This window comes from Hirundo rustica, chromosome 16 (genome assembly GCF_015227805.2).
Source record: "Hirundo rustica isolate bHirRus1 chromosome 16, bHirRus1.pri.v3, whole genome shotgun sequence".
In the NCBI taxonomy this organism is placed as follows: Eukaryota; Metazoa; Chordata; class Aves; order Passeriformes; family Hirundinidae; genus Hirundo; species Hirundo rustica.
This window is the reverse complement of record NC_053465.1, coordinates 15,020,092-15,163,770: the sequence shown is the minus strand read 5'-3', so window position 1 is coordinate 15,163,770 and position 143,679 is coordinate 15,020,092. Positions and strand designations below refer to the sequence as shown.

Genomic DNA, 143,679 nt, shown 5'->3' with positions numbered 1-143,679 from the left:
GCTCATCGTCCTCTCTAATTCCTGGAAATGTCAATTAAAACTATAAAATGATGACACTTTAAAATTATAAATGCTTTAAAGGTTTCAAGTATTTCTTAGATCTACAATAGCCTCAGTTCATCTCCCTGTCTGGCCTTGTTCCTCTGTTCTGCTTGGAATGAGGTCCTGTCCCACTTTGGCACTGAGCCCTTGTAACAAAACAATCTTACCACATCCTCGTCTGTACTGGCAAGAGCAGACAAGGGATGTGAGTGTTCTCTACTCAGTTCCAAGTGAGATTGCACCTGGATACAGTGCCCAGTTCTGGACTCCCAATACAAAAAAGGTGTCAACTAAATAGTGTTTAGTGGCTGAGATAGTAAATTCCATAGTACAGGCCACAGCAAGAGGGGTGAGAGACATATATGTTCAGCCCAGAGAAGAGAGGTCAAGAGAGAGATCTTATTGCATCCTTAACAGCCTAAAGGAAGCTACAGAGCAGATGGAGCTGCAGTCTTCTCCAAAATGGATAATGAAAGCACATAAGGAAACAGACAAAATGTTGCAAGTAAAAATACCTGAGAATTGTGAGAAAGGTGCAGTCAGGAAAAGGATACCAGAAGGGTGCTGGGAATCCATCCTTGGAGGTAATCAAAACCCACCCAGAAAATGTCCTGAGCAACCTGACCTACAGTGCATCTAGCTCTGCTCGGGGCAGGAGATTACAATAAACTCTGCAGGAGCCCCTTATTATCTAGAAGATCCTGAGATTATACATGCCAGAAATCATTGGAATTATTAATGCTTTCTTCAGTTCCTCAGTTCTTCGTGGCTGAACCACTGGAAATGCCTCACACAGTAAAGCCAGTTAAATACACTATGAAGGGCTGAAGTATAAGGAGAGTTTAAACATGCCCAGGAGATAGAAGGAGAAGGGGGTGCTTTTTAATAGGGAGGTTAACATTTGAAGAAGGGAGGAACAACTGAACAGAGTGCTGTAAGCTTGTGGGGATGACAGCAGAATTAGGAGAGAATTAACAGTATTTGTGCTAGCATAATGTGGGGGGAATCACCTCTAGCTCTGTTTTGGCACCAGGCCTTGCTGCATGCCCAGCTCAGCAGGTCTGATTACCAGGAAGTACCAAAGCATCCAGGGAGCTCTGAGCCCCCAGCAATGGGATGCTGCGACTCAAGTGCCACAAAGGTTGTCAATACTCTCACACCAGTTGTTCCTGTGGCTACAACATAAAGTCCTGGGAAAAATGCTCTTTGGTCCAGACTTTGAGATCTGCATATCTAAGTAAGAGCATGGAAAACAAGCAAGTTTATTTGAAAGGTTGTGAGGAAGCAGAACCTGGAAGTCCTGTGATGTGACAGGCCCTGAAAAAATATACCAAGACCCTGGGACAAGCATTCAAGCACTACATGTCTGTGTGGAGGACATGCCTATCTCCAGGCTCAGGTGTGAAAAACCAGCCCAGAAGACTGCTGAGCTGAAGTTTGATCCTAGAAGGGTCCTAGTGTCCCTTCTCAGAGAGCTGAACCCCAGGGAAATGTTCCAGCAAGGTAAGGGGCAGGTCACCTGTCATGGGTTAGTACAGTTTGGTTTTTTAGTTATAGAGGAATGTAGAATGATTCTCCGGGTCAGGTCCTGGGAATTGCTTTAGAAAAGACAAGGACTTATCAGAAGGTTAGTTAGAATATTGGCATCTGTTTTGACCACTGAAAATTGTCAGCTACGACTTTGGAAAATACCATATAAAAACCCCTTGATTTCCTGTAGGTGGGTCTTTTTCTTTCTTTCCTTTGGCCAGAGAGAGACAGGTAACATCAAGTTAGGCCTGCTGCTCCCCCCTTTTGGGGGGGAGCTGGCCTGAGGCCTGGCCGGATTCTATCGGCTCCCAGGTGAAGCGGGGGGAAGGAGAGGTTGCTGCTTTACAACAACTGCTTTCTCCAAACTTCCTTGGAGCAGGGAGAGATCTCTGCCGGGCCCCTGATAAGAGCTATGGGCACCATTTAGGCTGAGGCCACCCCGATTTACACTGAGGGGTGGCTGAGAAGGCATTTATGATCCTGCCTGGGTTTTTTGTGATTCTGGACTGCCCTGGTGCTCTGATCTCTGATGTTTCTGTGTGAGTTCTTCCTCCGTCACCAGTGCGGCCTTGAACATCTAACACTAGGAGCTATCGCTGGAGAGAAGAGACTCTGGGCAGATTTAACCCTTTCCTGGCAACATGAAGCTTCCAGAGCTTGGCCCTTCTCTGAGAGAGAAAAGAACGGGACAGAGTGAACATAAAGGATAAACAGCATGAAGTCAGTAGAGCAAGAGTGAAAAGACTATTGGGACAGAGAATTGAAGAGTTAGTTGTTCCATTCTTACTTGAGCCATGGAAATGAACTCTATATTTAGCTCATTCCTTTAAATCAAAGGAAAAATAAGCATTTGGGGAGATGATTGTTTAGATTTGTGTGTGGATTTAAGCAAGGGTGTTTGTGATGGACTAAGTAATATTAATCCTATAAGATGCTTGAACAGAAATAAAGATGAGAAGCTCTCTGCGCCAGTGAAGAAATAAGAAGATATCTCTGTACCTTGAGATAAAGAACCCTTTGCTTTTAGAGATATTCATCTTTAAAAGGTGACACCCCAGTATGCAAAATCTAAGACCCATGACCCATAAGCAGCTTAGTCACAAAGGAAGAGTCACAAAGGCAGGTTTCCCCAGGCGGCTGTTTTTTTGACAGTTAAAAAACCCACAACTGTTCTAGGTTGTCAGTAGGATCCATGACTCTAAGAGAGACTCTTCCCCTAAAAAATTGATTAAAGACTATTGTCAGATAGTGAAACTGACTGAAAATTACAAGTTCTGTCTCTTTATGTTGCTTTGTAGGAAAGTGAACAGTTTGTAAGGGGAGGGAACAGTGTTTTTAGAGTTTCATTCTGTTTTAGTTTTTTTTCCCAACTTCTTTTTCTATTCTTTTCGTGTATGTTAATAAAACTATTTGTTCATTTTTAAAGTTGAGCCTGCTTTGTTTTTCTCCTAGTCTCTCTCCCACAGAAAAAGAGTGAGTACTAAGACCAGAATTTAGTGAACGTGAAACCACTGCATCACCCCACTTCCAGCAGGTAACACCATACCTAGAAAGTCATTAGCTGAAATCCTGTCATAATCCCAGACCTGGAGGACCAGAACAGCTGGTTCCCGAAACTCTGATTCCTCTATGCAGAAGACAGAGTCCTTTTTCTTGTAGGTGATCTCCTTCTCAGTCGGGAGATAACTGAAGCGGAAGATGAACCTCCAGTTGAAATTTCCTTCCCCAGTCAAGGAGTTAAAGTGAACATCTGTCTCCTGCTTGTCATGGTCAAGACCTTTTATCCAGCTGCAGGAGAAACTCAGTTAACCTCTACCCTTGTCAGCCAGCCTCAAAAGCAGAGCAGAAAGATGGAAGCACTGAACCTCATGGGGTAGCAGGAAAGGGTCAACCTAGAGTAACACCTGGACAACATCTGTGGGGTTACAGCAGCCCATGCAGAGGACTGGAGTGGGCACCTCACACCAAGGCAAGGAGGAGCAGAGGTTCAGAGAAGGCAAGTGAGCATGTGAGCCAGGGCAAGGAGCAGAGCAGCCAGGCTCTGGCCTCCCTCTCGTTCCCACCAGACCTTTTCACGTAGATGTCGCTGGAAGGCTCTCCTGTTACTGGGTTGACATCATCAAGGACCACATCTTCTGTGTTCCAGATAATCACACGGAGCTCATAGCTGTAGGAAGGACACAGAGGTGAGACACACGACCTCATCCCTGGTGCCTGGGAGGGCATACCAAGCCCTAAGCACAATGCCAGAGTAGGAGAACCTGAACCTTCCCAGCCATGTGGTTCCCCTGCTCCTCCTGCAAAACACAGCCCAGCAGTCTCACTGCCAGGCATAAAATCTTTCTGGACACTACAACCCTACAAGACCAACACCCACCGTCAATACAGGTAGCTTTTGCATACCAAATCTCTGGTGCATGGGAAACCTACCCTGCTCTACTAAGCCACAGGAGTACAGAAAAGCTTGGGCAGGAAGAGATCTCTGTAGTCTCTGCTCCAAGCTCTTGCTGTAGCTTCATAGTAGGCCGATTGCTCAAGGCCTTGTCTGCATTAGTTTTTAATATCACCAAAGATGGTCATCCCAGCACATCTGAGACAATCTGTCCCTGTTCCAGTGTAGCTTCACTCTCACTGGGAAAATGTTTTCTCTATATTCAGTTGGAGTTTCCCTTGCTGTAATTTGTGTTCATTATCTCTTGTCCTTCCAGCTGCATGTCTGAGAATAATCTGGATCCTCCATCTCAAAAGTACCATTAGACCCTTGAAAACAGCAGATTTCTTCCTTCAACTGAACTTCTCCAAGCTCCCAAGGACAGCTGTCCACTAGCCAGAATAGAGTTTGTTGAGTAGTGTGAGGATTGAAACAGAAGGTATAATGGAACTGATAAAGGAGCCTGGTATCTTAGGCCTGATCTAGCAGAAACCAAGGGAGAGACAGACACAGATAAAAGCTCCCTGGGGTACAAGTGACCAAGAAACATGTTGCAAAACTTTGTAATGATTACCAAATAACTAATGTCATTAAGAATGTATAACCAATGAGAATTGTTACCAAAAATAGAACCCTATATAAATGCCATACAAGAAAAACCCTATATAAATGCCTTGTATGCTCAATAAATTTGGCTTCTGAACAGAGCTCAGAAAGTCCCTGTCTCTCAATCACCGATAAGTAGCTCTGGCCTGGGTTTCTATTACCTTTATATTCAGCCATAGAGACATTAACCTTCCCTTCCCCAAACCTTTGTGCAGCTGAAGCTCTTATGGGCCACAATGATACACTCAAGAGAACATCCTGTGGTCAGAGTTAGAGCAAAGAGGGCTACATGGCACACTAGCACTGATCCTCAGCCTGTGCCCTGTAGCATATCCTGCCAGCCATGGCAAGGGACATTATCCCTCTTCCCAGGCCTACCCCCACAGGTGCTACCTGACAGGCAGTCGTGGCTTGATGTTGACGGGTGGTGGTGCAGGGACATCATTTGGAAACATGTCAATCCACATGTGCAAGGAGCCCTGATGAGAGAAAACAGCAAGGATACTTCAAAAGACAGATCACGCTCCAGCTCTTCAAGGAGCAAGGAAAGTTCTCATCAGAAAGCCCCTGCTTGGTTGTCGCCATTCCCAGCACTTGAGAGTGACATGAGATTGGATTTTACACAGGGAAAAAAATTAAGGCTATCAAAGTCTGCTTATTTCTGCTCCCAAGAAAAACCACTTCACCTACACTGAATCCATTTCAATCAGAGGCAAACATCCTCTGTCTTAATAAGGAGCATATGATAATGCAATGCTTAAGCAAAACCAACAAAACTAAGAAGTAATGGGTCTGACTCTGCTCTCCTCACATGCATTTCCAATGCCAAACAAAGCCAGCATGACAGCAAAACTCTGCTTTGTTCAAACCTCTAGTACCCAAGGGAACAGAAGATTTCAGTGCGGGACATTAAAATGGTGAGTTCAGGTGACTGCATTGCACAAAACTAAGGATGGATGTTTCTTCTCCAGCCAGGGAGAAGACAAGGGTGCAGAACAAGGTTTTTGCAAAACAGCAGTGATAAGGGACGATGCAGAGGAGGCAGGTATAGGCAAGGATACCATCACCCATGGGGGGTGCATGGTGGCAGAGGTCAAAAGCAGAGCAGGTATATTGCCACCCACACAGCATCCTCATCAAAGCAGTGCTAAATGGCCTGCGGAGACAGGAAGGACTCTGGGTCACCAGCACTGTAAACACAACATCAATGGACAGAAGTTGCTTGAGGAGAGGGTGTTCAGAAACATCATGAGAGGTCAGAGGGTAGATGTGAGCAAAGGACAAACACAGCCAATGTCCTCACTTCATTGCTGAGCCAGCCATCCACAGACACAACTCCAGTCACCCATCCAGGAAGGGGCAATACATGAGATTCACAGGAGGCTAGACAGGGCCTGGAAACCAGCTGTACAGAAGGTGCTTCCCTGAAACAACGTTTGGCATGGAAACACATCTTACCTGCACAAGCCCGGGCTTCTCTGGGTTGTACAAAGACCGGATTTCCACGTGCTCTGGCACTAGCTTGTACCCATATCCTGGCATCTCTTCCCAGTGCTGCAGGACGTACAAAGCTTTATGTTCATCATCCACCAACAAGTTCTCATTTGCCACTCCTCTCTTGTTCCTCACAGAGGCCTCTGCAGCAGGACACAGCCAGAGAGAAGATAAAGGATTCTGACCAGCAAGAGTCATGTCAGGACATCAGTCACTAGCACAAGAACAGGAGATGATGGACTGGGCAAACAAGCACCTCTCCAGAAAAACAAATCCCCATTTGAAGTAGGAGGGCAAAGATGAGGGGAGTGAGTTCAATATGGTGCAGTGATGAGAGAAATGGCAGGCAGGAAGAAAGCGAGCCAAGAGAAATGCAATGGAAAGGGCAAAAAAGAATTTACTCTGTCCCTGGGAAAAAGATCCAAGGGACAGTGAGGAGGACATGACCCTCTGGGACAATTTAAGTCCCCATACCTCTGTGGTAGTGCCCACAGATTCATGGATGAATTTTTGCCAGAGAAGTGCTACTGGAAAGCATTCTTTGCCATACTCAAGACATGCAGCTGTGCTCTCTGTTAATGAACCCAATTAGTAATTGACTCCTTTGGCACAGCAAAGCCAAGTGGCAATTCAAGACCAAATCTTGCTAGTGGGAGATAAGCCAGAGCCAAGAGGTGAGGGTATAATGACCCATCCACTCCCGGGTTTATGGAGCACAACTGCCCCTTGGATATCAGTCTGAGACCCAAACCATTCCAAGCAGTGCTCAAGCACAGCAGAGGTTCACAGGGCACCAGCTGCAGCTGTGTTGGAAACAGAGCCAGCTGTCAGGGAACACCAGGAGAGTACCTTGTTTCTCCCTCCCCAGCTACCCAGTGACCTGAAAAAAAGGGGGAAAGGGCTTCTGGAAGGTCCTTGCCCTCTCCTGAATAGGATTTATTTTCCCTTCTTTGCATAAACCATAGAGACCACCAGAAAATTGAGGAACAGTTGCACTGAAACAAGGAAAAAGTAAAGTTGGCCAGACAGGTAGGTGTCCTCAGAGTGGCTAAGGCCAGGGATCATCCTGCCTACAGGCTACGTAGCATTGCCTTGCAGTACTCAGCCATCCACAAGTGGGCCCACATCTGCCCGAGGCTGGATTCAATTGCACAGCTGCTGGCCACAGCAGGGCCTGGCCTTTGCTAAGGGAAGTTCTTCATCACTGATGGTGAAAGGTTGGTGTGTTCTTGGACATCTGTGGCCCTCGCTCAGGGTTTGCAATGCCAGTTAGAAGGAAAGAAAACAGCAAATGAGAAGCAGAAGCTACCCACAAGGTGGAGATAAACAGTAGAGAGGGGCAGTGTGGAATCACCCAAGGCACCTGAAGCCACAGGAAGCACAGACCATTCCTGGACAAAGCAGCTAAAAACAGGAAAGAAGACTGAAAAAATAGTCTCTTCCCCCTCCCCCCCCCACAATGCACCCAAAACAAAACAACACCCTACCCCCCTCCAAAAAGAACAACCCCCCCAAAACAAACAAACAAAAAACCATCACCACAAAAAACCCTACCCAACCAACCAAAAAAACCCAACAAAACAAAAAACTCCAAAACACCTATAACGCCAAACAGGACTTCAATTTCTTTCTGATACTGATCATGAGCAGATGAAGGTACAGCTTTGTGACAGTGCCAGCCACCAGAATAAGCTGGTATACAACATACCTCCATGACCAACAGCTGTGCAAGTGGGTTTACTTTGTTCCACCCACTACCCGGGAAGCCACTTTAGTACCTAATGGCCTTGATCACATCTTCTCCCAGTGCAACAGTGTCCACTGAAATGAGGGCACTGAACCAAAGATGCACCTCACAGTGACCCAAAACACTGGGCCATGCAGGGCACAGGGTGAGGAGGCCCGCCTGGTCACCTCAGGGAAGAGAGGATTGTGAGCTCTCAGACCACCCACCAGCACGTGCATTGCTGAGCACAGGCAGCTGTTTAAGGAACCAGTTCAACAAGCCCTCTGTACCTTCAGGAAAAGCCTCTGGAGGGACCTTGAATATTTTATTGTCCACTTTGACCTCCTCCCATCTGTACTCTGCAGTGGGAATTGAGTTTTTCTTGCATAAACTATTCAAGATCTGTGTGGGTTTAAAAGCATCTCGCCACATGTTGTAGCCATTTCTGCATGGAAAAAGAAAACATCAAGAACTTCTTCAGCTTAAATTTCTTCTCTAAGCTGTGAAACAGCCTTCCCTCCCAAAGCACAGGCTAAGTCACTAGAACCCTGCTTATATTTTCACTGGGAAAACCCTGGGCTTATAAAGGTTAGAAAAACTCCTAATGAATGAAAAGTTAAACAAACTCTGTCCTGACAGAGAACAAGTTGGACTTGCACCCCACAGAACTATTAACTTCTGAGCAGCAGAAGTAATGCTAGCAGTAGGAGCAATTCTAGATGCAGTTCCTAAGTGAGAAAAAGGTTTCAGCTGTGCTGTGTACTCAACTCCATTTCCACAGCTAATTTTCCAATAGCAGGGTAAAAGAAGAGAAGTTAGCAGAAAACTGGCCAAAGACACAGGAAAATCCATATGGGAGGAGGCCAAAGGAAATCAGATGTCCTGAGAGTTGCTGCTTACAAAATGCTGCCAGAGAAACTTGTCTTTTCTGAAAGAGCTCAGAGTCAAGCAAGCACTTTTCTCACAGAACACCAATGTGTAAGCAGTAAAGAAATTTTTTTTTCTATATTATGCAAGGTATATTAATTTGCAGTAGGAATTAGAGCTGTCACAGGAAGCTGGTAGGTGTCTAAAGAGATAGAATTATCTGTATAACTTGTATAATCTGTGGAGCACCTGCATATGCATATTCTGTCTTGCAGAACAGGAGCACTGTTACCCATATATGGTAGGTGAGAAGAATGTCTATGGCCCTAATGTATCACATTGGTACTTACAAGTCATACTGCATAGCCACTCCACAGTTGGCCCTGTGCTTGCTGTAGAATCGATTCTCCAAGTCAATCTTGGTCTCCCCAATTAGATCATCAGATCCCACCAAATCATGGTCAAATACTGCCACAGTGAGTTCTGTTTCCATGGGAAAGGAGACTGTCAGCTCCACAACTCTGGAGAGAAACAAACAGGGAAAGTGCAATTAGCAAAGAGGATGGAAATGACACACATGCTCTGCTTTGATAATTCTACACATTTAAGAACTGTATTTGACAACTATGATAACCTTTGGTTCTCTCTAAATTCAGTATGTGCAATTTTCAGTGTGCATGTTCAAAGGAATTACTTTTCCAGGAGTGTATGGCTCAGATAGAGGCCTGGAGTTAGGGAGAAAGCTCTTCAATGCTCAGCTTCCAATTTTAAATCAAGTCCTTGGGTGTGCTCACCTCCTCACCCAAAACATGATGGCTCCTGAGTTAGCTGGAGGCAAGAGAAATGCCCAGGGCCTTTGTGTTAAGGCACAAGATTCTCCATCAGAAAGGAACAGAAGACCTTACATGCTGAGCTACATTCCAAGCCCCAGATTTGCACTGTTCTTATTAAACCTGCTAGGTGAAAGCTTTCTGCATACTCTCCAAACACAGGATTGAGCTGCTTTGGGATGTATCGCTCCTTTGTGTCCTTCTGCTGCTGCCCCACAGTCACCACCACATAGGGGTCTGCTTTGCCATTGGGGTCTGCTGGAGACAGATTTGTAGCCTGGAATATACAAGATATACTGCTGTACACAGCTGTGGAGAGCAACCTGCACAAGAAACACTGCACAGGCCTGACACCACTCAAGCCTGCTTGGTCAGGTCCCTCCAGCAACTACCCCAGCAGTGAAACAGCCACTTGTTCCCACACAAATCCCTATTCTACAAGCCATTGATCTCTTTAACTGTGGACCCACCTACTTGCTAATGATCTCAAGGCAGATGTGAGGAGCCAAGAAATGCTCATCTGCCCATCCTCAAGCAACAAAGCATGGAAGACTCTCCATGGACATGATGTAGGTGTCTTCCACTGGCAGAGGCTTCAAGCCAGCATCACATTTTTCACAAGTGCCACTGCTCACATTTACTGAGCAGAGAATAGCAGAAGGTCCACAGGGAGGGGAGAGACTGCCAAGTATTACTGCCACCTTCACCAGAGACTTACCTTAACAATGTAAACTCTTACAAGAACCTTGATAGGTCGGTTCCTTGGAATGCCCTGGGAGACCTTGGGTTCTGTAACAGCTTCCTCAGTGGGGTAGACATAGAAGGAACCCTGCAGAAAACACTTTTCAAGGAACAGCTGGATATACATGGGAATATCTCAGAAAGGATTGGAGCCACCAGCTTCACCTGCCAACTAGAAAATCAGAGCCATTTCTCACAGACACCCTGTGCCCATGGGGACAGTCCTTCCTAAAGGTCCAATCATATCCACATGGCCCAGACAATCCCTGCATGCAATTTAGGCTGCAGGCTGTCATACCACTGCCAATGTCAGATCTGAGCACCTCTAGGCACTTTGGACTGCCAAAGACAGAGGATACCAAAGGTTTTCTAGGGACAGCTACAGCTTCCATGGTTGATAATTCAGAGTCTTCAAGAGCTCCTGGGTGGGAGGATGATGCCTCTTTTAAATAAGTTTTGTTAATTTTAAAACCAGTGAAGCTTACTTAAATAATACTTATATACATACTGAATACACCCAGAGGCTGCAACCATAATGAGTCCTTTATGCTTCATGCTTTCTCCTTGTAGCAGCTAAAAAATCTAAACTGGATGGATTTATAAGCTAACAAAAGTAGGATCACAGTACAATTGCTTCAACAAGCATTAATACTACCCTGGCCAAGCTGCAGCCCAACCTGCACACCCAGGCACTTTTCAAGGTTTTGCTGGTATTGGCTTGCTCTAAAATGCATGTCATAAGGACCTTCTTCCACAAGCAGCACAAATGTCATCCAAATGAAACAATACCTTGTACTTCCCTACATAATGTTCATCCTCATTTCCATCTTCATCTTCATTTGCTTTGCCACGATGAAGGGGGAAAATACACAACCAATCTTCAAAATTACCAAACTCATTTTCCAGCTCAGAGTTGTAGATCTGAAATAAGTAGAAAGTAATTTGGGACCTTTTCCTGCCATCTTAAAGGAGAGTCAGAAAGACCATCCTTCTCTGTTTCAACCATTTCACTTAGTCCTACCTTACACCTGTATTACTCACTGCAGGTTGTTAATGGTTTTGATGCATGTCCCTGGGGCCAGCCTTGGATGTGGATGCACATCTTAGCTTGGCTCCAAGGTCTTACTAGTTGCATTAAAGTCTAGCAATGATAGATGCTTGGCACACACTGCAGGTTCTCCTCCCAGCATAACTTCCACTGCAGGAAGGTGAAGAAGACGTGGACAAAGGGCCAGGGCTGAAAGAGACTAGGTGACCCCAATTATCACCTGAAGGGTGGCAATGGGCTTCCTCTTGGGCTGAGCAGGTTCAGCTTCAATCACTGTCTCATCCTCTGCTTCTATGTCAATGGAAGATGCATTTAAATTCCCTCCATCTAGAAATTACAGCAAGAGATTAGGAAACACTCTGATTTCACCCATCATGTCAAGTGTCTCTACTTGAAATTACCCCAGCCACAGCTTCTGCTTTCACCCAGGGCTTTGGCCTGTGTCATGACAACTGGGGCTGTTGCTGTTTGTAACAGGTGTCATTCTGGCATCTCAGGTTTCCCAGCATGGCATGGCTGGATGGTTGGGGGGACAAAAACTGGCACAGACCTATCTGCCTGTTTGCCTGCATGACCACTATTCAGACAGGAATTGGGCAGAAACTGAATGAAGGAAGGTGGTTGTGCCAGCTCACAGGTGCTGTCAGGTAAGGCACAGAAAAGAGCCCACCCTCCTCTTTGGATGAGTGCTTATTTGCTGGCCTGCTGGTTTGGGTGACTGACTGAAGTATCACTGCCACTTTTGGCACAGCCAGTTGAGACTGGAGAGAATGTGTCTAGACCTTTCTCAGGGGCACCACCAAACCAAGGGCAGAGTGGGTGTGTCCTTGTCTCATTTTGCAAGGCTCCAGATCCCTCAAGCACTAATGGCATGCAGGTACTCTTAGGGCCTCTCCCTAAATTGCATTTACATAATTTTTATACTTCACATTTTCCCAGGTCAGAGCTATATGAGTCACTGCTTACACCTCTGTAAACCTGAACCGACAGCTGCAACCTGTTCTCAGATCATAAAAAGATTGTTATTACTGTCTGTGACCTCTGTTACCTTCTGTTACTGATTCACTTGTACCCCAGGAGAGTATCCCATGAGCACAGAGTGATGCCCAGCTCCTGGACAGTTTTTCCTGTCCATTATCCTCTCTCCATCCCACCACCACTTCCTGGTCTCACCCAGACAATCCCATGATCCCTGCAGATGACTTTTCTGCTTTTTGTTCACAAGGGAAAGTACTTGCTTTAACACCATTTTACAAGACTGCACTGTTTTCCAGGACTTTTCTGACTATTTTCCATTTTTTTTTTTTTTTTCTTTCAGAAAAGTTCAATGTTTTCAACTTGAAATAGCCTGTTAGCCCTTGTCAATATCTTCAGCCTCTCTACTCACTTTTGTTGTTGTTGCTGAATGTTGCAAGGTTGTTGTCTGCACAAATGCCATTCCCACAAGCCCAGTACCCTCTGGGATGGTATAAGATCTTGGTTCTCCCCACTAAAGAGTGGGGTATTGCTAGAGAACTCACCTGCATCATTCAAGTCATCATTCTCAGCATCTTCCTCATCACTGCATGCCTGAAACACACATAAACACTCACCTCAGATCCCTGGCAGAAAAGGCTTCTCCTCCCAAGCACAGAATACTGACATTTTCCTGCCAGCTGAGTAAGTAATACATAGCATGAAATTATTCAGCAATAACATCGAGGGTTGGTGTGATATATGTCCTAAAGTTAATTCATGTTAAAAGATATAAAATGTAATACAATCCCTATAAGTATAAGTTTTGTTTTAATCCAGCATGCTAAGAGTTAACTCAGAGGAAAGTAGCTCTGAAAAGGTACAGGAATTTCTCTTGCCTGAAAAGACATGGGAGGGACACGGGATAAACATGATTGGAATTACCAGAAAGGGAGACCCAAAAATGCCTCTGCCGGGAATCGTCAGAAAAAGAACAATGACAACGGAAAAAGGAGATGAGAGCCCGGAGAACCAGATGATTACATCAGATCAATATCTAGACCGTCTCCTCCTAAAATTAACATCTCCACACCACACCTAGATCCAACCGTTAACGGCATTGTCCTCTCCCGCTATTGCCTCTCTGCCCTATTCAGACTCTTAGAACTGGAACATGAATGTTTAATGAAGATGCCTCGGAGGGAGGACCCTCGAAACTCCCGAGTTTCTCTCAGCAATCCAGTGTATAAAAAGAGACTGCTGCAAGCCAGAAATGTGAACTTGGGGGATAACAGACTGGCAGAGTGTGTTATCATTTTTCACCCAGCGCCGACCCCGGGCTCGATGCTGTCCCTTTAATTGTAGCTGTCTGAGACTGTCATTCTGTCTCTCAATAAAATTCTAAATTTTGATTTCTAAAATTTGGTCTATCGTATTTATAACAGTTGGTATCAAACTAGTGCCGTAATGACTTTTTCTTCTCCTCAAATCCTCCTTCTAGCTTATTTCGATTGGAATTTAAGTTGACAGTGCAAGGAAGGAAATTTGGAGCAGGCTTGCTCCCATAACACACTAGGATGTAACCAAGACAGAATAAGCAGCATGAAAATCCCTGTTAAAATCAGCAACATCACATTTTCAGGAGTCCCTCAACAGAAGCTGCCTCATTCTCACATTCTCTTGAGCACTAAGCTTCAAGGATGTTTTAATACCCATCTCCTGCTGAAACTAGCCGACCTGGTAGATGCTTGATACCTGGCTACCTTAAGTATGCTTGATACACACTAAAGTCCACATCTTCCTGCAGATCCATGCCAGGAGAGCTCCTGTGACACTCAGTATGGTTGAAAACATCTTCCTCAGACCAGTGCAGCCTATTTTCCCTTCTGTTGGTAGCTGTCACAAAATATTACCTGGTTATACAGCTCTTTCAGGGATGCATAGTACTTGGACCACCAATCCAGTTCTTCCAGTTCTGGTTTTTCCTCTTCATATTCATCTTCCTTCTTTACAAGCTTATTGATAGGAATCTTCTTCAAAGGAGCCTTAAGAGAACAGAGAAAAGGGTTCAGAGGGAAGAAATGACCACCCAGGACATTCATGCACCTTCCTCCCCTACCCTGGGAGCCTCTGGCAAAGGCTCAGCATTCAGGCAGAGCACAGGAGGTGCAAAGCTGCCTGTGGCCCCAGGTTTGTTCTTTGCTACAAAAGAAGCCATTCTCAAGGCACAGCGCAGGTCTCCTTTGTGTCCCTGTGCTGGAGCCTCAGCACATGGCACTGCCAATGAGCAGGCAGGAGAGAGGAGTGTTTCAGTTCAGAGAAAAACGTGGTGGATGAAACCTAACACTGAACTTCTGAACTTTTTTGTTTGTAATCTACAGTTTGGCTTTACAAACTTCAGAATTTGTTGGGCCCAACACATGATTCACCTTCACAAAACTAACCGGGTGAGTGCTGGAACTTGGGTCACCAGCTGCCAGTCCAATGTTTACCACAGTCTGGGATGGAGGATGGTAAGATGAGACGTTGCAAGCTGAGATGAAAATAAAGAGTTTCATGTTTCCATGTATTTATTTCTGTCCACTACTACTTACTTTCGGCCACAGGAAAATCCTCCCTGTTAAAACACTGTAGTCTGATTGATTTTAAAGCTTTTTATAGCCCAGACCCTGCAAAAAAACTGCTGGAAATCCAATTACAGTACTGAGATTGGCCACCATCATCAAAATGCTTGTTGCTGACTCCCAGGAATTGAGAATTAGGAGATATACCTTCCTGTAGGGGATTAGATTTGTTCCCTTTTGTCTTAAAGAATTTTTCCCCATAAATTACTAGGAAACAAAGTGCTGATACTTAGAGGGTACTTGACTAACACAAAAGACATGGCCGGGAGGGAGGTGATCACACGAAGTTTGGGGGAGGGAAAAGGACAGGGCTGGGGGGAGCTGCTATTCTTTTTTCCTGCTCTCGGCATCAGAGAGGCACGGTCAGGTGGCTATTTGCTACGTGAGGAGTCCACTGTTAATGGAGGGTCCGGTCCTGGGAATTCTACCATCATCCATCATCCGCTGGAGTGCCCAGGAATTCTGAGCCCCTTCACCTGCCCTGCTGGAGCTGGGCCAGCCCTGCCCAGCCATCGCGGCTTCTTCAGCACTGCTCACTTTACCGGGACACCCCCCTGCCTTGCTGGGGATCCTCAGCGTTCCAGTCACCAGCCCAGGAGTTTCCACAGCTCCAGCTTGGTGCTCTCGGGGTCCCAAGGTATCAGATTGCCCCAGGCTTTGTGAGACACAGCCCCTCGAGGTAACTGGTTCTGTTTATTATTAACGCTGCAGTTGTTGTTGTTTGTTTGCCTTGTTACACTTACTAGTAAAGAATTGTTATTCCTTTCCCCATAGCTCTGACTGAAAAGCCTCTTTAATCTTCTAAATTATAATAACTTGGAGGGAAGGGATTGGAATCCCCCATTCCTAGAGAGACCCCGTCTCTCCCTAGCAGATAGCTGTCTTTCAAACCAAGACACTTCCCTACTCAGAAATAACCACAGATGGATCACTCTTTGGCGTCTTCTTCATGCTTCCAGATCAGGAGTGCGGGCTGTTGCTATCATAGAGCTATTTAGCTAAACTATTATCCAATGAACAGACCTTGACCTGACAGTGTGAGAGAACTTAAAACCTTTCAATCCTTGGTCCTAGGTGGACCAGTTCCCTAAAGATGGAGGTCTTGTTGAGCAAATTCTTCCCTGTGAGGGTGGTGAGGCCCTGACACAGGTTGCTCAGAGAAGCTGTGGCTGCCCCATCCCTGGCAATGTTCAAGGCCAGGATGGACAGAACTTGGAGCAATCTGGTCTAGTGGAAGGTGTCCCTACTCATGGCAGAAGGTGGAATGAGATGATCTTTAAGCTCCCTTCCAACCCAAACCATTCTGTGATTCTATGACCTTGTGATTCCAGGGAGAGGATTTTGATGCCTGACTAGGAGGGAGTGGAAGAGCCAGGGATCTTTGCCTCTGGCAAAACCTGCCTCCATGAGAACCTCTCCAAGCATCTCACCTTTGGGCACATCCTCTGGTTCCTCCTCCAGCTCTCTGTGAGAGAATTTCATCACATCAGACACAGCATGGCTACCCACCAGCACGGTGCGCCCAAATGCACGCTTTTCCACCACAAAGATGCTGAGGGGAGGGTGCAGGTATACCTGCTCTGGGAGCTCCTGCAAAATAATTATGCATGGGATTCACAGGAGTAAGGGTGATCAACCTGTGTTGAGCTATCAAACTACGGCAGCCCCTTCATGTAAGGAGAAGCCTGCTTGCACCTTTGCAAAAATCAAAGCCTTGCAGTGACAGGCCATGGCTAAGACAGCCCTTGGTGGGCAATTTCACAAGGTTTTGTTCTGCAGCTGAACCATGTGGTCATGGGAGATCAAAATCCTGGAGGGAATTCTCCTCCTGTGTTGCCCCATGCAGTGAGGCAGAGCATGGGTGCAGGGTAGCCATGGTGTACCCTGGCATGGCAGAATCCACCTTCCCACTCACCACATCCATGTATTTGACCAGCTCAGTGAAGTTGGGGTTCTCTTTGTAGGACACAATCACCTCTGACTCCACCTTCTTGCCAGCACATTCAATGATCACCTGGGGTTCATCCACCTCAAACAAGTTCACTCTCTTCAGGTCTCTCAGGCCCCAGAACAGGATCTGAAGCACAACATGAAACTGCTGTCCAAGACATGCCAGGCATGGCACTGCCCATTGCTGCCACCCCCCACCCATAGGACACAGTCCCCAGAAGAGGCACAGGCCAGCTCTCCCAGCTCAGCTGCCCAGCAGCTTGGTCTGTTGAACTATTCAGATGGTTTCCCCATCATGTCAAGCACCTCCATTTGTGGCATCTGCTCAGGCCTGACACGCACATTTGAGCTCCAAACTGGACTCCCTCACCAAGCCCTGCCCTCCACCCAGGGGCAACTTGAGGGGAAAGCCAATGCAGCAGAAGGCGGCACACCTCTATGCGAAACTCCTTCAGTACTGGGCGGATGCCCTCAGGGATGATGAACCGCCCAGCACGGGGGTTTTCCAGATAGTCAGGTTCCTTGGGCTCCACATCCACAGGCACTGATGGCTGAACAGGTGGAACCAGGACACAGCAGGTGATGAAAGTTACTTCAATTCCATTCTATGCCAAGCCTCCTCTCTCCCTCCTTCTAGTTTTGTGCTCACAGGCTGTTCCTGCAGCCTCCTCTCATTGGAAAGCCAGATATGGCCTCCAATTTGGAATCCTCCCGTAGGCCCCATGCAACCAGCTCCCCACCCATGTAGCTCCCTCAGAGAGCTGGCAACAATGTGCAGCTTCCTAAAAGCCTATTACCCACGTAGCTCCCTCAGAGAGCTGGCAACAATGTGCAGCTTCCTACAAGCCTATTACCTCCAAATAGCCACTGTAATCAAGCTCAATCAGCTCAAAAGTGGCAATGAGCTCTCCCGCTGCTTTGGTACCTCTGTAGAAATCAAAGAACTGCAGGGCAGGTTTGGTGTATGGTTCATCAACCAGCTTCACCTGTGGGACAGCAAAAGCCTGCCCGAGGAACTCAGGGGAGCCCTGGAGGAAAGAGGGGAATGAGTCAGATCATCCCTGTGGTATCTCATCACCTTAAAGACCACCACTAATTCCAGCCAATCTGGGGCAGTACAAGACTACTTTTCCACACATGTCATCCTCTGCTTTGATTTTCTCTGCTCCATCCAGAACTAAGAACAGATAAAGGCATGTCTGCAGCAGCTCCACTTAACTCAGAAACTGGCCTGGCACCATGCACCAGAGGACATCAAAGCTAGATCAGGTTTTTCAGAGTCTCTTCCAGACAGAGCTTGAGTATCTCCAAGGTTGGATACATTACAAGCTCTCTGAGCTACAAGCCCAGCATGTGATCTACCTCTGTGTAAAAACTGCTTTCTTATATCAAAATGGATTTTCTTCTTTGCCAGTTTGTACCCATTGCTTGCCACTGGGCCCCTTGGTACTTTCCATAAGAAGCCTGAACTGAGCTTTTCTATCCTTTCCCACCAGCTGGCTGCAGACAGCAAAAAGACACTAGCTTTCTCTACACCCCTGTAGGCTAAATATATTCAGCTCTCCTCCTCTGTCTTATGCTCCATCTTGGTGGTCTCCTCTGGACTCACCCCAATATAACAGGGTTTGTCTTGTACTGGAACCCCAGGAAAGCTGCTGAGTTACACAGGAGAACCTGGTGCAAGTTACATCATTAGCCTTAGGATCACAGAGAGACCCTAGGGGACAATGTGACTTTAAAACACTAATAAAGAGAGAAAAGGGAGGACTGAGGAGGGATGATTGATGACACCTGGGGACATAGGGGAAGGAACAGCCCTAAAAGCAGTATCAGTATCCCCAGGTTATGAGTTTTCTGCAATGTGAGCCTGCTAAGGAAGCAGGCATAGTGTTTCTTCAAAAATAAAAGATCCTGGATCCAATGAGCACTCATCAGCCCCTGAGAGTTTAGAGTATCTCTGAGTCAGAAAGTCCCAATCTTAGCCACAGTCCCTATGACTCATTGTCACCAGTGGACCAGGACCAAGCTGAGTCATGGAAAACCAAACAGAGAAATGTCAGCACTCAGAGCTTCTCTGCCTTTCCTTTTCTGGAAACAACAGAAGGAGGGCAGCATGGCCATACTTACAAATTTATTGTGGCTGAAAAGGTTGATTATAATGATGGGGGTCTCTGTTTTTAACTCTTCTTTCTTCCCGTCAATAATGAGCTGGTCAAACAAAAGTAGCTCATTCCACATAGGGCTCAGTGTCTCCTCCAGCATCTGCAGATGGAGATAGAAGGCCCGTGTTCCACAGACAGTGGAAATAAACCACATGCAGGAAAGTGAGGAACTCTGGGCTGATTCCCTCTCTCACACAGCCATATGCAGCTGGTGGCCAGCAGGAGGGGATGTGGTAAAAGTGGGGGATCAGCACTCAAGGTCAACTAGCACATGCCAATCAACCTCTGAGACCATGCTTAATGACTGTCAAATATTCCTTGAACAGAACACACTGCTAAGAGCACAGATACCTCGTGCTCAGAGATACAAAAGTCCCAGGAGGACTGCCACAGCACTGGCCTTAAACATGTCAGTGAGGGCACAGTCATTTTTCTCTCCCCAAGTTCCCAAGATGACAGAGGCAAGAGTTTAAGCGGTCTCACCCTGGTGGTCTGGCAATGAGTTGAAAACACCACTCTTGCAAATGGATCTGAAAGGCCATTATCATCTGCAGGGAGGATGCCTCGAGCCTGATACAGATGGGCTCGGAGCTGGAAATAGCTGAAGTCTGGTAAGAAAAGGAGAGAGGAGGTCCCCAACAAAGTCCTGTACGAGGTGACAAAAATGCCTGAAGGAGGCCAGCCAGATAGGAGTGGGCACATCCTGTGAGGAACAGCTATCACTTCTAGGGACTGTGGTTCTCAGGCCAGTGCATCTCAAAAGGTTTAGCCAAGCGAGATAAGCTCAGTGGGCTCCTCAGACACCTCTGGGAAGTACATGACAAGGTGACATATGAAATGTGCAGTTTTGCTATGAGCATCTACTGCAGGGCAGCACAACCAAGCCTCATCAGAGGGGCAGAACTCATGCCCATTGCCAATTTGGCAGCATGTTCAATGCCTACAAAGCACCCATCCTGTCTGCTGCTTTAGCTGTGAATGTGCAAATACATCCACATGAGATCAAACAGGACATGCCTGTCCCAGTCATGCCTTGGAGATGACACTAGATCAGGTCCTAATTCTGAGACATTATAATTCTCAGATCACAGTGTGGCCTAGTGGTGAAGGGCTGTGGGGGGACAATGATAGACAGACACTAATCCATAGATGGGACTTCTCAACTCCCTTCTCTCCTACTTATGTGAAGAACTGGCATCTGCACTCACCATCCCTGCTGAGCCGGCTGGGAGGGCTGTATGCTGAGAGCTGGGCTATCTCCTGCTCACTCTTGGAAAGGAACTCCTCAGGCAACTCTGCCAAACAGCTTTTCACATATTTGGTTACCCCAAGCCACATGTAGATTTCCAGTTTGGCAAAGATCTCACCAGTGTGTAAGCCAGGCACCTGAAAGCACAGAAGGTTTAGCAGGTTTCACATCTCGGACCAAGATGATCACCATCAGCCTGGGACTGACCAAAGAGCACAGAAGAGAGAGCATCACACCAGCAGAGGCAAAAGGCAGTGGTGGAGCGAGAGCTGTGTTTCATTGTGAACTCCAGGATTTCAGGAATGAGGGCTGAAAGGAGGGGGAAACAGCATGAAGCAAGCAAGAGCATGTTTGGTATAAACCCTACCTTCATAAAGACAGTCTGGATCTTTGCACAGTCTTTGCCTTTCTCCTCTTCAACTACTGAGTAGAGGATATTTTGTGCAGGAATTCTGGCATATGCCACACGCCTGTTGTTGCTGAGCATCCAGATGAGTACATCAGGGAGAGTGCACTGGGGCTGGAGGGAGGGAAGGGAGGAACATCACAGCATGTGTCATCCTCCTTCCACTGACATGGTGAAAGCTTTATCTCCTCACAGTGGGGACTGCTGAGCAATGGCAGTTTAGGGATCCAGAAATAAAGGATCTAATATTGGCCACATGCTTCTGAAAGTCAACCCTGCAATATGACACTGAAGGTGTTGTGCTTTAATCCACAATCCTTCAGTTGCCAGGCTGGCAACTCAGGCCCATGCAGCCCTCATTCACTGTCTCTCAGTGTGATGGGAAAGAGGATTCAAAAAGTAAAAGTTAAAGAAGTCATGGATTGAGATAAAAAACACAAAAAGCTGCACACACAAACAAAGTAAACAAAAGAATTCATTCCCTTCATTCTGTGGACAGGCAGGTCTTCAACCATCCCCAGAACAGCAGGGCTCCATCATAGAAGCGGTGACTTGGGAAGACAAACACCATCACTACAATTGTACATCACTCTACCCTCACATAGTTAAAGATGTGAAAATTATTTGACTTCACTTAGTGAAAGACTTCTCCAAACTTCAACACATCTGTCCCCCTTATGTCAGCAAACATGGCATTCTGGTTGACACTTCAGCAGCACACCAAATTTTTTCAGTTACTTAAAATACAAACAATGGAACTCTGAATGTGCAGAGTCTCTGCTATGGATGAGAACCTTATTCCAATGCAAGTCTGAATCTGCAGGAAGTATCTAGGGTCAGTCCCTCGTGGAAGTGTAGGCAGCATAGGCAAGGCTGTTTCCCCAGGCAAAACTGTTTGCTGCAGACAAGGCCTTAGGCTGTGGGGCAGAGAGGCTCAGGAGGCCTGGAGCTGGCCCAGCTCTGCCTCCTACCCACCGCAGAGTTGCTTGGACCCCTGCTCTGCCAACAACAGCCCTGCGAAGCTGCCTGGCCTCATCCCTGATTAGGGCTATCACAGGAAACATGGTAACTTCCAGCAGCTGGAACTTGGAATAGTGAGGAAAGACAGCAGAGGAAAAGCTTCAGCTCAGACTGGTGAGAACCCGAGCAGCCAGTTCAGTACCCTCTCCTTGCCTACCCTCTCCAGCTCAGAACAGGGGCCCCCTAGGAGCCATTGTACCTCTTTAGCCATGAAGCGTATCTTTGTCAGGATCCTCCTTGTCTCCTTAGCCTTCTCCTTGACGTTGTCTCGAGTCAGGTGCCGCCTCACACGGAGCCCCTGCTTTGCATACAGGATCTGAACAGAAAGCACAGCCGTCACACAACCAGCCATGATGCACTGCCACCCCACATGGGGGGTCTGCAGGGAGCCTACTGTGTGCTGACCACATCCATCCTGCCCCATTGCACCCTGACCTCCACGATGGCTCACTGCCCAGCTGCTGAGAGCAAACCTCCATGAACCTGTCACAAGCCATTTAGCAAAAGGTGCCAAAAACTGGAGACTCCAGTAACTCATCAGCCTGGCCAGCATCATCTGGTAGCAGAAGTCCATGAGCTTTAAAATCATTTGGGGCAGAAAAATGTCTTAGGAATAAACATTTCAGAAGCTGGTGGTCAAAGGCTCCAGATAGTGTCCGTGGGGGACTTTGGCCAGGGAGCAACTTGGGGCCACAGTAGTGTGGGAATATGAAGATGTGGGAAACTGCAACACAGGGCTTGGCTTTCACCATTAGTACACATCAGAGATAGTGTACACATCTGATGAGAGACTTTGGGATGAATCAAAACTAATAATTAAATCCAGAAGAAATTCATGGTGTACACCCACTGTGGACTGGCAAGGCCAGAAAACTAATCTCTTGAGGGGGTTCTCTCTTCCAGAATGTCTCAGATTAGCACAGTACCTTCACCATAGCTCAGGTGATGACACCCAAGGAAGCAGAGAGAAGGGAACTGGGACCCAGATATGCCTAAATTTTAATTCCTGCTGCTGTCATTGCATTTTGGTCAGCCTTTCAAAGCTTTGTAGTCTGATAGGGGCTATGACTGTGCCGTGAGCTGTGCTCTGCTGTGCTGTGATGGAGGGTATGTAATTGTGCTCTCATTCAGCTAGCTGGTCTTGTGTGCAAGGTGATAAGTGCCCAAGTGTTGCCCTGTCTAAGGACAGACAGATGAATGGTTGTTGTAGACCAGCTGGATATGTACCCAGCCAAGGGGATGAGTTTTCAGAAGTAGCAGATCTCAGTGAGCCACCACTGCCTGTGGGAATATGGTGCACCAAAAGGCCTCCAGCAACCTACTGGTCAGCAATATGCATGTGCTCAATCACATATGCTCCAGTGGAGATGAAGGAAGGCATCAGGGCACAGCATCTGCACAAAACTGGGGGCAGCCATGGCCAGATCCAGTCTCTGTTCCCTGTGCTGGAAGTTGTATTGCTCTGAGCAGAAGTTGAGAGATGCTGTAGTAAAAGCCTATGACTGATACAGTGAGTCTTAGCTCCAGGTTTCATTCTTAGCATCAGTTCCTGCTGATCCTCCAGAAGTTTCCCCAGAGCTCAGGCTCCCACTAACCACCACCAAGCCCCACAACTTACAATGTTGCGCATCAGGTATTTTGTCCGACATCTGTCCAGGTTATTTGGATGAGCCATTGTTTTTCTTTCTGCGCTGAGTGAATATTGCCTGCAATGAGAAAAGCAGCACAGACTCTGTATCCTCTGCACGCAGCATGTTGAGCACAGTTCACAACAGGGACACAAGCTCCAAATCCCTGGTACCAATGTGTCAGGAGGCTCTCTTTCTGCAATGCCCTCTCTTTTGCAAGCTTGTGGGTTCGGAAGGTACACTGGGGATTCTCAGCACCTGAGGCTCCCTTTCTACTGTTTCAGTGTGGACTGAAATGCATATCAGCCCCCACAGGGTAGTCATGGGGATTGAAACACTGGTCTTTTGACTGCATGATTGAAAAGAGTGAAGGAAATGTCCTTCACGGTTAGGAAACATGGGAGCCCAGGAACACTGGGGCTGCCATCTATGACCCCTCTGATTCTTAGAACAAGACTGGTGTCTCCCCTCCAGGCTTGAAGAGCTACAGGGAGGGTCCTTTTCCCAAGTCAACTTCACTTCCTTCTGCACAGCCGCCTCAAAAAAACAAGATAGAAGGCCACATACAGCCCAGGCAGAACATGACATGACCTCCTAACCTGAAAACAAGAAACTTCAGGAAATCAGGGACATGCTAACCTGCATCCAGCCACAAATTCCTCCAGCACCTCTCTGAGCCGCTCTTCTGCTTTAGCTTTTGGTCTTCTCAAGAGCTTCTCCACATCATCCAACCCCTGCTCCTGCAGTGAAATCACAATATTCATAAAGCTTGCACATGGTTGAGGGGTCAGAGTAAAACCTTGCAAGTATTCATTTGCCACAAATGGCTTATGCTTTTCTGCAGAGCTGGGATTCATGACTGCTGCAGATCAGCACTATGCTGCCACGGATTCTCCAGAGCCTGAGGATAACCTTAACATTTGTAACAACACCTTGTGTCTCAGTCCTCGAGCAGCCACTAACATACACTGCTCTACACTAACATACAAGCTCTGCTTTTGTATCTTCGAGCCCAAAAGGGAAAGGCAAGGTCCTGGGGAGAGACTGCATCCCCTTCATGACAGCCTGAGATTGAGAGTCTGCTTGCCAAATCATCTGTGTGAGGGCCCAGGGTTCACACAGCTCAGGACCGGCAGCAGAGGAATTTGTTGTCACAGACATCATATCACATCACTCACTCGTCCAGGAATCACTGCCAGACAGTTGCACAGCCTGGAGTCTATGTGGCCTACCCAACCTGTCTGAAGGGCAGATGGGACTAAGTGCTGTGAGAGATATGGACTTGCATGGGTTGTGAGGACAGCAAACATCTCGCACAGCAACAAGGAAAGCACACCAGGAAGGAGCATTCCACAGACAAACATCCTGAACGTCCTACCAGGCGCTCTGCCAGTTTGACAATCCGGTTGGATATGCAGAGTCTCCAGGTGTGATCCTCCCAGTAGCTCCATACATATACGCAGGGTTTTTCATGTGTCATGGGCAGGTAGCTGTATGACCTAAGGGCAGCAGGCAGAGGAGATTATGGTTACTGCTACAGAAAGCATATGCCATATCATAACACATATGCTTGCACACTCAGCAAGGGAGCAGAGGCTGAACTCTGTCTCCCTCACAGGGAATTGATTGGCTATTTTGGGCTCTGCAGCCTGGCCATAGGTGCAACTGCTGGATCTGCCCTTTGCCATCCCAAACTAGCACACATGGCTTCTAGTAGAGACAGCAGCACATGCTCAGATGAATGAGGCTGACAGGAGCATGGGATGCCACCAAGATTTCTCACTGCTATGGGCCTAAGTAGTAGCAGGCACAGGCTGCACAACACAAAGACCAAGACTTTGCCAGGCCTGTGGGACAAATTAGGCAGCATTCCCAGGGCAAACATATCATCAGAAGAGCTTGTATATGTGTCTTGCCTGCTCAGCATAGGACAGCATATTCCAAGAGTACTCCTCTCCTTCTTCCTCACTGGAAATAAGCCCTTAGAATACTGCTTGTGAAGCAGAAAAGGGATGGCTGTTATTGGTCTGTTTCCTTGGGACCCCATCCTTGGCCATCTGCACACATCAAGCAGATATCATAGGGCTTGTAGAATTATGGTGTCTGGGAAATCCCAGCCAGCTAGGCCATGGCAAGCAGCAGGGTTGCAAGGAAGAGAAACCTATGATGCATTGCTGAGCAAACCTCTAATAACATCTGGAACAACCAACCTGGGAAGCTGTGATAGCTCCAAGGAAGGTGGGAGAGAAAGATATAGAAGACTTACCTGTCATACTCCATGAGCTCTGGTCTCTGGCTCTTTGTAACTGATTTGTTCAGTGCTGCTAAAGCTGGAGTCAGGATTTCAGCATGCAGCTCACCACCTGAACCAGCATCGAGTAAGGGCTGCCTTTCTTCTATCACTTCTCCCTTTTCCACTTTTTGCCATCCTTTGGTCACAACCTCTTCAGATTTGCCATAGTTTCCTTGAAGGTGAGCATTCAGTTATAAACAGGTAAGTGGGATCACTCAGGTTTTTTTAGAAAATAAGTTTTCTAGCTTACAAAACTAGAAGCTTGAAACATGGGCATTTACTGCTTTGGGAACTAGCAGCTGTGCCCAACCGTTGGCATTTCACATGAACAACCAGGAAGTCCAAGAGGGAGCTGGGCAATTGCAAGGAGGTCCTTGTGTATGCCTTCTCCAGTTCTGCCACCTCCACCAAGTGGCTGCTGACTACCATCTACATCCCTACACTCAGGCCAGCATCAGCTCCTCAAGCAGAATCTCAGCATCAAACATCTCCACCCGTCTAGCTTAGCAGATGGGGGCTTTGACCCCCGCCCAGGGCATTGTTTCCCCATCACTTGTTGTCATATCCTCTCAGTGCCACATGGCCAACCCCAGTATTCCAGCTTTCCCCCCTCTGTTTTCCTTTCTTGCTACCAAACCTTCTACTTCTTTGTACTCCCACTTATTAGAAGAGTTTCCTCAAACTTTCCCAAAACAGGTAATTCATACAAATGGTGCAAATCTCCAATCCCATAGAAGAGATATAGGATTTTCAGGTAAGTAAAGCACTGTGCACACTCCCTGGACTCATTCCTCATCCTTCCCAAGTTCCCAATCTGACTTGACAGGGCAGTGTAAAGAACTGACTTGGCTGCCAGAGGGAGATTCACACTGTTCCCATGGTTTCTGGACATGGGGCCCTGGTGAATACTCACCTATAGAGACTTCAAAGCTGACAGGTTTTGAGCTGAGAGAGGAGTCCATCATAGCAGCTTCAAAGAAGGCAGCAAAAAGAAGGAATTCATCCTTTCTCCCCAACACATTCTGAACAAGGAAACAGAAATCAGCCTGAGAGCCTCATGTGGCAAAACACTGCCTGAGCACCAGGGCATAACTCATGCCTGCCAGCCCTTCCAAAGGACCTCAGCAGGATGCTGCTGAGATCACCACTGGGCTGCCAGAAGCAGGAAATCCTGAGGTCTTGGTGCAAAGCCATGGATTGGCTGATGCTTGTGTGAAGCCACTGAGCAGATTGTTGGCTAAAGGGATGGCTATTGTACCAACACATCTGCCTCCCACCTCGCCTCTTTCTCTTCACAATTGTGCATGCCAAAAACTGTCATGGATCAGCCATGTCAGCACAAAAGAACTCACCTCAGGGAGTGGATGAAGCTCTTCCACCTCCACAGTGACCTCCCTGGGCTGCTCGGCCTCCTGAGAGCTCCCAGCCTCTCCCTTTCCCTGCACCTGGCTCAGTTCTTTAGTTTTCTCCTTGGACTTTTTACTTTTCTTCTTCAGCTTTGGTTTTCTCAGGGCACCTCTTGTCCTATCCCCAAGCTTCCTCTCTGCCACACTGGGGCTGCTGAAGATCTCCACTGTGATGGCCATGAGGATGCGCCCACGGTAGAAGATGCCCTCACCCATGCCTTCATTGAGGTCTTTGTGGACATCCCAAAGAGATGAGTTCAGGGGGGAGCCATACAGGTTCACCCAGGCTGGACCAAATGTGGGGTTAAAGCCTGCAGAGACAGGAACAGGGTTTCATAATGCTCCAGGGTGCTCCTGCAGAGAGACCTCCCTCAAGAGGACTGCCCAGGACACCAGAATACCAGTGTACTTCAGCCATTCCTGCTCCCACCCCCAGGAGACCAGCATGCCAAGCAGAAAGTGCATGGAACAGGGCTGCCCAGGGCATCCTGCCCCAAGGCAGCCATGCCAAGTCTCACCATTCTTGTCAGGGTCCGAGATCTCCTGCAGGTCAATGTAGTGTGTAGCAATGGCCACATCACCAATATTGGCATCATCCAGCACCTGGAGTTTTATCTTCCTGGACAGAGGTGGGAACATCTCAATGAAACTGATCTGCTCATTCCACTCGGGCTCAGTGGTGTTGGTCTCCACTGATGTTTCCCCCTGGGAAGGAGAAGGTGTACACAGTCCCAACAGGTGCCCATAGAAAGGGATGCCTCAGAGCTTGTCTGGGAATGACATGTACTCTTGTACCACCTGCAGACAGTGCAAGGCAGGCTCTGGGGGTGGCAGCATCCCTGCTCCTATCCCCGTTCCTGCAATTCCTCTCTGTTTCATTAATCGGAGGCTGTTCTAAGGCCCTGGCATGACCTGCACAATCAAGGGAGTGCAAGCGGGCAGCAGACTCAGAGGTATCTAAGGGTTGCCTGGAGCACTCCAGGCCCACAAGACTGCCCAGGGATTGATTCTCATATTAGTAGATATCATGGGACCAGAAACTCTGACCTTGTGTGCAAAAACTGGGCCATTATCTCAGTAAAGTCTCTCAAGGGTCTCAGGCTGAGCCCAACTTGACACAGAAAATGGACTTCTGATCCATGATTTATTTGACCCTGTCACTATGTTAGGGATATGAATCTCTGCCTGCAAAGCCAGTAGTTCAGCCAGTAGCTGAGCCCAGGGCTGGGGCTGTCCCATGAGCATCTCTCTGGAGAGACAAAAGTAGAGAACAACCTTCTCATCCAGACATAGCACAACCATGACCACACAGCTTAGGCCACTGCTAAAGACACCTAGGCTCACCCAGCCTGTTTTCAGTAGGATTGCTGTACCCCACAGATGCTCCTGGCATCATGAGCCCACCACATGCTGTCATGCAGACAAGACAGAATCAGCCTGTCCCAACACGGATTCCCCTCAGACTCACCTGCTGCCCACAGAACGAGACCTGCATGTATGGGTCGACAAAGACTTTTCTCTCCCCTATGATCTTGGAGATACCACTCATGATACCTGCTGTCATGTTAGGCAGGCCCTCAGCACGATACAATTTGATGCAGACCCTGGCCCAGGGTCTCTCTGCAGGGACTCTCTTAGGCAGCAGCAAGTTCCTGAAAGACAAATTCATGTTCTGCCTCTTTCCTGGAGTCCATGGAATAAAATGATGGGAAATTCACTGACTGGCAGGAAGATTGGGTCCTGTCTCACCACAGGTCTTCTTCACTGGGTCTTTGCTCATCAGAAGAGGCAGAAAATGGAGCAAAAAAGGTAGTCTGAAGAGAGACATGGCAGTGTTCCCCAGAGCCATGCAAGATCACACTGCACCTACCTTTCAATGTCCTCATCCTTGTTCCTGGAACAGGTGGGAAGGAAGCCCACAATATCCCCCCTTGCAGAGACAGAGATGTTGCACTTCACAAAGCCTTTCACGCCTGCCCGGGTGTCTGTGGGGTCACTGATAACTGCCCACTTCTGGAAAAATCTGTGATCTGAGAGGGAAGAGGAGAAGTTCCCTAGGGAGCAGCCAGGTTTCCATTTCACACCCAACGCTGTCCAGACGAAGACTGCCCTGGCCCTGACCCTGCCTCTGAAGATGCAGGAAGTGTCACCTGCCTTCAGACAGCTGGGTGAAGAAGCAAGCTCAGGTCTTCATGCAAACTAAGTGCTTTAAAGCTAGGGTCCTGACCAGACCCATCCGAGCATGAAGGAAACACCAGTTTCAGACAGAGCCAGGGTCAGGCACAGGTATACAGTGCAGTCCTTCATACCTGGCTGGCTGTACACTGTCTCAACATCCATCTTGAATGTTCCTATGCAAGTTCCCAGAAATGGTATCTTCTTGGAGTGAAAAACCTGCAGACACCACAAGTCCTCCTGAGCACCATGATGTGTGGGCAGCCAGATATCACACATCCAGATATCTCTGAGGAACACAGGGCTGCCAAGAGGTGCTTGTTCTAAAGCACAGCTGAGGCAATAGTTGCAAGCTCATGCAGATTGACCCATCTGTGTTAACCATAGGACTAACCCATTCTTACCCAACAACACCCACAAACCCCATTAGCCTATATAGCCTTCAGTCAAACCCAGACCAAGGCAGTCATGTGCAACCAATTCAGCTTCTGCAGTCCCAGGTAAACCACACCCCAACAATGGAGCTAGGATAGATCCATTTCCCAACAGGAAGTCCTTGTGTCCATATCCTGCTGGGTTAGGGTAGATCCATGACCCCATCAGGCCAGTGTCTCTCCCAAAACCCCAGGCTTGCTCAGTGCTTGCTGAAATCTCACCAGCAGATGAGATGTACAGCCTTTCACAGAGAAAATGCTGGAGACCACTTGGCAAAGGACATGCTGGCTGGGTTTAGCTATCTTCAGAACATCTCTGTGTCTTGTGGAAGCCTTTGTGCTTTGGGCCAAGAGATTTTCAAACTCTGCATGTCTGGGCTTTTCTACAGCACAAATAATTTCTGAGCTCCCCTCACGTCAGCCACTTACCTTCAGGACCTGCAGGATGAGGCTCCAGGATAAGGGGCAGTAGGAAATTGCTGCCAAAACAGCAAGGCAGCAAGGCAGAAGGCAAAAAAGTGCCCCAGAGCCCCACTTCAGTCACAGGATGAAGAAAAGCCCTTACCTTGAGGGGGTGGGAAGGCAGCACTGCCAAGCACTGGCTCAGAGCAGGGCTAGGTCTCTGTGCCAGTGCAGCCACAGGAAGGCTTCTGGCTGGAACACTTCAGTGGTATTGGTACCCTTGCTTTGCCCATCACTTCCAGTGTCTACACACAGAAGCTTCACGCTGTACCACTAACTAGTGAAAGATGAAGATATACATACCGAGATCTCTATGAGTCTGTGAAATAAAATGTCCCTTGGCTCATGGAAGTCAAACAAAAAATACTGAAAGAGAAGAACAAGACAGCTGAGCCCCAGTCTTCCAGGCATCTCTTGCAAAGACAGTCCTAGGCACTCAGGACTCAGGGTAAGGACAGAGCCTCTATCCATGTCACATACTTCATTGTAGAAAGGGCAGTTTGTTGATTTCTGCGTCACCGTGTGCCTCTTTTCTTCTCCCACCTTGACTACAACAAAGGGGTTGATGTTCACCCCCACCAGCTTCTGTGCTTCAATTACATTAATCCCAACCTGAGAAAACATGGCAGAAAATTATCACTCTTCTTCTTTGACTCAGCACTCTCCTTTCCTACATCTCCATCCTGAGATTGTTTCAACAATGCCAGTATGCATATGTAGAGGGCACTCTCAATGCAGAGGTGGATGTCAGGCAAAAGCATGGCTGCTGAAATCTGCTGCAGCCATGACAGATCAAAGTAGTATTTGAGATACTTGATTCTTTCAGACAAGCAAGGAAATAAAGCATAAGAGCTGCAGTACTTTTGATAAGAGGAGGCCTTCCCAGCAGCACTTGTACCCTCAGTTTCTGATCCCAAGGGGTTGCAAACCCACTGCTCCCACATGGCAGGATCCATAGAGCAGCTTGGAGAAGATGCTCTTTGTATCTTCTGTTAATACTCCTTTTTGAATCCTACTAAGATGGAAAGACGGGAATGTGGCTATCTCATTTACTGCAACTGCTTACAAGTCTAAGATATGCAAGAAATATTCTCACATTTGGCCTCAGTACAAGTAATTAGGCCATTGTTAAGGTACAGAATAATTGCTTCAAGAGAATGATGGTAGGAAATTCAACCCTCACAAAATCTTCCTGCTTGGTTGATAGGACCAAAGGTGAGTCCATGTTTATTTAGAACCAGGGGAAGATTTAAATCCATAGCCAGGCTGGGAGATCTGCCCTGAAATCAGTTTAGCCTGATGTCAGATAATCGGCCAGAGCCATAGATTCTTAACAGCCTCCTGGCATGTCCAAGCAAGTCCCCACAGAGGCCCCCAGCCCTGGTCATGTCCCACAGCCGTCCCTAAGGAAGATAACCAAGGCCCTGGGAAAGCTGGCAGGCACCAGCACTGCCTGGGTACTCTCTGAAGCTCTGCTTAGGCAGTGCTTCGCAACAGCACATGTAGCTGATTACTTTCTCCTGTTTATCCATAGCTAACTATGTGGGCTTACTGATACTGAGGCTGGCACTCATGGATGCAGTCCATCAAGTAATCTTACATCTTGCCCAGGGAAGTCACACAAAGCATAATGGTTTTTATGTTAGAGATATATCACACAGACAGAGTATGTGGCAACTGGAGAAGCCCAGGCCTGCAGCAAGGCAGTAAGGGACTGGCTGCAGGGCCAGAGAGCTCTGGGGACATGCACCCAACGTTACAGTACCTGGAAACTCTGTGGTGTTGGGATGGCAAAGAGGTCCCGTGCAGAGCAGAGTCTGGAGCGGCTGCACAGAAAAAAAGCCCAGGTGAGCAGGTGTCCTTGTCAACACGGACCTGAGTAAGTCCCCACCGAGGGAGCAACAGAAAACCTAGCAAATAATGGGAACAAGCAAATCCCCAACACACCCTGTCTAGGGCCAACAGAGATGGAAGTTTTCTGACATTTTGTCAAAGCAGACTGACAGGAAATCCCCAGGATGCCAAAGAGCTGCAGGAATTCCACAGGATCTGACACTTTCTACCTCAGGACCCAAGCAAGGGCAAGAAAGAAGAGCATGCCATGGATACCTCTTTACAGGGCTGAAGATGATGCCTGAGGCCTCAATCTCCGATGTATCATAGAAATCTTCCTCCTCTTCCTCTTCTTCATCAGTCTCCAGACCTTTTGCCAGCTTTCTACCTAGTGTACCAGCCTTCTTGTCCAGTTCCTTTGCTCTCAGCCACTCAGCAGTCCTGCAAGCCCCGCCACATGTCATGAGCCATATATCAGCTCTGACAAGTAGGCTGTGCACTGCCCTCCACACAGGAGGGTGAGCCAAGACATTCAAGGGCTACTTACTCCAGTTGCTTAAATCCAGGATTGTGGATGATTAACTCTGAGCTGTAAAAACAAAAGATGTTTTTCTGCAAAGACCAGTGTGCCACAGCTGTTCCCTGATGCATTTAAGAAACAGTGCCCCAGCCGCTCTCCTGCTTATTTGTTGGCAGGGACACCAGCAAATTTCTCCTAAGCTTATTCACTGTCCACTGCATGTGTCTGCTGTTTTCTCTCTAGTTCTATAAGTGACACTCTGTAGGCCTTGCTGTCTGCCCAGAAATCCACAAATCCCTTGGCTTTGGGCACCACCAGCATGCAGGGTGCATGGAGTTGCTGGAGGCCAAAGCCATGCTCTCTGGAACTTTGCAACCACAAGCCAGGAAGGCTGCAGAAATGCTCTCAAGGCTCTCCCAGGGGGTCCCAGGACTCTCAGCACCTACAGTGGATCATTGCAGTTAAAGGCTTGTTCTGATGGCAAGGTATTTTTATCCAAGAGCCCTGCTCCCTTATTGATGCTGTAGAGTTGAGAAGCATCTGCCTGAAGTGGAGAGTAAATGAAGCTGAATTGCATCCCAAAGGCTGCCACTGACAAAGGTAGCTGTACAAACTGCCTGGAAATCTGTTCTTCCTAGGATGTCCATACCTGCCTTTCGTAAGATAGACAAAATCCTCTTCAACCCAGCTCCCTGCTGAGCCATTTGGAGGCTGGTAGCGCAAATCCAACTCAATGTAGATCTACAAGCAGAAAGTGAAATGGCCTGAGAGCTTGGCAGCCACAAAATAATGGCAGAAATGTCACAAAAAAATAGAAAAGGGGGCATGGAAGAAAAAAAGAAGTGAGAAGCTGGTGGAAAGAAGCAGAAGAAAGGTGGTCACATCCCCACAAGAAGCATATTTATGCTAGACTCCCGTTGTCTGCCTCCATCAACAAGCTAGACAATGAAACTCCCTCTTCCATAGCTTCTCAAACTCCATGTTTCATTGAATAAAAGCTGGCTCAAGCTTACAAATCTACCATAAAGAGACCCCGAGAGTCACCTCAAGGCATTTTTGACAAGAGAACTGGGGAGAGCCCTGCACAATAACATGCAGGATTTGGAGCAATGTCTCTGGAGGAGGCACAAGATAGCTGGCAGAACATCCCTAGGCAGGATAGCTTGGACTAAAATGTTGAAGAACCCATCAGCACACCGAGAGCCTGAATCACAAGAGACAAGGAAGAATAGCCAGATAAGTAGAGAACATGCTGGGTATCAGCACAGACAGCACAGGTTTGAAACCCTTGGTCTGCAGGTGGCCAGCCTGATCTCAAACCAACACAAACACAAACAATTTCCCAGCAGAGGCCAAAACCACCAGAATGGAGGAGATCACTCCTTAGTAGGCTGAAGGGGATGTACTCTGGTTCAGAGCTCAATCCCTGGAAAACACACATTTCTAGGAAAAGAAATGCAGCCTGAGAAAGCAGCAGTATGGTGATCAGGAAAGGCAGCAGCAAAGGCTGGAGCCTGAGAGCCTGAGAGCCTGGAGAAGAAGCCTGAGATAAAGCTGGATAAAAAGCTAAGGCACTAAAAACACTCCTTCAAACCACCAGGAGAAAAAGCGGTGCTAGTAACTCAAGTCCCAGAGGAGAACAAGACTTGGACTAGCAGGAAGCCTAATGGCTTTATTCCTGCTTTGCTAAAGGAGCAGCTTCTCTCTTGAGATCATGTCTCTTCCAAGCTGAGAGGGTCCCAGGCTGCTCTTGGATGGGCAGTCTTGCCTCCCTTATTTCTGTCCCCTGCAGCTGTTGTGCAGCCAGGGTGGCACAATCCAAAGCTGACCCGGCATAACGGAATGTGGTTGGGTTTTGGTTGGAGCAGTTCATTAGCACATGTGTTGCTGTTAGCACAAGGGTAGTGGTACCTAGGGGCAAAGGGCTAGGCCACAGGGTAGCTCTGACCTTACACAGTGGAGTCCCTTCAAACCATCACCAGCACCTGACTCTTTGCTGGCATGAACATTTATCCAGTGAGCTGAACAGGCTAAAAATCATCCTGGAAATGCTCAATTTCTCCCTGTACCTGCTCTGTGATCCAGTCCAGGAACACCAGCAACCTGTGTCTGTGCCACTCAGGCTGGTGGTCTGGTAGCTACAGAGATGCATACTATGTGCCACCATGTGGTTTAGTCATACTGCCTGTGTGGAGAGCAAGCAGTGATGCAGAACTTTGCAGGACTGCTGCCTCCACCTCTGCTCCTCCTGCCCTGCCAGCTGCCCTGGCACACAGGTCTGGCAGTCCAGAACCCACTGACTTTGCCTTCACACCCAGCTGGCAGGAAACAACTCATTTTAGGGTAGCGTTCATCTTCTATAACCACAAAGAACCAACTGAGCTCCAGTGCCAGGGCAGGAGGAGAGCAGGACCCGCAGAGCAGTGCAGAGGGGCAGTCAGGTGTCAGAGACACTCATGCTGTCCCAGACACTCATTAAGCCATCCAGCTAGCGCTAATGTTTAACCCAAAATCTTGCTGGGGGTCCCAAGGCACCCTACCACCTTCCACCTCACTCCATCACTGGAGCAGCCCATACACACGCACTTCATAGTGCATGAAGCAGATGAGATGCTACTTCCTACATCCATTGCCCAGACTTGAAAAGGTTATATGAAGCCTCCCTCGGCTCATTTAAGCCATTGGCAGGTCTCCAGGAGCCTCAGCCCACCCCATGCATTTATAGATGCTCCTAGAAACCTCTTGGGGGATGTGAAGTGTCTGCATCCCAGTGCAGAGCTGGCACAAATACACAGTCCTTCCAGCTCAAACAGCACTTTGGATTCCCCCTCAGCTCCCAGTCCACCTGCAGAGTACTATATGAGGTTTCCCACAAAGCCTTACTGACTGCTGATAGCCAGGCTGTCCACACAGGACTTACACCAGTGACTCTGTTGTTCTTGTCCACAAGGGACTCACGCAGGATTAGCCTTCCGGATGTCATCAGGTGCTGAAGGCTGAGGACAAGGGTACCGAGCAGCCTGGTGAAAGGAATGAGGGATTTGTCTTTACAAACATACTCTGGGTTTGCTGGTAGATAAAACTAGCACTGAGGGATAAAAGAAACAATGGTAAGGATTTCACTGATTGATGAATGGAATAAGAGATTTGTCTTTACAAACAAACTGTGGGTCTGCTGATAAATAAGGTTAGATACAGAGAGATGAAAGAAACAATGGGAAGGACCATACATTCCATAGAAATTGCATTGATTGACACAAGGTAAAGAAATGGGGCGTGGGGGGGGGGGTATACATTAGAAGGGAGTCTTAGGAATTAGGCATTTCAGGAAGTCTGTACCTTTCAAGTACCTCAGCCAATGAGGAAAGAGAGAGAGAAATGTGGCTGGGAAGTTAGGATAAAAAGGAGGCTGTGTCGTCTAACAATTTGAGACCCCATGGAAAATGCCCATGACATCTCCCTCTGTTTGAATAAAGCTACAGGACTTCTCTGATTCCTTTTTGGACAGAAACCTCTGGTGATCATGGATTAATTTTCTTAACATTGGAATAAAGAGAGACTGCAACACTGTACATAGCATCAGTGCCTACATCCTGGGGAGCAGTGAGACCTCCACTCTCTTGCTTACAGCCCCTCTGAGCTGCCCTGAAGTGCTTTCCATAGAGAGTCTGGCAGCTGAATACCTGAGACTAACCTTGCAGCAGGTCCTGCCTTCACCCCAGTCATGCCCACGCAGCTACTTGCAACTGAGCTGCCATTGATGGTTAAAGGCTTGTGCAGACTCAGACTCATGGAGACCAAAGGAGATCTCCCCTTCAGCAGAGCTGGGCTTCACGGGAGCCAGTCTGTGTCTGGGTGCCCAGCAGAGCGGGGGTGACTCTTCCCAGATAAAACTGGGAAACCGGTCTTACACAAGAAAATACAGGAATGGGACATAAAGCTATGACCACAAGAATATCTGCAGCAAGTCCAGCCAAAATGTATTCACTCCAAAGCAGCTTCTCCCTGGAGAAGGGTCATCTGGCTCCCTGTAAGTGGCAGTAAGGCATGCAGGATGGCATTTGCTACTCCTAACCCTGGTTTGTGTGTCAGTGTCTGCACCCATGTGTACAAGGGTCTCCATCTCCTCATGGCATCTCTGCTGGCAACCAAGCTAAGCCCTGCAAGAAGCAGAGCTTCCCAAATGCAGCTGGGAACCACCACTGGAAGAGTTCACTGCCCACTCAGGACTCAGACAAGAGGAATTGCTCCCCACACATCTCTGTTTTAGCTGTGAGCTGTTGATCTCTTGTATTCCTTCTCACCACCCTTTTCCCCGAGACACAGCCTGTCCAACTTCCTACCCCCAAGGAAAGAGTCTCTCTGCTCATCTCCCTTTTTTCCAGCTTTAACAGCTTGATGCTGCTGCCACAGAAAGGATGCACACACAGAAGTACAGAGACCACAAACAGATACAGCAATGTAACAGTTTTTCCCTTCTGTCATTCCACACTCAATTTTAACCATCCCAGTGCACATATCAACTGCTTTTGAACTGTACTGTCACCTGCCATTATACTCTCCCCAACAGTGGAGAAGTGTGGATATAGAGTCAATCCACTCATTTCCCAATGGACTCCTTTGCTCCAGACTGTCAGGTGCCACTGTTTTGTTACTGTTTGTGTTATCTCTTTGTCCTGTAGCAGTTTCTATTGACATTTCAGTCAGAGACAACTCCTCTGATCCAGCTCCCATAAGAAAAGCATCCAGGAAACAGTGACACAACATTCTGCCACGCTTTCTGCTCTGTCTTCATCTGTGTCTCACATGTGTTGTGCTCATCTGTTTCCTCCATGCCCTCTCTGGCATCTTTGAAAAGGTTTGCATTATTAGCTGGATGCGAATTTATTAGGTTTGCATTATCAGCTGGTGCATTTTCCTTCAGTTCTTAAAATTTATCGGAGCTGGCAGCTTCCCCTGCATCTTCATGTTTCACACATCCTGAAGGACATGCCTCTGCTGCCTCTCTTGCTCCACTACTCAGTCTGTTATCTCCATTCTTGGGTTTCCCTGCAGTGTTTTACAACTGTTGGAATAGCCACTGAATTCACAGTGCTGTGTCTGTGCCACCTAGAAGAATTTTAAATTCTGGCTCATCTTTTAAATTGAAATTGCTGTCTTATTAAAGGTTAAGCACGATGCATTCAGGGTTTTTCTGCACCAACAGATATGCTGAATTTGGGTGCGGCATGGTCATGGTCACCACAAGGATGTTCACGGGGACAGCAGGTCCTCAGTCTGCAGCGAGACCTGCCTTTGTAGCTACTTTTTAGGTCTTTGTTTAAACTTTGTCCTAGCTGAGGGTCTAATCTAGATCCTTATGTAGTCCATGTTACTGCTGGCACAACTAAGTCATTCCTCTTATTTAACTTAATACATACAGCATTGCTGCCCCACCCGAACAACCAGTTCTATCCTTCCTCTCTAACTGGCATTCTGCTCATCCTCCTTCCATCAAACTTTCAACAAACATTTTCTATTACCAGTAGACAATGTAAAGACCAGTATGTCTTCTCCCCCACCTCTACTAGTCTCCCCAACAATCAAAGAACCTACCTGTTACTGAAAATCTTGCTGCAGTTGTAAACCTTAATGGACAGCATTTCACCCATGACAAGCTTTCCATAGTGAGGCCAACGAAAGAGCTGCAAACAAATGGAGCAGGAAGGGATGACAACTCATTCTCAGCCAGCCTCTCCCATGTCTCAAGGCTGGTTGGTTCCCCTATGAGGTGACCAAGTCCATGGACATGATGAAAAGCAGCTGTGATGGGAAGTTACTTTCCTGCTAGCCAGGCATAGAGCCCCTCCAGCAGCACAGAGCCACAGGTCAGCTGCTAAAGAAGTCAGAGATGTACCGCTCTGGAAAAAAAAGGATGCTTGGGGTCCCTGAGCTGGCAGGTTGTGGAATGAGACATGGGAATGTATAGAGGTGCTTGGGGAGAAGAGATCATCCAGGCAGGGAATACTCTGGCTCACAAAAAAAGCTTCACTCTGAGGCTTCAACTCACCACACACCCAAAAGACTGGCTGTACCTCCTGCTCCCCCCCACCTTCATTGCTTTTCCCAAGATATTCGCACTGGGACCTGAGCAAGGGACAGGTGGGAACCACCCACTGGCACAGCACAGGTGGGCTGTCACAGGCTTCAGTGGGGATGGCACTGGAGAGGTGGACATGCTTCCCAGGCCACCCCCATCCCTGCACACACACACATATGCACTCAAACACACAAGTCCCACCCTACCCCACAAGGCATCGACTGCAGGGACAATCTGGCTTTCTGAGGGCAGGGGGAGCTTTGCCTTCAGCTATGATGTGCCCAGGCTTCCATGCAGTGTCACTCAGTTGAGTTTCAGTTCCTGCTTGTACACGTAGGTCACATACACAATGTGAGGGACCCATCTTCCCCTCTGAGCAGAGCGGAAGAAGGAGACAGCAGAGAAATTCCCAGAAAACAGTCTAGTGGATGGTGTCCCTGCCCACAGTGTGGGGGTTGGAACTAGATGATCTTCAAGGTCCCTTCCGACACAAACCAGTCAATGATTTTATGACCAAGATACTGACCTGTCCCACCCCTGTGTCCCATATGTTTCACATGATCCCAGTTTCCTCACCTCCTTGAAGACAGCCTCTGGGCCACAGCAGACCTTCCTCGTCTTCTGGGTGAAGCCTTGAGAAGTAGAGAGGAGATGTAAGGTGCTGGCAGGGGAAGGCAGCCCCCAGCCCTAAGTCCTCCAACACCCACCATCCTGGCCACCCAGAGCCCACCTCGGAAGCTGAGATGGACCTGCCGCTCGCCATGGCCTGGCAGCTGGGAGAGCTGACGGACACCAACGCTGAGTGCCATGGAGGCAGTGGCAGGCCCTGCTGCCCCTCGCCCAGCCGTGCACCACCCAGAGTGACTCAACCCCAACTCACCCAGCCGGTCTGGCCAGACACTCCACACCCCAGTGCCCCATGGGCAGGGCAGCCCCTGCTGAGGGACACAGGGAGGAGGGGGAAGCCCTGGCTGGACTGCTTCCCTCCCTCCACCCAGGGGCACCGGGCTGAGCCCCCCAGAATGTGCCTCTGCCGGCTGAGGGAGTCCTGGGTTGTGGAAGACCCCCCAAGAGCACTGCAGGAAATGGCAGGAGAAGTGAACCCATCACATGGCCACGCTTCAGCTGCTGCTTGGAGGAACATGAGCTGCTGAATTCAGAACTGAGAGATGCCAGCTGCAAATATAGAGCCTGGCTCTGCTTTCAGCCCCAGCCCTGCACAAAATCACAGATCCCATGGCTAAAACCCTGCAAACCAAAAGAGGGAGGGTTGGAAAGGGGAGCTCAGATTATGAGGATTGGGCTCTTCTGACACAAGGAAACAGCACATGCTCAGCAGCCTCCTGAGCAGGGGCCTGAGGAGCTACTCACTGAAGGTAGGATGCCAGACCACTTTGGGACAGTGGCTGCACCCCAGCTGCCAGATCTCTGCAGGGCAGAGACAAGCATCAAAATCCACAGTCAGTGGGATAGGAACTTCAGCTGCTCTGCAGAGTGCTGGCAACATCACAAGGAGGGGGGAGACCTGGGGCACATGGTGTCAGCAGCCAGCTACGCTCCTTGTTGCAGCCCCCAGGCCTAAACCAGCTCATCCTATCTACACAAGAGCTGATACAGATCCCAGAACTCTCCCAAAGCACAAATTCATATAAAGCAATCGATCAAGAGCTGAGCAGATTTGGAGGGTATTTCTTTCTCCTGGGGGTCTGGTTCTCCCTCTCAGCACCCAGCACCAAACACTTGTGATAGGAAAGATGTGTGTCTTTACAAACAATTTGATGGTGAAGGTGTAATGGTTTAAATTTAATAAAACCAGGTGGAAACACCAATTAATGTAGGGGTTTTAGTACTTGTTCTCTTTTTGTGGGAGGAAGAGATTAGGAGAAAAAAAAACAACAAAGCAGGCTTAAGTTTAAAAATTAAGAAAAAAATAGTTTTATTTACATACACTAAAAGAATGAAAGAAAAAAAAAGTTGAGAAAAAGAAAACAAACTAAAACAGAATGACACTTTAAAACACGCTTCTCTCCTCTTACAAACTATTAACTTTCTTATTGAACAACATAGACACAGCTTAAGATTTCCAGTCAGTTTCACTATTTAGACATCATTACTAATTACTATAGGAGAAAAGTCTTTCTAAGATCTTTATGAAGACATTTGCTACAAGACAAAAATAGTCCAGTGCTCTTAATGATGTTCTATCAGCAAAGCTTCTTAGTGTATCTGGGGTACTATTTATGAATACTTCTAGTCTAAAATCATCTTTGTCTCAAAGGCTGAGACCTCCTTTCAACCCAGGAGCGGGGGTTTTAAAGTTCCTAAATAAATCTCAATTACATCAGTCCTTAATTTTGATTAGAATAGCATTCTACTCAACAGTACTAAGATGCTGCAAAGAACAGTTCATTTCTCTGTAAAATTTACCTTAGAAAAGTCCGCTTAAAAATGTCCACTTCTTCAATCCTATTCCAATATTATTAGTTCTTCTAATCTGACTTCATGTGGTGTCTTCTATGTACCCTCTGTTTTTCCTTCTTCTTTCTCTTAAGGAAGAACTGTGCTTTAAAAGTTCTATGTTGCTAAGAAAGGGTTACATCCGCCTGGGCTTGCAAGAGCCACACGCAAGCACTGAAGATGCAGGAGCTAAAGAAAATACAAAGCTGTGCTGATGGAAGAAGGTGGTAGATGTCCCTTTTTCCACCCCTTGGTTTCATCCAGGGCGGCTCAGCTCAGAGTTGTTATGAAGCTGCAGGCTTTTTCTTTCCCTGCTGCTAGAGGTGATTAAGCTGGGCCACGGCTTGGCCCTTTCTGCTGCGGTCCGAGCACGTGGCCAGCATTGCCAAACTGCAGCTGATTTCTTCCCTGCTGGCAAGCAGAGGAAAGGGGCTCAGCAGGCTGCTGCTCTCTGTGAGGGCAGCAGCTTTCAAGGGCCCAGCCAGGCCCGGCCCAGCCGCCAGAAGGGCAGCAAGGCCCGATCCGGGGCTGGCCCTGCCGCCTCTGATGTTACCTCATGGTGGATCCCCAAAGTGAGAGAGACAGATCAGCAGCAGATTAGTTTTATATGTCCCTTCCAAAGTCTCATCAACATTTCCCATTGGTCAACCTAGCTGCCAATATCCCGGCCAGCTTTTTGATAGGTCCCTGTCCTCCCCCCCCAACCTATTCCACGGTCAGGTCAGGGGAAAACATTTTACATTTCTCTATAACCAGAAAACAAAATTGTGCCAACCCATGATAGAAGGTACGGGTGTTAACGTCTTTGAAATGGGTCTTAATGTCTCTACTAACTTTGGAAAGTAGGTTTCTTGCAGACCGCAGACAGTTTGGCTCCTGAAACAGCCAAGTACGTCTGCACAAGCCTGAACTTCTGAACTTTGGGGTAAAATGACAGATTCAAGGGGGAACGTCCAGGAAGGCTGTACCTTCCTAGTAGCTCAGCCAGTGGGATAAGGAAGAGGGCAACGTGCGGCCAGGAGTTCAGGATAAAAGGAGGCTACGGCTTCTGAAACCTTGAGAGAGAAAACCCGGCGGGCATGTGCCTTGGTGGACTCTCTCCTTTTATTTGAATCACGTTACAGGACTCTTCTGTCTCCTCTGTGGACACAGGCTTTTCATAGCATGATTTTCTATACACCTGCATCCACACATGCTGTACGGAGCGCCTTTGCAGCAGGCCAGGGTGGCTTAGTCAGCTCCACGAGCAAACAAAGCGAACTCTGTGGATATTCCCTTTATTCCCCTTTTGCACAAGCACTTTCTGGAGCACCTGAAAAGCAGTGCTGGGGGCAGTGGAAGCATGCAGTGATGGGAGGATGCTGCTTCATCACTGTCCTGGCTACAGGAGTATTCCCCCCTCTACATAATTTCTGATGAACTGTTAATGATGGATGGTTTGCAGGAGCTGCCCAGAGCACAACCTACCCCTCAGGCTACCAGCTGCCTGTTAAATAAGATAAGTAGAGGCAAACCCTTCGACAAAGGGCAGAGTTTATTCTTCACACCAATGACTCAGCTGTGATAACTCCCTCCGAGAAAGCACCAGCACAGTCACACCTAGCCGGAGGGGTCATCTCTGCTAGTGGGCCATAAAAGATTCAATGGGATCTAAGTATGGGCAGCTGCAACGGCTTAAACTATCAAGGACTCTCAAAATATCCCATGACACACAGTGTTACCTCAGTACCGCCCTGAGGGAGGTACTGAGCATTCCTACCTAAACCTGAAAGGAATGAGAGGGATGTGTCTTTACAAACTGTGGACCTGTTTGCAGATAAGGCCAGATACTGATTGGTGAAAAAAAACCAACAGGAAGAACCATAAATTCCAGAGGAATTCCACCAATTGACATTGTTTCTCACCCAAGGCTGTGCTAAATTCTTGGACTAAGAGAAACAGAATAGAGATACAAAGAAAAAAGAGGTGGCAGTGTGTGGGGGGGGGGGGGGGGGGGGGGGGGGGAGGGGCAGGGGGGCACAATTAGAAGGGGGTCCCTATTAGGTGGTTCAGGATGCAATAAATGATATAAATAAATTGGTGCTAAAATGGAAGTAATCTCATCTGAAAAAAAGAAAACCAGCATGAATAGTCGTCTGGGATACGCATATTCCAGAGGATTTTCATCCAGCAAGATTACATTGAAACCAGCATGAATATTTGCCTGGGAGATGTGTATTCCAGGGGGTTTTTACCGAAACCAGCATGAATATTCGTCTGGAAGGAGTGCATTCCAAAATATTTGTCGAGCACTACGATAAAGAGAGAAACATGTCCCAACATCTAAGAAAGGGCAAGACCAACAGAAGAAGAGGACCCCCAAAAAGCCTGAGAGCATATAAAAGGAACGCTGTGATATTCGCATTTCGTGAAACATGGTGGAAGGGTGTCAGAGAGCCCCTCCCTGTCTCACCTGGTACTGTTTGCCTGGCACAGTGCTGAACTGCTTTTTACTTGTGGCTTTTTACGATTGTATTTTTACTATAGAATAAATTCTTTATATTAATCAAATGGGCTATCAATTTATAACAAGATGGTCTGTACTTCTCAAGTACCTCAGCCGATGGGGAAAGAGAGAGGTAAATGTGGCCAGGAAATTAGGATAAAAAGGAGGCTGCATCCTTCATTTGAAGAGACCCTATGGAAAATGCCCCATGGTCTCTCCCTTCATTCATGAATAAAGCTACGGGACTCTCTATTTCATTTTTGGATATAAATCTCTGGCATTGTGGATTAATTTTCCTAACAAACCTGAGTATATAAAATCTTTGGGCCTGGGGACTTCTGGCACCACCACTTGATAGATCTGAAGGAGGACCAGAACTTCAACAGGACTGGTACTATCACCCTGACCAACAGGGTGCCAGATTGTGTTCAGTCTTTGTGGGTTAAAACCAGTTTTCTCTGTATTACTGTATAATCTCTTTAATATATTGTAACTCTGATCCATAATCTCTCTTAAGGTTGTTGAGTGGGGTTAATTTCTCACACCAGTTGTGAGAAACTACTGCTTACTTTAAAATTTTAAAGGTTTATTGTTATAAATGCATATTATAAAGTTGGCTTTTCACAAATATTAAAATGAATACTATGTGTATTATATGGGAGGGCTTTACTGTATTTTCTGCCATCATTAACAGAAGTTTAGAAATGTGATTAACGTATATATATATATATTGTTGTTGTTGTTGTGACATAGTGTTAAAAGTAAAGACTTTTTTTGTAACATCTAAAAACCAGTTAAACCAGAAGGTAAGGGGGATCCTCTTGCATTCCTGAATTAACTAGATGAAGATAGTGGTGAACCAAAAGCTATAAGAAGTAATTTATCGATCTTCTGGTATCACAAGAATGAGACATAGGACTAAAAAGCACCAACAAGAACTTTATCTACAATGAGTAATAAAATGTTAATTTTGTGAAATGGGACAAGTTGGGAGGGACAAAAACCAAGAGAACATCTGAACTCAAAGGAATGTTTGAATAATACATTAGGGTCTACTGAGTATGTAACACACTGATCCTTAAAAACAAAGGATCTGAAGGGGTAAGGTGTGCTCTCTGGCTGTTTGCCAGGCACACTTTTTGCTTTATTTCTGTCTCCTAATTGTCTTTTTATTTTTTATTAAACTTATACATTTTTCTAAGAAAGTGAACCTTGTTTTTCACATTTATTAAACCTCAACAAATACAACAATGGACTGAATAAGGAAAAAAGGCAGCATGCTGGTATTATAAATGATGTAGCCAAATTAATAATTAAACCAGATTTTATTGCGTGACCAAAATCAGTCTTGGAAAGCCACAATCAAAAGAAACAGTGTCGAGCCTGGGATCGGCACTGGGTGAACACAGATTTGGACTCTATCTCTCTGAAATCTCCTCTGTTCACGAATTCTGCCACTGCCAAGCCAGTTTTATACAGTTTTTCCGACTAAGGCAGAGTTTTTTCCATTCTTTCTGTCAACCTTGCTTGCTTCGCATATTCATGCAGATTCTTTTCTTTGCTGTTGGCTTGACAAAACAGTTTCTGGGAAGAGATGAATGCTTATCTCGGTTTCCGGTAACTGGGTGTTGAGATGCATGTCCTTGACGATGCAGATTGTCCTTATCATAGATGCATATCGGGTACTGTCCCTGGTAAAGGCCCATCTCTGTTCGAAGTCACTTTTCTATTGCAAATCAGGTCCTTCTTTTGCTGCTGCCCATGATTTCACAATTGCAAATCAGTCCTTTTCTCCTGCTGTTGCTTTTACAACTTTTGGAATCTTTATTTGACAAGCACGAATTATTTAATATATATTACACCAGGATTTTTATCAGGCAAGATTACTGTAGCCTCAGCCCGAATTCATACATATCATCTATTACACTGGGAACACATAACTGGCTGCCATGTGCTCATTTACAAAATGGCTGCTCTGCCTTTTGTACCCCTAGTGTTGCATCAGCCAACCCTGGCCCCACCTAAAGTCTGTCACTCTTCTTCGCCATCCCTTGCTGGAGACTACTTTCTTGCAACTTGATTGGAAGTCAGCTGTTGTCATGCCACGTCTCCCTAAGAACAAGTCTTCCCTATTCCCAACTGCCCCATGCAAGGGGTGCACGTACGTGCCTCCCCTCCACATGTCCCTGACAACCAATGCTGTCCAGTGGCAACAATACAAGGGGGGAAAAGGGGACTATGGGGAGAACAGAGAGTGTCCAAACAACAAACTACAGTAACATAACCATACATCAACAAAACTTCTTTTAACATATTCATCTCTTAATTGTGAGAGCAAATCATCACATTACCCATTTATAACACGTTTACTTTCAAACCAGCACAACCATGCAACAAAACATAGCAGACTTGACAGCATTTGGCACCCCTTTTGTGAACCCAAGTGAGCCCATCAGTTTAGAACACACAGAAAGCTCAATGTGCTGACCCCACATCCAGTCATGGGTAGAGTGGAGTGAGGAGTGCAGCTTAGGCAGTTTAATGAGACATCCAGACCATCAAAGTATGCTGCTGCTTAGTGAATCCAGTTCTTGCTCAAAGCTGGTCAGAAGACAGAACCTCCCTATGGAGTTTCTGTGGCTTCCTCAAACACCTGGAGCAGTCTCATCACGGCACCCACCTGAAGACAATGCCTCATTTTTAGCAAAACAGTCTCCTGTATATTTTAGACCTCAAGGAGGGACATAAACCTAACCAGTTATCCAGGCAAAAAAGGCATTATCTCCCACTACCTGCTGCGTAGTATGGCATAGCCTGGCATTAAATGTCACCAATATTTATTGCCACATGTCCAGGAAGCAAAAGGAACCCTCCCCACTGAGCTCTCACATGCAACCTTTTGCTTTTGCAACTGCTTTGATTTTTTCAAAGCCCTGAGGCTGAAATACCTTTGGGGATCACAAGTATAAAGGTGATTGTTTAGTCTTGGCAAGGCTAAAAAGACTTCTGGGGTGTTCCCTGTGCTCACCAGGAAGATAAATCAAGCCAGTGATTGGGAGACAAAGAGAGCGTGCAAAACACATTGTCCTGAGGAAAATAACCTGACCACTCCTCTACCTCAACAGCCATGCCATCAATCTACATTCCATCTACACCCAGGGCAGCATGTGGCAGGAAACAGACTTGTCACCCTTCCACCAAAGTGTCCAGCTGCTGTCTGCACTTCCTCTAAAACCTGGAGCCCTGAGGAAAGTAAAAGGGAACAGGCAAAATCGGGCCATCCCAGGTCAGTAGCTTCCAAATTTAGCTACCCATGGCTTTTCATACGGGCCCATACCCATGCAGCTCTTGTTCCTAACAACTACAGGACTTGTGCCCCTTTTCTTGCTCATGTTTCAGCCATTTACCTGTGGGTAAAGAGCATCTCCTTCAAATTCTGGTCTGCTGCCACAAGGGGAAGAACTTCCTCAGACCTCCTCTACAACTTCTTGGCCTTTTCCTCACCAAAACAGGAAAGGTCTCTTCCACCATAAATGAGTTCTATACCTCAGCTCGTTGCAGAACAGTGACTCCACTCCTTACAGGGCAGACACGGAGGACTCATTCCCTTTTGCGTGGGAACTGGCAGAGGTTTAAAAAGGATAGGCAAAATGGGCTTCAAAACACTCACATGCAAAAAAAACAGCCTTAGGTTTCTTGTATGCATAACAGAGAAGAGCTGTCTACAAGCTGTAAGCAGCTGAAAACACAAGTGAAGGACATTCTCAACCACAAGAACGGTTTCTCAGAGATGACTTGTCAGTTCTTCTCCCTCTCTTCCACACCTGTAACACATTTCAGTTTAGAAAGCCACTCAAGAAGAGAGGCTGCTTGGTTTCCTTTGAGACTAAGTCTCGATGTGCAAGACTCAGTGCAAGAAGTGCAAGAAAATGGGGTGCTGCAGGCTAGGTGTCAAGAAAGACAGTCCAGCTTTCTCTAGAGGAAGCTGGCTGCTGTTTATGTAACCTGAGAGAATATATCATGGTCAATATAGGTTTGAATAAAAAACTAGAATAGATTCATCTTGGCTCAGCAGTGGTCCCGACCTAGCTCTTCAAGCACAAGCTATGTAATGGTAGTTTGGTGGCAGAGTCCACCCAGAACAATTAGTCTAGTTGAGCATGTGAATTCAACCCAAAGTTTTGCCTTCATTCAAGCTTGTAACTTAACCAGTTTCACGGCCTGGATCACAGATGCAGTCTCCCAATGTATTCTCACCATTTTCTGGTTTATTGGGTAGAACACACAAATTCTTTTGTAACTTCACAGTAAAGGAACATCACATCTTGCTGCAGGAAAGGGGTGTGGGTTCAGCAGTCCTAGTGATTAAAGGGGAATAAAATTAACAATGATGGACAACTGGCTCTGTTTTTTGTTTTGTTTTTTTTTAATCTCACTGAACCTAGGCTCACTCAGATACTGAAACACCACCATCCACATTGCTGGAAAACAAAAGGAAAAGTCCAGGAAGGAAATAAGAGTTCAGACATGTTATCTAAGTCAAAGTAGAATATTTATTTATATAACTGGAAGTATTGACACCTGCAGTGCAATAACAAGCTCAAGTTTCTTTATCACTACTTGGAAATGAACCACCTTCCTCAAAATATTTGTGCTTTGCTATCATGTGCCTGTTCTACAGTCCCAAGATCATGTAATGCACACTTCACACTACTGACGATAAGGAAGCACCTCCTTGGAGTTCCACAGATAAGTTACTTCTTCATTTTGTAACTTGTGTGATATAAAGAATTCACTCAAAGCATCTTCATTTCAGTGTTTCCAACTGCTGGATTTTTAAAGTCACATTAATGTAACTCATTAATCTCATCCCAATCCCATTAGTTAATGATTAATCCTCATTTAACCCCCATAAATAAGCAAAGTGTAATGTTCTTGAACTATAACAATGGCTTCAAGCAGCAGTTCATCTCAGAAAGGAATTTTGCTAATAGAAAAATGTGATTTAAAAGAACACAGAAAAGTATGGTCACTGAAACATAAAAAAAAAAAAAAAATACTAGCACTTTCTGAAGGCACAACAGGAATTACCTCAGGCATCCAACAAACAGTCTTTGGTCACATCCAGAAAAGAAGGGTTTTCATTTCAAAGGCAGCTTGATAGAAGACACCTATCAAGGAGCACATGGTAAGTCTCATTACAGCAAACATGGGTGCAATACTTCTCTCACCAGTCTCAGCACTAGAGCAGCTCAGTTCAGAGGACCACCCTGATAGCGAGGAGCAAGACGGGCTGGGTCCAGCAACTATGTGTGGTACGACGTGTCACAATGTGTTGCTGTTGCAAGGTAGAAAGCCAACAAGATCGATCTTTCTGTGACAAAAACTTCCAGCACTTGGAGGTTTTTCTGTATTTACATTTCTTCCAATAGAAATAGAGAAGATCAAAGACTCAGCACAAGGAGGTGAAAGAAGTGGTGTGACTGGTGCAATTTCAAGGCACTGAGCACCCACAGTGTGCAAGGGAGAGTGTGGCTGGCAGGCAGCACTTCTTCACCCCTGTGCTACAGGTAGCCAGGGCTAGCCTGGAATCTACATCGCCTTAATTTCTGTCAGTTTTGGGAAGGCCACCCCTGCCATGTATAATATGACACTAGCTATTTGGGCACTTCAGCTGAACCATCTGGGAAAGTGCTTCCTGGGGAGCCTGGAAAAAGAATAGGGAGAATAAATCAGAAATACCACAAAGAACAGATTTGGTAGCCTAGCGAAACACTCTCAGAGAACTCAGAACACTTGTCTCACTCATTCTGTTTTATGAATTACTTGCTACAGCTTTAGGAGCACTTCAGCCAGTCTCAGGTGAGCACTGCTGACAAAAACCACTTGTTCTCACCTCAACTTCAGACTTATATAGCCCTTAGATGGCCCTAGTCTAAGTGAAAAACTGCCCTAGCCACTAGCAATGTCTCTTATCTTGGACTTTCACTTGAATCACTCAACCCAACTGACCATGTAAAGTGCAGGAATGCCAATGTCAACAGTGGAAGTCGGGGAGCTGGTGAGTGACTGGACTGCTTTCAATAGCAGGGAAGACTGATCTCAACTTCAATCACTCACAGGCCTCAACATCAGAGACTGACAATGTGATCTCAGTTTTCTGCCTATATGTTCACATCCCACGTCAGAGAACATCCCCTTTAACTCTGCAATAGCCAAGAGATAGCATACAAAATCAATTATACAATAAAGGCTCTGAAGTGCAAGACAGCAAGACACAGCTTTGAACACAGAAGCCAACATCTCAACTCTCACTGTGAACAAGCAGCACAGGCATGCCCTCTGAGCATGCAGCTTGTTGCCTTGTCAAGACCATGGTCATTTTTAGAATTCATACATCCTGGCATTGGGACTCTTCTGAATTTAAAAACAACATACATTTTTGAACTGCCAGAAAGGCACAAACTGGATGATGTCTTGTGCAGCTGGCTCTCCTGTCACAGATTTCAGAACTCCATTGCTTTAAAATTGGCTTCACTAACACCAACAATGATTACAGACATGAACAGCTTAGAGGTATTAACAATCGCTTGCCTAGTTTGGTCTAGATCAGTGATCTCTCCAACTGTGATGATCAGCAAGATGAAGTATTGCTGAAAAACATGAGAAAGCATCCAGTTAGGTATTTTGACACCAGAGCTCACATAACTGAAGGCAGGTAGAGCACTCCCTTATGCTAAGAAAGAAATCAGATGTTGCTGTGCCTGAGACAAAACCAGAACATTAAAGAAACTTATGTTTATTTGCATTTTTTCCTATGACTAATGATTTTCATTGTGCACTTCCAATAGTCTCCATACTAGAAAAAAGAGAAAGGATTAAGTTCAATTTATAAAGAACAGTTACATCAATTCGTAAAAAGTACTAGAGACAAAAGGTACTACTAAATTAACATAGCTGCATATAAAATTCACTGATAGGTGCTGTTTTACTGACTGGTGTTCAGAAAGGCTACAGATATTTAACATGCCTGCAGTATAACACAAAAACCCTTGATTCTTTTGTTATCAATAATTTAAACTTGAAGCATTAGAAGTATTAGAAATCTCAAAATACAGCAGTGATAAATAACAAGAGACGTTCTAGAGATAACAGGAAAGGAAGAATACAGGAGCTTTTCCAGAAAGAAAGGAGTACCTCAAACCAATGCCTCAGCATGGTAAAGTGATTAAAATTTGTATCATTTTCCAGAAGCTGAAGTTAAGTACCTGGTTCTGAAACGAGCAGCTGCTGTTTTTTAGCAGCTGTTCACAGACTTAAAAGGAAGCAAACACAATGAAAATGAGAGAAAACTTATTTTCCAGTTCCAAAGCACAATTAACACAAATTCCTGTACCCGATTGCTGACAGATCCTTCATTTAAATAGTTAGGTTTAAGTCTGAAAGAAAACGTAGAGATATTTATCATAGTATGAGAATAAGTAAGATTTCCCCAAAGGGCTGGGAAGGTTAGAAAATACCCTCAGAAATCTAAGAAATGGATCTCCTTAGCCCAAGTGCTGTGCAACAGGGGAAACATATCTGATATACACACAAACGTTAGTAGCACCAAAAATACTGACACTGCTAGGTGATAAAACAAGTAGCACAGTGTATGTCAAAATTCTTTCTGATTGGTCTGTCAAAATGAAATCAGCTAAAATGTATCAGGACATCCAAGTCCTTCATCCTTAAGCAAAATGAATGAAGTTTAAAGAAATAAAATTTTAACAGCAACCATGGCCACAGCAGCACACAGGCCCCAGACCATAGAGAAGCACAGATGGCTCTGCAATCAGCACACTGATTGAGCAGTTCTCAGATTCCATGCCATTATGGTGGGATGGATAGTCAAGCCCCCTGGTAGTTTCTTAGAGGCTTTTTCTCAACATTCTTGAGAGCAAAATTGTTTGGTACAAAACTCTATTCTATGTGCATGCCCTACAGGTGACAGAGCCTGGTAAGAGAGATTAGAGCAAGGCAACTGCTGCCTCATTCCCACTGGTCTAACAGCCAAAACAGCAGTCCTGTACATTGCAAAAGTATAGTGCCAGCAAACTGGGAGAGAAATAACTATTACTTGGGCAATGAAACTAATGTGTCTACCCAGTATAGGTTCACATCAGCATGTACCGAGAGCATCACCATGCTCTCTGTAGGCTGACAACAGAAGACCAAACCTGGAATTCTAAGGAAAAAAGATAACATCAATTTACTATTCCATTCTATTAAGTCATGAACATGGAAAACAGAAACATCAACCCAAAGAAGGTCCACAGTAAAGGCTTGCACTCACTGCAGCAGTTCCCTGTTGCAGTGAGTGTGCTGCAAACCTTTCCACATGGTTTATAATAGGAGAGAAGTTGGTAGGCCTGTAGAGTCGGATCTGAGGCAGAATCTGGTGGCAGGCATCCACTATTCCTTGGGTCCCTGCAACACAAGGAAGGAAAGCTGCCACAAAGAGCCCACAATTCCTCTAGTCATTATTTTATAAGCATTACTAAACAGCATAGCCAGAAGACAACTCACACAGCTGTGAACTCCTGACGGGCAAATAAGCAGCAGCATAACAGGAAATACAGGAAGCACAGAGATGAAAACAGTGGACAGCTGCAGACATTGGATTTGCACATTTCTTCTCCATTCTAAAATTCTTCACATCAGTCTTTATGCCTTTAATGTCAAGAAGCTCAGGATGCTAGCTTTTGAGCTGGCAAGCCTGATTGAGAAGGCTTTAAACTAGGTTTGAAGGGGAAAGGCTTGGCAGACATGAGCCAAGGGCTGACATGCCAGCATTGGGGGTGAAATCAAAAGCCCAGCTGAAGGGCATCTATGCCCTGCTGACCTTGAAGTGTGTATCACTGGAACACATTTGCACTTACAGAGACAAGCCAGAGATTCCCATGGTAATAACAGCCAAAGGGGAAATTGTCACGTCTGGTCTGTTGGTGAAAGTGCCACGACATTCCTTGCTAGAAGTGTCTTTATAGAGACACCTAGATCAATGGAGGTACAGGCACTCTGAGGCAGAGAGTGATTCATCTCTTTGCGCACCCTAGGTGCAAAGTGATTTTGCTCTTTGGTGCACTATCAAGTGCAAAGTGATTCGCTCTCTAGTGCACTCTCAAGTGCAGAGTGATTTGCTGTTTGAGGAGCTGCCTGAGCAGCAGAGCTGCATCTGCCACCCCGGGTGACGCAGGGGTAAAAGCAAGACGGAGGGGTCTTTCCGATCTCCAGGAAAGCTTCTTTATTCCACAGGTCTGGAGCAGGAAAGAACCCCCGAACCCATGGTGAGTGGGATTATATAGGGTAGCTAGGGGTGGGGTTTTACAACTTGGCCAAAGGGGAGAGGAACTTGGAAAGGGACCAATCAGTTTGGGTAAAAAAGAACCAATGGGGTATAACTGATTAACACATTTCTTCACCATAACATAGAGAGCTGTTTGTCAGGGTTTCTCCTTTAGGGGGTTGTGTTTATATTCTGTATGGCCTAACTGCTCGCTTTCTAAGGGGGCATGTTTATATTATGGTCTGGCTTGTCTCTGGGGGAGCATGTTTGTGTTAACACGGTCTGGCTTAACAGCCTCGACAGGAAACAGCAGAAAATTATCTCAAAGGAATTATGAGTGTTCCTCCAGGAAGGCCATACAGCCAACAGCCCAGCTGAGTGCTTTACACCAATGCACAGAGCACAGGCAACAAACAGGAGGACCTGGAAACAATCGGTGCTGCTAGAAACCTACAACTTTGTGCTGTTACTGAAACTTGGTGGGACACCCACTGGAATCCCATCAGTGGAGTACAGCTATTGATGGCTAAAGGCTGTGAGGAAACAGGAGAGTAAGGAGAGGTGGAGGGGCTTCCCTCTATGCCAAGAGGTGGATTGAGTGTGAAGAGCTGTCTCTGAAGAATAGCTATGTGAGTAAAAATCAGATAGAAAACCTGTGGGTAAAAATCAGTGACCAAGGCAACAAAGGCAACTTCATGGTTGGTGTCTGTGAAAAGTGCATATTATACGGCTCTACGCAAGATATTTACTATATGTGTTGTGTTGTGTTAATTGTTGGTGTTGTATTAATATTTTGATAGTATAGTAAATGAAGTTTTGTAGTTAAAATGTAGTTTTTATGTACCAACCACAGGAAAACGTAAATCTTTCAGAGAAAAAAAGAATTTCCTACTTCCTTATCAGAAGAAACCAACTCCTCCTGCCTCTCTCAGCCTTGAGAATGCCACAGAGATTAAAGGGAAAAAAGTGATACTAACCAGAGAGGGTTCTTTTTTTAAATAGAGTTTATGCATCATGTACGAAATATATGAATATTCAACAGGCTATTGCTTTTAAGAGATGGTCCTTTGTTAGCAGAGGTCCTTCTTCAGAGCTTTTTTGCTCGGAGAGGCACCCAGACGTCTGTAACTTCATTTTTTATTGTCTCATATTGTCCTAACTCTAAAATTGTTCAATTTTTTTACTCTAATTCTATTTTTTTATAACCATCTTATTTACTATTAAACTTTTAAAATTTTAAAACAAGTGATTGGCATTTTTCACAGTGTCTATACTACAGGCTGGCTGAGGGAGCCTGTTGATAAAGCCCTTCTACTCCAGCTACAGGAGGCATTACACTCACAGGCTCTTTGTCCTGCTGGGGGACTTTAACTGTCCTGTATCTGCTAGGAAAGTAGCACAGTGAGCTGTAGGCAATCCAGGAGACTCCTGGAATGCATGGAGGATAACTTCTTGACCCAGGTAATCAACAGCCCTGTCAGAGAGGATGCATTACTGCATCTGCTGGTCACCGACACAAGGCAGCTAATTGGGAACATCATGATCAGAGGCAGCCTGCACTGCAGCGATCATGCGTTGGTGGAATTGGCAGTCCTGAGGAATGTGGATCAGGTAAGAGTACAGTTAGGCCCTCCAAGGTTAGGAAAGCAGACTTCCAGCTCTTCAGGGAGATAGTGGGGTCCACTAGAATACTGCTCTCAGGGACAAGGGAGAAGAACAAAGCTTGGCAGATTTTTAAGGAAGCCTTACATAGAACACAAGAGCTAGCAACGCCAGGAGCAAGAAATCAGGCAAAGAAGGTAAGAGACAAGCATAGCTGAATAGGGAACTGCTGGTCAAACTAAAGGAAAACAAACAAATGCATATAGTTGAAGCTAAGGTGGGTCAGGCAGGAAGAGTATAAAGTTCGGTTGTGTAGAGATGGCCAAGGTGGAGCTGGAACTGAACCTGGCAAGGTAGGCAAAGAGCAAAAAGAAGGACTTCTACAGGCTCAATAACCAGACAGGAAAACTCAAAGGTGTTAGCCCCCGATCAACAGTGCTGGAAAACTGGTAACAAGAGATGAGAAGGCTGAGGTACCCACTAGCTTTTTTGCCTCAGTCTTCAATGGCAAACTCGCCACACCTCTTGAGTGGATGGACAACAGGATGAGGACTGGAGGAACAAAGTCCCTCCCACTGTAAGTAAAGATCAGGTGTGTGATCACCTGAGGTATCTGAATGTATTTAAGTCTATAGGACCCATAGATACATCCCAGACCACTGAGCCAATTAGCTGATGGAGTTGCCAAGCCACTCTCCATGGTATCTGAAAACTCATAGTAGTCAGGCAAAATCCCAGGTGACTGAAAAAGGGGAAACACCGTCCCCATCTTTTAAAAGGGTAGAAAGGAGAACCCTGGGAACTACCAGCCTGTCAGCCTCTGGGGGTCTTTGCCTGGGAAGATCATGGAACAGATCCTCCTGGAAGCTCTGCTACGGACATGCAGGTGATTCAGCACAGCCAGCATAGCTTCACCAAGGGCAAGTCCTCCCTGACCAACCTAGTGGCCTTGTACGATGGCATAGCTCAGTACACAAGGGAGGGGACACAGATGTCATTTATCTGGACTTCGTAAAGCCCTTGATACAGATCCCCACAACAATCCTTCTCTCTAAATTGGAGAGAGATGGAGGATAAAGTGGTTGACAGATGTCATTTATCTGGACTTAGTAAAGCCCTTGATACAGATCCCCACAACAATCCTTCTCTCTAAATTGGAGAGAGATGGAGGATAAAGTGGTTGGACAGTCACATCCAGAGAGTAGCACTCAACAGCTCAGAGTCCCAATGGGCATCAGCAACAAATGGGGTCCCTCAGGGGTCTGTATTGGGACCAGGGTTATTTAACATCTTCGTTAGTACACGAAGGGAACAAGTGTACCCTCAGCAGGTTTGCAGATGACACACCTGAAGGACAGGCCATCCAGAGGCATCTGGACAAGCTTGAGAAGTGGCCCATGGGAATCTCATGAGGTTTAACAAGGCCAGATGCTGGTACTGCACCTGGGTTGGGTATCAATCCCTGCACTGATCTAGACTGGGGCAGGAACAGACCGAGAGCAGCCCTCTGTGTGCTGGCATCCAGAAACCAACCATGTCTTGGGCTGCATCAAAAGAATCGTGCGTAGCAGGTCAAGGGAGGGGATTCTGCCCCTCTACTCCCCTCAGGTGAGGCCCCACCTGCAGTGCTGCATCCAGCTCTGGAGTCCTCAGCACCAGACAGACACAGACCTGGCGGAGCCAGTCCAGAGGAGGCCACCAAGTTGAGCAGAGTGATGGAGCACCTCTCTTAGGAGGAAAAGCTGGGAGAATTGGGTTTGTTCAGCCTGGGAAAGAGGAGGCTTAGGGGTGACATAATTGCAGCCTTCCAGTTCCTAAAGAGGGCTTACAAGAGAGATGGACAGGGACTTCTTACAACAACATGTAGTGACAGGACAAAGAGGAATGGCTTCAAACAGAGTATATTTAGATTAGATATTAGGAGGAAATTCTTTGCTGTGAGGCACTGGCAGAAGTTGCCCAGAGTAGCTGTGGCTGCCCCTTGCTTGGAACTGTTCAAGACCATCCTGGATAGAACTTTGAGCAACCCTGGTCTAGTGAAAGGTCTCCCTGCCCATTGCAGGGGTTTGAAACTAGATGATCTTTAATGTCCTTTCCAATTCAAACCATTCTATGATTCTATGAAGTTTCAGGAAAAATAACCTAGCAAAGATATGCTGAAGACAGTGACTACCTTGTCAATTACCTTATTTAACTGGTTATGTTCTAATTACGCAAGATCAGAAGCTCTTGGAACACCTAACTTTTCATTTTCTTTGTGCAGAAGTTAGAAAACAAACCCTTACGGCAGATTCAACCATTTCTGTAACAGAAATAGCAATCTCAAGGGGGTTTTTTTAAATGCAAAAAGCTTTTCTCAGGTTAACTAAACAATCTTTTTTTAAAAGTCCTATTTTTAATGGTACATACTCTACTATGAATCCATCTAAAATGGCCTATTCCAGGCTTGTATCAATGCAGCTTCATTTACTACTGCTGTTTACATTGTCCACCATCAGGTTTTAGCATAGAACCACTCACAACTGCTGCACAAGGACCCTAAAAGACCACAGTCTCAGACCCCAGTGTGGCAGACAAGGCTGAACTAAGAAATGCTTGGATTTTAGCACTGAATCTCTAATTCCACTTTTTGCTGGCCTAAGATCAGAGGGGAAAAAAAAAAACCCCTAAGTGAAAAATGCTTGTTCAAGAACAACTCAGTGTGACAGCATGCTGAGAAAGATCTCAGCCCTTAAAGGTCACCACCTAGCATTGGAAGCAGCCCTTAAATACAGCAGTGTGCTGGGGTGACCCTGGCTGGATATGAAATTCCCATCAAAACCATTTATCATCCCACTCTTGAGCTGGACAGGGGAGAGAAAATACAGTAAGGCTCATGGGTCAAGATAAGGAGAAGGAGATTGCTCAGCTCACTGACCACTGTCATGGTCAAACCAGATTTGATGTGGGGAAATAAGTTGAATTTGTTGCCAATCAAATGAGAATAGGATAAAGAAAAGTAAAAACTAAATCCTAAAAATATCAGCCCCTTGTCTCCCCTATTCTGAGGCTCAAATTCACTCCCAAATTCTCTCTCTCCTCCTCCCCTCAGTGGCACAGTGAATGGGGGCTGTAGTCAGTTCACATGTCATCTCTGCTGTTCCTTCCTCACTCAGAGGAGTCTCTCCTCACTCCTCCCCTGCCCCAGTATAGGGTCATTCCCACAGGAAACAATCCTCAATAAACTTCTCCCATGTGAGTCCTTCCCACAAGCTGCAGATCTTCATGAACTGCCCATGTAGGTCCCTCCCAAAAGATGCACTCTTTCAGGAACAGGCTGTTCCATGGTATTTGCTCCTCCATGGACTCCATAGGCTGCTGAGGAACAGCTGTCTCACAATGGTCTTCACCATAGGTTGCAAGGGAATCTCTGCTTGAGTCCTTGGAACACTTCCTCCTCCTCTTCTTTATCAGCCTTGGTGTCTCCAGTATTGATCCTCTCATATATTCTCTCACTCCTTCCTTCTGATTTCTGCCACACAGAGTTTTTTCTCCCCTTCTTAAATGTTATCCTACCATCCCTGCTGGGCTTGGCCTTTGCCAGTGATGAGTCTGTCTTGGAGCTGGCTGGCATCAGCTCCATTAGACACAGGGAAAGCCTCTGGCAGCTTGTCAGAGAAACCACCCCTGTAGCTCCCACTACCAAAACCTTGCCATACAAACCAAATAGAACCTGAAACCACCTCCACTGAAGAAAATGGCTATGAAAAAAAGCAAGCTCTTAAGACAAACTTTAAAAGAGAGTGGTCAAACATATCCACATACATCCATGTTGCTTGTGAAGTAAACCTTGGTTTCTAACAGCTTCAGCAGATGGTGGCTCTGAAATCTTAACAAGCACAGGCACAGGGCTGAGCTGAATCCACTGCCATCTGAAATCCAGCAGAAGTAACCAAGTTGAAGCAACAAAAATTTTAGTACAGACAATCAATTAAATCTAGACCCCTTCAGTGAAGCTTATGGAGCTTGCACAGAAATCTGCATCAACACATGTTGTAATGCATTAATTGGGTTTACATTTGTCTATCTGTCCCTGCCCAGCAGTGCACAACCCCCACCTTCCTTCTGAACACTGATTGGGCGAGGCCTCTGGGGTCTCGCCTATGGACCCCGCCCCCTGGGGGAGAACGCCACAGCGGGGGAGGGGCCGGGGACACTCGGGACTGGCGAGCGATCGGGACAGTTCAATAACTGAAGCAGGACATGTGAATAAAGCTGTAAAATCCCAAAGGAGCCGGAAATAGACTCTCTTATTTTGCCACTGGCGGCCATCTGATCTTGTGGGGAAAGCTACAACTGGTGCCCAACGTGGGGCTTGAAGCCACAAAAGGTTCCCAAAAAGCTGGAAGAACCACTCTGGGAGCACGTGGCCGAGGAATCTGACGCAGAGACAAACCCATCAGGCTTGGCGTTCACTGTGGAATCTCCAAAACACAGGATTCTACAGGCAAGGACTGCAGTTTTCTCCTTGGACTCAAAAATCCTATCGGAGTGCTGCAAAGAAGCCCTAAAAACCGGCAGGCTGCTCCCAGAGAGAGTGACCCCGTGTTCATGGAAAACTAATCCAGGGGACCGAGACTAGAAGCCCTTTTTGCACCAAAAAGGGTCAGTCTTTAGGCAAAACGAGTAATGAGGAAAGAAAGGAAAGAAACGCTAGAATTCTGGTGAGTACCACTTTCGGTTTTCTAAGGGAAAATTTTCTTCAGAGGTGGGATTCCTCAGGGAAAAGGGTTTTTCCCTCTATCAGGGAAGGATTTACTTTCAGAGTAAATACCTTCAAAGTGCCTTTATCAGCTTCAGGGGGTAGAAAAGGAAACCGTTTCCCCTTTTTTGGCTTTTTTTCTCTCCAGCCAGGGTTTTTTTTTCTCTTTCTCTTCCTTGCAATTTCTCAGTCACAATAGAGAGGATACAGAAACTTAAAATCTGAGCCAAAAATGGGTGCAAAATTGTCTGTGTCTCAAAAGAGGGTCTATTACAATATTTAAAATGCCTTGGAGGATGGGAAAACCCATATTTCCAAGAAGCAATTAAAAAATTTCCTTTGGTGGTTATTTGCTCAATTTCCAGAGGTATCTGAGCAAATAAACTCCCCAGAATTTTGGGGAACTGTTGTAAAAGAATTGTCCCAACCAAGCTCCCCTAATGATAAAGAAAAAGCAAATTTTGCTCTTTGGAGCCTGCAGATTCTATTTGCAATGCAAAAACAAAATGAAAAGAATAAAAAGCCAGTTCCTTGTGGACTTTCCCCAGTTTCCTCAGTTTCTCCCTATCCTGACCCCAAAATCGGATATTCCTCAAGAAACCCGTAAGCTTTCCCCAAAACTGCCTTCTTCCCCAGCTTGCAAACCCAGAGTTAGGTTTACTTTTGCAGGCAGTTCAAGTGCACAAAACCCCCATCTTAGTGAATCCAAAGCTAGTCTTAGTTCAGGAGGATCACAAGATGGAGGGGACTCCTGTGTTTCCCAAAATGGCTGAAGCCATGTGCTTTTGAGTCACAAGGAGCTTATCTCTTTGTCTGTCCCTCCTTCCCACAATCCCCTTTGCAATCCCTTCTTCTTCCCAGACCCTTCCCTCCCTTTGGTGCTGGCCCTGGCACTGCCCCCTCCTCTGACTCTGCCCCCTACCCTCAAACCTCTGCCCTCCAGCTCTGCCCCTTGCGACTCAAGCCTCCAGCCATCCCCTGCCCTTGGTTCCCACGGTTTCCCCGCCCAGTCCCGGTTCCCACGCCCCGGGGCCCCGGGGGTGGGGGGGAGTAGAGCTGGGAACCCGGAAGCAGTAAATTATCCTGGCTTCTCGGCCACCCCTGCCACATACCGACAATCAAAAAGAGGGGGTGCTGTCCACAGTAACTGGGACCCTTTCCCTCAACAAGCGATCCAGGATTTGTGTAAAGCTCAGGCTAAATCTGGATGCGAAAGTGAATACTTCTGCAGCCTTTTAAAAGCAAATTTAGCAGGGAATCCTATTGTTTCCCTTTGACCTCCGGCAGCTTTTTTCTGCCCTCCTTTCATCCACACAGTTCAGGCTTTGAGACTCCACATGGAAAAAAAGATTAAGAGATTTACTCACAGAGCTTTGGCAAAATCCTGAAATGGCTGTTGATAATAACAATTTGCCAATTCTGTTATAACATCTATGTGGTGATAGTGAATGGGCTGCAGCACTAAAACAAGCTCAAGAAATTTCCTTTAGCTGTTTTAGAATGCATTAAAGAGACTGCTTTCAAAGCATTCTTTTCAATCCAACCCGATGGGTCCTTTCAACCTTATAGTAAAATTAAGCAGCTGCCATCAGAAGCTTTTGTAGTGTTTGCTGAGTGATTAACTCCAGCTGTCGAGCTACAGGTTAAGAATGAAGGGGCCCAAGAACATGTCCTGGAGGAGACAGCACTGACCAATGCAAACAAACAGTGTACGGCAACCATCCTCAGCCTGCCCATGGACCTGGCTCCAACCTTAGATGGCATGCTGCATGTTTGTACCCAGAAAGTTCACTTCATGAGTGCACACCTTAATCACAGTTCCAGAGCTGCATTCAGACTCCCGCAAAGAGCTGCCACCACAGATGCCATGCCACCTGTGCCTGTGCCACAGCCACCACCCAAAAGAAGAACAACTTGTCTCCTGGGCGATCAGGCTGGACATTGGGCATCTCAATGCCCTTTAAAGAAGCAATTTATGGACTTTCGGGACAGTGGGGGCGGGAGGTTTCAAGAGCTCAAAGGGAATTTTTCAAAAAACTAAAGTGTCAGCACTCACTTGCCCAGCATGCCGACATAAATAGGGCAAATCGGGGGGGGGGGGGGGGAGAGAAAAAACTAAAAAATGCAAATGTTAAATTAAATAATCCTGTTAAAATCAGTTCTACCTTTCAGCAGAAGTCACCAGATACGACCCTTTCAGATCACGATGTAAGCAGACCCTGTCTAATCACAGAACGTCTCCAAGAGCCTTTTAGGTTGCAACTAACAGAATCCTTGCACCTAAGTGCAAGACACAGACTGGCATTTAGGTTCATTGGATCTACAAGTGCTAGGCTCCTGGCAACATGTTGGCAGTAAGTATGTCATCCTTGGGGACACCAAGTACACACCGAGAGAGATCGAGATCCTTCCTGGTCCCGTTTCATCAAACCCTGAACAACTAGTTCTCTGGCTGAGCTGTGTCCGTCCACCTTTGTTTCTGCCTAAGGGGCAGATAATAGCTCAGGCAATTCCAGCACCTGACCCATTCCCTGAAAAAAACAGCACAAGGAACAAACACCTTGAGGTTTGCCCCACATGAGTTATTGGGAGGGACAAACTCATAATAGGGTGTGAAGTCCGTCACAGCGGGGAAGTAATAAACCTCAAAGGAGTTTTGGACACAGAAAGGATGTGGCCCTCACATTGGGAACCGCAAAGTATGTCTGGGCACATAGAAGGTATAGGGGGAGTGAAATGGGCAAAACAATCAAAAAGGGTTGTGCAAATTAAGGGGCCAAATGGACAATTAGCTACACTGCATCCATTTGTTTTAGATTATTCAGAGCCCTTGTGGGGGAGAGACCTGCCCTGGTTTGGAGACAAATTTGGGAGAAAACCCCTGTATAGGATCCCTCTGGGAAACAAACCCCAGTGGCCCCTCCCTCCAACCAGTCCAAAAAAAAACCTCTTTGGAGAAAAGTGGAAAAAGCTATTTTACTAAACAAATAAAGCGCATACAAGTATAAAGAATGAATAATATGAAACAATAAAACCTCTCCTGAAGTGAGATGGCAAATTGAGAAAGTCCTTGCCGTGGGTGTAGCTCGGCTCTCTCTCTCAGTCTCTCATCAGTCCCAGTCCCTCCGGCGCTGCTGGAAAATGCCGAGAGCCAGGCCCCGGTGGGCCGCAGGTGCAGCCCCCAGTGCTCCCCTGGGTTTTCAGTCCAGAGCAGGTTTAAACAGTTCCAAGAAAAAGGAAAAAAAAAACAGTCCAGGGAACTTCTCTGCCCTACCTAGCTGAAACTAACTAAAAGCAAAATAATCTCTGTCCTGCAGTCTCTCTAAGCCTCCGCCGAACACACCGCCGGGAGCAGAAGAATGTGTAGGAGTCAGGCAGTTTTCTCAAAACAAACTCTGCGCTTCTCCTTGCTCTTAGAACCAGTCTTAAAGGCACAGGACTCAATATACAGCACAAACAGAACAGACGATTGGGGATACAAGCATCATAAAGTTACCCTAGGACAGACCTGATGGCCCAGTGGGGGGTCACAATTGGCATTCCAGATGCCCCCCTGGTTTTTCAGGCTGCGGCCACTGAAGAGCGCCCTACCCAGAAACTCAATTGGAAAACTGATTCACCAGTCTGGGTAGAGCAGTGGCTGCTCAGTAAAGAAAAACTGAAGGCTCTCCAGGAGCTAGTGGATGAACAGCTAGCTAAAGGCCACATTGTAGAAACCACGTCTCCATGGAATTCCCCAGTCTTTGTTATAAAAAAGGCAAACAAAGGCAAGTGGCGGCTCCTCCACAATTTCCGTCAAATTAATAATGTCATTGAGGACATGGGTTCTCTCCAACCAGGGATGCCATCCCCAGCAATGCTCCCCCAAAACTGGAATTTGGCAATTATTGATATCAAGGATTGTTTTTTCCAGATCCCTCTACACCCTGATGATGCCCCACGTTTCGCCTTCTCAGTTCCTACCCTCAACCAAGAAGCCCCGAGGAAAAGATACCACTGGAAATTTCTTACCGAAGGGATGAAAAACTCGCCATCCATTTGTCAGTGGTACCTCTCTTCCCTGCTGCCCCCAGTGCACGCAGCTGTAGGAGAAACCATCATCCTGCACTACATGGATGATGTGCTCGTGTGTGCCCCCAGTGATGACTTACTGTCCCATGCGCTTGACCCGACAATCAATTCTTTGGTTGCTGCAGGGTTCGAGCTTCAGGAGGAAAAGATTCAAAGGATGCCACCTTGGAAGTACCTGGGTCTGGAGATTGGTAAGCGGACCACTGTGCTGCAAAAATTGATTGTCAAAAATAACATCAGGACCTTAGCAGATGTCCAGCAGTTGTGTGAGTCCTTAAACTGGGTAAGACCTTGGCTAGGTCTGACCACTGAAGACCTAGACCCCCTCTTTAATCTTTTAAAAGGGGAAGAAGAGCTAAGTTCTCCGAGGACCCTCACCCAAGAGGCAAGAGCAGCCCTAGAAAAGGTACAGGACTGTATGACCACCAGACAGGCCAACAGGTGCAAATCAGATTCGCCATTCAAATTCATCATTTTAGGCAAATTGCCACACTTACATGGGATGATTTTTCAGTGGGAAAGAGTGGAAAAATCAACAAAGGACAAAGACCTTAGAGTTCCCCTCTTAATCATAGAGTGGGTTTTCCTCAGTCACCACTGGTCCAAAAGAATGACCAGGCCACAGGAACTGGTAGCAGAATTGATTCGGAAAGCCAGGACCCAGATCAGGGAGTTGGCAGGAAGTGATTTAGACTGTATTCACATCCCAATTGAGATAAACTCGGGCCAAATCACAAAAGCAATGTTGGAGCACCTGATTGATGAAAATGAAGCTTTGCAGTTTGCTCTGGATATCTACACAGATCAAATTTCAATTCATCGGCCTGCTTACAAATTATTTAGAGAACAAATTCAGTTCAAATTATCATTTAAAAGTGTTCAGAGCAGGAGGCCTTTAAAGGCTTTAACCGTTTTTACAGATGCATCTGCAACACCTCATAAATCAGTAATAACATGGAAAAATCCTCAAACTCAGCAGTGGGAGAAAGATATTGTTGAGGTGGAAGGATCACCTCAGGTAGCTGAGTTGGCTGCAGTTGTTAGAACTTTTGAAAAGTTTCCTGAACCATTCCATTTGGTCACAGATTCGGCCCATGTAGCAGGTGTAGTATCCAGAGCCGAACAAGCTGTACTGAGTGAGGTTTCCAACACTGCACTTTTCAACTTGCTCTCAAAACTAGTAAATCTGATCTCCCAGCAAGAGCAACAATTTTATGTGATGCACATCAGATCACACACCAATTTACCAGGATTCATAGCCAAGGGCAACAGAAGGGCTGATGCTCTTGCTGCACCTGTGGAGATGGCCCCACTCCCAGACATCTTTGGACAAGCCAAAATCAGCCATCAGCTTCTTCACCAGAATGCACCAGGCCTAGTCCACCAGTTCCATCTAACTCGGGAACAGGCTCGGGCAATTGTGTCAATGTGTCCCTCGTGCCAGCAACACGCACTCCCAGCCCTGAGTGCACGAGCAAACCCCAGAGGATTGAAAAGGTGTGAGGTATGGCAGACAGACGTGACACACATCATGTCCTCTGGTAGGCAAAGGTATGTCCATGTATCTGTAGACACCTTTTCTGGAGCTGTCTATGCCTCTGCCCACACAGGGGAGAAGTCTAGTGATGCCATGAAACACCTACAGGCTTTCTCCCTCCTGGGCATCCCCAAATCAATAAAAACTGATAATGGACCCACGTACACATCCAAGGAGTTCAGAAGCTTCCTGCAGCAATGGGGAGTAGAGCACAAAACAGGCACCCCTACTCCCCTACAGGTCAGGCCATCGTGGAAAGGACCCACCAAAATCTCAAAAGGGTCCTCTACGAACAACATCAGTCTCTAAAATTACAAACACCCCAAATCCAGTTGTCCAAGGCCCTGTTCACTCTGAACTTTAAATTGTACGTTTGAAAATCTTAACCCACCAACTGTGCACCATTTCAGAGAGAACTGCCAACTGCAGCTGAAAGCAAAGCCACCAGTGACGGTAAAGGATCCAGCAACCAAGGAAACAGAGGGTCCTCATGATCTGATCACCTGGGGTCGTGGGTACGCCTGCGTGTCCACTCCCTCAGGTCCCAAGTGGGTGCCAGCCAAGTGGGTGAAACCTTTCATCCCAAAAACCGCAAAAACACCTGCAGAGGCTCCACAAGTGGCCAGTGCTGCCTGGAGGAGGAGAAAGCACCAAACCTTCTCCTTATAATTATCATTATTCCTTAACAGTGTTTTTCTAGACAGTTTTGTCTGTATAGCAGTGTTTTTCTAGACAGTTTTGTTTGTACTAAAGGTTATTATTCTTTTGCAACTTTAAAGGTACTCAAGGTCCAAACTCTGAGCACTTCCCACAAATCAAGCCTTCCTCCTTCTTAATTTAATAAGGGGAAATGTTGTAATGCATTAATTGGGTTTATATTTGTCTATCTGTCCCTGCCCAGCAGTGCACATCCCCCACCTTCCTTCTGAACACTGATTGGGCGAGGCCTCTGGGGTCTCGCCTATGGACCCCGCCCCCTGGGGGAGAACGCCACGGCAGGGGAGGGGCTGGGGACACTCGGGACTGGCGAGCAATCGGGACAGTTCAGTAACTGAAGCAGGACATGTGAATAAAGCTGTAAAATCCCAAAGGAGCCAGGAACAGACTCTCTTATTTTGCCATCGGCGACCATCTGATCTCGTGGGGAAAGCTACAAACACACATCTACTTTTGTCAGCAGGTGAGAGTAAAGCTATATTTGCCCCATGTCTTGGTGCTGCATTTGATTTTCACCAGTTGTGAAATAAACATAGCATTTCAAACATCTCTCCCACTCAGTGACATTATTAATAAAGAGGCGTCCTTACTTTGGCAATAAGAATTGCTGGAGTTGAAGTTCAAAGCAAACTCACAAGATACCTTGGGAAATGGGACATTACAGATAGGGAATGCAGACATGGACAGAGCAAGGACCCAGCATTGTGAAGGCCCTATCTGCCAGCTAGGAGGAACCCGATCTCCAAACCCAAATGCAGGAAACAGCTTATCCCTGGAAAGAAAGGGCAACACAAAAAATGAGAAAGAGCAATTCTGTAATAACTCACTCTTCAGTTTTATTCATCAAAAGTAGCTGGAGTCCAAGGCAGAATTCCTGCCATAAGGAACTGGTACATCACCTAGCTGCCCATGGCCTGGCACCAGGTATCCGATGGTTTCAAGCATGGGTTTTAGAGTAAAATATTTTTTTTCAGTGCAGCACCCCACAGGACTCTCAGGAAATTTCAAAGCAGCACGAGAAAAGCCAGACCAATCCCAGCCTGACTACAGAACAAAGCAGACAAGCATCTTCCCACGGAACTAAATAGGACATTCATATTTGCAATGTATCATCTGCAATAAGGGATCAGTGCCCAGCTGAAGCACCAAGGGACTCAGAAGGGACAAGCCAAGCAAATACACCAAATTATGAAGGGCTGCCATTGCCCTCCCTAGCACTGAACAGAAGCAAGAGGAAACAGTAGCAGCTCCTAAAAGGATTTCCCAAGGAAAGGCAGCCCCTCAATCATTAAAACAGTGCAGGGCTAGAACAAGCTGTTTGTAGTGGTTTCACGTTCACCTGTTTCTGTTTGATAAATTTAGTGTAGTGGTCTTAGTGTTTACTCTTTTTTTTTCCTCTGTGAGATAGGATCAGGAGAAGCAAAGCAGGCCTAAGCTTAAAGATAAACAAATAGTTTTATTAACACACACTAAAAAGAGAAAATAAGAATCACATGCAACTTTCAAAACACTCTTCCCTCCCCTTACAAACTGTTAACTTTTCCACAAACAATGCAAAGAGGCAAAACTCAGAACTCCAGGTCAGTACCACTTATAAAATAGTCTTTCATTTAGTCTTTTGAGAGAGAGAAGTCTCTCCAGATTTGTTCTGGTAATTTTCCACAAGAGAAACAGTCCACTTGTGGCTTCCACTTCTCCAAAAAGCAGGCTGCCTGGGAACTTCTGCAGCTGTGGACTTACCATATCACGTAGCCTTTCACGTGACTACACATACTGGGGTGTCACCTTTTAAAGATGCACAACTTAAAGGTAAAGGACATTTTTCATCTCAAAGAACAGAGATATCTCCTCACTTCTTCACTGGTGCAGAGGGCTTCTCATCCTTCTCTGTTCAAACATCTCATGGGATCACCAGATCACAGTTTCTAATTCAGTATTTACTCAATAAATCACAAATACCATTACTCAAATATCCACAAATCTAAGTAATCATCTCCCCAATTCATATTTGTCCACAATTTAAAGGAATACTCCAGCATATTCACATCAGAGTTTGTTACCATAACTCTGTCCTAGGGTAACTTTATGATGCTTGTATCCCCAATCGTCTGTTCTGTTTGTGCTGTATATTGAGTCCTGTGCCTTTAAGACTGGTTCTAAGAGCAAGGAGAAGCACAGAGTTTGTTTTGAGAAAACTGCCTGACTCCTACACATTCTTCTCTGGCTGGGGTGTTCGGCAGAGGCTTGGAGAGACTGCAGGACAGAGATTTTTTTTGCTTTTAGTTAGTTTCAGCTAGGTAGGGCAGAGAAGTTCCCTGGACTGTTTTTTTTTCCTTTTTCTTGGAACTGTTTAAACCTGCTCTGGACTGAAAACCCAGGGGAGCACTGGGGGCTGCACCTGCGGCCCACCGGGGCCTGGCCCTCGGCATTTTCCAGCAGTGCCGGAGGGACTGGGACTGATGAGAGGCTGAGAGAGAGCCGAGCTACACCCACGGCAGGAACTTTCTCAATTTGCCATCTCACTTCAGAAAGAAAGGTTTTATTGTTTCATATTATTCATTTTTTATACTTGTATGCACTTCATTCATTTAGTAAGATAGTTTTTTCCACTTTTCTCCAAGGAGGTTTTTTTCTACCAGACTAGTTAGAGGGAGGGGCCACTGGGGTTTGCTTCCCAGAGGGATCCTATTCAAGGATTTTCTCCCAAATTTGTCCCCAAACCAGAACAAACTCATAGGAGATTTTTCAGCCTAGGAATAAGGCAACTTGGCATCTCTTCTATTTAAAGGGTCACTCTTCCCTTACGGACTTTGATTATCTTCAATTTGGCCTTTTCTCTCTCTCTGAGAAGGGTTAAGAGTTTTAAGAAGTCTCAATCTCTGTCAGGAATGTGTTAACATTTTTTGCCTGGGCCTGCCTGCAGATGGTCACGTGATCTCTGCCTGGCAGCAAACTCGGAAGAGAGCTCAGGCCTGGAGATTTGGACTTGTCCAGGGTGGCCCAGCTCGGAGCTGCTGTCAAAGGCTGCAGGCTCCCCTCTTCCGCTGCCAGCGGGCCTGGCCATGGCCCACCCCCCTCCGCCGTGGCCCTGGGCACGCAGCCAGCACTGCCGAGCTGCAGCCTCCCCTCTCCCCTGCCGGCAGCTCGGGGAAAGGGGGCTCAGCTGGCCCGGGCTGCTCCCCAGGCGGGCAGGGACTCCTGGAGGCCCTGCCTGGCCACCCAGAGGGCAGTGGGGCCTGAGCCAGGGCCCCATGCCGCCCACATTGTTACCTGGTCGCTGGCCCAGAAGGAAGAGAGCTTTCCCCCGGCTTCTTCAACTGATTTTGTGCTTGTATGACCCAGAGGCATATACTTTTATTTAACTGGCCAATCCGACCATCCATCTTGGAAGTCAGTCACTAACTGGCTTTTACCATCTGTGCTAAACCAACGTACTGTGACACATTTTCATCAGTCAGGTTCATTACAAACAAGTCATAATCCTGGACTACATTTCCCACACTCCAGATGGCAATCAGGTACTCATTTATCCCATGTGGGCTGATGTAGTAAAGAGAATCTGATTACTTGGGATCTCCATTGGAGACAGTGAAGTCTACACCCACCTGATCAGGGAACATGACGGCAGCATCATACCAGCATCAGCACAAAGAAATGAGAAGAACTAACTATATCCAGAAACAGGGATAGCACAGCCCCGTACAGTTCCTCTCCTCCCAGGCACACAGCAGTTGTACACAGGGATATGCACACAAGCCTTGCACCCCTTTTCCCATCTGGGTACAGGTATTTCCAAGCCATAGCAGTCCTTTCCACTGACAGACTGAACCAACTTCTCAAAAGAAGTTTAAGAAGCCCTGGCTCCATTGAAGTGCTACTTGATCACAAAAAGCAAAAATACAGTATCCTTAAGTATTTTGCAGACTTCATCACTGCAAATTCACAGTACATTTGCAGTCAGTCATGCTGCTAATAAAAGTACTGAACAAAATCTCACTGCTTTTGTCCTGTCATCTACCAATACAAGCAGTGGGGAACAACTCACTGTAAAGTAAATCTGGCAGCCTCCACCACACAGTCCAGAAATGAATATTCTGTCTCAATCTAGAAGGACAGACATTGTTACACCTAATCATTTCACTACAATCAGAAAATTTAAAAAAAACCAAAAACAACAACAACAACAAAAAAAAGAACACCACAACCAAAGATCTTCCTACCTTGCAGTATTTTATCCTAATAATGCCAGAATTTTTGTAGTTGTTTTTATTTTGTTTTTTTCTCAGGATGAATGCATTCATATTCCACCTGCAGAAAGCAAGCTCCAAAATATGTGCCTTTACAGGAGAGCAAATTATTGAAACAGACAGTGTCTATTGAAACAGACACACTCCACAATTTCAGAATTACCAAAACACCCATCAGAATTAAGAAATTTAATTTTTAAAGATCTGCAGCTACTTTGGCTGTTATCTGACAAGCTAAACAGGGTGCTTGTGCCACCAGCAATGGGCAGAGGAGGCAGAAATCTCGGGGTGGGGAGGCCAAAAAAGCCTAGGCCATAGTTTCCCAGTGGCAGCGTTTCCCTGCTTGGATTCACTTGCATTGGTTCTGAATTCACAAGTGCTGGAAAAAACGCAATAACCTTCCACCAGTTTTTGGATTATAACCAATTAAGCTAACTGGAGTAGTCCTGGGCTATGTCTGTATGCAAATACATCTGCCTCAATTCAGGTGGGACATCTCCAGGAGAATGAGATGTCAGGTTTCACTGCAGACAACAAACCAAAACCAGCACCACCAGCATGTGACTCAACTTACTCTAGACTGGATGACTAAGACAAGCACCCCTTGGAAGGACTGCTCTCCTCTCGTTAGCCAGACAAGGTGACTAGAGTTTTCAGAAGAGTGACCAACTCCAACACAAACATTATCTGAGACAAGCTGTGCTTCTGGACTAATCTGTTACAGCACCAACAAGCACTTTTATTTTCACTTGACTCAGCAGAGGCCAAAGCAACCTGAACTACTGTGAGAAGTAGCTCAGCAGACAATATGGCCAGCAGATAACAGGCTAAAGGGTATTTTTAGAAATAGGAATGGTAACAGAACCCAAAGAAAACAAAGAAATATAATTCCCATACCAGTTTTTATTCTTTCCAAATGTTGGCTTATTACAAAAACACAGACAAAAATATGCATGTTTGGAGGCATGTCTGAGGTCAATATTAGAAAGGGGGTTTGAAAGCCTGAATTCTGGACTAAGTTAGCAGAGGCTGAGGAAGTTCACCAGAGAGCCAGCACCAGCTGTCTGCATCTTCACCAGGATCGTTTCCAAAGTGCCTATCAAGTCATGTGAGCTGTCACTGTCATGATCTGCACACTGCACCTGAAAGTAGAAGGGAACAGGCAATGGGCAGACATCCTGCATCAGGGGGACTGGCCACAGCTCACTGCCCCATCTCCTGTCTGACAGCTCTGCATCGATGCTGGTGAACTCCCCATCAGGACTGAAGATGTTGGCCACATCACTAACTGAAACCCAGGAGCAAAGACAAACAGTCAGAGTGGATCTCAGGAGAGGAACACGTTCACTTCCTCCTCCATTTAAGTAGGCATGTTGAAAATAAAAAACAACAACAAAAAAATCTTTCCCTGGTTGAAATGTAAGTGATTAAATAAATAAATAAAAATTTAAAAGAAACCTTTAAACTCCCCACAGCCCATATGTGTAAATATGAGGTCATTCGGGACAAGATAGGCAACTGGGGTAATGGAAACAATTAAAACTTTGTTATCTAAGCCATGCTCATTTTTCTGCCCAACAATAGCATCAATTTACAAGGAAATTCTCATTTTAATGGAACCATAAGTCTATCTCTTTCTGCATCTTATACCAATCAAATTATAAATACTTTATTAATAAACAGTCATTTTTATATCAGCATGAAGGCTTCAGAGCTAGACAAGATGAGGCAAAAGATGCAAAAGATGCAAAAGATGCAAAAGATCCAAAAGAGCAATGCATTTACAAATATAAATATACTAATAACAATGGCTTACAGCAACATGGTATCATAGCTCTCCACAAAAATCACAAGTGAAGAGCATTTCTAATATGTTCAGTGCATACAACTGCAGAACACAATTCCAAAAGCAGCCAACTAGGGGACAGTTGTAAGCCACCACCTTCTCCTCCTCTGAAGCTCCCATGCCATACAGATTCAGGAACTCTCTTTCTGAGATCTGCCTTTAGTAATCAAGAAATTGACGTTACTCCAGTATAAACCACAGTGACAGCTTTCTCCTAAAGACAATGGGACAAGATGAACCCATGGGTAACACCCAAATAAGGATGTCAAATTCAATAGCTAGATATCTGAATTTGACACAGGGTTCTTTAAAGGGCTATTTAGATTTACTGGGGATTTTCCACTGGTATCAATGGAAAACGCATACAAACAGCCAGGTGAATTATGGCCTAATATGGTCACCTAAATGGGAAGCATCATGGCATCCTTCAGTGTCTTAATGGCAAAAGATACCACAGAGACTGTTTCCCCTTCTCTTCCTCCATCCTTTCTAAGACATTAAATTTGAAAAATTATGGATTTTAGGAAAGTTAAGATAATAAGTTGCTGAATTAGCTAAAGTAGATAGGTAAGCTTTGTTTGCAGTTAACAGAAGCCGGATCTTAGACAAGCTATCCCAGATTTAGTAACTCATTGCTTGTCAGCTTTATGTTTATGTAGCTGTGCTTGTAACAAAAAACAAAATGTGGTAAATAGGACATAAGATAGCTGCAGATTTCCTGCTTAGAACACCCATTGAACACAGGAAACTCTAAGTTCTACCAAAGATTCATTTGTCACAAATGCATTGAAAAGGCAGAAAGGTCAGAACGAGGAAGACTCATCTTACTTCCTCATTTTTGATGACCCCTCCCCAGAAGAGACCCCCGACTAATTTTAAGAAACAAACTACGCATGCTTAATAGCCTTTTTGCCAATTAGCATGGGAAGCGAGGAATGGGAGGTGACAGGGGTAGAATATGTATTTGTATTTTTGAAAATAAAAGGCTTTGTAATTACCTGTGAATTTCACAGTGTGTATTAGGGAGCTATCCTGCGTGCTGCTGCCCAGCCGTAATAAACACACACTTTCTAACTTTAAACTGTTAGAGAGTTTTTGTCTGTCACAGTTGGGTATCGATACTAGATCAATACCCGTATTTCTTTAATAAGTCATTCCCACCCCACTTCTGCTCTTCTCTTCTAGACACTCCACCATAAAGCAACTCCCACCCCTCCTGCCTGAACTTTACCCAGCTTCTCCCAACAATTCTGATGTTTGCACATCACTCAAAAGCAACTGGATCATGCCAGGGAGGCCTTCTCTTGTTCAGACTCACAGTGCAGGGTCTCCTTTATGCCAGCACACCTGGAGACCTGCAAAGAATCCAGCAGCTGCCATCTCCACACACCTCCTTCCTGCTCCCACTTCCCTCATAGCCATGCCACGGACCAGTTTTGTTATTGGTTCACAACATGGTATGGCTTTTTTTTTTTTAACCTCTTTTTACACGGGTTTTTTCTAAGACTGGCCAAGATTCACTGCAGGCAGCCCATAGAGTGGTGTTGCTCCAGACAAAACCTTCCAATACTTCAGGGCACTATATAGAGTTATTTATTGATTTTGCAAACAATTTATTGATTTCTTCGCAAATGAACTGTGCAATATTCATTACAAGCCATGGAATACAGTCAACAAGGAAAAGGCCGCTTTCATCTACAGGAGAAACTTTCAAAATCCACAGAAATATATTCTGCCTTTGTGTATATGTCATGAAACCTGTGAATACCAACATCCACTAATTTCTATTTGTTACATTTGCTATTTCCATTTAAGTAACTATGTCGGTGAGCTGCTGCTTTCACTTATTTTTCACAAAACTGTCACAGAAATTAGCTATGACATAAATATGAACTGTTCTTAATACAGAACAAGGAGAACGTCACTCTGCATCATAATGAAGAAAGAATTACCATAATACTAGGTAGCATTTGATCAAAAAATTTATGTTCACACATATTCAGCATGTAGCCCTCATACACAGCTGGCAAAGTTGTTGTTTAGGGGATACACCAAAATGGCTGTTTCTGCTGTGCTGAAAGTTCAAGTTCTCCCCTTGCTGACTACTAGTATTTCATGCCTAATTGCTCCTAGGCAAATTTTTGGAAGCCTCAAACAAGAGGTTTTGAGGAACAAATTCCAATAAAACAGCAGCGCAATGTTATGTATTTTAGTGTTGTTAGTGAAACTCCTGCCTGTCAGTCTAGACTCCCCTGATTAATTTCCCCAGCCTGTTAAGGACAAGAACAGTTTAATCCTTTTTCACAGCTGCATTGGGAAACTTCACAGCTTATTTGCCCATGCATCAAGAATTTTGGCTTAAATAAACTAACAGCAAAAACCTATCCTTTTGAAGAAGCAGGTCACTCTGAAGTGGATTCCAAAGCACAGAAATCTTCTAACAAACAAAAGAAAGTAACAACACAAATAATTTTGGACTAGAGTAAATATAGCCCCACAAAATAGTATGTGTAAACCATGTCATGTCAGTTCTAACAAATGACAATATGCACCTCTTAGCCATGTCCTCTACATGCTTGCTGCACACTTTTGAACCAAGATGACTTCTTTATGACCTAAGACTGTTGATTCGCTATCAATAAGGGCTCACAAACACCACTTAAAATACTGCCACCTATCAACAAGCCCAGGATAGCTGTTGGAGGTTAGGATTTTTCCTTTGTTTCTTTCTCTCAGAGAATTTTTTTACCATTTGTTGCCTAAGAGGTGAGAATGACAATTCTTAAGAGAGGCAAAAGATGTGGCCAAGATGGGGAGGAGGGAGCAAGGGGTGTAATTGGCTGCAGTCTCTTAGCTGGGGAGTGAGCTTGGTAGCTGGGGGGGATTTTATCTTGTGAAGTGCAGAGATACCAAGACTTAGCTGGGGGTCAGGGCCTGGCCTCAGCCCTCTCTCACACTCTCCCTCTTAGGACCAGAGGTCATATGGTTATGGTTTTGGTGCTGGACTGCTTCTGCCTGGAGGATTCACCACTGCAGAATTCTGTCCTTCACTGCTTCTCCTTACTGTAGGTGAGCCTCTGTTCATAAGAGCAGCCATTGAATTGAGACGTTTTCAACACCCAACCTCACTGGGAGAGACCCTCATCAACCGCTTGGGTGCCTCAGGGGAAACCCAGGACCTCCTCTCCCTCTCTGGAGGGAACACCTCACTGCTGCTACTGGGAGCCTGGCTGCCACTGCCCAGCCCGGCTGTTTTCTGCTGCTGATTCAGGGGTTTTGCTACTCAATACCCTCGGTCAGCTGGGACCCCCACTGCTCCAGCCACAACTTCGAGTTTTTTGCTATACTTTGTCTGCCACCTGAGGTCTGCTTGCCTCTGCTGTTCTGAGGTTCTGGCTACAGTCCACCTCACCACCTGGAGTGGCAGACATCCACTGGGACCAGCTATACCTTCTCATGACAAGGAAGCCCCTTTCACTCTCTCTCCCAGTGACTGAGTCACCATTACCATGTGGAGAGAGGCGGCCGAGCTGGCGCCACAGCGCCCCCTGCAGCCGCGGGGGAATCATCGCACTCACCCTGCCCAGCCGGGAGCCACCAGCGCCCCTGCTGGCTGTGCCCGGAACTGCACCAAAGGGGAAGGTGCCTGCAGCCAGGAGAAGGCTGGGACTGGGTCTCTGCGTCCGTTCGTTGTTGCTGCCGGGGTTGTTGTTTGTTCGCCTTGTTGCATGCACACACATGCTAGTAAAGAACTGCTATTCGTTTTCCCATATCTTTGCCTGAAAGCCCCATAATTTCAAAGTTATAATAATATGGACGGAAGGGGGGTCATATTATCCACCCCAGGAAGGTTCCCACCTTCCCTGTCAGATATTTGTCTTTTAAGCCAAGACAACACCTGAACACCTATTTCCAGGTTGATAATCTCAGCAATTCTTAGGAACTGCCACACTGCACAAAGAACAACATTAGCATGTGTGCTTTTTGCTAAATCTTCCGTATCAAGTTTTCAGCATAAGATTTCTTCAGAGAGAGGACACGGTAAAATTTTGCAAATGCAAAGCATATAGGTATTAGAAAAGGAGAGAGAAATTATACTCACACAGAACTATCTATGGATTTAAATGCCTTTAAATTATCAAATCATAGCTTAGAAGAAAAATGAACGTATTACATTGCTATCAGATTTTCTTTTGTAGAAACATATTCAAAGATGTAGTTGTTCTGCTACACCTCCTCAAGCCAGACCACAGATAATTAGTTATCATATACAAGACCACAGGGGAATGCAATTCTGACTCAAAACTAAATTTCTACTTGAAACAGATAGAAAAAGAGTTGGGAAAAGCTTCCAGTCTCATGAATGGATAAATCTGACAGATACCACAAAGTCCTCTCTGTGTCAGTATTCTTAGGCACTCAAGTTTGTCCAACATCTGCAAGTTTCTCAGTTAACTTAGAAACAGTGCTAGAAAGCCACAATGAAAAAAATCCAAAACAACCAACCACCCAACCAAAAAGACAACGCCACAAAAGCTCAATTTGAAACCCTGACCAGAATAGTGGAAAAAAAAAAGTTACAATTTTTCTTATGACTAATCACTGGAAAGTGTGTCACTTCTGCATTTCCTCACTTCTCAATTTGACAACTCATAATGTTTTAAAACAGACATATAATCACTTATCTATCACATTACAATTCTAGAAAGGCAATCTAATAACTTAAATAGGATTAGACAACCTGGTAACTCACAGTTAGCATCAACAGAGAATGGATGACTTGGAACAACAAAGAGAATTTCTAAAGGCTGTACCTTGATAGGTTTATTAAAATCTCCACCACAGAAAGTTTGCAAGGGAACACTGAACTTCCTCCAGCATCCGTTTTAGTTTTTCTTGATGACCTTAAAAAAATGAGAGCATAATGTCACATGAGGAAAACAGCATGCAACTCAATAGGAATGATGACATGAGGGCTCTTCATGGCAGGTTAAGAGCAGCCTCAGCCAATTCAACAGTAGCATGTATCAATGGCCAAGCAACAGCTCTGTAAGAAATAAAAGCTTGATGCTCTCAGTAAAGTTAAATTTTACAGCCAAGCTCAACACCATTGAAAAGGAAGAGAGACTCTTCTCACTTGCTATCCATGGTCAGACTCCGCACTCAGGTAGCTCCATCCAGTCACCAGGCAGCAAATAAACAATTTGCTGCAGCCATAGTGAGCAGAACATCTTTTTACAGGATACTTCCTCTGCAAAACTGGTGCAAAGTGTGACCAGGAATGGGACTCTCACTTTTAGTAAGAGTAAGCTGTCTGATCAACTCAAGGAAAACATTGTGTGGAAATTCTACCTCTGATTTGTACACAAGCTGCCATATTCCAGCATCGCTCTGCTTGTAAAACTCCAGAAATGGATTTGATTTACCTAAGAAATCCTGCACACAAAAACCCAGAAGTAATCAGCCTCCTCTGTATTTTAACAGAAGAGTAAAGAATTAACTAATTAGTAGACAACACTTCAAACAAAGAACTAAGTCAAACTAACTATACATCCATTTTCCTTCCTCACTTTTATTTTCCTTTTTAAAACTGCTGCGCTCTGTACGTCATCAGCATTTATCAGCTCCAGTTCCAAGACCTCCTCCTCAGACCACATTTGCTCCTATAAACCAACATCATTTTGCTAACTGAGAGTTAGATCTCTGTATTGTTCTTTGGCTTAAAATAACATTGAGCAGTGTTGCTGTGTATTATTTGGGTTTATATTGTATTTCATTTTTATATTGGGTTTTATAATGGTTTCTCCTGTACTCCTCTGTTCCTCTGGAAAATGTATCATCCGGAGGTTTGTCCCTGCCCCTTTTCCCTGCCCATTCTCCCATACCGGAATGTAATCCAACTCTGTTCCACTCCCACCTTATCCCCGATTGGGTAGTGGCTTGTCCCCACCTCTAGCCCCTTCCCCTGGATATAAGCCAGAAAAAGCTCATGGAAGCCCTCTTGGTTTGGAGACAGGGACTGGGCTCCTGACCCAGGCAGGGGCAGGACCACAGGAGAAAGACTGAATAAAGCCCTGATTTCCCCCGGATCAAGTGCAGACCCTCCTCTGCCATCGACGGGGACCTGCTCTCTCTAAAGGAAAAGGTTCACAGCTGCTCCTGGATTTATTGGGGCCCTGAGGAAAAATCCTTCCAACTGTGGTTTGTCTCTCGAGCTAGCCAGGGCTCTGAGAGAGAGACTAGCCACAGAGCAGAACACCTAAATTTCCACCTTTTCTTCCTTAACAAAAATACAGAAATATCAATTCACTAGAAACAATTCTGTAACTGATTTGTATTCATATACAGAATGTTCCGAAGCAAAAATAATACCTCAAAACCTGAACCTGTCAGTTAAGTTTCTAGTTTGACATTGTGGACTTCAACATGCAATGTGTCTCCAATTTACTCCACTGTAAATAACACAAAAAACAGTGAGCCTTTGCTCACACATGGATTATGGGCTTAGCTGAATGTCTGCAAACAAAGAGATTCCTGGCCAAAAGGCACAAAATGTAACTACTAGAGAAGCATGCAATATATATTTTTTAAAAATCAATACCTTTTTGTCCAAGTTTTGGGCTTCCATTTTTTAAATTCACAACCCTGGTATCCTTAATCTCCTCTGCTGAAACCTGTGCCATGGAAATTTAGGGGAGGGTGGGGGGAAATGTAAACAAGAAATCACAGTTTTGCTTATATTTTGTCCATAAAAGAAACTGTAGTTTCATTTAAATATTTCTCTCCCGTATACATGTAGCATTTGAAGATACACTGACAGGAAACCAGAAAAGCCACTTTATCCCTTTGTCCTAGACAACATATTGAGAAAGTTTTTTCAAACAAAAATGTTATCTACCGTAATAGTGCCCTCTCCTGATGGCTTTCCATGCTTCATTTCCAGTGGTCAGGTGAAGACTGAGCTGGAGACAACCTAAGGTTAGAAGACAGATAATAAAAATATCATGTTAGACAAAAAGGAAAGAATTACTCTTCAGGTGTAAAGTTTTCAAACCCTCATAGAAGTTATAGAAAGATTTAAATGTGTTTTCAACAGTGACAGACATCAATTTGTGCTCCTGAAAAGTCTGAAAATCATCTTCTCTCACCATCCAGGAAACAGTGCCCACAAACACATCTCCAAACTTAACTTCAGCTTCCTGCTTTTGGTGCTTAACAACTTTCCTGTTTAAGCTACCTCTTAGACACAAGAAGCATTGTCATCACAAGCATCCAAAAAGCTACTAAAACTTAAAATACTATTTAATTTATCGAGTCTTTCTTTAAAAATATAAATCCCACTTTTCTTCTCCTACCTAGCTATAGAAACCCTTTCCCAGGAAATTAACACAGAATATCAAGTTATTTCCCCCAATTTACCACCTGATGGTCCCTTTGTGCAAAGGAAATTCCATGAGAGCCCTCCAAGCACCATGCTTCCTTACTCCCAGACTGCCTTTAGTGCTACAAGTGCCTCCTAAATTAAGCAATTATTAATTAATTCACACAAAATGTGTGTATTTCTAACCTTTGCTTGGTGATCAACATAATGATATTTCTTACCACGTTCAATGGTAACACAAACAAACATGTTTAACAGTGTTTTCAAATTTGAATATGTTGAAGCCTTTGACAAAGCAGATTTTCTTTTCATTTTTCATAATAAAGCAAACTCTCGCTGCTGTTTTGTACATCACTTAACACGTCTATACATACCTGTCCTAGCATGCACCCAATCCCTCCCAGGTAGTCATCATCTTTTAAATCAAAGGACTTGTTATCAATATCATACATGCTGAATTTCAGCTTCTGCACTTTCTCAAAGCAGTAGTCCACAAACAGTTTCTTTGCAGATTTCAAGGTCTTGGCAGTTCTTGATCTTTTCCATGTAACCTAACTGCACAAACACAGGAGCAAAGCTGTTGACAACAAGTAAGAAGCCCATATTCTCCCATACAGCTTTTTACCTGCACCAGGTGAAGACAGGCACCAATCAGGCTACACCCCTGGACCATGCATCGTGCTCAGCGACAAAATGGACTAACCAATCGCTCACTGAGAAAGAAAATGGCATTGAAAAACACTACTGAATGGGAAAATTCTGAAAACTAGGGGAAAAATATGTGTTCTGGAGTGTGTGCTTTAGGGCAAGTCATACCATTAAAGGTCGGAGCCTCCTGATGCAATTCTGAGCAAACAACTCAACAATTAAAGAAATCAGTGAAGGTTTGAGCGTGGGCAACAGACTACTCACCAATCACAAATCTGAATTAAGTATGTCATGCACCTGTAAGGAAAACCTACGGAATGGAAAGGGAAAGACTGGGCGTGTTTACACCCACCGGCAGCGCACGGCCACCGGCCGCTCTTACCTCAGCTCACCGGCCACCGCCCGCGTCCTGCAGCAGGACGCAGAGGGGGTTCGACCTGGAGCTCAGGTCCCTGTCGAGGAGGCTCCGGCAGGACACGGACAGCTCCACCCGGGACACGCAAGCGGCCATCTGCGGGCAGAGCACAGCGTCAGACCGCCCGGCCCGGACCCCGCGCGCCCCCGGTGCGGCGGAGCGGAGCCACGCGCGCGGGCGGGGCGGGGCCGCGGCTACCGGCGCTCCGCGGCCCCTCCCGCCCAGGGCGAGGCGGGCGCGGAGGAGCAGAAGACCTCCGCGCAGCTGGGCACCAACTGCGGCCCGCCTCGCCCCGCCGCCGTCCCTCGGCTCTTGAATTCACCTCTTTCTACCGGGCTCTCCCCGCTCCTCCCGCTCCCGCCGCTGGAGCCCTTCCCTCTGCCTCAGTGCTTTCTGCTGCCTGCCTCAGGTTTCTACAAAGGGCCGGGCCTCCCTGGGACGGCCCCTCACCACCCCGCACAGAGACAGGGACCTGCGTCCCGCCAGCGCCGCAGCCACTGCCCTGCGCCGAAGAGTCGCCCCACGCGGTGAAAGCAGTGCCAAAGCCCCCCCGCTCACCCACGGGAGCCAGAGAGCCCCCGTGCTTTGCCGTGCTGGCTTCCAAAACACTGTAAAATCATCCCGCAAACGGGATAACTGAGTTTTATTACACATTAAACTGCAGACGCTTCTGTTTGAGGAACAGTTATAATTCTCAGAATTTAATTAGAAGATAAGCCTTCAAGTATCAAAATATTAGAGAGATTGGACAGTTTGAGGACTAGAGCTTTAAACGGGAATATTTCAGGGAAGCTTCTTCTGAGTCTGGAAAATAAGGAAATACTTGCTTTGGCTATTTAGTACCCAAGTACCCCATGCCTTCCTCATCTTTACAGGACGAATATATTTAACTCAAAGAGACGAGCTTTTATTGTACAACATTTAATCCCTTGGACATCCCACCTGGCAGTCTACACTGGACAAATATTAGCAAAGTCACTTAATATGCCAGTGCATGGCACTCAGGTGGTCCAGTGATGGTGGCAGGACAAAACCAGCACTCAGTAAAAATTAGCAAAGCTTTAGGCAAAGAAAATCATAGTGCAGCTTTCAACTAAGGTCATCAAAATCATTTGGTTTAACAGCTGCATATTTAAAAAAATTTGTCTGAAGTAGTCTGGTGGTCAACTGTTCAGACTAGCGGCAGAAGCCACCCAATTTTCCATTCAGTTGCCTTCAACTCCAAGTAAGATTCACAAAGAAACCACTGATTTTAATAAACACATTTCTCTTAAAATTGCAAGTCACAGGTATCAAGTTTTTTCTTTACCTACGCATATCATTCCACCAGACCAGCTTTCATCTCACGCAGACTCACGTCTGTGCAAACACACAACACCAAAAATTTGTTTGACACCCACTACTTGACAAGATTAGGGCATCTAGTCTGGGCTCCTTTGCCAACATTTTGCCTGTTTTTCTCTGCTGCAACAGCGTTCTGTACTAACAGGAAGCACCTTTCCTCCCCACTAGAGCTCAAAGCATCAGGAGCAAAGTTAACCTCAAAGAAACAGCTCCCCATAAGTTTTAGCATCCCCAGTCAAGCAGTGGTCCTTTCTGCGAGGACACCACTACTGCAGATCTTAAGCTGCACACAGAACAAGTCCATGCATATTTATTCCATGTTACAAAGACACCAAAAAGGAAGAATTTGAGATAGCAACTGTTAAACCACACAATGAAGCCAGGAGGTGAAGGGATGCAAGTCCTCAAACCCACCTCTTATCTCCTACCTGAGTCTCTTCTCCAGATCAGCAGCAATGAAATTATGAAAATACTCCTCTGTTTCAAAGATTTGACTTCCAGTACCCTAATACCCAGAAGGCTGTCTCATCTGATGATTTTAAATTTAGCAACGGCATAGGATTTCCCTTGAAATACAACCCAGATGTTGTGCTGGACCACTGGGGACATTACAAACTACAAGGGATCCTTTCCCAGTACATCCTCTTGCTCCATCAGGAGATCACAGAGCACTCACTGATGCACATAACCAGCAAGACACAACAGAGCACAAGCAGGCCAGCTGTTTGAAGTGGCGGAGCAGGAACTGTCCTAACTGGCTATATGCTCTTCCTCACCAACTCGGGTGATAACAAGAAAGCAGGTTTAACAACTACAGACTGAATCCTTATGAAGAGGGAGAAGCTCTTTAACAGATTCAGATTAAAAAGAAAAATTAACCTGAAAACACCAGTTTGAACCTCAGCCAGCAATTACTTATAGATTACTGACTATAGATGTCCTTAAAGGCCCCACACAACCTCCTCTTTACTTCATGGCTACCCAAATACACTGTATGGTGTTCTGCAGTATCAGTCCCTTACTTGAATAGCAGCAGAAGAAAATCCTGGTCATAGACATCCCAGCAGAAAGAGCAATGAGTAGTTGGTCTGCTAAGACACAGCATCCACTGCAGCTAAGCCTGAAGACCTACTTAGCCCCCAGGTAAGCAACTTTGCCCAGTTACCCTGCTCAGGCAGTTATTTGAGCAGCACATATCTCTGGAAGTCTGCCTGCATTTGAAAAGCTTAGAAAGATCAAAAGTTTAACATGTTTTCATCCCAAAACACACACATATTATTAAAAAAAAAAAAAAAAAAAAAAAAAAACCAAAACAACATCCTGAATAGGAAGAAAAAATAGTAAAGTTCCTCACCAATTAGAAAAACTAGCTCCAACTTGATTTTTTTATCAGGATTTCATTATGATAATATTGGCTCAAAATTTTTGTTTTCCTCCATGAAGTAAGATTTCTGGAATATACTTTCATTTCTCATAGTAAACTGTAGTGATTGCATCTCTCTTTCTATACAAAAGTGAATAGTTTATGGGAAATATATAAGCTGATTTTCATCTTCACTTCTCTCCAAAGAGTCCTAGTTCCCTTCCTCCAAGAGAAGTGACAATTCCAAAGTTTTCAAAATACCTGCAATTAGAGCTTGGACACAGAGCCATGCCACACCTAACACAACCCCCCACCCTGTTCCTTTTTCAGCAGGAGGCTATGATGCTTTCTCTGATTTGCACTTCCACACAACGCTGCAACATCATCTTGGCATTTCATTACTCCAAGCTGCCCAGATGGCACATACCAGCTCACTGCAAGGGGCAGGCACTACAGCTTCACCCAGGGCTGACACTGTCAGAGCAGTAACACTTGACCACTTACCACTGCTGCGCCACAGACACACGATAAGAGAACAATTTTCTAGTGGTAACTAAGCTCAAACAGTGCATGAAGGCTCTGATCTCAGGCTAAGCACACAGTTTGCTGCAATTACACTGAAAAAGCTTGGAGTTTTATTATTTTTATTAACAGCCTTCCTTTTTTTCCTCAGCATGCATTCAACGACACCAACTGTATCCAGCTTGCAGAGTAGAATCAATGCTTCAAAACCACATTTCATGTTGTTTCACTGAGTTTTCATAGAGCATACTTATTTGTATCCATTCACACACACAAAATGAACTTAGTTTTTAGAATTAACAGTATTTATAATGACAGAATAATTACTGACATTTGTTGCAACACTAATTTTTCCAATCATTTCAGAAATTTTAAAATGCACTGTTTTCTATTTCCTCCCCACAACCACTGTTGATAATTAATACTGATGCCTACTACTTGAACCTTCTGGTTTACAGAAGATAGTAGATATTTCCAAAGCAAAACCAGCAGCTAAAGCAAACTACTTTCCACAATGTTATCACATTTCATTTACAAAGAGTTTATTATACACTGATCCTGATCAGCTTGCAATAATGACAGTTTAACAGCCTCCAACTCCTACTAGGACATTAAAAATTCCAGCACGGTCTGGAAATCTCAAAACTAATCTAGCCACAGAAATTCAGATTACCAAGTGAAAATGAACTCCAAAAGCACTAATAAATTCAATCTCTCTTCAAAATACAGAAAACAGAGCTACTGGGTACGTCTCATTACAGTGGTTTCAAATGAAAAGGCAACATAAGCAAGCCACCAGGTTAAGTACTGTTGCTTAAAATAGCTTGTAAAATACAGCTGAGGTTGTGCTACACCCCCATGATCAACGATTATATGGACAATAGCCACAAACATCTGATCTGCTGCACCCACAACCTGGGGATCTTACTGGTGAGAGGGATCACCCGTGAAGCTTCATCTTGAGCCAAATTCTGTACATTCCCTCAAGGGAAGAGTTTCCAACATACAGATTCAGATCCATCAGGTACCTCTATTTTTTTGCTCTTATTTAGAATTGCACATGATACAACACCACACTTTGAAGAAAAAAAATATACATCACCCATGTTATCCCTACCAACACTAGAGCAAAATACTATCCATAGAAATCTACAAGATGTGAAGCACATACTGCAGAGAAGTCTTTCACTGCCCAATCAGATGTCATTCCCACTTTTTCAAGTAAAACACAGAATGGCTTCATACTAGGTACACATTAAGAAGTGCTCAGACAACCAAACTGAGGTGCAGTTTAAAAAGTCAAAATCATTTTTACTATGCATACCAGCTTTTCCCTGTAAAGATGATAATATACTCCAGTAACTGTACAATACATATGAAAAGATAAATCTCAACTTTTCAATAGAGCTCTTCTACACTGAAATGAAGCACAACAGTAAAGAAGCTGGTCTTAAAAAATCAAACCAAGATGCAAAATAAAAAGCTGCTTTCTAGGAAAATCACATAGGACATCTATACTACACACTCAGACGAACAAGCAACTACCTGATACTTTCTGGAGTTTCATATAAGCATTTCAGAACTTCCAACCTTTTTCGCATTTCTGCAGAAAAAGCAACTTCCTTCCACACAAAAAAGAACACTTTCCAACATTAAAAAAAAAAAAAAAAAAAAAAAAAATTAACGCATTGACAAGTCTATAATATTAAATTTATTATTCCTCTAGTGACTGAGCTTAACCAAAGCTTAAAGCAAGTCAATTGTAAGAGAAGAAAGCACTGTACACTTATGGTTGAAGAAAACTCCAAACTAAGAGTGATTGAAGGCTTTAAGTCCCAGTTCAGAGTTTTGGAAGGTGTTGCATTTCCCTAAAATGGGTGCCTGAAGCATAAACTCCTCTTTACTTATCCCTCCTGTATGAGTACCAACATTTAGTCAACTAAGGATCAATTGTTGGACACTATAAGGTGGGAATTATTGAATTACATTGTTTGTTTTATACACTTCCATCCCTCATTAAGCCTGAAGGCCAGAGGCTCCTTTTCAGGCTGGGAGGATGAGGTGAAGACAGTGAGCATAGGGCAAGAGGGGTACTGTCATCACCCTAGCATGGCAGCTCACAGAACTCACAGTCACCCAGAGCACAAGAAAAATCTAATAACTTCATGGCATCAAACACCATCAGCAGTATTTTTAGCAGTGCCAGGAGGTGATACCTTCTTGAGAGAAAATGGTAGCACTATCACTGAATACAGCCTTGTGGGTCAGCCTGGTTTCGCTGCTCCACAAAAAATGAAATATAAGCAAGGATTCAGTCGAAGAAAACCTGCAAGTTTTTTGTATTTAATCACACCGATAAATTCTCATTAAATATTGTACAAAACACTCAACAAGCTTTATTTCAGTGTACATCAAATTTTACACATTTAACACCTTGTTTAATTCAAACTTGAGGTTCTGATGCATATGCTCCAAGACAGCTGATTTACAAAGAATTTACTCTGCACTAGACTGGCCATAACTCTCGCCTTACGTTCTGCTTACAAACCCAGCAAAAATGTCAGCAATCATACCAGCAGGATGTCCCTACTGCAATTTTCATAATCTTGGCCTTTTGCTATCCAACAACTCAAGAAATTAACCCAACACATATAACAGAGCATCGCCGTTAATTAATCTGGCACTTATCAAAAATCTGTCCCCTCCCCCTTGTTTCTTATTTTAATCCCACATCTTGCAGTTATCACTCAACTTTCTTCAAAGCTCCTTCTCTCTCTTCTCTGCTGTGATCCCAAAATATGCAGACCAACAGAAGCAATGCTTTCTCTTATTATTAGTTCAATTTTGAGGTGCAGCCTGTCACATTTTGCGTTTTGATATTATGAAGCTGATCCTAGTGCTGAGGTCAGGATCACTTTCTGAATGTGTTATCGGAATAGAAGTTATAATCTGATCCTTCTTTCCTGAACACCATAAGGCTCTAAAAGACATCATATAGCTAGGTTTGTAACACCAGATGCACTAACATGCATCTTTATTTTAAACTGAGATTAAGGGAGTCTAATGAGAAGGACCACAGTCTGCAAATTATTAGTCAGTAAAGGCTTTTTCCAGCACTCCAGCTCTTCCATGAGCCACACAGCCTCATCCCACAGCCCTAGATGTTCTGCAAAAAATATAAATGGCTGCATTTTTTTCTATAATTTCATTATTTCTGGCAGTTTGCAGTGGGGATACAAGTGCATTAAGATCACTACTGCTACAGGCAGGGAATAAATCACTATTCTCCACGCTGCGTTCCAAGCTGTCACCATACATACAAGGGGTTAATTAACTGCTATTACAAATTTCACACATAACCTGAAACAAAAGGCATCTCCTAATGGATATAAAAGAAAGAGAATGGGTGAATACTATGAAGAACAACTTTCTAAACAAATGGCTATCAACTTGATTCAGTCCTAGTAAAGAGTGTCCATGGTTCATCTGCCAGCCTTAATTCCAGTGATGAGAGCTCCCAGGGAGGACAGACATTTCCTTCAGGGTGAAGCAGAAGCTGCACTGATGCTGAAACTCTGAGCCATGACCAACGGTAAGATCCCCAGCCCAGCCCCTGAGTTCAGAACTGGACTGCAGGCCTCATCAAACACTTTATTGACCACTGCTGAACACACAGGAAGGTACAACCTGGGTCTATTCACTGAGTTGTCTCCACATGAACCCTGAAGCTCCAGTATCATCACAAAAACGGCGAGGGGGGTTTCAAGGGGTGGCGTGTCCAAAGTCAGCCAATGGGTACAAGCTCTGACAATCCAACCTCCCAGGAAGCTCCTGGAAACTGAGGAGGCTAAGCTCCCATTTATTACAACAAAAATAACAAGCTTAGAACAATTTAAAAACAAACAAACTGAAACAAAGCACAACAATCACACATGGGATGGTAATTTTGGTAATTTCCAGTAAAAAAATGCAAACAAAAACTTCAATCAGTTCATCTTCTTTACTGCAGCTTCCCCCTACCGAAGAGCCAAGTCCCAACTCTGGGGAAAAAGCACCTTCTACAAATACACCTTTCTACCTCTACAATGTTCACTGTTAGGTTGTACACCATCCATATACCCCTTAATCATGACCAATAAACTCAAAGAAATGCTCATGCATGCCTTCACTATAGACAGATATATCTATATATAGAATAGATATATTCTCCCCTTTTCTGAGAAATAAAAAACTGATAGGTCAAAACTGAAACTATTTCAAATATTAGTTTGGAATGTATCAAATTGCAAGAAGTTTCAAATTAACACATGGACTTAAGTAAAACCTGTTACTAAACCAAACTCTTCATGCAAAGAACACATATTTCAAAGTTCTTCCCTTAAAAACTAACTCAACACAGGCTGGGGCTTTGGAGTCAGTGACTAGACTTACACTACAATGGTAACTGCAATCCTAAAGTGTTCACTGACTCCTCCCACCAAGTAAGATTTTCTTCCTATTCCTTTCATATTTATTCAGCTGCTTTTTCTTTGCCCTCACCATGATTCTCAAGTACTTATTTTGAAACCTGAAGAACAACTTAACTGAAAAACATACTTAACATCTCAACCACACAGACCTTTGTAACAGTCCCAAACATGTATTTTACATTGCAAATCATCTCTGCCTTTCTCCAGTAAGGTCTTGTTTCTTCCCTTAAACGCCTATTTCTACTTCAGGCCTAAACATCCTGTCCCACTCCCCAGGTAAATCCAGCTGTCTATCACTCAATCTTCCATTTTTCCATCCAAACTCCTTAAGCTGTGATCAAAGACTACACCATACTCCTCTTCTTTGATTCTTCAACTACACTGCAGTTTTACCAGCAAGAACCTCCACATACCACATCTTACTTACAATCGCTTTTTGAAGCGATTCCTCAGCATTCATTCTGCCTTCTCCATCACAACCTCCACCGTTCCCAAACTCTGGAAATCTAAACTATAGTACTACTATCCTGTAGTTATACTACATCAGTATCATTTAACCCATTTCTCTAAAACTAGGCATGGCGACTTCAAGGTAGAAACTCAGTAAATCCATCTATCTAGACTAGTCCGTACTGTGTGAACAGAATTAATTCAAAGTAAAACTTTAACTACAAATATGCCAGCAATACATTTTACTGATCGTTGCTATTTTATCAAATTCACATTAAAAACCTTAGTGGCTACATTGTACCAACAGCCACTTAATCAATGAAAAGCCTGTCATACCTTCTTTTTACTGCACTTGTTAAATCATCACCAGGAAAGACTGAAGTACTACAGAGGAATTCTTTACACTATTCTCAGACGCCCTGCAGTTATTATGGTACAGTGGCAACTCTTGCCTAAAAAGTTATTAAGGACATAAAGCAGAATTGACCTTTCAATTTCTCATACTTTAAGAACCATGTTACCCCTTCATGGTATGTAAGTCAGGTTTTCTTCTTTATGGTCTTTACTATTGAATCTAGCTCACAAATATGATCCAGAAAAAAATCCCAAACTTTAATATTAGCTCTGCAGTACCCCCAGGAAATTGATTTGACTTATTCGTTACAAGTTCAAAGCCTAATTGCCAACACTCAGTTCTTTCTGCTTTTAAGTGTATGCTTCCTTTTAAGAGACATTCACTGTGATATTATTTTTCTGTCACTAATTATTACCACCTATAGTATGAACATCTTAACTCCTCCAACCCAATCTGTTGCAAAATAATGACACTTCAAAACAAAAATCCTAAAAAATCCCATGACCACAAGTGCCTGACATTAAGGAAGTAGAATAAAGGGAAGGATATGGCAAGGGATTTTAAAAGATGTTTTTTCTCTCGCCCATCCAGACTAACAATAGAACAATTTAACGGCCACAAACACCAGATCTCATGTTCCCTTTCTGTTCGGTTCCAGATCCAACTTCTCTTGCCAGTGCACCTTCATAAAAGCACAAACTATTACAACAGTGGGTTCAAGCCATTCCATTTGTGTCAGAGACAAGTGGGCCAAAATGATCCCACAATCTTCCTGCATTAAGGGCAAAGAAATTACACAAATGCAGGCAGCCATTTCCTCAAGTGCTCTTCCATGTCTGCTATCCACAGCATACACACTGTACGTTTCCAGTCTATATGCTGAAGTTTGTTGTCATTAGGTTTGAATTTGCTAAAAAGGTGTTCCACACCCTTGAGAAAACACCTCTCTGCAAGCCAAGCACCCAAAAATCCCTACAGCTGCCACCAGGGACCCTCTTTCTTTTCTCAAACTGAAATCAATAATTTTAATAAACTTTTAAGAAATATGACTGAACTGAGGCAGACAGAATTCTCCAAGCAAAAACCTCTCTGATGAAAAACCTAGAATAAATTTAACAGCTACAAAAGAATGAAATAAATTACATTCACTCTAAGGAGAGAGACTCAAGAGTTACCACCATTAAGTGGAACCTACAAACAAACTGCAGAGCACTACCTGTCTCATCCAGGCAGCAGTGAGGACAAACAAACTGACTTGGCACCATAGTCATTTGTCTGTCGCAAATTCAGAGCTTTTATGTGAACCTAATGCAGTAGCAGGGGTATTTGGAAAGCACAAAAAGATTAAAACAGCATCTGTGAGCTGTCCAGAAAAATTAAAAAAACCAGGATCTTCCTACCTAAACTACTTCTTCAAACCTACACACGACAGAGGAGGTTATACTACATTGCCACACCATGACTGGCACAGAACACAGTTACTGGGATTCCTCTCACCTTTCATAATAACAAAATTAAGTGATCCTATGATTATAGTCATTCCAGTCACTGCACTGAAATAGCTGGTATTTCATAGAGATACATTACCTGCATATCAATTAGAATTCATAGTACATTCACTTATTATTTAGTTTAAGCATTTTAGGTTTCAGAAAACTTACTGTTGTTTCTGCTTGAAGCTGTTTTTACAGACCTAACTAATGACAAAATTTAATACAGAAAGTAACACAAGCTATCATGCAGAAGGAAAAGACTATAATGTCTTCTGTTCCTGGAGACATTAAAGTAGCCAAAAAAATTGCCCACTCATTCAAAGTGGCGCCGCAAGGAAGAAATGCCATTTGGGTTATTGTCTTAACAAAACTACAGTGTCAGTAATCCAAACAGAGGGCTAAGTGTCCAGATGACAAAAAAGGGCCTTCAAAAAATTCAGGACATTTGTGCAGTAGGTCATGGTGTGCAGTAGGTGCATGTAATTTTCCACATACACTTGAAAGGCTTTTTTAAGATGCATCCAGTTAAAATATACACCCTGACTTAAGTGATAACAACTACAACTGTCTTTAAAAAAACTTTTAAAATACTTACCATCAAAAACTGTTCTGATTTACAATCTAAGAAAACACAACATTCTGCAGGGCTCAGGTGTAACTGTTTAACAGCAACTGTTTTAAATCAATTACCTCTTACACATTCTGTCCTAATAGCTGAATTTATATTTCAGATCAGTTTAAAATTTTAAGTATTTAGTCACTGTTTATTGTGCCCCTTTTCACACAAACTCAGTGCTGAAGTTTCTGAACCCACATACATTCTTCATTAGATTAGGGCAGCACTCGGTTGTTTTCACTGTAGCTAAAGCATGACAGTTTGGCCTCAACCTTTTAATTTCCCCCCTAATGCCCCATCTCTGACAATAAAGTTGAAGTTCCCTTAAAGTGAGGATGAAAACATTCTGTCACTGGCACACCGCTTACTGGGAGACAAATTAACTATATCACCACCACTCTGCACACCTACCTCCCAAAAGCATTCAAGTCCATACTTGAAGAGAGCTCTAAGTGTTAGTAAAAACACTCTTATGTATTTATATAAGACTGGACCTGCAACACAGAAAACTGCTCTGCAGCAATGCTGGAGTGTAGTGGGGGAACCCTAGGCAGATGAATCTGTGATATTTAATAACTTCACCTCCCCTCCTGGGGAGGAAACTCCCTGAATGTACAGGGGTTTCCGTACATTCAGTCAGTAAACTGACAGTGTCTAATGTTACTTTAATTACCCTCTTCACTTTTCTAGCTGGTTGCACTAGTGTTGCTCAAACACACATGGTTTATAAATTCTGCCCTTGTATTAGAAACATTTGCCCAGTAACGAAAAAGTATTGGCAACCATCGTTTTCACTTCAGAGTTGAGATTCCTGGTCAAACAAGCAAGGGCTTTCCACAATCTATATCCATCCTCCTGTCAAAACAAGTAGCAATGCTTTGGTTATACTGCTGAAAACAAAGAAGTTTCATAAAAAGCTCATTGAGAAGCAAATTCTGGCAAGTGCCACTACAGCAAGGTCACTAAACAAATGGGTGCTACATAGAGGCTTCTAATTTTACTGACAAGAGATCCTATGAATTTCATCATAAAAGGCTCTCAACCAAAGTTATCTAAAAGGAATTCTTGAAATAGTTTAGGTTCTGACTATTCTCACTGATTTCCTCCCCAAATCTACCTAAGCAACTAGAAAGCATTTCTAAGCTTTCTGCTGTCAAACAGAGCAGTGCTACATGCACATACTCACATTCAATGGAAAACAGTCAACATTAAACAATTTGTTCCAAACTCTGAAATTGCTAGCTGGAAGTTCCACCTTCCTTCAGATGGTCAGAAATGAGAGCTATACAAGCCAATCGATTCCTTGTTTAACAATACCATAAACTACAACACAAAGAGTTCAAAGAGTCACCAGCCTTCCTGAAGTAGTGACTAGCTCAAAAGGCCAGGCTTTGCCAGAGAGTTTTAGGCAGAATTAATTCCTATTTTTCCTGTGCAAGCCTTACAAGTCCTTACTTTTTGGTTTTAAACTTTACAGGGAAATTAACACTCTTGTGTACTGCGCGCCATAAGGGCAATCTCCACTCCAGGCCCCGAAGTCTTTCCTAACTATGATCAGGCAGATCTAATTCACAGGTGATTCATAGTGAAAGAACTCCAAAGTTGAGGGAAATGGTGAAGCTGGTGTGAGAATAGCAAATGCAGAGTTACAAACTGATTCTGCGGAACTCAGACTCATGTAAAAGAAAATACATTGCTTGTTTCTGAAAGCTTATCTAAATGTATTTGGGAAGCAACTAGTAAGATCATTTGAATTTCAGGCTGTAAACACAAGAACACAAGGACTAATATCTGCCTCTGCAGAAGCAGTAAAGGAACTCAGGTAGAACCCATCTGGCTAACTCTCTCTGAAGATGCCATGCTGTGAGTACACAAACAAACCCAGAACGGTAACAAAAGAATCTGCACAGAAGTGAATACCAGCAAGTGAAAGGAGTCACAGCCAAACCATCTGACACCCATGTTCAGGCTGGAGCTACCAAAAATGAAATTTAGGGCTGCTTTTTCTCCATTTGGGGTTCATAGCCAGGAGTGAAAAGCCAGGGAAGGGACTTAGGAAACACTCCCTACACAAAAAACACTCAAACATTCCACATAGTAACAAAGCTCCAAGAAAATTACTAACAACGTTGTCCGTATAGAAAACTAGCCATAGTCAGACCTACCTGATCATGAGATTGGGAAAGAGAAGTGGATTTCAGTACACAGCCACAAATCAATGTGCATACAACCAACAGGTTTTCATTCCTTGGAAAATCCAGACTGTGGAAAAAACAAATCTTTGAACTGCAATCACATTCTCACTGCGAAAAACAGATAGGAAGAGAACACTTTGAGGTTACTCTTCCTGCAGAAGCATTACACAGCTTCCCTTCCCTCTCGCCCTGTATACAAACTCTAGCTCAGTTTTCCCAAAGCCATGGAAAAAAAATAAATAAATACAGCCACAGAGCAGCAAGGAGCATCAGCAAACCTGGAAAAGAGCAAAGATGACCAAATGTATTTGACAACTCTGCCTCCAGGCCAAAGGAGGGTTTAACAAAAAACCTCACAGAAACAGAATTTAGCATCTCATCTTCTTTTCAAAGACATGCACATCTAAAGTAGCAAACTGACATAAAACTAATCTGTATACTACCCTAAACTCCAACTAAATGTTTCCTATTATGTCCAGTTTCAAAACTGCTTCTTTCCAACCAATTAGCAAATACAGCAACTAGTTGTTCTCTCTTGAACTAGAGTCCATACTGAACAGGAATTGCAATCCTTTGCTTCAGGGTCTAAAGGCTGTTTCTGAATAATGAACCTAAACCAACTGCTCTCAAACAGTGGTCCATTGGCCAAACAGAGCTTTTAAGTGGTATATAATACACTGTAGTTTCAGTTTTGCAAATCAGAAGGCCAACACAGTTCAGTGCTGCTAAACAAACCACTGAGGGGCAACAGCACTTGCTACAAGAAGCAGCAACTTTGGAACCACCACAGCAGACGACTGAGGAGAAAAAAAATAAAGAAACCACAATCAGTATTTACATTTAATGCACCACTGCTGTGCCTAGAAACTGAGAAACTGGAAACATACTCTTTTGTAGAGTCTACCATCTTCAGCGCTCCAAAATGCTTTCAGGAAAACAGGCTGCTGATTTCACCGAGTATAGGCAATGACTTTAGGGATAGTATGAGTAATGTGGAAATGAGCAGCACATGTATTTTTTGAAAGGCAGACCTTCAATGTCATCTGGTACACAACTACAGTCTTCATTTTTGCATCAATCTTTCTCTCCACTCAACAAAAATTTAGAGTATAGACACTCAAGAAAAATACTAGATGCTATGAAAGGAATGATACTTAAAATAAAGTATCCTTCAGGTTTCTTTAAACCTACAAAGCCTCAAACCTCTCATAAATCTCCATTTAGAACATAGCAACAATTCATCAGTAAAGAACTGGTTTTAATGCTGATAGTACAGAATGCCAACAAAATCTGACTGACATTTATGGGTAACTGCTTGAAATTTGGTAATACTAAGCCACACTTTCACCCAACTACTGAAGTTCATTCATGTAAGTCACAATTTTATCACTGACTAATTGCATTCATTTCTATTTAGAATGGGAAAAAATCCCATACATTAATAAACAAATCATGTTGTGAATATAACATTTTACCACTTTTTTTTCAGCAGTAGTACTTAAGACACACATAAGGAACTGCTAAAAACACCAACTTAGCCAGTTACGTAAACACAAATATCTTCTTCACATTATTTGGAGAAACTGGGATATCGGTGTCACTGACTGTATTGTTCAAATGAGGCTAAGAAGGATGTAATTTTCTGACACGCAAGGCATCAAGGTCAAAACATCTGGGGATCTGAGCAGCATCCATCAGCTGATTCTGTATATTGCTACCTCTTCCTAGCAATCAGCTTGGGGAATTATATCCAACCACAGTTTTGTACCTTCCACACTGGAGATAGGACCTCAGAGTTCCTACCCCTTATTTTTAAGGCTGTTCATGAATATAGACAAGTGTTAAGTAAGCAATTTTATGAACTCTAGACATATAGTCTAAGGGTATTGCACAAAATTTAGCTTAACATGAAGTTTAAGGCTACTTCTAACATGAAACCACATTGTTACAGTAAACAGTTTGCATTGACTCTTGATAATGAACTTCTCTGTGTATGTTTTAAAGGATCAACTGTAACTATTTTGAGTTGATGTACTGCTTCTCATAATGACAGAAAACCTAAGCATGCTATGACTTCCTATTTTCTTTTTTTCCAAGAGCCTATTCTTAAGGAAGAGGGGATATTTACTAATCAATTTATGCCAAAAGGAGAATCAACTGCTTGGCAAAGTGAAGGGCCCCTACCCCACCCCAAATCCTCCATTCAAGCATTCCATCCAAGTCAACATTCCCAACACCCATGGCTTTCTGGTTTGTGCTTTTTTTTTTTTTTAAGATAAGCATTGAAACATCTTCAGACCATACAGAAAAATCAAGAATCAGAAAAAAGCTTTCCAAAACAAACCTGCACTTTTATCAAGTCCAAAGGAACAGGCACACAAGTTTGTTTCATAGCATATGCTGTGTCTAACCCAAACACTAGAAGCCTTGGATCCATTACCAAGAGGATTACGATGTGAAATCAAAAGACAGTAACACAGAACTGGGTATCTAATTCCAGACACCTGTAGTTTAATTACATTTCACAACAAGGCAAGCATTGTTGTGATGCATTTGAACTTGAAAAAACAGTTATCACCAGTTTTGGCGAGTCAGCACACACTAATATCTTAAATCAATTCTGTCAACAATGAAGCCAAGTTTTCCTTTTCAGTAATTTTATTCTAATGTGAAACATGAAGAAACAAGCACCCAAAAAACTCCAATATAGTATGAAACTTTAATAAAAGTTGCTTAAAAACAAAGAGCAAAATTTTAAAGTAAACTGACTTGACTCCTAATCACACATCTTTCTGACATCAGGAAGAGTACTTTCAGACTGTCAGGAAAAAAAAAAGAAACAAAGATCTGCTGTTGAAACATTACTCCCAAAGACTGTTGAAATGCATAACATGAAGCTTCAGAGACAGACAGTTTTATTAACAGGAGGCTTAATTTTAAACAGTATATACAAATCACATGACTTTTCCAAAGTTGGGACCACCTAGTAATCTGTCAAAACAAAATTATGCTAATGAATTACAGAAGCATCTGTGTAATGCAACCGCCTCTTTATTGAAGTATGCCTTTATACAATCCTTCCATGGATTCCTGTACTGTGAAATCCTCTCAGGACGCAGCGCTGCACAGGTTTGCAAATCTCTCCTACACACCACATGAATAAAACTGTTGCCACTTGCACCTCTCAATTTTGCCTGCCCATACACTTCAGTGTTCCATGGTTTGCAACACCAAAAGGCACTGTTCTTCTTTGTCAAAAAAAACCCCAAAAGCAGTTTGAAGTTTACTATGTTTAAGTACAATGATTTGCAGGGAATAGCAGGATTTTTTTCAGGCAATGACCAAGTCTTAAAATTTATCATAGGCCAACCAAGGATGAACCAAAAAAATTCTACTTTTCACTTGTATAATTACTTCCTTTCCATTTCTCTCTTTTCCCATGGAAGGTTTCACTGCACAACAAAGAAAATGGCAACTCTTTACAGACTTTGAATACAACATCACAACTTTATTGCAAAAATATATAGTAAACTCAGTATTTTCAAGTTTTGGAGAAAAATAAATTTTATCTCTGAATTCACCCATAGCAGTAATTCACAACAGAGTTGCTGAAGATACAAGTTTCTTTCATTATAACCTAATTTAAAACTTTATCTGGACTCCAATCTTCTACTAATAATAGCCACTTTGGTTCTCTTAGCAGAGACTCTACGTGAGGAGTTCAAGAGACATGCGAAACAATATCCAACGAGTGTCAAAGATCCTTTCCCAACTGATTTGTGTAATCCTAACAAATCAAGCTACTTAAACAATGATTATTTTCAACTGAAATAATTTTGAATGTACTATAAAACTCTTATGATTTATGTTTGAGGTTAGCTATACTTGTGGCAAAAGTCTTATTCTGCACAGTTATAATTGCAATATATAAATAACTAAAGGTTATACCACAAAGAACAGCTTGAATTTTACAAAACGATTCTGCTAATACTCATAGGAATTAGTTTGGTAGACACATCAGCAAAGGGCATAATTCAACTGTTCATACAGTGAGAATTTTGGAAAAAATAAAGATACATACACAAAACAATTGATCTGTGTACACTGAGAATTCATTCAGTTGCAGAATAAAATCAGGACTTTAAACAAAGCTTTGACCAGTGAACAAAGCAAATTCAGCCAGCATTTAACCAAATCTAAAAATAGCTATCTATTTTACAATGGCTTACAAGAACACCACTGAAGAGCTTCACTGACTTCATCTATTTCCCTTATCCAAAACTATGTCAAACCAATCACAGTTTCTCAATAAGCACTGTGTCCAGAAGAGTTTACCTAACTTTTATGACGAGTAAGAATCTGTCCAGCTTCTCCACATACTTGTACGAGGAAAATCCACCACACCTCTCTCCGTGCAGTTTCTCATGTAATGGCTAACCCAGTGCTCTGTCTTGTCAAAACCAATCTGTTTTACAATTTAAACAATCCACAGGTTCTATCCTGGAAATACTATAAAAACCAATCCAGATGCATTTGTCACAGCACTATGAATATCTATTCTACAACTACTTTATGAACAGCTACCCTAATACAAGTTTTACTTTTCTGGAACCTATAGGCCTGTCATTTAAATCAACAACAGCTGCCATAGCTTCATCACGAGACTCAAATGCAACCATTGCTTCTCCAGTGGGCATGCCTTTTTCATTGTATTTTAAGCACACAGAACCAGGGATCACTTGGTAACCATAAAAGAAATCCAAAATTTCATCCACCGAAACAGTAAAGGGCATATTCTGCACTTTAATGACAGCTGGCCCGGGCTTCCCAGACCCTGTTCCAAAACCTGGGGGTCCACCAATATGTATGTTTCCTGGTCCGGGTCCAAACCCTGGAGGTCCACTTAAATGTCCAAGACCGCTAGCAATTGCTGGAGGACCAGCACCAAAGGCAGGGGGCCCACTTAAATTGCCAGGACCATTACCAAATGTCTGAGGACCCCCTGCGAAACCTGCTGGTCCACTCAAATTAGCAGGACCACCTGCAAAACCTGGTACCTCAATATTTGCACCAGGTAAACCACTAGCTGCAACTGTGGGTATCCCTGGTCTCGAATCAGGAAAGCCACCTATTCCAGGAGGCGGTAAAGGGGGACCAAATGTGCCAGACCCACTGAAATTACCAGGAAAATTGAACGGAGGACCATTATTTGCTTCTTTAGCATTTCCCCCCAAGAAGGCATGCTCATCCCCACCAGGGCCCTGTGCTCCTGGCACAGACGCATTTCCCTGGATCGGTATTTTCAGGATCTTCTTCCCTTGAGATGGTGGGTTTCTCTCAATCTCTCTCATTTCTTCTACAGTTATCAAACGCAAATTAACATCTCTTCCATTCAGTTTTTTACGGTGCAAGCGCTCTGCCTTACGAGCATCATCTTCAGCTTTAAACTGAACCAGTGCTTGTCCTAAACCTTGCCCATTATTATCAACAAGAATCTGTACAGAGTTTTCTTCTACTGCCAGTCCCTCTAGAAACTGAAGTACTTCAATTTTTGTTATATTGTATGGAATATTAGATATATGTGCACAAAGTTTTGGCAAGCCTGATTCTCCCTCAGCATTCATAAGGATTTCTCTCTGGTCATAGTTGAAGTTCTGCAATCTTTTACGAATCATATCTATCTTTTCTAACATTGCCTTTTTAGTAATTGGATGTACCTGAATGAAGCGATTCCCTATGTACTGCTTATGATGACACAAAGCTGCTTTATAATCAGCTTCATTCCTAAACTCAACAAATCCCTCTCCAATTGCCTTCCCATTAGGTCCATAAGCTATATAAATGCTGTCCTCAACTATATCCAGCTTTTTAAAAAAATCTATCACATGTTTGTTCTCCGATTCAAAGGGAAGACCTTTCAAATAAACACAGAAACCGTGCTCATGGGGAGATCTCGACCGTGACCTTTTCTGTCCGGTGGGAGATTTGGACCTAAGGTGAGCCTGGGGAGGAGGATGTGCCTGCCCAGAGGGACCCATGGTTTGCTTGAAAGTTATGTGGCCTCCAGCAGCTACCCACTGTCTCTCTGTTGCAGGACTAACTTCAACATAGCGCTGAATCATAAGCATTCTGTTTCGCTTCAGTGCTTCAAAAGTATCTTGAGGAGAAAAAAACTTAACTAGTCCATTTCCATTATTTCGACCTACATGATCCTTCAGCATATGGACTGCATCCACACGGAGCCCAAGGAAAAAGTCTTTCACATCAGATTCTGTTGCAGTAAAGGGCATTCCATGAACGCTGACATACAAATCATCTGGATTGATTGGAATTGGCTTGACACTACCTTGAGAATTCATCTGAATAGGATTTACAGGATTCATGGGACCAATAAACAATGGATTCAAGCCGCTGTTCATATTCACTGCTGCTCCAGACCCATTCATTCCAGTGGGTAAGGGTGCTACAGGTGGAGGATTCATAGGAGGCATTCCTGATATAGGAGGCAGAGGTGTCATTGGAGGTACAGGGGGCACAGGGGGTATTGGAGGAACTGGAGGAACAGGAGGCAGTGTGGGTACAGGAGGTGGAACAGGTATAGGGGGAATAGAAGGCATAGGTGGCAAAGATGGCATAGCTGGGATAGGAGGGATTGGAGGAGGAGGTACTGTGTTCATTGGGGATGCTGTGCTAGGTATAGTTGAGCTAAATGTTGGACTACCAAAGGTACTCCCAAGATTTGGAGGTGCAGTCCCAATACTGGCAGTAGAAAATGTGGTTATGTTTTTATTGCTTTCATGCACCGTAGTAGAAGCAGTTACTACACTAGGAGAAGGATTACTGAAGTTAGATACAGTAGTAGGTAAGTTAACCCTTCCACTCATTCCAGAACTAGGTGGTGGTCCCGACCTGTTAGCATTTGCTGGTGGCATATCTAGATTGGCAGTTTCAAAACGCCTACGACTGAGTTCTATCATGTTCTGCATTTCAGTTTTACTGCTCAGCAACAACGTTACTTTTGACCCTTTAATTGTACCACCTGTGCGCATCATACCAAGCCTTGCATCTTCATCAGTGGCAAAAACGATGAAAGCCTCACCCAGTTCACCCCCTACAATATGCACGCCCCCATCAGGAATGGTCAATCCAGAGAAGAAGTGGCGAATGTCCATGGTCCCCGCCACAATCGGGAGACCTTGCAAGCGGATGACCACAGCCATGCTGCGCTGAAACAACACACACCTGCAGATGAGAAAAGGCAACGGCTATGTCAGACTACTGTTTGTGACACCATGCAATTACCTACACACACCATCTACTATACTTCTTTATATACACCTAATAACATCCTGAAAAGATTAAGCGTGTTTATATTCCAAGTTCCTAATTCATGTTTACTTCATATAGACTGAAGTATCAAGCACTTACCAACACAACCAGTATATATTTTGCACTAGGAATTCCGAAATAGCAGTTATACTAAGACCCACAAGTGTCAGTTAAAAAAAATAAAGGAAGCTCAAAAATCAGAACTATTACATCAGTAGTTCAATATTTAATGGAATGCAAGCAAAAGGAGTATTTTAGCCACACAAAACAGAATTAATTTACTATACACTGATATGGTGCCCACTGTATCTGACAATGTGACAGACAAATTCTGCACAGCTATGGGAAACAAAGTCCCCTTTAATTTGGGGAAAGATTTTACCTCCTGCCAGGTGAAGACAACTAGAAACAATAGTGGGTTGGTTAAGAACAAAAACCCATTATGGACAACTAGAACAGTGAGACTCACAAGAAATCCTGACAGGGAGTATCTATATTATACCGACCTGAGGCTTCTCTCCTAGCAAAGGCAAGAGGTCCAGGTGACCTGAGGCTTGCTATTATAAACATTTTGTGACAATAGAGACTTAAATTAAATTAGCATCTATGCATATCCAGCTAGATATATGACCTTTACAATTTTCAAAAATTTTCAGAGGATTTTTTTTAACATTTGCAGATATTCTGTCTAGCATAACCCCTTACATCTCAGACATAAGTATATTAATTTTATCTCCACAGCTGGTACCAATAGATGCTTAAGGTAATTCTGAACAGCTAGATCTGAACAGTTACCTTGTGACCTCAGAAGTCTGAAGTCACATCAGAAGTTGAAGATAAAGAGAAAACAAGATACTTGTCACTTATGCAAACCTTCAGCAAAGGCTGAAAGCATCATATTAAATAATATTAGCACAGTTCAACAGTTCAGAAGCCACTCTCTCATCCTAAGCCACCAGCAATAGCGCCATGCTTCACCTGAGCCACTTCATCCTTGAAACTTCTTGACTTCCTAAGTACAAGCCAGTTCAGTATCTGTATGGAAGACCTCCAAGGCTCCCGTAAGTCACATACCAATAGTGTTAACTCAGCATTTCAAATCAAGGATGAACCCGATCACCGAATCACAGAACCGAACCGTTTAGGCTGGAAAAGACCTTAAAGAACAAGTCTAACCTGATGCCCCAATGCAAGGCCACAAAGCTATCCATCAAAGACTCCTGATCATTACCAAAGCTCTGACCAACTACAATCAATAACCATCTCCCAGCAACTCAGCTATATCCCAACATACAGTCAAATCTTCTAAGTTGGCGTCATTTGCTTTTCCAGGTCATCCAAATCCTTTAGAGAAGACAAGTCTTGAATGACTAGGTAAAGCCACAATTTAACCACATAAGGCTGAAATGAAAACAAGAGTAACCATTCTCCTCTGGGGTGAAGAAGCAACAATTCTTTTGTTTGCATGATGGAACCTCAGATTACTAAAACTTAAGTATTTTGATCTGTTGACCAACACACCAGAACTAAACCCTTCAACACACTAATGAACTTAAGCAACATTCTGAGATATTACAGGCCATTGCCCCACAGCTAACACCAGAAAAGTGTGGAGGTCCTTTCTCCTTCAAGGAAACAGCAAACAAGCCCATTCGCACCAAGTCAGTTATGCTGCTCTAGTCACTGTGCATGAATGCTGGATTCCCTATTGCACCATCCTGGAAGAGAGACTAGAACATGCAGTTCGTAACATAAGATGTAGAAAAAACACCACTAAAAAAAAACCTATTCCACCAAGGAAAGACAGCAAGAGAAACGCAATCTTGGGGATAATTTTTTTTGGAAACAACTTTCTCATCTCCATGGTGAGGTAACAGAAGCAACATCCTTGCCTTTAGCTCTGGTAGTGGAATTACATTTAATCTGAAAATAAAATTCATTGCCCAGTCATTTTCCAACAACAAAATAACTTGCCCGTGAGGAAAAAAAAACCTCACAAGTCAAAATAACGGCTACCTAAGCCATCTAAAACATTTAAAAATGTATCTAAGACTTTTTGCACTGTTTTAAAAAGCAGTGTTTTATAATGATTCTGTTGCATTTTTTAAATTTGCCTAGCATTGATGACAAGCTCTGAAGTGAAAGGTAAAATGAAAACTCTGCGTCCTTTAAAGAAGCTATATTAAGGAGTATTGTAAATCCAAGGTTTATGTTGTGCTACAGGATTGCTTTTGAATTAGATGATCCTGAGGCAAGCAAGTGGTATAAAAGTATCCCTGGCTTTGCACCCATGCTTTAAAAACTGGAATACTACTAAAAGCAAGTCTTGCCAGGAGGCTTAGATTTCTTCTACTACCTATTATACATAGAAATTAGTTTCAGAAATTTTTATGTATCAGAAGTTAAAGACATTTGAAGTTTCTCGTGTTAAATGGGAGATTACTTTTACCTATTTTCTTAATGCAAAAGGGATGACAATCTGATATAGCTATTGGTTGAACAAAAGCAACTTGGGAAGGTGAGTGTACTAAGGTCTGCTGGTTTGGAGCACCTTACATTCTTTAACAGGATTGACACCTCCAGGATAATTGCATTTATAATTGATTTCATGAATCCAGCCCAGAAGACAAATCAACAGACCACATCCAAGAAGAGTTCAAGCATTTGAACATTTATGTAACTTCTGTGATAATGCAAATCTTTCAGCTTCGCATTAAATTCAAAACTTCATAATAAATGCTAAGGGAATACCTTAAGTCTTGTTACTAAGTACCCTATTCAGATCCACTGAATCACTATTGACAAAAATATCCAAAGAGGTGCTTAGGCATATAGTCACTAGAAAAACTATCTGCAATGACTTCAGTGTAGTTAATTCCAAACAAGAGTATTAAGCAAATGCTTGCTTAATATTAAGCAATAGCTGACTGTAACATGGTCTGAATAAAAAGAATTTTAAGGACTTGATTAATCAAACATTTTTGACAAAGGAACATGTAAGACAGCTGCTTCATTCTTTCAGAATTTCGATGCTTAGCCAAAGTAGTAGTTAATGTCAGTTCTGTGCTAAATAGAAAAATCTCAAGGACCAAAAGGGCCAATTTTTAAACGTCTAAATACTCACAAACCACATTTTTTCCAAAATGCACTTAGGAGACAATAACCCACTTGCTCAAATTTTCCAAGTAATGGAAATGCAAAGCCTGCTCAAACATTTCACTGTCCACTTGCAAAGACCAGCACATGCAGAGGCAACATTAATTTCAGACACAAAACAGGCTGCACACCAATTCAAAAGGCACTGAAGGCTTTTTATTGGACTGTCAGACATGTTCTCAAGCTGCCTGCTTTTCTCCTGGTACAAAAAGGTACTTCAAGGCAAAAGTGGGTTTTCTTGCCATTTTGTGTGTTTTGAGTATTTGTGGAAAGACAACATGCTAGGGGCGTACTATGGACAATCCATCCCCATTAGCAAGCTGTGATCAAAGCTAGAGATTTACAGGCTGCTGACAACCAGCCTCAATAAACTCATCTGATAAATTTTAACACGTCTTGAGAGTAGCATATTTAAAAATGTTGATGTTACACTGGAAAAAAAAAGGTGTAGAAGATGACAAAACTATTTATCTCATCAATGTGCCAGTTAGTAAAATAATAGTAATTTGGGTCATACATACAAATTGATAAGCACACCAGACTAGCCTTTTAAGATATATGGATTTTGCAATAGAAAAGTTCAGAAAATTCATCCTAGCCCCTGGGGAGCATTAAAGTACAATACCCATGTGACACACACACACTTGGCAATTCTTGGGTGAAGACTAAGAACTGCCAAAACACTCGTACTGTAGGAGGAATTTTAAGTATGATACTGTCTCGAAAAAAAGTTAAAACTGCAAACTACAATTTTGTCATTTACTTTTTTAAGGCTAAAATCAACCTGTTATAGTCATCTTTGAGCCAATTTGAAACTATCTGATCCCTTTAAGTGCTGCAAAACCCAACTAGAACCAACTGATGTACACTTCTACACTCCAACAGTTACACACAGACCTGTGGCTTGAAGCAAAGTAACTGCATTTTCCAACAGTGAAAAATAAATGGGAGTGTGTTCCAGACTACCACATGCTGATCAAACAACAAAACATTAGTTCGGCAGAAAATTTTGTTTAGAAGAAAAACACTGCCAAAACCACCACCACCAGTGGTGAGCAGACAAGCTACAGATTATCTGACCCAGGTCTTTTAACACAAATTCACAGATTCCAAAAGCTTCATGTGTTTCTGAGGATATACTCAATATGCATATAAAGAAGTCTTCAATTCAAAAGCTCTTACCTGCAAAGACAGATGTTTTTTTCTTAACAAGTAGCAGAAGCCAAGCCAATCCTGTGGGCAACCAATTAAAACCAACTTTTAGACTGCAATAAAGAATAAATGGAGGCAAAAATCAATGCAGGCAACACAACAGCAGTAACAGTCCACAAAGAACTGTATACATAGATTTTCAAACCTGCAACCACCACAAGGCACTGCAACATACAAGAATCATAAGGGTGCATTTTCTATACACTATCTCTATATGACTTACTAGCATATGTGTTGTAGAGCTTTTGTATGGTTTCAAGACATAAATATGCCTTCCAAAAAGAATATAGAAAGAGTCAGAAAGCATTGAAAGAGTCTTTCAAATTTTCCCATCACCAATAGGTGAACAAACCTCTCTTTCACAGGCAAAGAACAAGAGTTAAATACTTGAAAACCCTGAATTTTACCAAACCTTTGCCCCATCAATAATGACATTCTATCCTCCAACCGTGCATCTACTTACTTGAAAAAATAACGTAGAGTAAGCCATGCCTAAGAAAACCACCCTGGAACTGCAGCTGAAGAATCCAAGAGTCACACTAGATATTGAAACTGCGAGAAATTTCACAACCATGTCTAGGCAGTCAACTCCACAGAGCACACAGCAAGAACCCCCATACGACACTCTACTTTCATTCATAATCTGCAATTTCATTGCAAGTCCTGATCAAATGCTCATTTTTTTTCATCCCTGTATAAAAATGACCTTCCCAGGTTTACAACTCAACAAAAAAGCCAAGCATCTTAAGTGCCAACACGTGTATTCTGTATTTGAAGATGGGATGGAAAACTTTTGTTCTTTGATTACTGGGCAGATCACCTCACACTAAAACTGTGATTCTTTGGAAAGCCATAGAGGAATTAATCTCACTAAGAACAGTAACTGCCACCTCCTCCTCCTCACACAACCCCAACAAGCTGGTTTCAGTTACAAGCATCATTACCGACAAGAACTTAGAGCAAGAAGCACTAACAAACTCTTCACAAACTCCCTAACAGAGGGAATTAAAACAAACATAGCTATTCGCACATCTTTCAGGACATTAATGGCAGACTTACAAGTGAGAAAGATACAACTACACTATACAGACTTATACTAAAATGGCAAATGCATTTAGAAAAATAATTGGACTTTTAAGAGAAACATGCAATCCTATATTAGAAGGACTCAACTATATACTTTCATGTATAGCAGTATCAAGCAGCAGTTTACAAAGAAAGAAAGAAATTTAATCACCTGAAAAAAACGTTTCATGCAAAAATCACACCTGCTTCAAGCAGCAGATAAATCTTTCGTGCACAAAGAATTTCCCATTTAAAAGAAAAACCCAAATCATTAGATGAATTTCCAGTACAGCAACCACGGTGTTGCATTAATTCCTCCTCACCACCCTGAAAACAAGCTGAAGATTTGCAGTGGACTAACGCAACACAAACAAAACCAGGCAGCATTTGGAATAGGTGCAAAACTCCACTCTGCTATGTTTAACTTCTCCATCAAATACCACCTACTTTTCGTTTTAAGTCTCAAATCTCTCAGCTTTAAAGAAAACCATCGATGCCTTCTGTAGGCAAAAATAACCTTTCAAATCAACAGAATACGAAAGAGCACATTAACCAGACAAGCACCAGCTAGAGCACAGGTGTTCCCACATAACGCTGGCACCACACCTCTGGGAGTCCTCCGCAGAAACTCCTCAACATCCTGTCAGCTGTACAGAAAGACCCAGCATCCTCTAGACGCACAACAAATGATTAAACCAGAGGAATATACCAAGGAAACAACCGGCCGATTTGCCTGCCTAACCCCAGCAGATCAAGGTGGGGAAGCAAACCACTACGAAATACAGGTAAGTTTAAGAGTGAGTAAAAACAGAGTCATGAGGTTTTTTCAAAAAAAACCCTCATGCTGCATATTTTCGGGACCCGTTTGAACGCTAATTCGGTTTTCTCGTAAGGGTGGCTTTAGTTTTTTCGTTTATAGACTTTGGGGGAGGAGAGTGGTATTTTGTCTGTTTGACTGTTGCTGTACGGTGTTTTTTGTTGGAGTTTTTTTGTTTGTTTGTTTTTAGCGGAGCTGATTTTTACTAGCAAAAGAGAGGGTTATTTACTGAACAGCAACTTCGCTGGTGTCTATAGGGTACCCCCGACGACCGGTAGCAGCGCCGCAGACTGGGGGGACCTTCCTCCTCACTACGTGCGGGTGTTGGCCTCGCTTCGTCCACCGGGGCTGGGCAAGGCGCCGCCGCCCCGCCCGAGCACCCACGGGATACAGACCCGCCGGGGCCCCGCGCCGACAACGGGACCGCGCAGCTCCCCGCCGCACCCAGCCCGCCGGGCGCCGTTCTGGAGCCGTCAAATTCCCGCCTCAGGCCCCGGCACAGCCCCAGCCATGCGGTCCTTGCTCTGGCTCGGGCGCAGGTGCCGCCGTAAGGTCACTCAGCTACCCCCGCCGGACGGGCCCGCGGCGTCTGCGCTCGGCCCGCACAGACTCACCTGCCCGCGCAACTCCGCGGCCGCCGGGCGCGGGCGGCGAGAGGGAGCCAGGGACGGGGGGAGCGGTCGGAGCCGGGCCCGAGCCGCGAGCCTCAGCGCGCCGGGCCGCAGCGAGGCGGGAGCGGCCCCCCCTCAGCGCCCCGGGGCCGCCAAGCGGGAGGCGTCGCCCGGCCCGGCCCTTTGTGCGCGGGGAAGCGCCGCCCGGCCTCCCTCCCCGTGTTTCCCCGCCGCGCCGCGGGCCCGCAGCGCGGGGCTGGGCAGGCGGCCCGGCCTGCCCGGGCGCCGCCGCGCTCTTACCGAGGGAATCTATCTGTACGGGAAAAAGGGTTAGAAGGGAGCCGCCCCGCCCGGGCCCGCGGCGCGCCGAGCCCCGCGCAGCAACCGCAGCTGCACAAAATGGCCGCCGCGATACGGCGCCGCCGAGGGGGCGGGGGCTGGGCGGGGCGACACGAGGAAGGCGGGGTCGCGCGCAGACGGCCACGCGTGCGCAGGGCCTGGCGGAGCCGCGACCCTCGGGTCATTCCGCGGCAGGGGCCAGCGCTTGGGCCTGCACACGGCTGGCGACGCCACTGAGGGCCGTTGCTGTGGAAACGGGAACTCTGGGAGAGCATTGAATTTCTAATGAAGAACCCTGAGAGCAACTGTTTTCTAACCTCTTGACGTACAACCAAGTCGCTGAATTAAAATTGAAGATTCCTCGGGTCGTGCTGTGTTTGTCCGTGACTTGACTGGATACAGCACCAATAACCAGGCAATGCCCTGAGCTCAAGGACCCCCAGACCCTTCTGGGTTCTCCGTCGCTGCACTTCAGTGGAGCAGCACCATCCATTTCCAATGGAAAAAAAAAAGAGACCTGTTTAGTCGTCTGCGAGAAACAGATAAAAATAAATAATTGCCTCCCTTTGCAAACATTTTTGCAGTAAATGTTGGAGTTCAACAACTCAGTTAACTTTCACCCTGGTTTCTATTAAGGGATGAAAACCAAGGTACTGTTATGGTTGTGGTTTCCTGAGGCAGAGGGATCCAGCTTGGGGCTGCTCAGCAATACAACAGTCCCCGCCCCATCATTTGTTTTCCTGTATATCGCCTCTTTCTACTCCCAAATTTTACCTTGCTACTCTCATAGCCTCCCAGGCAACAGCCCACACTTGCTTATCTCCTCCCAGTTAATAACCCCAGTTTTTCAGATTTTGTATTCTATTTGGTATTTATGATAATAGATGGCCTGAAAATACCAGTTCTGCCAAGCTAATATCTCCTTGTCTTGGTAAATGTAGGCAATATCCAGTAATTCACCTTTCTATAGCACTATTGACAATAGATAGGGTTGGCTGTAACCATGCACCCTGACATAGCCCAGAAAAGCGGGTGATTGAAGTCACCACAGGCATCAACAGTCAGGCATGCCAGCTTCCCTGGCAAGCTGGTTGCCTAAGATATGCAAGGGGTAGCAGGAGCTTCTGCAGCTCAGGGTTCACTCTGCAACACCACAGCAGTTTCCAAGCTGCACCAGCCACCCTGCAGTGCAGAGACAGTGTAGGATAACAAAAGGACAGTGATGGAATACCCCAGGTCAGAGGAGAAATAAGACTTTTCAGCTTTTGTACAATGTGATGAGTCACTGTCGCTAGAGGACATGAATAAATGCTCACAGATCTGACTCCACAAGATGAAGGCTGAAGAAGAAGACTTTATTATTTACAAAGACTTTACTTTTATAGGTTTTGAAGAATGACCAGGAATTGGAGAACAAGGTTACCACCTCTCCATCCCACTGGCCAGGCTAGAAGTCCATCAGTTGACTCTCATCAGAAAGGAATGTGAAAAACATGATGTTTACAGTGCATGTTGTGAGAATTCAGCTACAGAGCTGTAAACATCTCACAAAGCTCACAGAACATGGCAACATCTCACTCTTTCTCAGTTACAAAAAAGAAAAAAAGAAAAATGAACAATGTTCAGTTTCTGTTTGAGGAGGGACCATCAGAGTGATCATTCACGTCATCTGCACCTGAGTCATGACTCAATGGTTCATCCACTTGATGACTTTCATTTTGGTCACGGTCTCCAGCTTGCCTGTTGGCCGGATTTTCCCTTTGCGGTTGCAGGTCAGGGCAAGCACACTTTGCAGGTACCCAGCATACCCCAGTATCTGTGAATACACACACACACCTGCACCCCGAAACAATAAGGTCGTTGGGACCTTCCCACTGTTTGGTGACTAAATTCCACACACGAACCTTCGCTCAAGGTTGATGCGTCTCGTCCGAAGCATGTAACAAAAGATGATGGTTCAAAATTACAGGATTATTTGAATTCTGCAGCACTGTAAGGTGATTAATGGTATACAAAGCTTTTGACAACCGATTGTGCGGGGTCTCACCCTGCAGTCCCCGTTTTTGTTTCTGAAGAACCCACTTTAGAGTACTATGAGCATGTTCTACAATAGCTTGACCAGTCGGAGAATGAGGGATGCCAAAATTATGTGAAACACCCCACAACCGCAGGAACTGCCATACCTTCTGCGAGGTGTAAGCAGGACCATTGTCAGTCTTCATAGCACAAGGTGTATGCCTAGAATGGCAAAGGCCTGCCTCCAGTGGGCAATGACATCGCAGGTCTTTTCTCCAATGTGAGCAGAAGCCCACATCGCAGAGGAGAAAGTGTCCACTGTGACATGCACACACTTGAGCCGGCCAAACTAGGCAATTTGATTGACACCAGTCTGCCAAATTTCCAAGGCCCTAAGACCTCTGGGGTTTACCCCTGCTGGCAAAGGCGCAGCAAGCACGTGACAGTTGTCACACAACTCGACAATGTCACAGGCCTCAGTTGGCATCAACTGAAACTGCTTCTGCAAGGTATGTGCATTCTGATGGAAAAACTCATGCGGATGCCTTGGCCTGCGTGAGTGTATCAGGCTGAGGTGCTACCCACTCTGGGTTAGCCAACTTGTCAGCCCTCGTGTCACATTCCGCTACAAACCCTGGCAAACTGGTATGACTCCTTACATGCAGAATATAGTATAAATTAACTTGGGCCTAAATGGCACACCACAGGGTCTTCAGCAAATGAAACAAAGCAGCATTGCCGACCTCCTTCAAAACTGAATGACCCAACCGCTGTGCTATGTCGGCCACATAGGCGAAATCCATGACCAAATTGAAAGGTTGCTGGGAAAATCTTTGAAATGACATGACAGCAGCCCTCAATTCAACCAATTGGGTTAATCCAACCTCATGACCTTCCAGAACCTGCCACTCAGATCCATCCCTCCAACTAACAATGGCCTTGCCTGTCCTTCCCAAACCGTCAGTAAAGACGGTGGGTCCTTGGACAGGCTCCTGACTAATTTTGGGCTGCAAAAAAATTTCTGTGAATTTTGCCATAAGCAATAGCTTGTGGCTGGGCAGATGATAAGCGATCTGTCCAGAAAAGTTTTCCAGAGCACTCTGCAGAGAAATACTGTTTGCAAAGCTCCAGTCAAAGTCCTCCCGCTGTACTGGGAGTATGATCTTTTCAGGATCTGCCCCCATTAATTGCAAACACCGTTGTCGGCATTTGATTATCAAATGAGAGATCAGCTCAAACAATGCAGTTGCCGTCTTCTGCAGCTGATGGGGCAAGAAGACCCATTCTAAAACATGCAAGAAATTGGACCGTTTTTCATTCCATTGGCCAATGATGCCTGTGGGATGCAAATCTGGAGTGATAATAAAAACAGTGACATCAACAGAGGGATCAATGCAATAAACTTGGCGAGCAGAAACAGCTCACTGAACCTCCTCCAGCACCTGACATGCCTCAGGGGACAATGTGCGAGGTGACTTCAAATCAGAGTCTCTAACAAATCAAACAAAGGAGACAGTTGTGTCATGGTCAGTCCCAGATACGGACACAACCAATTGATGACACCTACCAATTTCTGGGCATCAGTGTCTTCACCAAATGTACAAATTGCGCCTCTTGGTGTTGGACCATTTGTTCCAAAATTTTGACTCCCAAATATTTCCAAGGAGGTTGTTGTTGAACCTTTTCTGGAGCCACCTGCAGCCTATGAGAATGCAAAGGATTGATCAGCTGAGGCTGTACCCTCAGCAATTTTTCTTGGGTGGACGCAGCCCCCAATATGTCATCCATATAGTGGTAAAACTGAGCATCAGGAAACTGCTTGTGAACTCCAGACAAGGCTCGGGCCACATACCATTGGCATATGGCCGGTGAGTTGTGACAACCCTGAGGTAAAACTCTCCATTGATATCGCTGTGCTGGCTCAGCATTGTTGATAGCTGGCAACGAGAAGGCAAATTTCAGTCTGTCACTGGGATGCAATGGTGGGCGATGGCATACCAGCCTGCAACGTCCCCATGCTTTCCATCATGGCATTAACTTTCCGGAGGTCTTGTAACAATCTCTATTTCCCAGATTTCTTTTTGATGCAGAAGACAGGAGTGTTCCAGACACTGGTAGAAGACTCCAGATGACCCTGGTACAACTGCTCCTGAACTAAATCATGAAGGGCTACAAGTTTATCTTCAGGAAGGGGCCACTGGTTCTCCCAAACAGGTTTGTCCACCAGCCACCATATAGGAGGCATGGGACACTCTGCACCTTTCATTGCAGTGACCCTCATCAAAAGTCCATCCCAATGCGCACTCCCCACTTGGCCAGAACATCCCTCCCCCAGAGACTGACACGAGTTTTGGCCGTGACATGAGGCCAAACCATGGCCATCTGTCCCTCTGGGTTCATGATCATCACAGGCCTCTCACTCAGGTAGTATTGCACTGTTCCTGCCAACCCCGCAACAGATGTCTGCACCGAATCCAATGGCCACTCCAGGGGCCAAGCGGCAAGGGAGAGAATCATGATGTCTGCACCGGTGTCGAGGAGCCCGTGAAGGCAGATCTCTGACGGTGTTGCAACAGGGATGGACAAGGTACACACTTTCTCAGGACGGTTTTTGGTCAGGACAGTGGTCCAGTGAACCTGAGGCAGTCCAGTGGATCTGAAGCTGCCATTTCCCTGCAACCGGTTCTCTGCTCTGTGAACAGAAGACTTAAAAGGCACAAGTTGAGCAATTCTGGTCTTTTTGGGGATAGTGACGGGGGGGTTGGTGTGGAAACCATGGCATAAATTTGTCCTATAAAGTCTGCATCAATGAGTCCGAGATGCACCATGATACCCTGGGTGGTGGCAGTAGAGCTCCCCATGAGGAAAGTACTTATGCCCTCACCCAGAGGACCAAAGGCATCCAGGGGAATTTTGTGCACTCCACAAGAGTCTAAGATGATTGTTGCTGCTCTGCAGACATCAAGACCTGCTGAGCCACTCGTAAGCCGGCCAAGCAGACCTCCATCAGCTCCGGGCCCTGGAAAGAGTTTTGTGTCTGAGCGCGTCTTCCCTTTGCGCTTCGCTTCCCTGTACCCGAGCTTGACAAAGGCTGACCATTAGCATGAGCTGTCACCCTACAGACAGCCGAGGTATGATTCGCTCCTCCACACCGAATGCAGAAACAGACAGCATTTGTCCCTCTCTGTACTTTCCTTCCCTGTTTCTTGCTGGCCTGAGCATTCCTCTCCTTTCGCTGTCTGCTCTGCAGCCCAGTCCAGGCCAGCCGTGGAGCAGTAGCCACGGCAGCCACCTTATAACCTGTGGCACGTACCTTTGCACAGGCCTGTACCATTTGCAGTAGAGAAGGATCATCGTGAAGAGCCTCAATGATCCTTCTACACTCGGCATTGCAGTTAGTTCTCACAAGGTTTTTGAGCACAAGCATCCTTTTATTCAGGTCCTCCACCTGCCTGTCAACAGAGGCAGTCAACCTCTCTGCAAATTGCAGAAGGGGTTCATGTGCTCCCTGGACAACAGCTGCAAAGGACTCACTTGGAGCAGCCATTTCTATGGTTTGAACAAATGCTGCCATGCCCATTCTGTGGCACTGGTCGAGCACCAGAGGGTCAAGGGCAGCCTGCCTTTGAAGATCAGCAAAATTGCCCACACCCAGCAGCACATCAATTCCAATCACATGCCTGGGATCCTGCTGACTCAATGCAGTATTCTGTTCTACAACTCTGCCTGCTAGCTGAGTCCATTTGTATTCAAAGCTGTCATATTCGACAGGCCGAAAAAGAACATGAGCCAAACACTGGATATCATAGGGTGGCAATGGATCAGCATCAAAAGATTGAAGCACCTGCATGACTTCAGCAGACCCCAGCCCATAATTTCCAACCTTATCCCGGAGCTCACTCATGGCTTTCCATGATAAAGGTTGATGGGTGTTATGATTTGCTCCCTGAAGTACAGGGAAAGCCTGATGTCCTGGGGAGACTGCTGCATCTGCTAAATCTTGTCCCGTGGACTCCACAGGAACAGGGCCAGATGCCTGTCGGGGGGGGTACTTCACCATCACCCGATATCACAGTGGTCTCTACAGCAGCAACAAGGCTAGAGAGTACATCTCTGCCCTGCAGGGGGCGATGTGCTGGGTCACAATCGACCATCTCCTCAACTTTGTTCTTCACATCATCCCAAAATCGCGTCTGGTCTCTCGGACGTACAGTCACCTGGCACAGGGGTAAAGTCCACAGGCCAGCTGAGGAAGACCCACCAGCCCAGGACCCCCTGCTTCGGGAAGACACCGGCCTCATAACGGCCGTGTCTCCACCTGTGCCAAACTTGAACACCGCAGGGCTTGCACTTTCCGGTGCCGCCCTCCTCGCCGGGGGGGTGTGCGACCCCGACGTGGGGCGGAGCGGGCCTGGCTCCGGGCCTCCCTCCCCCAGGATAAGGAGGGAGCGGGACGCAGGGAGGGGCGTGGCTTGCGAAGCTGCGGCTCTGTCTTTGGCTGCCGCCGAAGGCTCAGGCGACTGGAGGGGCGATGAGGGAGTGGCGGGAGCCTCGGGGCTGACGGGACGCAATGCAAAGGGGGCGCGGCCAGCAGAGCCGCGGCACCGCCTCGCTCTGCTGTCAAAGGCTCTGCCACCAGCGAGACGGGCCGCGCGGGCCGCTCGGGGTGGGGGGAGAAGCCGCAGGAGGGGCGGGACTCAGCGCCGGGCTGGCCGAGTCTGGGCCGGCGCCTCCGCCGTGAGCAACGCCACCCGCCACGCCCGGTTGGGGCCGGGACAAGGAGGGGAGCGGACAGAGCCGCCCTCAATAGAGTCCCGCTTGTGGCATGGAAACCCATAGCCGGCGCCGTCCGCTCCAGAGAGAGCGAGACGGGTGACCCGCCCAATGGGACCGGGTCCGACTGGTCTATTAAAACGCCGGTTTTCTCCTCCGGAGCTGCAAGGCAATATTTCGTGGGAGTGCCACAGCTCGGACATTGCACCGTCACCAAATCTGCGTCCAGCAGAGCCGCAGGCAGTATCCGCGATCCCCCGCCTCCCCCCAGCGCCGGGAAGGCGCAGGGAGATAGAGACTGACTCCCGCTCTCCTCCCCCCCGGGCTCGGGGAAAGGCGGAGTTGGCACAGCCGTCTCCACGGGACCGTCAGAGACATGCACGTCCCCGCCGATTTGCTGGTCGGCCGAAACCAGCTTGCCGGGGGCCAAATCCACCCACGGAGAACCAATCCCATGATCAGTGAGTGGAACCTTCCCCCTCTGTGCAGCCTGGGGAGGAAGGACGAGCTCCGTCTGAGCTTCCGAGAGAGGCAGCTTCTCCCCCTCACCTTCACTGTCCAAGCCAGACAGATTTCCTGCTGAGTTAGAAGAGGATGATGCACAACCTGCTATTAGAGAATAGCAACGTTTCCAAAACAGCATCAATTCAGTCACGTCCGATCATATATTCACCCAACTCTCCCCAAATATCTGTAGAGAATGCTTTCTCAGGGCTACCGAAAAACCCGTGATACTTTCCATAAAAATATAATCTCTGAAATTCATTCTCCGAAACAAAAACTCTCTTTTTTTCCAGCAAATTTATCCAAAATTCAAAGACCACCATATCTCCCACGGAAGACGCAGGGGCTGCCATCTCTGCAGCTGTACCGGGTGAGGGGTTACCCTCACGGGAGTGCTCACCGTGCCTCCAAGAAACACAGACTGCGGTTCCACAGACGGTGTCACCAGATGGCGCTAGAGGACATGAATAAATGCTCACAGCTCTGACTCCACGAGATGAAGGCTGAAGAAAAAGACTTTGTTATTTTCAAAGACTTCACTTCTATAGGTTTTGAAGAATGACCAGGGATTGGAGAACAAGGTTACCACCTCTCCATCCCACTGGCCAGGCTAGAAGTCCATCAGTTGACTCTCATCAGAAAGGAATGTGAAAAACATGATGTTTACAGTACATGTTGAGAGAATTCAGCTACAGAGCTGTAAACATCTCACAAAAGCTCACATAATACGGCAAGTTACCAAGTTACTTTTTGTTGTTCAAATAAAGTATGGTGAAGAGACTTGTAAGGTTTACTGTGTGGACCATTAGGAACATGCCAAGGGTAACATAGATAGTCAGCAGCATGATGCAGCTAGTTACCAACAGCAGGAGGAAACTATCTATGGGAAGCAAAACATTGATAGACAAAAGGTTAAAGGACAAGGGATCACATAACCATGACCACTGTGTTCCCTGTAACATGCATGCGGAGGAAAGCAGTCAGAGAAAAAAAAATTAGAAAAGAATGGGATTTGTCTTTATCAGATACTAGGAAACCATTGGGAGCACACTAATTTATGTCTCCTTTACCTAAACCAAAACTGAAGAAAGGAGTTAGGTATGCAACTAGGGGAAGAAAATTTACACAAGACATTTTAAAGTAAAGCTTGAGGAAACCAGCATCCACTGTAGCAATTCCACATATGAAATACATATATTTTTCTCCTTGCAATATTAGTTTTGCTGTACTATTATTCTGGAAACATTACCCCAAATCCAAGGTTCTTTGCTTCTCCAGACCCTAAAGGTACCTTTCCATAAATACAGCCTCTGATTCTATTCCTCCATCTATGATTTGAATGAACTAACTCAGTTTGCTAAATGATTAATACTACTTTGTCTTTTCCTTTCCAATACTACATGTCAACCAAAAAATCTTAATTGTTTCCAGATCATTTTGAAAACTGTTCAACAGAAATAATCCTCACAGAGCCTCCCAGAAACATTCTCTTCATTCCTCATCCCAATCTCTACTTAAAACCTGACAGTCAGATAAGATGTGGCTTAATGATCCTGTGTAGTTACTCCTAGAATCAAACACTTTGTTGGTTTTACTATGCCTACACAGCACAAGCCCACTCTGATTGTTCATTAGTATGAACTTTGCGTCTTATAAGAGCATCTTGTACCTGCCTTTTTTTATGACTCAGATTTGGACAGATCAGAAGAACATCATCTGTCAGAGGGATCATTTCTCCCAGCCACTCATATTGTCAATTTTAAAAACTGGCATTTTCTTCCTTCCTTCCAATGCAGGACCTTATTCACCAGCCTGAAATGTCATCAAAGCTGTCAATAATTTCAGGGGGGAAATGGGCAACTGAATAGCAGCATCAGTATGATTCCAGCAGAAGCCATTTGTTGTTTACGTTAAACTCCAGTTATAGATTCTAGTATTACTGTCCTGTCTCAGTTTGAAAGACAGGTATCTGCTAGGGAGAGGCAGGGCCTCTCTAGGAATGGGGAATTCCAATCCCCTATCTCCAAGTTACTATAATTTAGAAAATTAAAGGGGCTTTTCAGGCAGAGGTATGGGGAAAGGAATAACAGTTCTTTAGTAGTAAATATAACAAGGCAAACAAACAACAACTACAGCATTAATAATAAACAGAACCAGGAACCTCGAGGGGCTTTGTTTCACAAAGCCCGAGGCAGTCTGATCTCTTGGGGCTCCGAGAGCACCAAGTTGGAGCAGTGGAAACTCCCGGACTGGTGGCTGGAACAGCAGGATGTCCCCGGCAGGCAGGGTGGATGTCCCAGCAGGGCAGGGGGGTGCAGGGCTACAGCATAGCAAAAAGAGCAGTGCTGAAGAAGCCACGATGGCCAGACAGGGCTGGCCCAGCTCCAGCAGGGCAGGCAGAGGAGCTCAGAATTCCGCGGCACATGAGCAGATGGTGGTAGATTTCCCAGGACTGGACTTTCTATTGACAGTGAACTCCTCCTGTAGCAAGCAGCAGCCTGGTCATCCTCTGCGATGCTGAGAGTAAGAAGAGTGAAGCTGCCCCAGCTCTGTCCTTTTCCTGCCCCAAAACTCACATGATCTTCCCCCTCCCAATATTCAGCCACCTCCTTTTTTACTTAGTCTCCTAGTGAGTCATTGAAAACCGATACAGTCACGGACAAAGACCTTCTAACCCTTGGAAGTTAGACAGTGGTATGTTTATTCACCAGCGGGCAGCCCAGGAGTCATCTCCAAAAGGCGTGGCTGCCCCCGAACAAGGCTCATTGCTCTCTATTTATTTTCCAAGATCTTACATAAAATACGTATGTGTAACTCCAGCACCTCCCATCCCCGCCTCATTAAAATGAGGTTATTAGTCCTTCATGTGTGCACAGTTCTTCTCTTGAATTGGGTTGGTGGTCTCGAATTGGGTCAGTGGTCTCAAAGGATGAAGTCAGGAGAGTCTTCATCAGGTCTCTGTGACCCTCTGGCACGATCCAAGGTCCCCTGCTTCGTGATTGATTGGTACCAAGTTCAGGTGCTGGCCATTGTTCTTAGTGGTTTCAATCTGTTCTTATGATGGTTCACTTACTTCACTTTTTCTATAAACAAGCTCACGATATAACAGTTAACTCTAGCTTAGGCATCTAATAATCATTAACTTACCATTTACTAATCTAACTTACATCTTGATGAATATAAATTGCTTGTAACCCTTAGCTAAAATCTTAACTCTTTAAAATCATGTTTCACTAGCAACTTATAGGGGAAAATTCTATAAGTAAAGAAAGGAACAAACCTAACCTCCAACACAGCAACAGGGAGATGCGTTGGCATGTCTCTTGTGACTGGAGGGTTGGAATGGAAGGGCATAGGCAGGAGAGAAGAGAGGCTATCTATGTTGCTCTCTATGCCAGTGACCAGCCGGAGTGCACTGCAGGGCCTGCTCCCACTAGCGGGATCACAGCAGTGATTTTGGTTCATCTCAGTTCCTGGGACTCAGGGTCCCCAAAACAGGAGTTGTCTGCAGGCCCCATCTGCAGTCCCAGACTAAAGCCCTCCACTGCCTGAGCACGAGATAGGCAGCCTGCTGGCATCACAATGTGTCTTGGTTTTGAAAGACAGTTGTCTGCTAAGGAAAGCTAGAGCCTCCCTTGGAATGGAGAATGGCACAGGGAATCCCTCCAAATTATTACAATTTTGCAATTAGGGGCTTTCAGGCAAAGATATGGGAATAGGAGTAACAGTTCTTTATTAGGAAAATTTTAAAAAGAGGAAAATACAAATGTAGTAGTACAATACAAAAGTAGGAAAATAGAAACGTGGAAGTACAAAAAAACAAGCAAGGAAGTGAACAAAAATCCTGGAAAAACCCTGACAGAGTCAGGGATACGACCTGGCACCCTGGTGGTCAGGGTGTTGGAAGCAGTCCAAATAAATCCTCCTGGAGTAACAGGTATGGTTCTGTGGAGTAGAGATGGTCCTGTAGAAAGCCCAGTGGTGATGAGATGGGTCCAGTCTTCCTCCGGGCATCCAGTGGAAAAACCAGATCCCTTGTGTCCTTCAGTCCCAGTTTTTATCTAGCTGGGAACAGTTGGCTCCTCCCCCACAGTGTGGAGCATCTCCCAATGGGATGATGGAATGTGTCACCTCATTGGTGGGCCCTAATGGCCCATTATCAGAAGATGTCCCCCTGGAGGATGGAGGGGTGGTGAAAGAGATAAGAAACACTGCCCCACCTGGGTTTAATGGCTGGGCCATTGTCAGAAGGCATCCACCCCCCTCACCCCTGGGGTTACAAGAGAAGGATAAAACATCTCCTAAAAACAGCTTTCAACAGATGAAATAAAATACACATTTTTAGGTTACATAATCTAAGACAAATGGTCATTTATCCCAATTTCCCCTAGAGATAGTGGACATTACTTTTATTTTGCTCATGGTGCAAGCCCCTGTGTCAGTGACATGATTTGATTTAATAAATTTTGTTGATTGTAATCAGTTTTTTATGTATCTTGTCCCATATTTAATAGATAACTGGTAATAGCCTTAATAAGATGCAAATTGTTTTAACATCAGAATGTGACTAAATAGTGCCACAACTGGACTTATCCTGGAAGTGTGGCGAAAATGCAACTGTAAGAATGCTTCCACCAGGTGTCTTTTTAATCTGTGGAGATAGGGCATGGCCCGAAATTCCAAGTAATTAGTTGGGTGGGCCTTGTTATTTACGGAAACTAACCATGTTTGCCCCTAGCATGTGTGCGATGCCAGACAGTTTGGAGAGAGTGACATAGCAAGAGAACTAAAAGAGTAATCACAAGCTTGGGACCTGATTGTGGCAATCACATAGAATTTTGGGGTGCTTCAGCAGGAATAATAGCATCACTCCAGGTGTTGATGCTGCTCAAGCTTTGGCTATGTTTAATAAGTTGGGATGCTGGACAGCCAAGCAATTAAATATAACTTTAGCTATTTTAAATCAGATGCTCACTGATGTAGATAGTATTAGACACAGCGCACTGCAAAATAGAGCTGCTATAGAGTTTTGCTATTAGCACATGGGCACGAGTTTGAGGATTTTGAAGGAATGTGTTGCATGAATCTCTCTTACCATTCTGTATCCATTCACAGGAAGCTCAAACAATTACAAGACAACATGAAAAAGTTGATTGTGAGTGATTAAGGTTTGGATGGATGGTTTGAGGGATGGGGAATAACTGGATGGTTGAAATATATTCCAAAGGGAGCTTTGTTATTACTATTAATTATTATTTTATTGCTTTGTATTATTCCATGCACAATAAAATTGGTGACCCTCTTGGTAGAAAATACAGTAAAGAGGGTTTGGCTGGTGCAAAGAAGAAGGGGAATTGTAGCAATGTATTTGAACAGCTTAGGCCACAGTGTGCTCCAGCCAAACCATCTTTAGTCATTCTTACCAGAACCCTCTGTAATTCATCAAGGTTACTAAGACATAAACTGTTCTAAAATAAGAAAGAAGTGATTTATTAAAGAAATATGGGTATTGATCTAGTATCGATACCCAACTGTGACGGACAAAAACTCTCTAACAGTTTAAAGTTAGAAAGTGTATGTTTATTACGGCCGGGCAGCACGCGGGATATTTCCCTAATTCGCACTGCGAAATTCACAGGTAATTACAAAGTTTTTTATTTACAAAAGTGTTGAATATCCAAAATACAAATGCATATTCATACCCCTGTCACCTCCCATTCCTCGCTTCATATGCTAATTGACAAAAAGGCTATTAAGCATGCGTACTTTGTTTCTTAAAATGAGTCGGGGGTCTATTTTGGGGAGGGGTCACCTAAAATGAGGAAGTAAGATGAGTCTTCCTCATCCTGACCTTTCTACCTTTTCAATGTATTCGTGACAAATGATTCCTTGGTAGAACTTACAGTTTCCTGTGTTCAATGGGTCCTTTAAGCAGGAAATCTGCAGCTATCTTATGTCCTATTTACCACATTTTGTTTTTCATTGCAAGGGCAACTACATAAACATAAACCTGACAAGAAATGAGTTACAAGATCCGGGGTAGCTTATCTAAGATTTGGCTTCTGTTAACTGCGAACAAAGATTACCTATCTACTTCAGCTAATTCAGCAACTTATTATCTTAACTTTCCTAAAAAATCCTTAGTTCCTCAAAATTAACGTCTCATAAGAAGCTGAGAAACAGAACACCAAGACTGCAAGAACTAGATAAAGGAGGGCTATGAAGCACTGGACTGTAACCAGTCATATTTCCTGAAAGGTGCATGCTGGTTTGAAAGACAGGTATCTGCTAGGGAGGTGCGGGGCCTCTCTAGGAATGGGGGAATTCCAATCCCCTCCCCTCAAGTTATTATAATTTAGAAAATTAAAGGAGTTTTTTCAGGCAGAGGTATGGGGAAAGGAATAACAGTTCTTTAGTAGTAAATATAACAGGACAAACAAACAACAGCTACAGCAATAATAATAATAAACAGAACCAAGAACCTCAAGGGGCTTTGTTTCACAAGCCCAGGGCACTCTGATCTCTTGGGCCCCTCCCCAGGAGCATCAAGCTGGAACTGTGAACACTCTGGGGCTGATGGCTGGAAACAGCAGGTTGTCCCCAGCAGGCAAAGGGGATGTGTCCCAGCAGGCAGGGGGGTGTCCCGGCAAAGTGAGCAGTGCTGAAGAAGCTGCGATGGCTGGACAGGGCTGGCCCAACTCCAGCTGGGCAGGCAAAGCGGGCTCCGAATTCCTGGGCACATGAGCGGATGATGGATGGTGGTAGAATTCCCAGGACCGGACCCTCCGTTAACAGTGGACTCTTCATGCAGCAAGCCGCCACCCGACTGTGCCTCTCCAATGCCCAGAGCAGGAAAAAGCACACTCAGCTCCCGGAGCACTGTTCTTTTCCCTCCCCCAGACTTAAGTGATCTTCCCTCACCCTCAGCCACTTCTTTTGTGTGGGTCAAGCACCCTCTAAGCATCAGCACTTAGTCTCTTAGCAACTCATGGGGGGGGGGGGTGGAAATTCTATAGGAAAAAAAATCCAAAACCAACCCTAATCCCTCAACATGAACTCATGGACAAGATAGAGGCAGCAATCAAGTAATGTGTGATCGTGTGAACAAGTAGTCTTAGTGAGTTTTGGGGCAGGAAAAGGACAGAGCTGGGGGCAGCTTTGCTCTTCTTGCTCTCGGCATCGGAGAGAGGGCGGGCAAGCTGCTGCTTGCTGCGGGGGGAGTTCACTGTCAATCAAAAGTCCAGTCCTGGGTGAGAGGAATTACAAGATTTGTCTTTACAAACAAGCCCTGGGTCTGCTGGTAGATAAAACTAGCACTGGGAGATAAGAGAAACAATGGGAAGGATTCTTCTGATTGATGAATGGAAAAGAAGAAAATTGCCTTTACAAACAAACCTACGGTTTGTTGTTTGAAATTGGATATTGTGATAAATGTGCTAAAGTTAATTTGTGTTATCAAATTATAAAAGGTAAATGTTGAACTGTATAAAATATGAATGTTAAAGATGTGCTCAAATGAACATAAGTAAGGGTAAAATGTAGAAACCAAAATTAGAAAATTTCCTGGCTTGGGAAGCACAGGAGGGACACGAGGAAAGTATGATTGGAATTACCAGGGAGGGGGCCTTGAAACTATTGCTGCCGGGAATCCCTGAAAAGAAACAAAAAACCACGGAAGAAGAGGATACAAGTCCGGAGACCAAGATAATCACTTCAGATGGATATCTCTACTCGTCTCCGCCGAAATTAACATATACACGACACACCCGGGCTCGGCCATCAACGGCATTGTTCCACCCTACCGGTCTATTCAGACCTCCGATACCAGGACTTGAATAATTAATGAAGACGCCTCGGAGAGGATAACGTCAGAATTTCGGACTTCACTCCGCGATCTTGTGTATAAAAAGGGGTGGCCGGAGACCAGAAATTGTGAACTTGGGGGGATACCAGGCTGGCAGAGCTTGTTATCCGTGTTCACCCGGCACCGATCCCGGGCTCGGCGCTGTCCTTTTAAATTGTGGCTTTCCGAGACTGATATTTTGTCTCATAATAAAATTTCTAAATTTTGATACTTTAAATTTGGTCGATTTTATTTATAACAGATATCAAAAGATGAAAGTAACAATGGGGAAAACCCATAAATCCCATAAGAATTAAAAATTAGGGCAGTTATACATTAAAAGAGGAATCTTAGGTCTTAGGCATTTGGGGAAGTCTGTACCTCTCAAGTACCTCAGCCAGTGGGGAAAGAGAGAGGGAAATGTGGCCGGGAAATTAGGATAAAAAGGAGGCTATGTCCTCTGAAAATCTAAGAGACTCCAGGGTAAATGCCCCATGGCCTCTCCCTTTATTTGAATAAAGTAAAAGGACTCCTCTGTCTCCTTTTTGGACATAAACCTCTGGTGTTCGTGGATTAATTTCCCTAACATGAGAAATGTACTATCATCTGCTTGTGTGCCCAGGAATTCTGAGCTCTTCCACCTGCCCTGCTGGAGCTGGGCCAGCCCTGTCCTGCCACCGTGGCTTCTTCAGCACTGCTCTATTTGCTATGCTGTGGCCCCGCACACCCCTGTCTGCCAGGACATCCTGCTGTTCTAGCCACTAGCCTGGGAGTTTCCACCGTTCTAGCTTGGTGGCTTTGTGAAACAAAGCCCCTTGAGGTTCTTGGTTCTGTTTATTATTAATACTGTAGTTGTTGTTTGTTTGCCTTGTTGTACATACTAGTAAAGAACTGTTATTCCTTTCCCCATACCTCTGCCTGGAAGCCATTTAATCTTCTAAATTATAATAACTTGAAGGGAGAGGATTTGAATTCTCCATTATGAGAGAGAGAGACCCTGCCCCTCCCTACCTGTCTTTCAAACCAAGACATGCTAATAAGATCACAGCCCTCCAGGCATATGGATGGTTCTGCCTGAAATACTCATTCAGATGCCTTTGATTTTTTCACTGGGCAAAAGGCAGAACCTTGAGGAGCGGGGGTATTGGCCCAGGACCCATCCTCCAGGGATTGTCCAAGTACAGGAAATGGGAGAGTTCCCAGTTTGGAGAGGCCCCAGCACAGGGCAGTCACTGCAGCCCAGGAGACCCCCAAAGGTCGCACTCAGGTCCACTGTTTACAGGGCCAGAAGGGATGGGCTTTAGTCACAACATTTCATCTTGGCCCCACTTCAGGTCAGGAACTTTCTTTGAAAGTGAGAGAACAAGAATATTATGCTATTCAGGGAAAATAAAAGAGTTTCCAAGGCTGTTAAGGCTGGGGTTTTTTGTTTGTTTGTTGGTTGGTTTTTTGTGTGTGTTTGTTTGTTTGTTTGTTTGTTTGTTTGTTTGTTTTTAAAAAAAAAAAAGGGGGGCAGGAGCTCATTGGACAGCACCAGTTCCTGGAGCAGCATTTCTGATAAGCTCAAGAGGAGCTGAACCTAAAGGCTGTTCAAGGCCAAGGCCTAGTGAGCATTTTTCAGATAATGGTGCAGTCTGGGGGGAAGGTGATGCACCACCATACATTGGCATCCAGCTGGTAAGAGTGGGACAGACTGAGATTCCCATCCCCCAAAGGCTTTAACTGCATTCACTGAGGTACAGCTAGATGTTTATCCTTGGCATTACTTCTTTCTGTCATGGGGGAAGTAGCTCCACTATACATTTTTCCTCATCTTGTCTTATAAACATTTCAGATAAACAATCGTTGTCACAGTACAGCTAGTCTGTACCTGGACCGATAAATCTGGCTATAATAAGAAACCAAATTTGGCTCTCCTAGTTTGATAAACAAGTCCCTAGGTGAACAATCATAGGATGGATTTAAACTCAGAGACCTCAATCAATCCCTTCCAACCCTAAATGTAGATGCATCATTGGCCAGGGAGCTGGGTGGTGTTAAGACCCAGACCAATTAGTGTCTAGATCCAGGAGTTTTGACCTCCCTGTATAAGGTTCCGAACAGTAAAAATGGCTGTTTGTCTTATGATCAAGAGGACTTAAGTCATGATTTCTGTTTCCAACCTATGACCTCACATAACAATTTGTTAGTAGTATGAATGAGTTTCCTTAACCTTTACATGTAGAATTTTTATTTTAAATCTTATCAAATAAGAGGTGGTCAGAATCTTCAAGAATTGAGGCTCTCGTTTTTCAAAATAACCACAATTTAAACTATTCAAATTAAAAAAAAAAAAAAAAAAGCACAGATCAGGAATTGAGTTTGAGAAGAATGACTCTTCAAAAGTCAAATGTTGATTCAATGATAGCGAACTTCTAACAGTGTTCACAGAAAAGTTTACCCTTTTCTGTTGCCTAATTAAAGCTGCAGTTCAGCAACTTAGTGATTGTTCTGCATGGTTCACCCAAAAAGGTACATCCAAAAAGACTGACAGTAGCCAAGTCTAATTTTTATCTGTAATTTTTTATCATTCTTGTGAAAAAGGCATATTATATGGCTCTACACAAGATATTTACTATATGTATTATGTTGTATTAATTGTTCATGTTGTATTAATAGTTTGATAGTATGGTAAATGTAGTTTTGTAGATAAAATGTAGTTTTTATGTACCAACCACAGGAAAACGTAAATCTTTCAGAGGAAAAAAAAAAAAAAAAAAAAGGGTTTGCTGCTTCCTTATCAGAAGAGACCAACTCCTCCTGCCTCTCTCAACCTTGAGGATGCCATAGAGATTAAAGAAGAAAAAAAGTGATATTAACCAGAGACAATTCTTTGTTTGAATGGAATTTATGCATTATGTATGAAATGTATGAATATTCAACAGGCAATTGCTTTTAAGAGATAATCCTTTGTTAACAGGGGTCCTCCTCCGGAGCATTTTGCTTGGGGAAGCACCCAGATGTCTGAAACTTTGGGTTTTTTTATTGTCTTGTATTGTCCTAGCTCTAGTTGTTCAATTTTTTTACTCCAATTCTATTTTTATAACCATCTTATTTACTATTAAACTTTTAAAATTTTAAAACAAGTGATTGGCGTTTTTCACAATTATGGTAGCAGAGGATGGTTATAACACCTCACTGCCGGTGCCTCAGTGGAATCAGGGTGAGGACGGCACGCCCTGCCCGGTTCGGCAGCTTCGCTCTGTGTTCCCCTGCTGTGACCGGCAGATGCAGGTTACGATCAATGGACAAAAGGAGGCAATAAAACAAAGAAAAGGGAAAAGATTCCCTAAAACCCCGGTAGGTAGCCCCTAAGACTAAAGTGTACACGAAGACAAAGACCCAAGGACAAAGGACAGGTAAGTACTGGTTTGGAGGGGCGGTTAAGGGTGGGGATGAATGTGTGTGAATGAGAGGCAGCTGGTTATCCCAGACCCGCTAAGCGAGTGCGGAGTCTCCTACGCTGCGTTTCCGTTCTTTCGCGAGAAAGACGGCCAGTAAAGAGACGAAGCGAGTGGTAAGAAGAGTGAGAGAATCCCCCCCAGGGAAACTGGGACTGAGTTTTAGAGAAGGGGTGGGACACCTAGGAAGTAAAAAAGTCTGCTGGATTGAGGGGTAATTGCCCCAAGATCATCCAGGACTGAAACCTGCTGGATTGAGGGGTAATTGCCCCAAGATAATCCAGGACTGAAACCTGCTGGGTTGAGGGTTTATCCCAAGAACACCCAGGGTTCTGCTGGATTGAGGTTATGCCCAAGAGCATCTGGGGCTGGACAACGCAGCTAGATTGAGAGTAAAGTGCCCAAGAGCATCTGGGGTTGGACAACACAGCTAGATTGAGGGAATATCCAAGAACACTGGAACTGGCCAGTAACACCTAAAATTGTAATAGGTGATTTGAAAGTAAGAGGTATCTTATTGTTGTTTTGTTGTGTGAGAGTGAGTCACACACAAAATCTGCCTCAGTTTCCCCGGGTGGGTGGGGGCTGTGGCAAAACATGTGTGTGACCCGCGATTCAGTCCTTTTCCTCCGGGCGTGTGGAGGGGGGGTGCAGTGGTAAAGTGTGACACGCGATTCAGCCCTTTTCCTCCAGACATGTGGAGGGGGGTGCAGTAGTAAAGTGTAAGTGACACGCAAATTAGCCTCATAGGTGGACCGGCACCAGAGGCGACCAGATTCTGGGCTCTCCTCAGAGGCCCAGCTATCCTGGAACCCAGAGACCAGACCCAAAGCAAGGGGGGGGACACACAAAGCCACAATTCTCTGGCGACAGGGATCAGCTTCATGTCCTAAGAGTGTGAAAGAGTGTGTAAAAGTGAAGGAGAAATGAAGTAAGAGTAGATAGAAGAAAGCACATGTAATGTTGATTGTTGTATCTTCTTGGAGGGATGTGTATTGTATTGAATAGTTGTGTGGGATAGAAGGGATTTTTGTGTGTGCATAGAGAGAAGTAAGTGGTCTTTAGGTTGTAAGAGAAAGTGAAAAACAGAGGTGGGGGACGAATAGATAAAATCTTGAAAAATGGGACAGAAAAACAGTAAGTTGGATACAAGGAAGAAAAAAGAGCCCTCTCGGCATTATGTTAGCTAACTGGGATAAAAACCCTTGTACAAAAAAAAAAAGGAAAAGGTAAAGATGATACAATTTTGCATGATAGAATGGGCAGAGAAGGAAATAAGATCTGACCACGTTCACTGGCCCAGATACGGCTCTTTTGAGAACTGGATTTGTCAGGCTCTAAATATATTTGTAAATTCAAAAGAACCGTTTAATCCTGAAGAAAGAGACTATGCCACATGTTGGACAGGAGATTTTAGGAGAATAAAAATCTTTAACGTATCAGAAACCCCCGAGATGAAACAAGAAAAGAAAAAGGGGAAAGAAAAGGGAAAGGAACAAGAAGAAAAGAAGGAAAAAGAGTGGGATCCTTTGCAGGCTTTGCCACCTCCGTTCCTGCTGGCGCTCCCGCCGTTCGCGGCCGAGCCCCCTGTCCCGGGTCCCGCTTCAGCCCCGCCTGCCACGCTTCCCGTCCTGAGTGAGAGCTCGCAGCCCGCAGCAGCCCCGGCTGCCTCGGTTCCCGTCCCGAGTGCGGGCTCGCCGCCCCCAGCAGCTGCACCAGTCCCTGCATACACCCCATCCCCGGCCCTGCTAGTGAATTTGTCTGCCCCGGCCGCCTGGTCCGCGGCCGCCCTAAGGGCCGTGCCGGGGGTCCCTCCTGACGCGCGGTCTAAGACCACCGCCCCGGCCGTGCCGGGGGTCCCATCGGTCCCAGCCGTCCTATCTCCAATCGCTTCCCCCACTGCCCGATCCCCGGCTGCCCTGCCCGTGCCGGCTGCGCTGGGAGCTGCCGCCACTGCTTTGTCTCCGCCGGGAGCCGCTGACTCAGCCGCCACCAGCCCCGTGCAGGCTGCCCACGCTCCCCTCTGCTATCCCCGGAATTGCCCCCTCCTCTGCCGGTCCCGGCAGCAAACCCCGCCTACGCAAACCCCTTGGAGGACCGAGCCTCGGCGCTTTGCCCCCCCTCACCGCCCTTGCTGCCCTGAGCTCCGTTCCCTCGGTAACCACAGCGACTGCTCAGAGAAATGACTTCTCCCTAGAAATGCCTTCTCGAAACACTAGAAGTTCACTTAAAAGACACCCCTCTCTGGATTCTTTCTCAAAACACGGGAAAAAGACTGCAGAGGATGAAAACCAAAAATGGGATAAAGAAATTAGTCTATTCCCACTGAGAGAAGTCCCAATGGGAGGGGGTGGAACAGGGTTTGTAAATGCCCCTTTGACTTCTTCTGAGGTCAGAAATTTTAAAAAAGAAATCAAAGGAATTTTAGAAGATCCTATACACAGCTGAACAACTAGACCAATTTTTAGGTCCGAATATTTATACTTGGGAAGAGATGCAGTCTATAATGAAAATAATATTTTCTCAGGAAGAAAGGCAATTAATCAGAGCAGCTGGAGTAGGAGTTTGGGAAAAAGAGAACCCACAAGGGCCCCCCAGAGTAGACAAAATGCCAACTGTTCCTCCTGAGAGGGGTCAAAATAATGAGGAAGGGAGGAAACACATGAATGAATATCGTAATTTAATAATCAAGGGAATAAAAGAGGCAGCACCCAGAGGGCAAAATGCTAAAAAAGCTTTTGAGGCACAGCAAGAAAAAGAAGAATCTCCAACTGAATGGTTGGACAGACTTAGGAAAAATATGAAACAATATTCCGGAATAGACCCTGAAACTGATGTGGGAAAAGCTTTGTTAAGGATTAACTTTGTTACTAATGCCTGGCCAGATAATAGAAAAAAATTAGAAAAAATTGAGGATTGGCATAATAAATCATTAGATGACTTATTAAAGGAGGATCAGAAAGTTTATGTCCGAAGAGATGAAGAGAAAGCTAAATTGAAAGCAAAACTTATGGCAGTCACCATGCGAGAAAACAATTTCCAAAAAAATCAAAAACATACAGGCACTACTTCTAGAGATAAAATTAGTAGAGACGGGGGAAAGGAAAAGAATAGAATCCCAATACAAACCAAGTCTCAGCAGCATTCCAGGAATGTCTGCTTTTACTGTGGAGGTGAAGGACATTATAGGAGAAATTGTCCTAAGCAGGTAATAGATCTGAAAATCTTCAAAGAGATGAGCACCGAGGAGGAGTAGGGAGGTCAAAGGCTCTATTTTTTAGGGGCCAAATACCATCTAAAGCCTGTGATAACTCTAAAAGTAGGTCCCCAAGAAGAAGAATTTGAATTTGTGGTAGATACAGGGGCAGAAAGAACCTGCCTGCTAAATGTACCAAAAGGTTATAGTGTGAGTAAAGATACTGCAAAAGTAACAGGGGCAAAAGGAGAAACTTTTACAGTTCCAGTCATTAAAGATGTAGTAATTGAAGGGGAAGCTAAGATTTGGGTGGGAGACGTTTTATTGGTCCCAAAGGCAGGTAGCAACTTACTAGGAAGAGACTTACAAGTGAAATTAGGAATAGGGGTTATACCAGAAGATGGGAAAATGACAGCTGAAGTTTTAAAATTAGGCCAAGAGAATGAAGAAAAAATTAACAAGGAAGTTTGGGCTGGGGAAGGAAATGGGGGAGGATTAAATATTGACCCTATAAGTGTTACAATAGAGAGAGAAGATTGTCCCATACGTGTACGTCAATACCCCATATCTTTAGAAGGATGAGAAGGTTTGAAGCAGTAATAGAAGGACTAATAAAGGATGGGACATTAGAATCTTGTATGTCTCCCCATAATACCCCTATTCTCCCAATAAAGAAGCCTGATGGTAGTTATAGACTAGTACAAGATTTAAGGGAGGTTAACAAAAGAACTCGGTCTCGTTACCCAGTAGTACCCAATCCCTATACACCTCTAAGTAAAGTTCCACCCCAGCATCAGAGGTTTAGTGTAGTGGATCTTAAAGATGCTTTTTGGGCCTGTCCACTGCCCAAGGAGAGCCGAGATATCTTTGCCTTTGAATGGGAGGATCCAAAAACTGGAAGAAAGCCGCAATTAAGATGGACGAAATTACCGCAGGGGTTCACGGAGTCTCCAAACTTATTTGGGCAAGCTTTAGAAAAAATACTGCAAGCCTTCTCCACTCCTCCTAGAATACAAAATATCCAGTATGTGGATGATCTTCTACTATCTGGGGAAGATGAAGTTGAAGTTAGAGAAGTTACAATAAAACTTTTAAATTTTCTTGGAGAAAAAGGATTAAGGGTATCAAAAGGGAAACTGCAATTTGTAGAACCAGAGTGTGGAGAATCTTTCTGTGGAGAATTTTTCTGATGCATGGCTGTATAGCAAGGGCCATGATACTGTTAAGTTGGTTGGAATGTAACTATGTCTATGTGGTGTACGCGATGATTAACAAGGATATAATATCCTTGAGCACTAGAATGATACAACAACAAAGGTGTTGTTAGTACAAAAAAGCTGAAAAATGCTAGGCTAAGGAACTGAAAATGCTAGATTAAGAAAATTGTAACCGCAAGGCTGATTACAGAAAGAACATGCGTCAAAATATCATAAGCCAATCATGAGCTATAGTTTTGTAATATGTATGAACTAATTATTGACACTATAGATTTGCTATTAATCTAAATAAAGCTGAGACTTGTTGATCATCATCAGATGTGGCTTGTCTCCCGTTGTTTTCCGACAAATGGTGACCATTCCGACGTGATCCACGACTGGGAACAACGTAGGGTTCGGGTCCTGCAAGCAGAAGGACGGCTTAAGAGCAACAGAACCTGGGAGTGCTCCGTGCCCTAAGTGACCACAGAAGTGGGCTTAGCCGATACGTGCTGCCGAGACCTGGAGAGGCTGCAACAGCGCTGACGTAATTATGGACAGGCAAGCAGCATATGATTTATTTATGGCGTTCTTGCAGAAACGCCAGATTAAGGGATTAAATTTAGGAAAAGAGTTACCTGAACTTTTAGAATATAGTTATTCTCAAGGGTTTTTTATTAACCCTCATACTGTTCATGAGTTAGTGGAATGGAGATGATTTGGGGATAAGCTATGGGAGCTCACATTAGATGATTATAAGACAGCCAAGAAAATGAGCAAACTATGGAGGGTGGTACATAATAAGTTGTTGTTATGTCAGGCAGAAAAAAAGGCAGCTCGAGAAGTAGTGTCAGCTCAGGAAAAGAATAAAGATTATAATCCCTTCTTAGGCACTAGTACCCCTAATCCTCCCGTGTTCACTACCATACGTTTACCAGCCTCAGCACCTCCTCTGGCAGAAGTAGAATCTAGACAGGGAGCCAACAACATAAGGGAGCCTCCACGCAGCCCCGGGAATGCTGCTCCCGTATTGCCTCAGGTGGCCATGTTCCCAGATAGCCAGGAGCCTATCCCTAGAGCAGAATCTGACCTTGTGGGGGCTATGGCAAGGGAACGCCGCGAGGTGTGGGCAGCCTTGGCTCAGCAAGGCGCTGAGCAGGGTGATAAAGATATGTTGGAGGCTGCCTCTGATTGTTTGGCTTTTCCGGTTACTTTTAAGCCAAATCCAGCAGGAGGTTTGCAGGCAACAGTTACAGTTTTAGATTGGAAAATGTTAGCGCAGCTACACTCTACAATTGGGCAATATAGAGTTACTAGTGAGCCTGCAAAACAAATGTTAGAGTATCTTTTTAATGCTCATGTTTTGTTGCCAGCAGATATAAAAGGGATAGCCCGACTCATTTTTACGCAACATCAACATTTGTAATTTACTGCACAATAGCAGGCAGAAGCACAAGCCTCAGCGGCTGTGCAAAGGAGACAAGGTGATCCACTACAAGGTATAACGTTAGATGAATTGTTAGGGCTGGGACCCTATCAAAGAATAGAGGCTCAAGCCCTTATGGGACCAGACAAGTGTCGAGAGGCTATAGCAGTAGCAAGAAGGGCCATCGATAAGGTTAAAGCTCCAGGAGGATTACCCATATATATGGGAATCAAGCAAGGTCATGAGGAAACCTTGGGGTCCTTTGTAGACAAGGTAGCAGAAGCCATAGATAGAGCAAGTGTTCAAGATTACATGAAAGGGGCATTATTAAAACAGTGTGTTTTACAAAATAGCAATTCACACACTAGATCAATAATAAATACTATAGCAGGGGATTAGTCAATAGCTGATTTATTAGAAAAGGCAGCAACTGTGCCATCAGGAATGCAGGCATTTTTAGTTGATGCTATAAAACAATTAGGGCTCGGATTACAAGAGCAGGCAAAAGCTTCTCAGACGCAGGTAATGGCAGCTCTTGCTCCTCTTCAAGTAGCAACGGCTAGCACTGGTCCTCGCTCCTCACCTTCTGGTGCTCGCATGAAATGTTTTCATTGCAGCAGTAGCGGACATATCCGAAGAGAGTGTAATGCTGCAGGAGTTTAGTGTGCAAAATGCCGCGTTGACACACATAACACCAGCGCCTGTCGACGGAGGTCGGGAAACTTGAGGAGCAGCGCGAACAGTCGCCGCGCCGGGACACAAGTAGCGGCTGCAATGTCAACAAACAACTGCGACCAGCCACCAGTGGGAGCCTCAGCATGGACGTAGCAGCCGCAGTAGATGTCACTATAATGATCACAAATCCTCTCAAGATCCCCACGGGACTTATAGGACCTATTATAATCAATAGACAACCAGTAGGTAGACTTTTGCTGGAGCGCTCTTCCACGACTATGCTGGGATTGTTTGTTTTACCTGGTGTCATTGATGCAGATTATTGTGGGGAAATTATGATTATGGCTTATACTCAATACCCCCCCCGCAGATAAAAAAGAGACAAAGACTAGCACAATTAATACCCCTTCCTCAATTGGCGAAAGATATTTCTCCTATGCGACATGATGCAAGAAATCAAAGGGGTTTTGGCTCTACAGGAAGACTAACATTATTAACCATAGATCTTTCTACACGACCTCGGAGGGCAGTTGAGCTCTGCCTCAATGGACAGATTAAAAAACTTATGGGATTATTAGACACTGGAGCAGATACCAGCATTATTGCTCCAAGTGAATGGCCTCATGATTGGCCTCTGCAGGCAGCTGCCACAACAGTGACTGGAGTAGGAGGAATGACTCTAGCTAGTCGAACACCGATGCTCACTGTAGTCATTGATGGGAAATATGCACAAGCATCCTTTTCAATTACACCACTTCCACCTACAGTACAGTGTTTAATTGGACGAGATGTGTTGGCACAACTTGGTATTGTTCTCACCAATGATCACCCTTTGGGATAATGGCTGCTGCTTGGACTTTCCCCATTCCTCTCACCTGGAATACAAACACTCCGGTGTAGGTTAAGCAGTAGCCATTGAAAGAGGAAAGCTTACAACATGCACATGCCTTAGTACAAGAGCAACTTCAACAAGGTCACCTGAAACTGTCTACCAGCCCATAGAACACCCCTATATTTGTTATAAAGAAAAAATCTGGAAAATATCAACTGCTTCACAACCTTCGTGCAGTGAACGCCCAAATGGAACCTATGGGAGCTCTTCAACCAGGTTTGCCTAACCCAGCTATGTTGCCTCAACATTGGCCTTTGTTAATAGTGGACTTAAAAGACTGTTTTTTCACTATAGCATTGCATCCTCAAGATACACCTAGGTTTGTTTTTACGTTACCAGCTGTAAATCGTCAGCACCCTGATCAAAGGTTTGAATGGACTGTGTTACCTCAAGGCATGCGCAACAGTCCCACCTTGTGTCAACTTTTTGTTAATGCTGCCCTACAACCTCTAAGGCAACAGTGGCCTCAAGTTATCATTTATCATTACATGGATGACCTTTTGTTTGCACAACCTCAGCCCTTTTCAGATTTACAAATTCACCAAATTCAACAGACTCTTGCTAAACAAGCTCTGATTGTAGCCCCTGAAAAAATCCAGCGATCTTCTCCATGGAAGTATTTAGGATAGATTTTAACAGAACAGACGGTTACTCCCCAAAAGCTGCAATTTCATCACAACATTACTACATTACATGATGCACAAAAACTGTTAGGGGATTTACAGTGGCTCAGGCCTATAATTAGAATTCCTAATGAACTAATTGATCAATTACGTCCTTTGCTGAAAGGGACTGACCCCACACAACAAGTGACTGTTTCCCCTCAACAGCAGCAGGACCTGAGTGGATTCCAGCTCGGTGGACGAAGCCAGCATCAAAACCTCAAAGTGGAAGGCATCAAGAATCCTCAGTTACACCTAAACAGCTTGGTTCGCCTTCATCAGAAGTTCCTGTTGACAGTGACTGAACCTACCCTCTGTTATATATACAATAGACCATTTTGTACTTTTAATAGCCTGTTTAGCAAATTGTTAATTAAGGATTAATAATTTTTTGTTGTTGTTGTTGCTTTTGTTGTACAGATGATAGCATGAGAGTTTTGTACCTACTGTTCTTTTGTTCCTGTATAGCAAGTGCTTAGTGGGTTCCCCCACAGCCAAAAACAAATGTATAGGTCACTTTAGCTAATTTAACCAATCAGGAAGCAATTTGTCTTTCTCTTTCATCCCCCGGAAATCCTTTTTCCACATGTTTGGTAGGATTGCCTGTTGATGAATGGCCTTGCCCTTCACAGATCCCTACTTGTCAAAGGAACAATTCCCGAAAAACAGTAGATGCTTGGGACAAATGGGTGCCTTATCTACCTTTAGCAGCCTTAGAGCCACAAGAGATAGAGTTATTAGGATCAGTTCAGGCTGATGGATGTGTTGTTTTTAACTTTACCAGTAGAACCTTACGTTCTAAAAAAAACTATACCACAATAGTTAATTCTTCTTTGGCAGTTTATCGAAATTCCACACTTTGGTGTAACTATACTTCTCCTATTGTTTCTGTATCTACTTTAGCACCACTTCAATTACCTTTTGGAATGTTTTTTATTTGTGGTGACAAGGCCTAAGCAAGCATTCCCTCTCGGATGAAAGGTGGTCCATGCACATTAGGACGACTATCATTGCTCACCCCGAACACATCTATGATTTTACATCTAACAGGTGCTCGGACACGAACAAAAAGAATGGTCCATCAGTTTACATCGGAGTGTAAATCAGACATAGAATTTTAGTCCCAAGATAAAATAATTGCTGCATCCGTCCTTGCCCCAGGAGTAGGAACAGCTCAGAGCTTGGCTACTCTTAAATTAGGGTGTTGGCTGGCAAAACAAACTAATGCCACGTCTCTTGCTTTAAGTAGCTTATTAGTAGATGTAGATTCAGTCAGGCATGCTACTTTGCAAAACAGGGCCGCGATTGATTTTTTGCTTTTAGCACAAGGTCACGGATGTGAGGAGTTTGAAGGAATGTGCTGTATGAATTTGTCTGACCATTCTCAGTCCATTCATGCTCAAATATCAAATTTACAGAAATTGACAGAACAATTAAAATTGCAACAGGGGTGGAGTTTAGACAGATGGCTCGCTTCTTTGGGATTAGGACCTTAGCTGACCTCGATGATAAAAATAGTCATTGTAGTAGGCATTGTGATTGTTTTGTTGATTATTTGTTTGCCTTGTATTTCTATTTGCTTGCAAAATTTGATACAACAAGGAGTTCAGAAAATGTTTAATCAGCATCTCCTTGTGCAATTTAAAGAAAACGGGGGAAATGTGGAGAATCTTTCTGTGGAGAATTTTTCTGATGCATGGCTGTATAGCAAGGGCCATGATACTGTTAAGTCGGTTGGAATGTAACTATGTCTATGTGGTGTACGCGATGATTAACAAGGATATAATATCCTTGAGCACTAGAATGATACAACAACAAAGGTGTTGTTAGTACAAAAAAGCTGAAAAATGCTAGGCTAAGGAACTGAAAATGCTAGATTAAGAAAATTGTAACCGCAAGGCTGATTACAGAAAGAACATGCGTCAAAATATCATAAGCCAATCATGAGCTATAGTTTTGTAATATGTATGAACTAATTATTGACACTATAGATTTGCTATTAATCTAAATAAAGCTGAGACTTGTTGATCATCATCAGATGTGGCTTGTCTCCCGTTGTTTTCTGACACCAGAGGTAAAATATCTTGGACACTTGATAAGTAAGGGTAGTCGAAGGCTCAGTCCAGAGAGAATTGCAGGAATTTTATCCCTTCCACCTCCCTCTTCAAAGAGGGAAATCAGAAAACTACTCGGATTATTGGGATATTGTAGATTATAGATTGAGGGGTACACACAGGCAATAAAATTTTTGTATGAAAAATTGACAGAGGGAGATAATATAAAATGGACCAAGGAAGATGATGATAAATTAGAAAAACTGAAGTTAAAACTGGCCTCAATACCAGCTTTAAGCTTACCTTCACTAGAAAAACCCTTTCATCTGTATGTGAATGTAGAAAAGGGGGTAGCTCATGGAGTTCTGGTCCAGGAGTGGGGAGGAGTAAAGAGACCAGTAGCTTATTTATCAAAGATGTTGGACCCAGTGAGCCACGGCTGGCCAGTATGTATTCAAGCTATAGCCGCTACTGCAATCCTGGTAGAAGAAAGTCATAAACTTACTTTTGGAGGTAAACTAATTGTGTGCACACCTCATGCGGTTCGAAATGTGTTAAATCAGAAAGCTGAAAAATGGTTGACAGACTCTAGAATGTTAAAATATGAAGCAATCTTGATAGATAGTGATGATCTAACATTAGAAGCAAACAGGAGTTTAAATCCAGCTCAATTCCTATATGGAGAACCAGCAGATAACCTAATACATAACTGTTTAGAAATTATCCAATACCAAGCAAAAGTTCGGGGGGATCTTGAAGAACAAGCCCTTTCAGAAGGAGAAATAATCTATGTGGATGGTTCCTCCAGATGTCTACAAGGAAAAAGAATGTCAGGTTACACAGTAGTTGATGGAAAAAACATGCAAACTATTGAAAAAGGAAAATTACTTTCAAACTGGTCAGCTCAAACTTGTGAATTATATGCTCTAAAAAAGGCACTGGAATATTTAGCACACAAGAAAGGAACTACATACACTGATTCGAGGTATGCTTTTGGAGTAGTACATACTTTTGGAAAAATTTGGGAAGAAAGAGGATTACTTAACTCAAGAGGAAAAGGATTAATACATGAGGGACTCATTTTAGAGATTTTAGAGGCATTAAAACTACCTGAAGAAATAGCTATAGTACACATTAAGGGACACCAAAGAGGAGTGACCCCAGAAATAAGAGGAAATAATTTAGCAGATCAGGAAGCTAAGGATGCAGCAGAAAATGGAGCTGAAAGAGTTATGTTATTGTTAACTCCAAATGAGGAAAAATTGGAAATCCCGAAGTTTAGTGAAGCAGAGAAAAAAGAATTAAATAAGATAGGAGGAGAACAGGCTGAATCAGGGAAATGGAAACTTCCTGATGGAAGACAATTACTTAATAAAATACTAGAAAAATATTAGGCTAGAAAAATATTAGAGGATATGCGTCAGAAAACCCACTGGGGTACTCAGGCCTTGTGTGATCATTTTTTAAGGGACTATGGATGCATTGGGATTTTTGGAGCAGCAAAGCAAGTAACTGAAAAATGCATAACTTGCCAAAGGATAAACAAAAAAGTAATGAGAAAAACAACATTAGGAGGTCGTGAGTTAGCTCTTTGACCATTTCAAAGTATTCAAGTAGATTTTATTGAACTTCCTCAAGTACAAAGATGAAAGTATTTATTAGTAATAACAGACCATCTAACTCATTGGGTAGAAGCAGTTCCCACTACCAAGGCCTCAGCCAACATGGTAAGTAAGACCCTTTTAGAACAGATTATTCCCAGATATGGAATGGTTAATAGAATAGACTCAGACAGAGGAACACATTTTACATCAAAAGTGTTACAACAGATAATTCAATCTTTAGGGATAAAATGGGAGCTGCATACCCCATGGCATCCACAGAGTTCTGGTCGTGTAGAAAGGATGAACCAGACTTTAAAGAGAACTTTGACCAAATTAATAGTTGAAACCCAAATGTCATGAGTACAATGCCTACCTTTGGCCTTATTGAAAATCCGAACACAACCCCAGTCAGATCTAGGAGTGTCACCCTATGAAATGATGTTTGGGTTACCCTTTTTAACCACCCAACATGAAAATGCTACCTGTGAGGTAGGGGAAATGAGCGTTAAAAGATACGTTAACAGCACTGCAAAAACTCTTGAAAACTTACGGTTGAAAGGAATCATCCCTCAAACCACACCTTTAGACTTTAAAATCCATAATGTTCATCCAGGGGAATGGGTGCTTAGTAAAAACCTGGAAAGAACAATCTTTAACTCCTCTATGGGAAGGTCCTTTCCAGGTATTGCTGACGACCGAGGCTGCGATCCGGACCAAGGAACGAGGGTGGATCCACGCCAGCAGAATCAAAGGACCTGTGGAAGAACCTAAAGAGTGGACGATTACATCTGAACCGGGTGATACAAAACTGACTCTTAAACGGGGACTGGGTGGTAATGAATTGGGAAGACCCAAATGGCCCAAGAAACATACAAAGGATCACACCTAATTGGGAGATAAGGCCAAGCTTATATCAGTAGTTTCAAGTACCGCCTGGACAAGCTTTGAGATGCCTCCGATACCCTCCTTGAGGAGGAATACTTCTGTTACCCTGGCTTTTCTGAGTTTCTTTATTAGCCTTTTGATTTTCGTAAATGGAGTCAGATCTTTTAGTTACTGTAGAATATTAGAGCAGTTTTTCTACCTTTCCCACAGAAGTAATATAAACAAATCCTTTGTTTTTCATTCTTTGTCCTTTGTTTGCATATTTCTAACCTGAAAACAATTGTAACTGACAATTCGTCTGGCCACTGAGGCTGAGGGGTGGAAACCCCAAAAAGCCAATCTTCTGCTAGACCCACAAATGTATAAAAGTAAAAGAATAAACAAAGGGGTCTCTTCTCTCCGCCCTTTCAGCTGGAAGCTGGATCAGAAGAACCTCTGCAGAAATCTCTTGTCTTCGTGTAATTTCTTTGTGTTTCACGGTGACATCTGGTGACCCTGAGTGTGGGTGAACGGTTTGGTGAGGTTTTTCCTTTCTCCTTTTCCCTGTTTTGTGTTTATCATGGAGGATTCTTTAGTTTTGGAACTTTGGGGAGATCTCTTGGAGCGGAAGGATGCTCAGATATCCCAGGAGGGACTACAGGATCTGTTTGCATGGGGCAGGCGGCATGGGTTCTTTCCCACGCCTGGGTCTGTGCTTAGTCGAAAGGAGTGGCGCCTCCTGGGGGACTGTATGTTAGACTCCCTTGATATAGAATACGATGAAGACATTGCAGAACTCTTATTGCAGTTGAAATTATTTGAGAGAGCTGTATTTAAGTCGACTCCTTACAGTTCGAAGGCTGAGAGCCCCAGTCCGAAGCCGGACGGAGAGCTGGGAGTGGGCGGGGTCATTATGTCAGACCCGGAATCTGAATTTCAGCTGCTTTGTGATGTGGATTCTTCCCCTTCCTCCCCCGTTCCTGTGCGGGGGGCTTCCCCCCCCTCCGGTTCTGGCGCTGGTCTCAGGCAGAGGGGGGGCAGAGCCCTGCCGAGCCTGGGGCCGGCCCCGCCGGTCCCGCCGAGCCCCGTGCAGCGGAGCCGCCAGAGTGGGGCGGGGCCGCCTCCTCTCCAAGCCTTTCCGGCGTTGGTGGGTGAGGGCGCCCCGGAAAAGCGGGCCCCCCTGTCTTTCGGCCGCGATTCGGTCACAGTGCATTGTCTGTTTTGTCGCACAACCGTTACGTATCCGATGGGGTCGGGCGGTGTGGAGTTTCCCGCTCTGCCGCCTGGGCCGAGCCCGGAGGCGGCTGCGTTGGCTGCCTCTGCCCCTGCGCCGCCGGCAGCGTGGGGCGGGGATGCGGCCGAAGCCAGGGCCTCGGTCAGTCCCTCGGCGGGCGCCGCCTCCCTGCACGGGCTGACAGCTTCGCCCCGCTACAGGATGGGGGGGGCCGCGAGCTCCCGGGGCCCCGCAGGACCCCTTCTCGGGGTGTTCTGGATACTCCGCCTCCCGCGCCAGCCCCATGGGCTGCAGGCGGTGCTGGCGGGGTGGAGAGGGACCGACACGGCACCCCAAGTCACGAGGCGCTGTCGCCGCCTCCTCCTGAACGCAGCACAGGCTCCTCAGGCGCGCAGGGATGCGTGTCCGCCGCGGAGCCTCGGACCGGTCTCCAGCAGCTGGTGCGGGCTCCAGCGCCGCTGAGGATGCGGCGGGGCCAGCGCCAGTGGCTGGTCCGACCCCGCCTCCGCTTCCTGCTGCTAGCATTGCGGCGGCTGCAGGCACCGAGGTGTTTAAGTTCAGCGCAAACGGCGACACGGCCAAACTGCAGCCGGTCTTTGACAAGGGCAGAAATTCTCGCGCTGTTGGCTCCTCATCAACAGTTTGGACGCTACCCCCTTGTCAGGTGACCGTAAGGCCGAGAGACCGCGGTCTCTGCTGATGCTGGTGCTAGACTTGCCGTGTCTGATGTTCAGCTAGTACCCAGTCGAGTGCCTGCCTCTGACCCTGTGGGGTCCACAGGGCAGGATAGGGCGGGTGCTGCTGCTTCATCTGAGGGTCTTCAGGCCTTCCCTGTCCTTCAGGGTGCTACTCATAACACCTATCAACCCTTGGCTTGGCAGGCCTTGTCAGAACTGCGTGATGTAGTCGGGAAATATGGTTTGGACTCAGCCGAGGTGATGTAGGTTCTCCGTTCTTTTAATGCCAGTCTTTTGACGCCCTTTGACATTCGGAGCTTGGCTCGGGCCCTTTTCCCACCGGTTGAATATGACTTCTTTGAGAATAAATGGACTCAGTTGGCAGTCAGAGCGGTGGAACGGAATACGACACTGGGTCCAGGAGATCCTAGGCGTATGGTTAATATTGATATGCTAATGGGAACAGGCGATTATACCAGCGCCGAAGGGCAGGCTGGTTATGAGCCCTTGGTCCAGGAGCAGTGCCAGCAGACAGGCATGGCAGCCCTGGTTCAGACCTTACAGCTGGCTACTCCACAGCAGCCCTTTGCAACTATCGTCCAGGGAATTGATGAGCCCTTCCTGTGCTTTGCAGGGAGGTTAACTGCTGCGGTTGAGAAGCAGGTGAGTGATCCGGCAGCAAGGAAGCTCATGATTCAGTCCGTTGCTCAGGGCAACTGTAATGCTGCTTGCAAGAGGATAATTGAGGCGCTTCCCAGGGAACCATCCATGTCGGACATGGTGGGGGCCTGTGCAAAGATATCCCCTTCCAGCCAACAGGTGCTTGCCGTGCATACAGCTGTGCAGCCAGCTGTGGCTACGATTGTCCAACCGACGGTGGCTACAGCGGTCCAGCCGGCCATGCCTGCGGCCGTGCAACCGGCTGTGGCTGCTGCTGTGCAGCCTGCTTGGGTCATTCCCCAAGGGGTGCAACAGCAGCAGTGGGGTGCTAGGGCCAGGAAGAAACAGAGCAGTAAGGCACAGAAGCCTACGGCTGTCTTGTTTTATTGTGCACGATGCGGAAGGCCGAATCACGCTGCGAATGCGTGTAAGGCGACAGTGCATGTGAATGGTCAGCCGTTGGGCAATTCGGGAAACGCGATGCAGAGTGTGAAGGTGAGATGCGTGCAGAAACAAATGTCTCTGCCTCAGCCCGAACCAATGGAGATCTGCTCAGCAGGCTTGCAGCCAGCACCCGCGGTTCAGCAGGTGTTGATGTCTGCACAGCCAAGTCTGTCGTGATTGATTCGGACAAAATACACAAGGTTCCCCTGGATGCCTTTGGTCCCTTGGGTGATGGCATGAGTGCTTTCCTGATGGGGAGGTCCAGTGCCACCATTCAGGGCATCATAGTGCACCTGGGACTGATTGATGCAGATTTTTCAGGGCAGATTCATGCAATGGTCTCCACACCCACCCCCCCTCTGACTATCCCAAAAGGCACACAAATTGCTCAACTTGTTCCTTTTAAGTCTTCTGTTTCCAGGACCGAGGACCGGTCACGGGGAGACAGTGGCTTCGGCTCTACAGGGCTGCCTCAAGTGAGCTGGACTGCTGTCCTGACCAAAGACCGTCCTGAGACGCTGTGTACCGTGTCCATGGTTGGTGCCACGCCATCGGAGATTCACCTTCGTGGCCTCCTAGATACGGGGGCTGACGTGAGCATTCTCTTCCTGGCTGCTTGGCCCCCGCAGTGGCCTTTGACCCTGGCAAAGACATCGATCTCGGGCTTAGGAGGAACGAAGCAATGCTACGTGAGCCAGAATCCCGTGGCCATCACGAACCCGGAGGGACAGACGGCCATAATATGGCCTCATGTTACTGAGATTCCTCAGAACCTCTGGGGGAGGGATGTTTTGGCCGCGTGGGGGGTGCGACTGGGGACGGATTTTTGATTGGGGCCACTGTGATGAAGGGCACAGAGTGTCCCTCGCCTCCTTTACGGTGGCTGGTGGACAGACCCATCTGGGAGAATCAGTGGCCCCTCCCTCATGACAAGCTAGTCGCCCTTCGTGAACTTGTACAGGAGCAGTTGGATCAGGGGCATTTGGAACCATCTACCAGTCCTTGGAATACTCCTGTCTTTTGTATCAAAAAGAAGTCTGGGAAATGGAGGTTGCTACAAGACCTCCGAAAGATCAATGCCGTGATGGAAGGCATGGGGACATTGCAGGCTGGTATGCCATCGCCTATCATGCTTCCTGCGGACTGGCCGGTCCTCATTGTGGATCTGAAGGATTGTTTTTTTACGATCCCTCTGCATCCCGATGACAGACCAAAATTTGCCTTCACGGTGCCAACAATAAATAATGCTGAGCCCGCACAGCGGTATCAATGGAGAGTTTTGCCTCAAGGAATGCGCAATTCGCCAATGTTATGCCAATGGTATGTAGCCCGTGCCTTGTCTGGAGTTTGCAAGCGGTTTCCTGATGCTCACATCTATCATTATATGGACGACATTTTGGTGGCTACGCCCACTCAGGAAGAGCTGCTGAGGCTACAGCCTCAGTTGCTGAATGCTCTGCATTCACATGGACTGCAGGTGGCTCCAGAAAAGGTACAACAACAACCTCCTTGGAAATATTTGGGAGTCAAAATTCTGGAACGGACAATCCGTCACCAGGAGGTGCAATTTGTGCAATCGGTGAAGACACTGAATGATGCTCAGAAGCTGGTAGGTGTTATCACTTGGTTACGTCCTTACTTGGACCACAGCACAACTGTCTCCCTTATTTGAATTGTTGAAAGGGGACACTGATTTAAAGTCACCTCGTGAATTGACCCCTGAGGCACGAAAAGTGCTGGAGGAGGTTCAGCAAGCTGTTTCGGCTTGCCAGGTGTACCGCATTGAACCTTCCATTGATGTCACTGTGTTCATTACCACTCCTGATTTAAATCCTACAGGTATCATCGGCCAATGGAATGATGATTGGACTGATCCTCTGCACGTCTTGGAATGGGTCTCCTGCCTCATCAGCCGCATAAGACGGCGACAGCGCTGTTTGAATTGATTGCGCGCTTGATAATCAATTGCCGGCAACGCTGTTTGCAATTGATGGGTGCAGATCCCTCAAAGATCATACTCCCGGTTCAGAGGGAGGAATTTGATTGGAGCTATGCGAACAATGTTTCGCTGCAAAGTGCTCTCGAGGGTTTTTCAGGGCAGATCACTTATCATCTGCCTAGCCACAAGCTATTGCAAGTGGCCAAAAATACTCAATTTTCTCTACGACCCAAAAGTAGCCAAGAGCCAGTGCAAGGTC

The 143,679-nt window shown here is 45.0% G+C and overlaps 3 protein-coding genes across 4 annotated transcripts in view; all 3 read right to left on the bottom strand.

Moving 5' to 3' along the window:
* Window positions 1-39,319, bottom strand: part of LOC120760285 (fer-1-like protein 4) — a 41,611-nt gene extending 2,292 nt beyond the window's left edge. Inside the window, exons 1-42 of the mRNA XM_040080325.1 lie at window positions 39,241-39,319; window positions 39,087-39,142; window positions 38,027-38,115; window positions 35,352-35,451; window positions 33,081-33,172; window positions 32,459-32,500; window positions 32,188-32,352; window positions 31,844-31,904; window positions 30,559-30,690; window positions 30,382-30,444; window positions 29,317-29,401; window positions 28,878-29,037; window positions 28,476-28,659; window positions 27,526-27,712; window positions 26,954-27,318; window positions 26,515-26,623; window positions 25,575-25,773; window positions 24,687-24,807; window positions 23,948-24,048; window positions 23,299-23,386; window positions 21,880-21,996; window positions 20,622-20,774; window positions 20,214-20,391; window positions 19,489-19,613; window positions 18,971-19,105; window positions 17,698-17,871; window positions 17,278-17,394; window positions 16,809-16,970; window positions 16,324-16,483; window positions 14,714-14,802; window positions 14,183-14,314; window positions 12,836-12,884; window positions 11,536-11,642; window positions 11,057-11,188; window positions 10,245-10,355; window positions 9,676-9,803; window positions 9,047-9,217; window positions 8,120-8,274; window positions 6,068-6,246; window positions 5,003-5,088; window positions 3,641-3,739; window positions 3,119-3,360 (exon numbers count right to left, since the gene is read on the bottom strand). Coding sequence (XP_039936259.1) covers window positions 3,119-3,360; window positions 3,641-3,739; window positions 5,003-5,088; window positions 6,068-6,246; window positions 8,120-8,274; window positions 9,047-9,217; window positions 9,676-9,803; window positions 10,245-10,355; window positions 11,057-11,188; window positions 11,536-11,642; window positions 12,836-12,884; window positions 14,183-14,314; window positions 14,714-14,802; window positions 16,324-16,483; window positions 16,809-16,970; window positions 17,278-17,394; window positions 17,698-17,871; window positions 18,971-19,105; window positions 19,489-19,613; window positions 20,214-20,391; window positions 20,622-20,774; window positions 21,880-21,996; window positions 23,299-23,386; window positions 23,948-24,048; window positions 24,687-24,807; window positions 25,575-25,773; window positions 26,515-26,623; window positions 26,954-27,318; window positions 27,526-27,712; window positions 28,476-28,659; window positions 28,878-29,037; window positions 29,317-29,401; window positions 30,382-30,444; window positions 30,559-30,690; window positions 31,844-31,904; window positions 32,188-32,352; window positions 32,459-32,500; window positions 33,081-33,172; window positions 35,352-35,451; window positions 38,027-38,115; window positions 39,087-39,142; window positions 39,241-39,319 — 5,479 coding nt within the window. The remainder of the gene's footprint in view (window positions 1-3,118; window positions 3,361-3,640; window positions 3,740-5,002; window positions 5,089-6,067; window positions 6,247-8,119; window positions 8,275-9,046; window positions 9,218-9,675; window positions 9,804-10,244; window positions 10,356-11,056; window positions 11,189-11,535; window positions 11,643-12,835; window positions 12,885-14,182; window positions 14,315-14,713; window positions 14,803-16,323; window positions 16,484-16,808; window positions 16,971-17,277; window positions 17,395-17,697; window positions 17,872-18,970; window positions 19,106-19,488; window positions 19,614-20,213; window positions 20,392-20,621; window positions 20,775-21,879; window positions 21,997-23,298; window positions 23,387-23,947; window positions 24,049-24,686; window positions 24,808-25,574; window positions 25,774-26,514; window positions 26,624-26,953; window positions 27,319-27,525; window positions 27,713-28,475; window positions 28,660-28,877; window positions 29,038-29,316; window positions 29,402-30,381; window positions 30,445-30,558; window positions 30,691-31,843; window positions 31,905-32,187; window positions 32,353-32,458; window positions 32,501-33,080; window positions 33,173-35,351; window positions 35,452-38,026; window positions 38,116-39,086; window positions 39,143-39,240) is intronic.
* Window positions 39,320-44,758: 5,439 nt separating this feature from the next.
* Window positions 44,759-80,081, bottom strand: CPNE1 (copine 1). Its single transcript, XM_058422756.1, is given in 12 exon segments — window positions 44,759-49,159; window positions 49,891-49,976; window positions 49,979-50,105; window positions 51,788-51,921; window positions 58,187-58,293; window positions 62,159-62,379; window positions 78,143-78,172; window positions 78,174-78,215; window positions 78,440-78,514; window positions 79,297-79,473; window positions 79,868-79,880; window positions 79,963-80,081. Coding segments are annotated over 12 exon segments (1,185 nt in total). The 3' UTR covers window positions 44,759-49,105.
* Window positions 80,082-95,432: 15,351 nt separating this feature from the next.
* Window positions 95,433-107,402, bottom strand: RBM12 (RNA binding motif protein 12). Of its 2 annotated transcripts, none has more exons than XM_040079729.1 (3): window positions 107,283-107,402; window positions 104,460-104,542; window positions 95,433-100,034 (listed from the first exon to the last, which is right to left on the bottom strand). In XM_040079729.1, exon 3 carries the CDS (start codon window positions 100,010-100,012, stop codon window positions 97,373-97,375), a length of 2,640 nt encoding a protein of 879 aa, XP_039935663.1. In that variant the 5' UTR covers window positions 100,013-100,034; window positions 104,460-104,542; window positions 107,283-107,402; the 3' UTR covers window positions 95,433-97,372. The 2 variants fall into 2 exon arrangements, with proteins under 2 accessions (XP_039935663.1, XP_039935664.1); XM_040079730.2 differs by having other exon boundaries at window positions 104,460-104,510; window positions 107,283-107,349.
* Between the last annotated feature and the right edge of the window lie 36,277 nt (window positions 107,403-143,679).

Excerpts from the sequence above, each read along its gene's own strand:
- RBM12 (XM_040079729.1), bottom strand. The coding sequence starts at position 100,012 with ATGGCTGTGGTCATCCGCTTGCAAGGTCTCCCGATTGTGGCGGGGACC.